This window comes from Oncorhynchus mykiss, chromosome 10 (assembly GCF_013265735.2).
Source record: "Oncorhynchus mykiss isolate Arlee chromosome 10, USDA_OmykA_1.1, whole genome shotgun sequence".
NCBI lineage: Eukaryota > Metazoa > Chordata > Actinopteri > Salmoniformes > Salmonidae > Oncorhynchus > Oncorhynchus mykiss.
In genome coordinates this window covers 61513631-61649063 of record NC_048574.1, presented here as the reverse complement: position 1 = coordinate 61649063, position 135433 = coordinate 61513631, and the positions used below count along the sequence as shown (strand labels likewise).

Here is a 135433-nt window from a genome sequence, read left to right as displayed (position 1 = left end):
GTTAACTGCCTGTTCAAGGGCAGAACGACAGATTTGTACCTTGTCAGCTCGGGGGTTTGAACTTCCAACCTTCCGGTTACTAGTCCAACGCTCTAACCACTAGGCTTCCCTGCCGCCCCTAGGGGATAGATGTAGGGTGCAGATAGGGCCTAGAGGTAGGGGCTAGAGGTAGGGTGCAGGGAGGGGCTAGAGGTAGGGTGCAGGTAGGGCCTACAGGTAGGGTGCAGGTAGGGGCTAGAGGTAGGGTGCAGGTAGGGGTTAGAGGTAGGGTGCAGTTAGGGCCTAGAGGTAGGGTGCAGGTAGGGGCTAGAGGTAGGGTGCAGGTAGGGGCTAGAAGTAGGGTGCAGGTAGGGGCTAGAGGTAGGGTGCAGGTAGGGCCTAGAGGTAGGGTGCAGGTAGTGCCTAGAGGTAGGGTGCAGGTAGTGCTTAGAGGTAGGGTGCAGGTAGGGGCTAGAGGTAGGGTGCAGGTAGGGCCTAGAGGTAGGGTGCAGGTAGGGACTAGAGGAAGGGCCTAGAGGTATGGTGCAGGTATGGGCTAGTAGAAGGAGCTATGGGTTACTATTTGATCACCAAGACCTAGTTCTCTTCACTATTTAATCTTCCTCTTGGTTTTGTCTCTCAGGACTGTCATGAACTTGGACAGAGGCGGCTTGGGACTTGAATCTGTCTTTCTGCTTCTTTCAGTGGTCTGAGAGAGAGAGAAGAGAGAGAGAGAGAGAGAGAGAGAGAGAGAGAGAGAGAGAGATCCATTTTGAAATCTTTGGAGTACTGAATTGGTCTCTGCCAATAGCTAGGTTTCCATCAGATATTCATGTGAATATTCACAAATCCACCTAAAAACAATTTGCACACTTTCCCACCAGAGATGTTTCATTCAAATGGATTTGTTGTGGATAAAAAGCTGTGCGTGATGACATAGTTCACATAAAAATAAGTTGTGGTTAAATGCGTTTCCATCGCATTTTCAACTCCACTGACGGTTTTGTGAAAACATTTCTTGCATTAGACTGTATAGTGAATGTGCCCACTCTGATTTTGGCACGTGCTCTCTAACTAACAGTTAGATACAGATACAGTGCTGGTTTAGCATAATTTATGAGATTATTAGGGACAAAAAGAACACAATTATTTTGATTTGTCAAACCAGGATCAAGCTCATCACTGTGCACTTTCCCCACCATGTAGAGTTCATCATCATTTATTTAATCCGTAGCCTAATAAACTGCATGTTTTCCCGAGTCACAGTGGGAAGACCATACCACATATAACCTGAATCCAAGTTTACGTCGATATGATGGTTATTATATCAATATCTGCAAATAAAGGTGTATTTATTGTCAAGTAGGGGCTAGAAGTAGGGTGCAAGTAGGGGATAGAGGTAGGGTGCAAGTAGGGGATAGAGGTAGGGTGCAAGTAGGGGCTAGAGGTAGGGTGCAAGTAGGGGATAGAGGTAGGGTGCAAGTAGGGGATAGAGGTAGGGTGCAAGTAGGGGCTAGAGGTAGGGTGCAAGTAGGGGATAGAGGTAGGGTGCAAGTAGGGGATAGAGGTAGGGTGCAGGTAGTGCCTAGAGGTAGGGGCTAGAGGTAGGGTGCAGGTAGGGGCTAGAGATATGGGTGCAAGTAGGGGCTAGAGGTAGGGTGCAGGTAGTGCCTAGAGGTAGGGGCTAGAGGTAGGGTGCAGGTGGGGGCTAGAGATATGGGTGCAAGTAGGGGCTAGAGGTAGGGTGCATGTAGTGCCTAGAGGTAGGGTGCAGGTAGTGCCTAGAGGTAGGGGCTAGAGGTAGGGTGCAAGTAGGGGCTAGAGGTAGGGTGCAAGTAGGGGATAGAGGTAGGGTGCATGTAGTGCCTAGAGGTAGGGTGCAGGTAGTGCCTAGAGGTAGGGGCTAGAGGTAGGGTGCAGGTAGGGGCTAGAGGTAGGGTGCAAGTAGGGGCTAGAGGTAGGGTGCATGTAGTGCCTAGAGGTAGGGTGCAGGTAGTGCCTAGAGGTAGGGGCTAGAGGTAGGGTGCAGGTAGGGGCTAGAGGTAGGGTGCAAGTAGGGGATAGAGGTAGGGTGCATGTAGTGCCTAGAGGTAGGGTGCAGGTAGTGCCTAGAGGTAGGGGCTAGAGGTAGGGTGCAAGTAGGGGCTAGAGGTAGGGTGCAAGTAGGGGCTAGAGGTAGGGTGCAAGTAGGGGATAGAGTTAGGGTGCATGTAGTGCCTAGAGGTAGGGGCTAGAGGTAGGGTGCAGGTAGGGGCTAGAGATATGGGTGCAGGTAGTGCCTAGAGGTTGGGTGCAGGTAGTGCCTAGAGTTAGGGGCTAGAGGTAATGTACAGGTAGGGCCTTAGAGGTAGGGTGCAGATAGTGCCTAGAGGTAGGGGCTAGAGGTAGGGCGCAGGTAGGGGCTAGAGATATGGGTGCAGGTAGTGCCTAGAGGTAGGGGCTAGAGTTAGGGTGCAGGTAGGGGATAGAGGTAGGGTGCAGGTAGTGCCTAGAGGTAGGGCATAGAGGTAGGGTGCAGGTAGGGGATAGAGGTAGGGTGCAGGTAGTGTCTAGAGGTAGGGGCTAGAGGTAGGGTGCAGGTAGTGTTTAGAGGTAGGAGCTAGAGGTAGGGGATAGAGGTAGGGTGCAGGTAGGGCCTAGAGGTAGGGGCTAGAGGTAGGGTGCAGGGAGGGGCTAGAGGTAGGGTGCAGGTAGGGCCTACAGGTAGGGTGTAGGTAGGGGCTAGAGGTAGGGTGCAGGTAGGGGTTAGAGGTAGGGTGCAGTTAGGGCCTAGAGGTAGGGTGCAGGTAGGGACTAGAGGTAGGGTGCAGGTAGGGACTAGAGGTAGGGTGCAGGTAGGGGCTAGAAGTAGGGTGCAGGTAGGGGCTAGAGGTAGGGTGCAGGTAGGGCCTAGAGGTAGGGTGCAGGTAGTGCTTAGAGGTAGGGTGCAGGTAGGGGCTAGAGGTAGGGTGCAGGTAGGGCCTATAGGTAGGGTGCAGGTAGGGCCTAGAGGTAGGGTGCAGGTAGGGACTAGAGGAAGGGCCTAGAGGTATGGTGCAGGTATGGGCAAGTAGAAGGAGCTATGGGTTACTATTTGATCACCAAGACCTAGTTATCTTCACTATTTAATCTTCCTCTTGGTTTTGTCTTTCAGGACTGTCATGAACTTGGACAGAGGCGGCTTGGGACTTGAATCTGGCTTTCTGCTTCTTTCAGTGGTCTGAGAGAGAGAGAAGAGAGAGAGAGAGAGAGAGAGAGAGAGAGAGTGAAAGAGAGAGAGTGAGAGAGAGAGAGAGAGAGAGAGAGAGAGAGAGATCCATTTTAAAATCTTTGGAGTACTGAATTGGTCTCTGCCAATAGCTAGGTTTCCATCAGATTTTCATGTGAATATTCACAAATCTGCCTAAAAACAATTTGCACACTTTCCCACCAGAGATGTTTCATTCAAATGGATTTGTTGTTGGATAAAAAGCTGTGCGTGATGACATAGTTCACGTAAAAATAAGTTGTGGTTAAATGCGTTTCCATCGCATTTTCAACTCCACTGATGGTTTTGTGAAAACATTTCTTGCATTAGACTGTATAGTGAATGTGCCCACTCTGGTTTTGGCACGTGCTCTCTAGCTAACAGTTAGATACAGATACAGTGCAGGTTTAGCATAACTTATGAGATTATTAGGGACAAAAATAACCAGAATTGTTTTATTTGTCAAACCAGGATCAAGCTCATCACTGTGCACTTTCCCCACCATGTAGAGTTCATCATCATTTATTTCATCCGTAGCCTAATAAACTGCATGTTTTCCAGAGTCATAGTGGGAGGACCATACCACATATAACCTGAATCCAAGTTTACGTCGATATGATGGTTATTATATCAATATCTGCACATAAAGGTGTATTTATTGTCAAGTAGGGGCTAGAGGTAGGGTGCAAGTAGGGGATAGAGGTAGGGTGCATGTAGTGCCTAGAGGTAGGGTGCAGGTAGTGCCTAGAGGTAGGGGCTAGAGGTAGGGTGCAGGTAGGGGCTAGAGATATGGGTGCAGGTAGTGCCTAGAGGTTGGGTGCAGGTAGTGCCTAGAGGTAGGGGCTAGAGGTAGGGTGCAGTTAGGGGCTAGAGATATGGGTGCAGGTAGTGCCTAGAGGTAGGGGCTAGAGGTAGGGTGCAGGTAGGGGATAGAGGTAGGGTGCAGGTAGTGCCTAGAGGTAGGGCATAGAGGTAGGGTGCAGGTAGGGGATAGAGGTAGGGTGCAGGTAGTGTCTAGAGGTAGGGGCTAGAGGTAGGGTGCAGGTAGTGTTTAGAGGTAGGAGCTAGAGGTAGGGTGCAGGCAGGGGCTAGAGGTAGGGTGCAGGTAGTGTTTAGAGGTAGGGGATAGAGGTAGGGGATAGAGGTAGGGTGCAGGTAGGGGCTAGAGGTAGGGTGCAGGCAGGGGCGAGAGGTAGGGTGCAGGTAGGGGATAGAGGTAGGGTGCAGGTAAGGGCTAGAGGTAGGGTGCAGGTAGTGTCTAGAGGTAGAGGCTAGAGGTAGGGTGCAGGTAGTGTTTAGAGGTAGGGGATAGAGGTAGGGTGCAGATAGGTGCTAGAGGTAGGGTGCAGGTAGGGGCTAGAGGTAGGGTGCAGGTAGTGTCTAGAGGTAGGGGCTAGAGGTAGGGTGCAGGTAGGGGTTAGAGGTAGGGTGCAGGTAGGGGCTAGAGGTAGGGTGCAGGTAGGGGCCAGAGGTAGGGTGCAAGTAGGGGCTAGAGGTAGGGTGCAAGTAGTGCCTAGAGGTTGGGTGCAGGTAGTGCCTAGAGGTAGGGGCTAGAGGTAGGGTACAGGTAGGGCCTAGAGGTAGGGTGCAGGTAGGGCCTAGAGGTAGGGTACAGGTAGGGGCTTAGAGGTAGGTTACAGGTAGGGCCTAGAGGTAGGGTGCAGATAGTGAGTAGAGCAGGGGTGTCAAAGTCAAATGGACGGAGGGCCAAATAAAAAAATCAGCTACAAGACGAGGGCCGGACTGTTCGAATGTTCATTGAAAAATTTTTAAATGACGCATATAGTCTAGTGAACCTAATTGAACCTACTGAAAACCTAACAAATATATTACAATATGATCAGATAAATAAAGCAATATTTTCTTATGGCTCTGTCAGTAATCTTTAATTTTCAACAGACACAAAAGACAAATTTCCTTTATATAAATATCCCCATAACATGAACATTAAATGAAAGAAACCGGTATTCAAGGCACCATCAGTAGACTATATTTTCTATTTTAGCAAAAGTGGGCTAAATTTACTTCAAAGAAAAAACAATAATAGCAATTTTCTATCATCCACTCAACTGAAATATTTTTAAAATATAATTGGATTGAAATACAAAAAAATAAAGTGCAAAAATCTATTAATCAAAAACAACACTTTGTTTAAGGAGAAGTAACATGCAGTGAAAACAAATATTAAATTTTAACTTTTAAACTTGAACTGAGTAAAAACTCTAAATATGTGATTGCACAGTAATGTTCACTTGTTTGAGGTTGAGGGTGATACTTGGTGGTGTCCCATCTTTTCCACAAGTTCATCAATGTTCGGGGTAAGGCTCTGAGCTGAAGAAATCCTCAGAATTGAGTGGAGGTGTTCAGCAGTAAGTCGACTTCTGTGTGATGTTTTGTTCAGGTTCATCAAAGAAAACAGTTGTTCACACAGGTATGTGCTGCCAAACATAGACAACGTTTGAGCAGCCTGGATGCGCAGCTGGGGCATTGTGCCGGGGAGGAAACGGGCGAACTCCGCAGCACCCACTGCCGCATATTTTGCCCTCAGTGCATCATTGCATTGGAGGTCAATCAACTCCATTTGGAGGTTTGGTGGTGAGCTTTCCACGTCAACAGCAAATGGGTTACCGAGCAGTTCCAACCTGCTTTTTTGTGCTTCAAAGTCAGCAAATCGGCGTCGAAAGTCAGCGGCAAGCATACCTATTTTATCAGCCAACTGTGTGCTCGGGAACGCACTGGTAGAGAGCTTCTCTTTCATGGTCTGGCAGCTGGGAAAGTGGCTCAAATTTTCTTTCCGCATCTGCGTCTCCCACAGAGTCAGTTTGGTTTTAAATGCCTTCACTGTACTGTACATATCAGAGATGACACGATCCCGACCCTGCAGCTGCAAGTTTATTGCATTCAGATGACTCGTAATGTCACACAGAAAAGCCATTTCACACAGAAACATTTCGTCTCGGAGTTGTGTTGTGTCTTTCCCTTTGCTGTCCAAGAACAGACAAATCTCCTCACGAAGCTCGAAACATCTTTGAAGCACCTTTCCCTGGCTTAGCCATCGCACCTCTGTGTGATAAGGCAAATCACCATGCTCCGTTTCTAACTCCGTCAGAAATGCCTTGAACTGGCGGTGATTCAAACCTTTGGCTCTGATAAAGTTAACTGTGCGCGTGATGATGCTCATTACATGCTCCATTTTCAAGGCTTTACCGCACAACGCTTCCTGGTGTATGATACAATGATAAGCTGTCAGCTCACCTGTCGCGTTTTCCTCTTGCATCTTTTCCCGTATCTTCGCCACCAGTCCGCTCCTGTGTCCACACATCGCAGGTGCTCCGTCGGTTGTCAAACCCACGAGTTTTTCCCAAGGCAGCTCCATCTCATTTACACATCTTGACACCTCTTCATACAAATCATGCCCCGTAGTTGTGCCATGCATAGGACGTAAAGCCAAAAACTCCTCTGTCACGCTTAGGTTGGAGTCCACTCCGCGGATGAAAATTGACAACTGGGCAATGTCAGAAATGTCGGTGCTCTCATCCACAGCCAAGGAATATGCAATAAAATCTTTTCCCTTTTTCACAAGCTGCTCTTTTAGATTGATGGACAACTGGTCTACTCTCTCGGCAATGGTGTTTCTGCTCAGACTCACATTTAAAAAGAGTTGCCTTTTTTCTGGGCAAACTTCGTCACAAACTTTAATCATGCAGTTTTTGATGAAATCCCCCTCCGTAAATGGCCGGGCTGATTTAGCGATCTCTTCTGCCAAAATAAAACTGGCCTTGACAGCAGCCTGGCCTTGTGATTTGGCTTTTTTGAACAGAGCCTGTCGAGATTTGAGGCCTCGTTTTAATTCCTCTGCCTTTTGTAGCCTTTGTTCCATGTCCATATTCTTGTTTTTGTCCGCGTGTTTCGTTTCATAATGTCGTCTCAGATTATACTCTTTCAGTACCGCCACACTTTCTCCACACAGAAGACACACAGGTTTTCCAGCTACCTTCGTGAACATATACTCCGACTCCCACCTTGTTTGAAACCCCCGGTTCTCAGTATCCACCTTCCGTTTTGCCATTTTTGATGGGTATCTGAAAGTTAATTTTACTGTGATGCTGACGACTGCTGTGCCAATAAATATTGAAATGAAGCAGCCTACTGCTCGGTGCGTCACCTTTGCATTGTGGGAAATGTAGTATTGGTGCGTGTAAAAGATCTGCGGGCTGCCGGCTTGCTGCGGGCCGGTTCTAATAATAAATCAAGATCATCCCAGGGGCCGTAAAAAACCTTTTTGCGGGCCGGATGTGGCCCGCGGGCCTTGACTCTGACATATGTGGAGTAGAGGTAGGGGCTAGAGGTAGGGTGCAGGTAGGGGCTAGAGATATGGGTGTAGCTAGTGCCTAGAGGTAGGGGCTAGAGGTAGGGTGCAGGTAGGGGCTAGAGGTAGGGTGCAGGTAGGGGATAGAGGTAGGGTCCAGGTAGGGGATAGAGGTAGGGTGCAGGTAAGGGCTAGAGGTAGGGTGCAGGTAGTGTCTAGAGGTAGAGGCTAGAGGTAGGGTGCAGGTAGTGTTTAGAGGTAGGGGATAGAGGTAGGGTGCAGGTAGGGGCTAGAGGTAGGGTGCAGGTAGGGGCTAGAGGTAAGGTGCAGGTAGGGGCTAGAGGTAGGGTGCAGGTAGGGCCTAGAGGTAGGGTACAGGTAGGGGCTTAGAGGTAGGGTACAGGTAGGGCCTAGAGGTAGGGTGCAGATAGTGCCTAGAGGTAGGGGCTAGAGGTAGGGTGCAGGTAGGGGCTAGAGATATGGGTGTAGCTAGTGACTAGAGGTAGGGGCTAGAGGTAGGGTGCAGGAAGGGGCTAGAGGTAGGGTGCAGGTAGGGGATAGAGGTAGGGTGCAGGTAGAGCCTAGAGGTTGGGGATAGAGGTAGGGTGCAGGTAGTGTTTAAAGGTAGGAACTAGAGGTAGGGTGCAGGCAGGGGCTAGAGGTAGGGTGCAGTTAGGGCCTAGAGGTAGGGTGCAGGTAGTGTTTAGAGGTAGGGGCTAGAGGTAGGGTACAGGTAGGGGCTAGAGGTAGGGTGCAGGTAAGGGATAGAGGTATGGTGCAGTTAGGGGCTAGAGGTAGGGTGCATGTAGGGGCTAGAGGTAGGGTGCAGGTAAGGGATAGAGGTATGGTGCAGTTAGGGGCTAGAGGTAGGGTGCAGGTAGAGCCTAGAGGTAAGGGATAGAGGTGGGGTGCAGGTAGTGTCTACAGGTAGGGGCTAGAGGTAGGGTGCAGGTAGTGTTTAGAGGTAGGAGCTAGAGGTAGGGTGCAGGCAGGGGCTAGAGGTAGGGTGCAGGTAGGGACTAGAGGTAGGGTGCAGGAAGTGCCTAGAGGTAGGGGATAGAGGTAGGGGATAGAGGTAGGGTACAGGTAGCGGCTAGAGGTAGGGTGCAGGCAGGGGCTAGAGGTAGGGTGCAGGTAGTGTATAGAGGTAGGGGCTAGAGGTATGGTGCAGGTAAGGGATAGAGGTAGGGTGCAGGTAGGGGCTAGAGGTAGGGTGTAGGTAGGGGCTAGAGGTAGGGTGCAGGTAGGGGCTAGAGTTAGGGTGCAAGTAGTGTCCAGAGGTAGGGGCTAGAGGTAGGGTGCAGGTAGTGTTTAGAGGTAGGAGCTAGAGGTAGGGTTTAGGTAGTGCCTAGAGGTAGGGGATAGAGGTAGGGGATAGAGGTAGGGTGCAGGTAGGGGTTAGAGGTAGGGTGCAGGCAGGGGCTAGAGGTAGGTTGCAGGTAGGGGCAAGAGGTAGGGTGCAGGTAGGTTCTAGAGGTAGGGGCTAGAGGTAGGGTGCAGGTAGTGGCTAGAGGTAGGGTGCAGGTAGGGGCTAGAGGTAGGGTGCAGGTAGGGGCTAGAGGTAGGGTGCAGGTAGGGGCTAGAGGTAGGGTGCAGGTAGTGTTTAGAGGTAGGGGTTAGAAGTAGGGTGCAGGTAGGGGCTAGATGTAGGGTGCAGGTAGGGGATAGAGGTAGGGTGCAGGTAGTGGCCAGAGGTAGGGTGCAAGTAGGGGCTAGAGGTAGGGTGCAGGTACTGCCTAGAGGTAGGGTGCAGGTAATGCCTAGAGGTAGGGGATAGAGGTAGGGTGCAGGTAGTGCCTAGAGGTGGGGGATAGAGGTAGGGTGCAGGGAGGGACTAGAGGTAGGGTGCAGGTAGGATCTAGAGGTAGGGTGCAGGTTGGGCCTAACGGTAGGGTGCAGGTAGTGCCTAGAGGTAGGGTGAAGGTAGTTCCTAGAGGTAGGGGCTAGAGGTAGGGTGCAGGTAGGGGCTAGAGGTAGGGTGCAGGTAGGGGCTAGAGGTAGGTTGCAGGTAGGGCCTAGAGGTAGGGTGCAGGTAGGGGATAGAGGTAAGGTGCAGGTTGGGGCAAGAGGTAGGGGCTAGGTAGGGTGCAGGTAGGGGCTAGAGGTAGGGTGCAGGTAGGGGATAGAGGTAGGGTGCAAGTAGGTGCTAGAGGTAGGGTGCAAGTAGGGGATAGAGGTAGGGTGCAAGTAGGGACTAGAGGTAGGGTGCAAGTAGGGGATAGAGGTAGGGTGCAGGTTGTGCCTAGAGGTAGGGTGCAGGTAGTGCCTAGAGGTAGGGTGCAGATAGTGCCTAGAGGTAGGGGATAGAGGTAGGGTGCAGGTAGGGGCTAGAGATATGGGTGCAGGTAGTGCCTAGAGGTTGGGTGCAGGTAGTGCCTAGTGGTAGGGGCTAGAGGTCGGCTGCAGGTAGGGCCTAGAGGTAGGGTACAGGTAGGGCTTAGAGGTAGGGTGCAGGTAGGGCCTAGAGGTAGGGTGCAGGTAGGGCCTAGTGGTAGGGTGCAGATATTGCCTAGAGGTAGGGGCTAGAGGTAGGGTGCAGGTAGGGGCTAGAGGTAGGGTGCAGGTAGTGTTTAGAGGTAGCGGCTAGAGGTAGGGTGCAGGTAGGGGATAGAGCTAGGGTGCAGGTAGGGGCCAGAGGTAGGGTGCAAGTACGGGCTAGAGGTAGGGTGAAGGTATTGCCTAGAGGTAGGGGCTTGAGGTAGCGTGCAGGTAGTGCCTAGAGGTGGGGGATAGAGGTAGGGTGCAGGTAGGGTCTTTAGGTAGGGTGCAGGTAGGGGCTAGAGGTAGGGGCTAGAGGTAGCGTGCAGGTTGTGCCTAGAGGTAGGGGATAGAGGTAGGGTACAGGTAGGTGATAGAGGTAGGGTGCAGGTAGGGGATAGAGGTAGGGGCTAGAGGTAGGGTGCAGGCAGGGGCTAGAGGTAGGGTGCAGGTAGGGGCTAGAGGTAGGGTGCAGGTAGTGTTTAGAGGTAGGGGCTAGAGCGAGGGTGCAGGTAGGTGCTAGAGCTAGGGTGCAGGTAGGGGTCAGAGCTAGGGTGCAGGTAGGGGCCAGAAGTAGGGTGCAAGTAGGGGCTAGAGGTAGCGTTAAGGTAGTGCCTAGAGGTAGGGGATAGAGGTAGGGTGCATGTAGGGGCTAGAGGAAGGGTGCAGGTAGGGGCTAGAGTTAGGGTGCAGGTAGGGGCTAGAGGTAGGGGCTAGAGGTAGCGTGCTGGTTGTGCCTAGAGGTAGGGGATAGACAGGGGCTAGAGGTAGATTGCAGGTAGGGGCTAGAGGTAGGGTGCAGGTAGTGTTTAGAGGTAGGCGCTAGAGGTAGGGTGCTGGTAGTGTCTAGAGGTAGGGTGCAGGTAGTGTTTAGAGGTAGGGGCTAGAGGTAGGGTGCAGGCATGGGCTAGAGCTAGGGTGCAGGTAGGGGCCAGAGGTAGGGTGCAAGTAGGGGCTAGAGGTAGGGTGCAGGTAGTGTTTAGAGGTAGGGGCTAGAGGTAGGGTGCAGGTAGTGTCTAGAGGTAGGGTGCAGGTAGTGTTTAGAGGAAGGGGCTAGAGGTAGGGGATAGACAGGGGGTAGAGGTAGGGGGCAGTTAGGGGCTAGAGGTAGGGGCTAGAGGTAGCCTGCAGGTTGTGCCTAAAGGTAGGGGATAGAGGTAGGGTACAGGTAGGTGATAGAGGTAGGGTGCAGGCAGGGGCTAGAGGTAGGGTGCAGGTAGTGTCTAGAGGTAGGGTGCAGGTAGTGTTTAGAGGTAGGGGCTAGAGGTAGGGTGAAGGCAAGGGGCTAGAGGTAGGGTGCAGGTAGGGGCTTATAGGTAGGGTGCAGGTAGTGTTTAGAGGTAGGGGCTAGAGGTAGGGTGCAGGTAGGGGCTAGAAGTAGGGTGCAGGTAGGGCCTAGAGGTAGGGTGCAGGTAGGGGCTAGATGTAGGGAGCAGGTAGGGGATAGAGTTAGGGGCTAGAGGTAGGGTGCAGGTAGGAGATAGAGGAAGGGTGCAGGTAGGGGCTAGAGGTAGGGTGCAGGTAGTGTTTAGAGGTAGGGGCTAGAGGTAGGGTGCAGGTAGGGGCTAGAGCTAGGGTGCAGGTAGGGGCCAGAGGTAGGGTGCAAGTAGGGGCCAGAGGTAGGGTGCACGTAGGGGCTAGAGGTAGCGTTAAGGTAGTGCCTAGAGGTAGGGGCTAAAGGTAGGGTGCAGGTAGGGGCTAGAGGTAGGGGCTAGAGGTAGCGTGCAGGTAGTGCCTAGAGATAGGGGATAGAGGTAGGGTGCAGGTAGGGGCTAGAGGTAGGGTGCAGGTAGGGGCTAGAGGTAGGGGCTAGAGGTAGCGTGCAGGTTGTGCCTAGAGGTAGGGGATAGAGGTAGGGTACAGGTAGGTGATAGAGGTAGGGTGCAGGTAGGGGATAGAGGTAGGGTGCAGGCAGGGGCTAGAGGTAGGGTGCAGGTAGGGGCTAGAGGTAGGGTAAAGGTAGTGTTTAGAGGTAGGGGCTAGAGCGAGGGTGCAGGTAGGGGCTAGAGCTAGGGTGCAGGTAGGGGCCAGAGCTAGGGTGCAGGTAGGGGCCAGAGGTAGGGTGCAGGTAGGGGCTAGAGGTAGCGTTAAGGTAGTGCCTAGAGGTAGGGGATAGAGGTAGGGTGCAGGTAGGGGCTAGAGGAAGGGTGCAGGTAGGGGCTAGAGGTAGGGTGCAGGTAGGGGCTAGAGGTAGGGGCTAGAGGTAGCGTGCTGGTTGTGCCTAGAGGTAGGGGATAGACAGGGGCTAGAGGTAGGGTGCAGGTAGGGGCTAGAGGGAGTGGTGCAGGTAGTGTTTAGAGGTAGGGGCTAGAGGTAGGGTGCAGGTAGGGGCTAGAGGTAGGGTGCAGGTAGGGGATGGAGCTAGGGTGCAGGTAGGGGCTAGAGGTAGGGTGCAGGTAGGGGATAGAGGTAGGGTGCAGGTAGGGGCTAGAGGTAGGGGCTAGAGGTAGGGGCTAGAGGTAGGGTGCAGGTAGGGGATAGAGGTAGGGTGCAGGTAGGGCCTAGAGGTAGGGTGCAGGTAGAGGCTAGATGTAGGGTGCAGGTAGGGGATAGAGTTAGGGGCTAGAGGTAGGGTGCAGGTAGGGGATAGAGGTAGGGTGCAGGTAGGGGCTAGAGGTAGGGTGCAGGTAGTGTTTAGAGGTAGGGGCTAGAGGTAGGGTGCAGGCAGGGGCTAGAGGTAGGGTGCAGGTAGGGGATAGAGGTAGGGTGCAGGTAGGGGATAGAGGTAGGGTGCAGGTAGGGGATAGAGGTAGGGTGCAGGTAGGGGCTAGAGGTAGGGTGCAGGAATGGGCTAGAGGTAGGGTGCAGGTAGTGTTTAGAGGCAGGGGCTAGAGTTAGGGTGCAGGTAGGGGCTAAAGGTATGGTGCAGGTAGGGGATAGAGGTAGGGTGCAGGTAGGGGCCAGAGGTAGGGTGCAAGTAGGGGCTAGAGGTAGGGTGCAGGTATTGCCTTGAGGTAGGGGATAGAGGTGGGGTGCAGGTAGGGTCTAAAGGTAGGGTGCAGGTAGGGGATAGAGGTAGGGAATAGAGGTAGGGTACAGGTAGGTGATAGAGGTAGGGTGCAGGTAGGGGATAGAGGGAGTGGTGCAGGTAGTGTTTAGAGGTAGGGGCTAGAGGTAGGGTGCAGGTAGGGGCTAGAGGTAGGGTGCAGGTAGGGGATAGAGGTAGGGTGCATGTAGGGGCTAGAGGTAGGGTGCAGGTAGGAGATTGAGGTAGGGTGCAGGTAGGGGCTAGAGGTAGGGTGCAGGTAGTGTTTAGAGGTAGGGGCTAGAGGTAGGGTGCAGGTAGGGGCTAGAGGTAGGGTGCAGGTAGGGCCTAGAGGTAGGGTGCAGGTAGGGGCTAGATGTAGGGTGCAGGTAGGGGATAGAGTTAGGGGCTAGAGGTAGGGTGCAGGTAGGGGATAGAGGTAGGGTGCAGGTTGGGCCTAGAGGTAGGGTGCAGGTAGTGCCTAGAGGTAGGGTGCAGGTAGAGGTAGGGTGCAGTTTGGGCCTAGAGGTAGGGTGCAGGTAGTGCCTAGAGGTAGGGTGCAGGTAGTGCCTAGAGGTAGGGTGCAGGTAGAGGTAGGGTGCAGGTTGGGCCTAGAGGTAGGGTGCAGGTAGTGCCTAGAGGTAGGGTGCAGGTAGTGCCTAGAGGTAGGGTGCAGGTAGTGCCTAGAGGTAGGGTTCAGTTAGTGCCTAGAGGAATGATGCAGGTAGGACCTAGAGGTAGGGTGCAAGTAGTGCCTAGAGGTAGGGTGCAGGTAGTGCCTAGAGGAATGATGCAGGTAGGACCTAGAGGTAGGGTTCAGGTAGTGCCTAGAGGTATGATGCAGGTAGGGCCTAGAGGTAGGGTGCAGGTAGGGCCTAGAGGTAGGGTGCAGGTAGGGCCTAGAGGTAGGGTGCAAGTAGGACCTAGAGGTAGGGTGCAATTAGGGGATAGAGGTAGGGTGCAAGTAGGGGGTAGGGGTAGGGTGCAAGTAGGGCATAGAGGTAGGGTGCAGGTTGGGCCTAGAGGTAGGGTGCAGGTGTGGCCTAGATTTAGGCTGCAGGTAGTGCCTAGAGGTAGGGTGCAGGTAGTGCCTAGAGGTAGGGTTCAGGTAGTGCCTAGAGGAGTGGTGCAGGTAGGGCCTAGAGGTTTGTGCAGGTAGTAAATAGAAGTAGGGTGCAGGTAGGGGCTAGAGGTAGGGTGCAGGAAGGGGGCTAGAGGTAGGGTGCAGGTAGGGGGCTAGAGGTATGGTGCAGGTAGGGGGCTAGAGGTATGGTGCAGGTAGGGCCTAGAGGTAGGGTGCAGGTAGTGCCTAGAGGTAGGGTGCAGGTAGTGCCTAGAGGTAGGGTTCAGGTAGTGCCCAGAGGAGTGGTGCAGGTAGGGCCTAGAGGTAGGGTGCAGGTAGGGCCTAGAGGTAGTGTGCAGGGAGGGGCTAGAGGTAGGGTGCAGGTAGAGCCTAGAGGTAGGGTGCAGGTAGGGGATAGAGGTAGGATACAGGGAGCCTAGAGGTAGGGTGCAGGGAGGGCCTAGAGGTAGGGTGCAGGGAGGGCTTAGAGGTAGGGTGCAGGGAGGGCCTAGAGGTAGGGTGCAGGTAGTGGATAGAGGTAGGGTGCAGGTAGAGCCTAGAGGTAGGGTGCAGGTAGGGCCTAGAGGTTTAGTGCAGGTAGTAAATAGAGGTAGGGTGCAGGTAGGGGCTAGAGGTAGGGTGCAGGTAGGGGGCTAGAGTTAGGGTGCAGGTAGGGCCTAGAGGTAGGGTGCAGGGAGGGGCTAGAGGTAGGGTGCAGGTTGGGCCTAGACGTAGGGTGCCTGTAGGGCCTAGAGGTAGGGCCTAGAGGTAGGGTGCAGGTAGGGCCTAGAGGTAGGGTGCAGGTAGGGCCTAGAGTTAGGGTGCAGGCAGTGCCTAGAGGTAGGGTGCAGGCAGTGCCTAGAGGTAGGGTGCAGGTAGTGCCTAGAGGTAGGGTGCAGGTAGTGCCTAGAGGTAGGATGCAGGTAGTGCCTAGAGGTAGGGTGCAGGTAGTGCCTAGAGGTAGGGTGCAGGGAGGGGCTAGAGGTATTGTGCAGGTAGTGCCTAGAGGTAGGGTGCAGGCAGTGCCTAGAGGTAGGGTGCAGGTAGTGCCTAGAGGTAGGGTGCAGGTAGTGCCTAGAGGTAGGGTGCAGGTAGTTCTAGAGGTAGGGTGCAGGTAGTGCCTAGAGGTAGGGTGCAGGTAGTTCCTAGAGGTAGGGGCTAGAGGTACCGTGCAGGCACTGCCTAGAGGTAGGGTGCAGGCAGTGCCTAGAGGTAGGGTGCAGGTAGGGCCTAGAGGTAGGGTGCAGGCAGTGCCTAGAGGTATGGTGCAGGTAGTGCCTAGAGGTAGGGTGCAAGTAGAGCCTAGAGGTAGGGTGCAGGTAGGGCCTAGAGGTTTGGTGCAGGTAGTAAATAGAGGTAGGGTGCAGGTAGGGGATAGAGGTAGGGTGCAGGTAGGGGGCTAGAGTTAGGGTGCAGGTAGGGCCTAGAGGTATGGTGCAGGTAGTGCCTAGAGGTAGGGTGCAGGGAGAGGCTAGCGGTAGGGTGCAGGTAAGGCCTAGTGGTAGGGTGCAGGGAGGGCCTAGAGGTAGGGTGCAGGCAGTGCCTAGAGGTATGGTGCAGGTAGTGCCTAGAGGTATGGTGCAAGTAGAGCCTAGAGGTAGGGTGCAGGTAGGGCCTAGAGGTTTGGTGCAGGTAGTAAATAGAGGTAGGGTGCAGGTAGGGGCTAGAGGTAGGGTGCAGGTAGGGAGTTAGAGTTAGGGTGCAGGTAGGGCCTAGAGGTATGGTGCAGGTAGTGCCTAGAGGTAGGGTGCAGGGAGAGGCTAGCGGTAGGGTGCAGGTAAGGCCTAGAGGTAGGGTGCAGGGAGGGCCTAGAGGTAGGGTGCAGGCAGTGCCTAGAGGTATGGTGCAGGTAGTGCCTAGAGGTAGGGTGCAAGTAGAGCCTAGAGGTAGGGTGCAGGTAGTGCCTAGAGGTAGGGTGCAGGTAGTGCCTAGTTGTAGGGTGCAGGTAGTGCCTAGAGGTAGGGGCTAGAGGTAGGGTGCAGGCAGTGCCTAGAGGTAGGGTGCAGGCAGTGCCTTGAGGTAGGGTGCAGGTAGGGCCTAGAGGTAGGGTGCAATTAGAGCCTAGAGGTAGGGTGCAGGTAGGGCCTAGAGGTTTGGTGCAGGTAGTAAATAGAGGTAGGGTGCAGGTAGTGCCTAGAGGTAGGGTTCAGGTAGTGCCCAGAGGAGTGGTGCAGGTAGGGCCTAGAGGTAGGGTGCAGGTAGGGCCTAGAGGTAGTGTGCAGGGAGGGGCTAGAGGTAGGGTGCAGGTAGAGCCTAGAGGTAGGGTGCAGGTAGGGGATAGAGGTAGGATACAGGGAGCCTAGAGGTAGGGTGCAGGGAGGGCCTAGAGGTAGGGTGCAGGGAGGGCTTAGAGGTAGGGTGCAGGGAGGGCCTAGAGGTAGGGTGCAGGTAGTGGATAGAGGTAGGGTGCAGGTAGAGCCTAGAGGTAGGGTGCAGGTAGGGCCTAGAGGTTTAGTGCAGGTAGTAAATAGAGGTAGGGTGCAGGTAGGGGCTAGAGGTAGGGTGCAGGTAGGGGGCTAGAGTTAGGGTGCAGGTAGGGCCTAGAGGTAGGGTGCAGGGAGGGGCTAGAGGTAGGGTGCAGGTTGGGCCTAGACGTAGGGTGCCTGTAGGGCCTAGAGGTAGGGCCTAGAGGTAGGGTGCAGGTAGGGCCTAGAGGTAGGGTGCAGGTAGGGCCTAGAGTTAGGGTGCAGGCAGTGCCTAGAGGTAGGGTGCAGGCAGTGCCTAGAGGTAGGGTGCAGGTAGTGCCTAGAGGTAGGGTGCAGGTAGTGCCTAGAGGTAGGATGCAGGTAGTGCCTAGAGGTAGGGTGCAGGTAGTGCCTAGAGGTAGGGTGCAGGGAGGGGCTAGAGGTATTGTGCAGGTAGTGCCTAGAGGTAGGGTGCAGGCAGTGCCTAGAGGTAGGGTGCAGGTAGTGCCTAGAGGTAGGGTGCAGGTAGTGCCTAGAGGTAGGGTGCAGGTAGTTCTAGAGGTAGGGTGCAGGTAGTGCCTAGAGGTAGGGTGCAGGTAGTTCCTAGAGGTAGGGGCTAGAGGTACCGTGCAGGCACTGCCTAGAGGTAGGGTGCAGGCAGTGCCTAGAGGTAGGGTGCAGGTAGGGCCTAGAGGTAGGGTGCAGGCAGTGCCTAGAGGTATGGTGCAGGTAGTGCCTAGAGGTAGGGTGCAAGTAGAGCCTAGAGGTAGGGTGCAGGTAGGGCCTAGAGGTTTGGTGCAGGTAGTAAATAGAGGTAGGGTGCAGGTAGGGGATAGAGGTAGGGTGCAGGTAGGGGGCTAGAGTTAGGGTGCAGGTAGGGCCTAGAGGTATGGTGCAGGTAGTGCCTAGAGGTAGGGTGCAGGGAGAGGCTAGCGGTAGGGTGCAGGTAAGGCCTAGTGGTAGGGTGCAGGGAGGGCCTAGAGGTAGGGTGCAGGCAGTGCCTAGAGGTATGGTGCAGGTAGTGCCTAGAGGTATGGTGCAAGTAGAGCCTAGAGGTAGGGTGCAGGTAGGGCCTAGAGGTTTGGTGCAGGTAGTAAATAGAGGTAGGGTGCAGGTAGGGGCTAGAGGTAGGGTGCAGGTAGGGAGCTAGAGTTAGGGTGCAGGTAGGGCCTAGAGGTATGGTGCAGGTAGTGCCTAGAGGTAGGGTGCAGGGAGAGGCTAGCGGTAGGGTGCAGGTAAGGCCTAGAGGTAGGGTGCAGGGAGGGCCTAGAGGTAGGGTGCAGGCAGTGCCTAGAGGTATGGTGCAGGTAGTGCCTAGAGGTAGGGTGCAAGTAGAGCCTAGAGGTAGGGTGCAGGTAGTGCCTAGAGGTAGGGTGCAGGTAGTGCCTAGTTGTAGGGTGCAGGTAGTGCCTAGAGGTAGGGGCTAGAGGTAGGGTGCAGGCAGTGCCTAGAGGTAGGGTGCAGGCAGTGCCTTGAGGTAGGGTGCAGGTAGGGCCTAGAGGTAGGGTGCAATTAGAGCCTAGAGGTAGGGTGCAGGTAGGGCCTAGAGGTTTGGTGCAGGTAGTAAATAGAGGTAGGGTGCAGGTAGTGCCTAGAGGTAGGGTGCAGGTAGTGCCTAGAGGTAGGGGCTAGAGGTAGGGTGCAGGCAGTGCCTAGAGGTAGGGTGCAGGCAGTGCCTTGAGGTAGGGTGCAGGTAGGGCCTAGAGGTTTGGTGCAGGTAGTAAATAGAGGTAGGGTGCAGGTAGGGGCTAGAGGTAGGGTGCAGGTAGGGGGCTAGAGTTAGGGTGCAGGTAGGGCCTAGAGGTATGGTGCAGGTAGTGCCTAGAGGTAGGGTGCAGGGAGAGGCTAGCGGTAGGGTGCAGGTAAGGCCTAGAGGTAGGGTGCAGGGAGGGCCTAGAGGTAGGGTGCAGGCAGTGCCTAGAGGTATGGTGCAGGTAGTGCCTAGAGGTAGGGTGCAAGTAGAGCCTAGAGGTAGGGTGCAGGTAGTGCCTAGAGGTAGGGTGCAGGTAGTGCCTAGTTGTAGGGTGCAGGTAGTGCCTAGAGGTAGGGGCTAGAGGTAGGGTGCAGGCAGTGCCTAGAGGTAGGGTGCAGGCAGTGCCTTGAGGTAGGGTGCAGGTAGGGCCTAGAGGTAGGGTGCAATTAGAGCCTAGAGGTAGGGTGCAGGTAGGGCCTAGAGGTTTGGTGCAGGTAGTAAATAGAGGTAGGGTGCAGGTAGTGCCTAGAGGTAGGGTGCAGGTAGTGCCTAGAGGTAGGGGCTAGAGGTAGGGTGCAGGCAGTGCCTAGAGGTAGGGTGCAGGCAGTGCCTTGAGGTAGGGTGCAGGTAGGGCCTAGAGGTAGGGTGCAATTAGAGCCTAGAGGTAGGGTGCAGTTAGGGCCTAGAGGTTTGGTGCAGGTAGTAAATAGAGCTAGGGTGCAGGTATGGGCTAGAGGTAGGGTGCAGGTAGTGCCTAGAGGTAGGGGCTAGAGGTAGGGTGCAGGGAGGGGCTAGAGGTAGGGTGCAGGTCCAGAAAGAGAGCCAATTATATACAAATTCTATATTTTGGGAGGAGCAGAAAACAGTTTTCAACCAATGATTGAGTTGTGAGACTATGCTGTAGAGCTCATCACTCCCCCTAACTGGGAGAGGGTCAGAGACAAGAACTCGATGCAGACACATCTTTCAATCTGATTTACATGCTGAAGATATGTTACCTCAGGTGACCTCTGTTTCATCCTAACATGATTGGTGCCGACGTGGATAGCAATATCCCTATACCAAAGATGTTCTGATCTATCTGTGCCAATACTCTCTACACTCGCCAGTTTTAGCTTTAGCCAAGACCATCTTCAGATTAGCCTTAACGTCGGTAGCCCTGCCCCCTGTTAAACAGTGTATGATCGCTGGATGATTCGTCTTAAGTCTAATACTGCTGGTAATAGATTCGACAGAGACTATGGTTTTCAATATGTCAGAGCTAATGGTGGGAGGCTTCAGCGTCTCAGACACCGTAACGGGAGGAAGAGAGACCAGAGAAGGCTCGGCCTCTGACTCTGACCCGTTGCTCAATGGGGAGAACCGGTTGAAAGTTTGTCGGCTGAATGAGCGACACCGAAGGACAACCATCTCTGCAGCACCACCTATCAGGCCTTTGTGGTAGTGACCAGACGGAAGCGACTCCTCAGTAAAAGGCACATGACAGCCCGCTTGGAGTTTGCCAAAAGGTACCTAAAGGACTCTCAGACCATGAGAAACAAGATTCTCTGGCCTGATGAAACCAAGATTGAACTCTTTGGCCGGAACGCCAATCGTCAAGTCTTGAAGAAACATTGCAACATCTGTATGGTGAAGCATGGTGGTGGCAGCATCATGCTATGGGGAGGTTTTTCAGTGGCAAGGACTGGGAGACTAGTCAGGATCGAGGGAAAGACGAATGAAAATCTTTATAAAAACTTGCTCCAGTGCTCAGGACCTGAGACTGGGTTGAAGGTTCAGCTTCCAACAGGACAACCCAGGAGTGGCTTCGGGACAAGTCTCTGAATATCCTTGAGTGGCCCAACCAGAGTCCGGACTTGAACCCGATCTAACATTTCTGGAGAGACCTGAAAACAGCTGTGCAGTGATACTCCCCACCCATCCTGACAGATCTTGAGAGGATCTACAGAGAATGGGAGAAACTCAGATTCAGAGCATTCAGCAGGACATGTGGCGTCCCACAGGTGTCAGTGCTGGGGCTTTTCCTGTTTTTAATTGACATGCTCCCTCTCAGCCAAATCCTCAGAGATTATAACATCAACTTCCACTGCTAAACTGACGATACTTAGCACCTAGCCCACTACTGCTATTTTACCTGCCTTAATTCTAAATTATGTTGCTATATTGAATATAAATATATATTTTTCCCCCTCCGTAGATCTTTGAGACAACTCCAGAATGAAAAGCGCTACACAATTAAATTACTGTACTAATCACAAATGCAATTTCTCTAACTATGAATGAGATTCTGTAAGTATATGGTGTTGTATTGTAAAATGATTGAGGGTCATAAGAAGTGAGAGATCTGACTATTATGAGGTGTTGGGGAGTTTTCAACACTTTTCAGTAGCCAGCCTCTGAGACGGCTTTAATTTAACTGTAGTTCATTGTGCTAGAAAGTAAGAATTTCACTGTACTTGTGCATGTGACAATAAATACACCTTTTTGTGCAGATATTGATATAATAACCATCATATCGACGTAAACTTGGATTCAGGTGATATGTTGTGTGGTCCTCCCACTATGACTCGGGAAAACATGCAGTTTATTAGGCTACGGATGAAATAAATGATGATGAACTCTACATGGTGGGGAAAGTGCACAGTGATGAGCTTGATCCTGGTTTGACAAATCAAAATAATTGTGTTCTTTTTGTCCATAATAATCTCATAATGTATGCTAAACCAGCACTGTATCTAACTGTTGGCTAGAGAGCACGTGCCAAAACCAGAGTGGGCACATTCACTATACAGTCTAATGCAAGAAATGTTTTCACAAAACCGTCAGTGGAGTTGAAAATGCGATGGAAACGCATTAACCACAACTTATTTTTACGTGAACTATGTCATCACGCACAGCTTTTTATCCAACAACAAATCCATTTGAATGAAACATCTCTGGTGGGAAAGTGTGCAAATTGTTTTTAGGCAGATTTTAGAATATTCACATGGAAATCTGGCGCCGATTGGATGGAAACCTAGCTATTGGCAGAGACCACTTCAGAACTCCAAAGATTTCAAAATGGATCTCTCTCTCTCTCTCTCTCTCTATCTCTCTCTCTCTCTCAGACCACTGAAAGCAGCAGAAAGCCTGATTCAAGTCCCAAGCCTCCTCTGTCCAAGTTCATGACAGTCCTGAGAGACAAAACCAAGAGGAAGATTAAATAGTGAAGAGAAGTAGGTCTTGGTGATCAAATAGTAACCCCTAGCTCCTTCTACTAGCCCCTACCTGCACCATACCTCTAGGCCCTACCTGCACCCTACCTCTAGGCCCTACCTGCACCCTACCTCTATCCCTTACCTGCACCCTACCTCTATCCCCTACCTGCACCCTACCTCTAGCCCCTACCTGCACCCTACCTCTAGGCCCTACCTGCACCCTACCTCTAGGCCCTAACTGCACCCTACCTCTAGGTCCTACTTGCACCCTACCTCTAGGCCCTACTTGCACCCTAACTCTAGGCCCTACCTGCACCCTACCTCTAGGCCCTAACTGCACCCTACCTCTAGGTCCTACTTGCACCCTACCTCTAGGCCCTACTTGCACCCTAACTCTAGGCCCTACCTGCACACTACCTCTATCCCCTCCCTGCACCCTACCTCTATCCCCTACCTGCACCCTACCTCTAGGCCCTACTTGCACCCTAACTCTAGTCCCTACCTCTAGGCCCTACCTGCACCCTACCTCTAGTCCCTACCTCTAGGCACTACCTGCACCCTGCCTCTAGGCCCTACCTGCCCCCTACCTCTAGGCCCTACCTGCACCCTACCTCTAGGCACTACCTGCACCCTACCTCTAGGCCCTACCTGCACCCTACCTCTAGGCCCTACCTGCACCCTACCTCTAGGCCCTACTTGCACCCTACCTCTAGGCCCTACCTGTACCCTACCTCTATCCCCTCCCTGCACCCTACCTCTAGGCCCTACTTGCACCCTAACTCTAGGCCCTACCTGCACACTACCTCTATCCCCTCCCTGCACCCTACCTCTATCCCCTACCTGCACCTTACCTCTAGGCCCTACCTGCACCCTACCTCTAGGCCCTACTTGCACCCTAACTCTAGTCCCTACCTCTAGGCCCTACCTGCACCCTACCTCTAGTCCCTACCTCTAGGCACTACCTGCACCCTGCCTCTAGGCCCTACCTGCACCCTACCACTAGGCCCTACCTGCACCCTACCTCTAGGCCCTACCTGCACCCTACCTCTAGGCACTACCTGCACCCTACCTCTAGGCCCTACCTGCACCCTACCTCTAGGCCCTACCTGCACCCTACCTCTAGGCCCTACCTGCACCCTACCTCTAGGCCCTACCTGCACCCTACCTCTAGGCACTACCTGCACCCTACCTCTAGACCCTACCTGCACCCTACCTCTAGGCCCTACCTGCACCCTACCTCTAGGCACTACCTGCACCCTACCTCTAGGCACTACCTGCACCCTACCTCTAGGTCCTAGCCCCTACATCTTAGGTGTTTACATTTTTAGGTGTGTAAGCGATAACACATACATATCTTTGATCAAATTATTCTCTTGCTATATTGAGTGTCTTACCAACACTTTTAATCACAAATACATAATTTATCTAACCACGAATGAGATTCTGTAAGATCTGAATAAATGTATTAATTTAAGTACAAGTCTATGGTGTTGTATGGTAAAATGATTGAGGGTCATAAGAAGTGAGAGATCTGACTACTATGAGGTGTTGGGGAGTTTTCAACACTTTTCAGTAGCCAGCCTCTGAGACAGCGTTAATTTAACTGTAGTTCATTGTGCTAGAAAGTAAGCATTTCACTGTACTTGTGCATGTGACAATAAAACATGAAACTTGAACCTTGCTGGTGTCACCACACAACAACAGAGTGTTAACAGGAAGTCTGCGTCTCAAATTGCACCGTAGTCCCTATATAGGGCTCTACTTTGGACCAGAACCCACAGGAATAGGGTGCCATTTGGGACACAGGAGTAGAGGGGTGGGCATCTGTATCTGTAAGGACGGGGTGAGAATTACAGGGAGGAGGTGAGATTACATTTGCTATTAAAAGAAGGGAATACCAAATGAGAGAGAGAGAGAGAGAGAGAGAGAGCGGGAGAGAGAGAGAGGGAGAAGCAACCTAGTCCACACTCTGGTAAGGTTGTATTTCAGATTACATTGTGCAAATGTTCCTTTTTTTTTGCTTTGCATTCGTTTTTTTTAAAGGAGCTATACATATCATTGTTGCATTGTAATTTCAGAAAATGTCTTTAATATATCTATGGTAATAGTGGAATGATAGTGTTTCACAATATTTATTCATTGGGGCACACAAAATTGCATTCTAATAGTGCATTCTTCTTATTGGGCAACAAACGACGGACTTTTGTTGTCAAATTGACCGGGGCAAGCAAATCTTTTGTTGTCAAATGGGACAGCTGATTGTTCCATAGGCTGTGGCACTTTACAATCGGTTAGCGCGCAGAGCCACTCAAATTAACAATCCGTCAGGGCTCGGTATTTATGAATCACCAGCCACAGTCAATTTGAGAACAAGAGATTTGTTTTAATGTCATTCAGAGCATATTGCTATAGACTATGATCTCAGATAATTTACCTGGTGAAATAAAGGTTAATACAATTGATTTATTTATAAATGCATTTATTTAAAGGAAACTGTTACTGATTGAGTTGTTTGTTTTAAGGAAACGCAGAATCAGAGGAAGCCAAGATGAAGTTTGTCAGCCTGATTGTGATGATGTCACTACTTGGGACAAACATGGCTTTGACATTCCACAGAAGTACCGGTAAGAGAGTTGCATTGATTACAGTATGTGTTTTGATCAGGGGCACAATTTTGATTTTAGAAGTGGGGAGACATTACTTTTGGGGAGACATAACTTTTAATTAAATCCAGTCAGATAAACACTCCAAACAGCCTCCCCGACAGCTCGGAGGCGTCCGTATGGTCCTAAAGCAAACCGTTGCCTCATTTAGCAAAAATGCAGTCCCCCCCCCCCGTGCCCGTCCCCCCCCGTCCCCAGTGAAAGTTGCACCCCTGATTTTGATGATAGTGCTGAAAGTTTTATTTAAATTTTTCATGATGATTATCGACCACACGTTCTAAAAAATAATCTGTTTTAAACCTGAAAATGTGCTTTCCTCTTTCATGTCCAAATGAAAATGAGATGCATTCTTTACACAAATGTAGTAACTTACAGTATTTTTTGTTGCAGTAGATGTTATTGGTTATTAGCAGTCATAGACTGAATGTCACACCCATTTACAATGATAGATTATGATCAAATAGTAAAAGCCTAAACTAACACAATACTTTTAATATAATACAATGTTAAAATATGCAGTATATACTAAACAATGACAATATTGAGGCAGCAGGTAGCAGCCTAGTGGTTAGAGAGTTGGGCCAGTAACCGAAAGGTTGCTAGAACGCATGCCTGAGCTAACAAGTTGAACATCTGTTGATCTGCCCCTGAACAAGGCAGTTAACCACACTGTTCCTAGGCTGTCATTGTCAATGAGAATTTGTTCTTAACTGATTTGCCTGGTTAAATAAGAGGTCTTAGGTAGGCATTTCTTAGGCCCCTGGGCTATATGGTGTGCGCATTGATCAGTTTAGTGAATTATGGAATGGGAGAGTTCTGTTAGCCGCCTGTGAGTGTCATAGGAATGTTCAGCTTGTGGCTGTTTTCTCAGTACATAAGGTCCCAGGAGAGTAGTGATTCCATCATTGTCCCCTAGGTGGCGATGATGCTCCAGTGTATCTCCAGGATGAGACTGCAGCGTGTGACATGCCCAAAGCCTGTGACCTGAAGAATTATGAAGACTGGTACAGGCTGGGCTCCTACTGCATCAAGTACTTCAAGGCTGCCCTCAACTTCACCGAAGCGGAGGTAAACAACATTCCATATAACAGGAGAACGACATTATAACATGATCAAAGCATGTTACTGCTCTACCTGGAGTCAGTCAGCCTGTCCATTCCAATACAATGGCAATACAGTGAAGTGAAGGTTAAACCCAATGTCTTAATTAGAGGTGTCTTCTAATGTATTCATCTTACTCCCACTGGCGGACTTACCATTAGGCAGAAGAGGCAATTGCCTCAGGCCTCACATCATTTGCAGGCCGTCATTGTAAATAAGAATTTGTTCTTAGCTGACTTGCCTAGTTAAATAAAGGTTAAATAAAATAAATAAAATAAAAATCAAGAAGCCTCATGACATGGGCATAATTAAAATAAATAAATATAAATATTTTTCCGCTGAGGCCCCCCCCATGCTTTGTTTGAGGCATAATAAATAACAAAGTAAATAAAAAAATCTGCATCAAAATGTGTCTAAACGAGAGATTTCTGTGTTTTTGCATTGCCTGGCTGAGGTAAAGTTACAGGAGACATCTCGAAAATCTGTCTTCTCACAAAAATGTCTGTAGCGTCCAAACGGTTTGGCCTAGAAAATGTATATGACCCCTCTATGGAAACATAAAACAGTCATGAACACAAAGGTGTTTGGGTTGCTCTACTGTTCGTCCCCCCACAAGTGTCACGGGACTCGGTAAACGGTAACATGGTAAAAAACATTAGCATTTTTTCCTGAGCTTTCTTAGTCCTATATCTCTCAGATCTTCCTTTTAATTTAATGTTGACTATATGTTTTTCCATGTATGAATATGTTATTCAATGCATTTCTATGGGCTAATAGCAGTAAGGCCAAATGCAATGTTTCATCAAATTATAACAACACCCCAAAAATTATACTTACAGGGGTCCTAATATTCTAGATCAAATATCGAAATTATCCTTGGTATAACCATCTTAAAACAATTCCAAATGTTAGCTTAGTAGTAATCTCGCGTTGTCATATGTCCAAATCAAGTCGCTGTCACAACCTCCAGGGTTGTGGAGTAACAGATTACAAAAAAACAGTAACTGTAATCCATTACGTTACCAGCTAAAAGATTGTAATCAGATTACATTAAAATAAAATGTCAGAACCTGGAGGAAAAACGCAATTCTGATTCGTCAGAAGTCTATACACAAAATCGACATGCATCAACTTATTTTGATCATCAACATCTGACCTTTTTAACCTGTCTCTCCTCTCTGGGGAGGTTCGCGTTGCTTGGGAGGCAGCCACAGTGCATCCGTTATTTAAAGGGGTAGATCAAACTGACCCATTTCTATTTTGGCCTCTTTATCAAAAGTGTTGAAAAAACTTTGTAAATAATCTACTGACTGACTTTCTTGATGTCTATAGGATTCTCTCTGGCATCTGGTTTCCGCTCAGGTTATGGATGTGTCACTGCAACCTTAAAGGTCCTCAATGATGTCACCATTGCCCTTGATTCTCAGCAATGTTGTGCTGGGATTTTTATTGACTTGGCCAAAGCTTTTGATACGGTAGACCATTCCATTCTTGTGAGCCGGCTAAGGAGTATTGGTGTCTCTGAGGGGTCTTTGGCCTGGTTTGCTAACTACCTCTCTCAAAGAGTGCTGTGTATAAAGTCAGAACATCTGCTGTCTCAGCCACTGCCCTTCACCAAAGTAGTACCGCAAGGCTCGATCCAAGGCCCCACACTCTTCTCAATTTACATCAACAACATAGCTCAGGCAGTTGGAAGCTCTCTCATCCATTTATATGCAGATGATACAGTCTTATACTCAGCTGGCCCCTCCACGGATTTTGTGTTAAACTCTCTACAGCAAAGCTTTCTTTGTGTCCATCAAGCTTTCTCGGCCCTTAACCTTGTTCTGAACACGTCCAAAACAAAGGTGATGTGGTTTGGTAAGAAGAATGCCCTTCTTCCCACAGGTGTGATTACTACCTCTGAGGGTTTAGAGCTTGAGGTCACCTCTTACAAGTACTTGGGAGTGTGGCTAGACTGTACACTGTCCATCTCTCATATCAAAGCTGCAGGCTAAAGTTAAATCTAGACATGGTTTCCTCTATCGTAATCGCTCGTCTTTCACCCCAGCTGCCAAACTAACCCTGATTCAGATTTATAGAATGGCAGGCAAGGGTGCTCTCGCGGCTAGATGTTCTTTACTATGAGGCTATCAGATTTGTCACCAATGCTTCTTATAGGGCACTGCACTCTATACTCTTCTTTGAACTGGTTGTCTCTGTACACCTGTCGCAAGACCCACTGGTTGATGCATATTCATAAAACCCTCTTAGGCCTCACTCCCCAAGGACGCCTGGTTTTCGACGAGGCCTTTTGACTCGAAGGGGATACAATTCACATTACTTCAATAAAACGATAGGTGCTGCTGATAATACTGCCATCGTCGTCGAGGCAGAGGACATCTATGTGTAGCCCATATCTGATGCTGGTATGACATGTCATACATGGGCAATTATAGCAAGACAGTGGCGCTGTTTCGCTTGCTTGGATGCTTTCTCCGGTGAGATAGTTTCAGCCACTTGTGAATTGAAGGAAATTTGGCAGGTGCACAGCTCAGACGCTAAGAATTATTTTGGATAAACGTGCGAAGTTAACCTTCTTTTTGAAGTGATTTGTTTACCAATCAGATAAAACATCATGACTGATTGTGTTCATGGCACATTAAAAGGTAATGCATTTTTATAGTTAATTACCCATGAAAAGAAAATGGTGCATGTGCATAAGAGTGGCCTCTGACTGGCCTCTGCCTTGGGCTCCAAGTCACTACATCAGCACCTGCTTACTCGCTCTCTCTCTCCTTCCTCCCACTTTCTCTTTCTCTCTCACTAATTCACTCTTTCTCTTCCCACCACCTATTTCTCCTCTTCTCTCTCATCCTTCTCAGACACAGTGCAGGTCTGCTGCCCCCGGTGGCCACCTGGTGTCGGTGCATAACAGTCAAGCCAACGACAACCTGCTTTGCGTGGTGATGAAGAACAACCGCAAAAGCCCTCGCATCTGGCTGGGAGGCTTCGAACTCTTCCAGGTAGGAGAGGAAGAGTGATGGATGGAAGGAGTGATTAAGACAGGGCGGATAGTGGGTGGAGGGAGGCAAAGTCATGTGGGAGGAAAGAGTGACATGGGGAAAGAGAGAAGCTTTGCAGCACAACATTTAACATTGAACATATGATTGTCGTAATATCTACATTTACAGTATTCAGACCACTTGACTTTTTACACATTTTGTTACGTTACAGCCATATTCAAAAGTGGATTCAATTGTTTTTTCCCCTCATCAATCTACACACTACCCCATAATGACAAAAACAGTTTTTTAGACAGTTTTGCAAAAAAATGGAAATATCACCTTTACATGAGTATTCAAACCTTTTACTCAGCACCTTGTTGAAGCACCTTTGGCAGCGATTACAGCCTCAAGTCTTCTTGGGTATGATGCTACAAGCTTGGCACATCTGTATTTGGGGAGTTTCTCCCATTCTTCTCTGGAGATCCTCTCAGGCTCTGTCAGGTTGGATGGGGAGCGTCGCTACACAGCTATTTTCAGGTCTCTCCAAAGATGTTCGATCGGGTTCAAGTCCGGGCTCTGGCTGGGCCACTCAAGGACATTCAGAGACTGGTTTTCATCAAGGATCTTTCTGTAGTTTGCTCCGTTCATATTTCCCTCGATCCTGACTAGTCCCCCAGTCCCTGCTGCTGAAAAACATCCCCGCAGCATGATGCTGCCACCACCATGCTTCACCGTAAGGATGGTATTGGCCAGGTGATGAGTGGTGCCTGGTTTCCTCCAGACGTGACGCATTGCATTCAGGTCAAAGAGTTCAATCTTGGTTTCATCAGACCAGATAATCTTGTTTCTCATGTTCTGGGAGTCCTTTAGGTGCCTTTTGGCAAACTCCAAGCGGGCTGTCATGTGCCTTTTACTGAGGAGTGGCTTCCGTCTGGTCACTCTACCATAAAGGTGCTGCAGAGATGGTTGTCCTTCTGGAAGGTTCTCCCATCTCCACAGAGAAACTCAGAGTGACCATCGGGTTCTTGGTCTCCTTGGTGGTTCTAAACTTCTTCCATTTAAGAATGTTGGAGGCCACTGTGTTCTTGAGGACCTTCAATGTTGCAGACACTTTTTGGTACCCTTCACCAGATCTGTGCCTCGACACAATCCTGCCTCATAGGACAATTCCTTTGACTTCAAGTGGGAACTTATATAGATAGGTGTGTGCCTTTCCAAATAATGTCCAATCAATTGATTTTACCACAGGTGGACTCCAATCAAGTTGTAAAAGCGTCTCAAGCATGATCAATGTAAGCAGGATGCACCAGAGCTCAAATTTCGAGTCTCCTAGCAAATGGTCTGATTATTTATGTAAATAAGGTATTTCTGTTTTATATTTTGAATACATTTGCAAAAATGTACAAAAAAATGTTTTCGCTTTGTCATTATGGGGTAGTGTGTGTAGATTGATGAGGAAAATGTTTTATTTAATCCATTTTAGAGTAAGGCTGTAACATAACAAAAAATGGAAAAAGTGAAGGAGTCTGAATACTTTCCAAATGCACTTTACATTTGTTTTTATCACCTCCGGTCTTTCTATCACTCCCCTCTCTCTTCTTCTATCCACATTTCTCTCTCTACCTCCTTCTCTCAGTCTGGTAAGTTTGTGTGGACTGACGGCTCCAGCTGGAACTTTGAAGCGTGGACCCCTGGGGAGCCCATCTCCCGCTGGACGAGCCGCGAGGACTGTGTGGAGATGAACTGGAGCAGTAAGAGATGGAAAGGGGGAGGGGGGGGGGGGGGGGGGGGGGATGGATGGATGGATGGTTTTTACTTGCAATGGCTGTGATATGTGTTTGTTTTCACCTACCTTGGTTGAATGCACTGGCTAACAGCTGAAATGACAAAAACGTGAAATAAACATTTCTTGGAAGGTGGTGGGAAGAGATGGTATTTTGAACTCACATTTGAACTTCTGTTTGTCTCTCTGTTCTCTCTGTGTTTTTGTTCTCTATCGCCAAGAAATTGGGAAATGGAACGACCACACGTGTTTCACCAAGAAGAGCTACGTGTGCTCCTTCAAGAACAGAGTTTGAGGACAAATATCCACGCTCACATACTTAGTATGAAGCAGCAATGTATTGGGCATGCTTTCTCCAGTGGTGTGTTGGTATAGACTGTGTGTCTGTTTAACACCAACCCAGTCCCCTGCTCCTCTCTCTTGGGTTGTGACCGAAATGACACCCTGTTCCCTATAGAGTGCACTACTTTTGACCAGAGCCCCACGGGCCCCCTGGTCAAAGTAGTGCACTATAAAGGATAGGGTGTCATTTTGGACTCAACCTGCTCCTTTCCCCAACGACCCCAACCCACAGATCTCCCACGGTGAAACCAAACCACATAGAGATGTGCCTGCTTTTAGCAAACTGAAAAATGCATTAAAAAATATATATAAATAAAGAGTGTTAAGCAAGTAAACAACTGGAGTTTTTGTTTGTCTGTTCCTAGCAGGATTTGAGTTTCTGGCAGAATCAAACCAGAATCTAAATTTAAGTCACATACTTTTATTTAAGTAGTGGGTAGACTTTAATACTTTGTAGAGGTAGGAGTTCAAATACAATAGTCCATGCAGAGTTAACGATTGCACATACAACCTCCACTATGAAAATATTACAGGTAAATTACAGGTTCATGTGAAATATAAGGAATATTACAATGCTATATATACATGCATTCTCTATCCGGGGTGAAGTCTCCCCTAGATACAGATCTAGGATCAGCTTCCCTATCCCCAATCCTAACCATAACCTTTAGTGGGGAAAATGTTAAACTGATCCAAGATTAGGGTCTATGGGCAATATCAACCTAAACCTACATTTGCATCCAAACTTTCCAAATTGCCACCACCCACCCCTTTCCCCCTCAAACACTCCATTCCATTGGCTGTCCGTTAGCCGTATTGCCCAATGGAAAAGGCCCCTGAGTCGTTTGACTGCTTCTCTACTCCAATGAACTCCCTACTCCGATACAGCCCATTGCTGGATAAGGAGTTCTCGATCTGCGTGTCTGACACCTAATGGAGTAATGATAGATTGGGGGGAGAGAGAAAATTACTTTATTGAATTTTATACACTTGAAGAACATGAGGAGCACATCACAGTCAAGCGACTCCTATTTTCCACTTAAGTCAAATTTTCAGTTAGTCTTTAGTTGATATTAAAGCATGATTTAAGTGGAAGTTAGGATTTTACCCTTAGTTTCAACTATTCCTCTGGGCCGTATGTATCAACTCTCAGAGTAGGCTTACTGATCAGTTTTGCCTATTAGATCACAATGAATAAGATCATGGGACAGGGGTAAACTGATCCTAGATCAGCACTCCTACTCTGAGATGCGGCCTCAGGCATGCAAAGGCTGATATCTATATCACAGTTAGCAGGGTTGGTGTCACGCCTCAAACTTTACCTCCTCAAACTTCTTGGCCTTGTAATGCTCTGCTCCCTTCAGGAAGTTCAAGAGTATGATGTCACAAAGCACGGTGCCCTGGAACCAATCCAAGGCAGAGAAAGAAAACAAGGTTTGTGGAATAGAATAGAATGGTATTGAAGAAATTAGGGGAGAAGAAAGAAAAGAAGAGAATAACTATTTTCCACAGAAATTACTTCAGTTGGGGAGACAGAGACACATATGACACAAAGACATTTTCGAACTAGTCTACAGAGACTGTGTGGATAATATTATTATAAAGTTAAGAGACTGAAGGTGGAACAGATATGTTTTAATTTAAAACTAGCCTAGAGACGATGTGGATACTTTGTGGATAGAAAGTAGCAACTGAAAAGAAGGGCTCACCACTCCAACTGACGTAAAGGCAGCTACCATGTTGATCAGAGTCGGGATCATGTTAAACTTCCCTGCCTATAACAAACAAATCAAGTACTTTACAGAAGTAAACACACGCACACACAATCAACCACACACACCCAACCACACACAACCAACCAACCAACCAACCAACCAACCAACCAACCCCACACACACACACACACACAAGCAGACATACATAAGACCCCCCCTCATCTAAATAACACATGCAGTGGGGAGAACAAGTATTTGAAACACCGCCGATTTTGCAGGGTTTCCTACTTACAAAACATGTGGAGGTCTGTAATTGTTATCATACGTACACTTCAACTGTGAGAGACGGAATCTATAACAAAAATCCAGAAAATCACATTGTATGATTTTTAAGTAATTAAATTGCATTTTATTGCATGACATAAGTATTTGATACATCAGAAAAGCAGAACTTAATATTTGGTACAGAAACCTTTGTTTGCAATTACAGAGATCATATGTTTCCTGTAGTTCTTGACCAGGTTTGCACATACTGCAGCAGGGATTTTGGCCCACTCCTCCATACAGACCTTTTCCAGACCCTTCAGGTTTCGGGGCTGTCGCTGGGCAATACAGACTTTCAGCTCCCTCCAAAGATTTTCTATTGGGTTCAGGTCTGGAGACTAGCTAGGCCACTCCAGGACCTTGAGATGCTTCTTACGGAGCATCCCCAAAGAATGATGTTTCCACCTCCATCTGTGTGTTTCGGGTCGTTGTCATGCTGGAAGACCCAGCCACGACCCATCTTCAATGCTCTTACTGAGGGAAGGAGGTTGTTGGCCAAGATCTCGCGATACATGGCCCCATCCATCCTCCCCTCAATACGGTGCAGTCCTCCTGTCCCCTTTGCAGAAAAGCATCCCCAAAGAATGATGTTTCCACCTCCATGCTTCACGGTTGGGATGGTGTTCTTGGGGTTGTACTCATCCTTCTTCTTCCTCCAAACACGGCGAGTGGAGTTTAGACCAAAAAGCTCTATTTTTGTCTCATCAGACCACATGACCTTCTCACATTTCTCCTCTGGATCATTCTAGATGGTCATTGGCAAACTTCAGATGGGCGTGGACATGCGCTGGATTGAGCAGGGGGACCTTGCGTGCGCTGCAGAATTTTAATCCATGACGGCGTAGTGTGTTACTAATGGTTTTCTTTGAGACTGTGGTCCCAGCTCTCTTCAGGTCATTGACCAGGTCTTGCCGTGTAGTTCTGGGCTGATCCCTCACCTTCCTCATGATCATTGATGCCCCACGAGGTGAGATCTTGCATGGAGCCCCAGACCAAGGGTGATTGACCGTCATCTTGAACTTCTTCCATTTTCTAATAATTGCGCCAACAGTTGTTGCCTTCTCACCAAGCTGCTTGCCTATTGTCCTGTAGCCCATCCCAGCCTTGTGCAGTTCTAAACTTTTATCCCTGATGTCCTTACACAGCTTCCTGGTCTTGGCCATTGTGGAGAGGCTGGAGTCTGTTTGATTGAGTGTGTGGACAGGTGTCTTTTATACAGGTAACAAGTTCAAACAGGTGCAGTTAATACAGGTAATGAGTGGAGAACAGGAGGGCTTCTTAAAGAAAAAAGGTCTGTGAGAGCCGGAATTCTTACTGTTTGGTATGTGATCAAATACTTATGTCATGCAATAAAATGCTAATTAATTACCTAAAAATCATACAATGTGATTTTCAGGATTTCTTTTTAGATTCCGTCTCTCACAGTTGAAGTGTACCTATGATAAAAATTACAGACCTCTACATGCTTTGTAAGTGGGAAAACCTGCAAAATCGGCAGTGTATCAAATAGGGTTAGGGTGGACCCACATAGGCAATTAGACTCATGCAAACCACAGACGTACATGTTCTCACACAGACACATGTATACTCTAATCATCCCCCATCACACAGAAACACACACAAAGCATTAAAAACACTCACATTTCCATTGACCAGCACATCAAACCTGATGGCATAGGCCTTGAGCAGAGTACGGTAATCTGTCCCGTTGTCCATCTTGTAGTACTTAGCATACCTATCAGCACAACATGGACAGAGAGTAAGGACATGAGCAATGCACATGGCTTGTACCAGGGGGACATGCCTCTCAGGGCTCACCATACAGATACACAGTGGTGGAAAGTACCCAATTGTCATACTTGAGTAACAGTAAAGATACCTTGATAGAAAATGACTCAAGTAAAAGTGAACGTCACCCAGTAAAATCCTACTTGAGTAAAAGTATAAAAGTATTTGGTTTTAAATACACTCAAGTATCAAAAGTAAAAGTAGAAATCATTTACAATTCCTTATATTAAGCAAACCAGACAGCATGAAATGATGGATACCCAGGGGGACGCTCCAACACTCAGACATCATTTACAAAGGAAGCATGTGTTTAGTGAGTCCACCAGATCAGAGGCAGTAGGGATGACCGGTGATGTTATTTTGATTGGTGTGTGAAGTAGACCATTTTCCTGTGCTGCTAAGCATTCAAAATGCAATGAGTACTTTTGGTTGTCAGGGAAAATGTATTGAGTAAAAAGTACATCATTTTCTTTAGGAATGTACAGTGTAGTGCAGTAAAAGTAAAAGTAGTCAAAAATAGTAAAGCAAAGTACAGATACCCCTTTAAGTAGTACTTAAAGGGGTATCAGAAAAATATATCATCATGAATAAGGAACTATGAAAATAGTTCAAATAAACCCTATTCCATCTATGAAAACATTTGTCACGGAAATAGATTATTTGCAGTTTGACACAGATAAAACGGAGGTCATTTACACTAAATCCATTAATAATAGGGATATTTTAGGTGTGTCACCTAATTATTCTTTTTTTTTATACAAAAAAAGGTTGACAATCACTGATCTAGCTTAAAGCCATTTACTAACCATTGGCAACCCAATTTGAAGAAGACAAGGCTCTGATCATTGACTAATCGCTCCCAACCCATAGGAATCCCCACCCATTTGACTACTTTAAAATGGTGGAAGTCCTCAATGGCAGTGTCCATGCAAAAAATGGGTTATATCAATCTAGAGCTCTTTATGCATCTCTATAGGGCTCACTCTCTAAAGGCCAGAGGTTAGAGGTCAGAGGTCATGGCTACCTGAAGTTGTACCCGGGAGAGACGCTGTTCTTCTCTGACATGGCGTCCAGCCGGGTGAAGGAGTAGGAGGGGTTACACTCATCCTCTGACTTGTCCAGGTCACACATCCAGCCGATCTTTATACCTATTACCCCTCCCTGTAGGAAGTGGTTGACATACATTTAGAAAATCTCTTTGCTACTTTGTGAGAGTGGGAAAAAGACAGAATATGAATGTAGCCTAAAGGGGAAGGAGTGAATATAGCCGAAGGGGAGGAAAAAGAGCGAAAGAGAGCATAATATGTGAGTATATAAAAGACTAGTATGGATGGAAAGAACTGTGGATAGAAATGACAGGAGGCTGCTAATAATGGTCGGAACGGAGCAACTGAAATGGAATCAAACACCTGGAAACGTGTTTGATGTATTTGATACCATTACACTCATTCTGCTACAGTTATTAACACCAGCCTGTTCTCCCCAATTAAGGAAATATACTAGTATGAATAATCCCAGCAAAAAAATAAAACGAGAGCGGGAGGGACCGGGCAGGCACCGTGTTATGCTGTAGAGCGCACGGTGTCTCCAGTGCGGGTGGATAGCCCGGTGCGGGCTAGAGTAGGCATAGAGACAGGTAAGGTTGGGCAGGCTAGGTGCTCAAGAGCTCCAGTGCACCTGCACGGTCCGGTCTATCCAGTGCCACCTACACGCACCAGCCCTCCGGTGGCAGCCCCCCGCAGCAGGCTTCCTGTGCATGTCCAGAGCCCAGTACTCCCTGTTTCTCCTCCCCGCACTCACCCTGAGGTGCGTGTGTCCTCCGTTTCTATGTATGGCCTGATATGGTTCTCAATCAGAGGCAGGTGTTAGTCATTGTCTCTGATTGGGAACCATATTTAGGTAGCTTGTTTTGTGTTGGGGTTTGTTTCCTGTCTTTGTGTTCTCTGCACCAGATAGGACTGTTCCGGGTTTTGCAACATTTGTTGTTTTTGTAATTATGTCCATGTTTAGTTTCTCATATTAAAAACCATGAACTCTAACCACGCTGCATTTTGGTTCTCCTCTTCTTCGACGGAAGAAAACCGCAACACCCATGCTTGTTCAATGAAACATAAACAATTAATGAACACGCACCTGTGGAACGGTTGTTAAGACACAAACAGCTTACAGATGATAGGCAATTAAGTTCACAGTTATGAAAACTTAGGACACTAAAAAGGCCTTTCTACTGACTCTGAAAACACCAAAATAAGAGTGGAGTAACATCTCACAGCAAGAACTGGCAAATCTGGTGTAGTCCATGTGGAAGAGATTACTTTTATTTTTGATTTTGACCCCCCCTTTGTTCAGGGACACATTATTCCATTTCTGTTAGTCACATGTATGTGGAACTTATTCAGTTCATGTCTCAGTTGTTGAATTTTGATATGTTTATATGTTAAGTTTACTGAAAATAAAGGCAGTTGACAGTGAGATTACTTTTTTTTTTTGCTGAGTTTTTGTACCTGGGAGTGAAACACTGTACCTTCTGTGCCAGAGTGGTGAAGTTCTGGTGTGCATAGCGGATAACGTCCCCCACCCTGAAGATGGGGCAGTAGGTGTTGTTCTCATGGTCAAAGTTACACGCCTTGATGTACTGAGGGGTGATGGTTGGCAGGAAGTTACCCCTGAGACACACACACACACACACACACAGACACACACACACACACACACACAAACATGAGAGAGAGGAGACCAGTTAGAGTTAAATTATCGCTATAAATTATCGTAATCACCAATGTCTTCATCATTGTCATCGGCATCTTCATCAACAACATCATTATCATCAACATCATTATCATTATCAAAATCATTTTCAACATCATTATCAACACCATTCTAAAAATCATTATCACCATCAACATCAGTATTAGCATTAATATCATTATCATCACCATCATTAACATCATTATCAACATCACCATCATTATCATCATCAGCAACATCATTATCTTCATCATCTTCAACATTATTACCATTATCATTATCATCATCATCGACATCAACAACATCATTATCATCATCATCATCCTCACTTGGTGAAGTTGAAGAGGGGGAAACGAATGCTGTTCTTGATGAAGATGGTGAAGTTCTCCACCTCCATCATAGGATGCCTGAGGGAAGGTCAGAAAGAGAATCATGTTCCTTCATCAACACTCAAACACACTCGCACACACACGGTTACCCACGTCTTGATGTAGTCAATCTCCGCCTGGCACCAGCCTCTGATCTCACAGGTATTAAGGGTGTCGTTGAAACGTACACACCTGCCCGTCGGAAGACCTGAGGAAGAGAGGGAGGGAAGAGAGAGAGGAAGAAGGAGAGAGGATATAAGACACAGAAAAGGGGAGGACGGATAGGGACAATAAATGACAAAGATCAAAACATTATTCTGGGAGAAACGGTTTGGCAAATTCTGTAACATCTTCTGTCTTCTTAAGAACATACAATAAGAAAAGGAAGAGAAAAAGTTGATCAGAAAAAGAGGAGAAACCTCACCATTTCCCCCAGGCTTGTTGAGGAACTTAGTGCAGTTGTTGTCGTGCGTACACTTGTATTTCATCTCACTCTGTGTATCACACATAGTACAGAGTTAGAGTAACACACAGAGGCAGACGGACGGACAGACAGACAGACATCAAGACAGACAGAGAGAGAGAGACAGACAGAGAGACAGATAGAACCAGGTAGACAGAAAGAGACAGAGAGAGAGAGATAGAGCATGTGGGGGGGGGGGACCACAGAGGGCCAATGGGAGAGTAAGTGTGAGGGGTCTCACTTCAGGACAGTATCCCTGCACCTGGTTCTCTGTGGTGATGAGTTTGGTGATGATGCAGAACACAGAGGCCCCCTGTCAGACCACACACACACACACACACACACACACACAATAAAAAAACACTCCCATTTTTATTGACCAGCACATCAGGCCTGATGTCATAATCCACACATACCTAGGTATCAATATTTGGTGTCCATTTTAAGTATTAAGTGACGTTCACAGGGCTTTTAACAAATACATTACCCACAAAGTGCTTACAACAACCCAGATATAAACAAAGATTGAGCAAGCAGGGAAGACAGAGGCTATACAACAACTATACATGGCTCCTTGGGCTGTCTATCAATGCCAATTGCCAACATTAACATAAGGAATCCAAAAATCTCAGACCATAGTTTGTGTGTGTGTGTGTGTTGCCTGTCGGTGTGTGTGTCCTGTGTGTGTAAGTGTGTGCTTGGGTATCTACGTGTGCACATGTGTGTGTGTCTGTGTGTGCGTGCATGCACGCGTACAAATGTTTGCGTGTGTTCGTGTGTTACCTGAGAGGGGGTGACGTACTCAGCTACGTCCATGACTCGGTTGTTGTACAGTCCAAAGCCTTTGACTTTGGTCATGACCGACGACTCTATAGCCGTGTCTCTGATCTGGTACGCCTTCTCATACACAAACACCCACCTAAGAGAGGTGCAGGAGAGGAGAGGAAGTAGGAGAGAGAAGAAGAGAGAGACGGGTTGAGATAACACAATGGGAAAATCATTCAATCCCGTTTTCCCGTCTCTTCCTGTCACGTATAGAGTACTAATGAATGATCTATGAGTCTTTAAAGTCAAGCCTTTTATTGGGCTGAAAGAGATCCTAATTAACAAACAAGAGATTTATAAGATTCAGCTCCATAAGCACAAGACTTTGAAAAGATGTTTGGTTGAAAAGACGTTAAAAAGACGTTAAAAAGACGTTAAAAAGACATCTGTTTGGTTAAAAAGACGTTAAAAAGACATCTGTTTGGTTAAAAAGACATTAAAAAGACATCTGTTTGGTTAAAAAGACATTAAAAAGACATCAGTTTGGTTAAAAAGACGTTAAAAAGACATCTGTTTGGTTAAAAAGACGTTAAAAAGACGTTAAAAAGACATCTGTTTGGTTAAAAAGATGTTAAAAAGACGTTAAAAAGATATCTGTTTGGTTAAATAGACGTTAAAAATACATCTGTTTGGTAAAAAAGACGTTAAAAAGACATCTGTTTGGTTAAAAAGACGTTAAAAAGACATCTGTTTGGTTAAAAGACGTTAAAAAGACATCTGTTTGGTTAAAAAGAGGTTGAACATACATTAAGTCTTTCTTATGAGAAATGTGCACCTGACTGGAACTGTGCGGAGACCTTTTTCCTGTTTCTCCATTGAAAAGACGTTGAAAAGACGTCTTTCAACCAATTCCTCTCACTGGGAGGTCCAAAATGTGAGTGATAGAGCGATACTACTGACCCGATGAAGTAGGTGATGATGAGGAGCTGTACGACGCGGTTGATGATCCCGATGGTCCAGCTCTTCACCACCACCGACTTGGTGGTCTCGTAGGTGAAGAAGTCTGTGATACACGTCCACATCCTGACGTCGAGGCAACCCAGGACACCCAATAAATCCAACTTGTGTCTGTCAGTGACCCAAAGTCACAGCAAACAATCCACAGAATGCCTCTTCAGAGAGTATGTGTGACTTAGGTACACCCCCAAAAAACTAAAGGCGAATCCCAAGATGCGTTGGTTTCCCTACATACTAAAACAGTTATTTGTTCCAAAAAAGCAATCTGATCATTGTCTTTGCTTCTTTCAAAAAGGTTCAAGTAACAGATTTGTCACTGGTGAAATAGTGAAATGGTAAACATCCTTACTCTCTCCCTCTCCATCTCTTTCTTTACCCCCTCTCTCTTTCTCTTTCTGCTTATTGTCTTTCCTCCACTTATCAGATTGACTCTCTCGGCAATGTCTCTCAACCCCTCTATCTTTCTTTCTCCTCTTCTGCTTCCCCTAATACACACACCCACACATACACACATACACACACTATTTGACATCCATTACACCCCAAATCACATCAGATGAATGACATTTCACTTAAATCTAACGGAAGTTATCTATATCTAAGTATGAACATCTGCATTGAGCTGGTCACTTACACAGAGATCCTTTGAAATTACTACATTCTATAAGTAATTTTATGGCAATTTATGAGAAATGACCAGGGGGAATATTGGCTCCTGATGGGCCAAGAAGGAGGAAGTAGACAGACCCCGCCCCCATCACTCAACCTCTCCAATCCACAAAGCAGGGACACTTAGATTTTTTATTATTATTGACTAAATCTACTAACTCGATCTGTGATAACCCTTTACTTGAGGGAGGGAGGGAAGGAGAGAGATGGAGGGAGAGTGGAACAATGAGGGAGGAAGTGATTGAGGGAGGGGTGGGGGAATAGGTTTGACAGAGAGTTAGTACACACACACACATACACTTAAACACATACACACACTGAAACTGAAAAGATGGAGAAAAACACTTGAGAGTTAAGGAAGAGGAGATTAATTTCCTGAGTGATGCCAGTCAGTCTGTCAGCATCCTCAGTAAAAGTACAAAGTAAAATACAATCCCATTACAATCAATGACAGACCCAATGCACGCACTCGCAAGCGCACACACATACACTAACATTTAAAGAGTAGTAACCTTGATTGTTAATTTCCTCATCTGTTGTCTTTGACCCTTGACCTGAGGTCTAGAAGTCCATGACCAAAGCTACTGCATGTATGTTATATAGATCAATTTTTATATACATTGATTTTACCCGATGTTTCAACTGTGTCTGCATCCAAAATGGCACCCTATTCCCTATATAAGGCCCTACTTTTGACCAGGGTCCATTGGTCAAAAGTAGTGCACTAGGAAGGGAATAGGGTGCCATTTGGGATGCAGTCCTGGTCTTTTACCATGCTCATCGAAAGATGAACATATAACCTAACGTACGGCTCCACCACTTTTCAGACTTATTTTCATTATCTCTAGCATCATACCAGTGTCTACATATCTGGAAACGTTTTGTAAAAAAAAAGTAAAGTTAAAAAGTTTTACATCATCAAAAGTTGAACTATTTAGTGATTTTCAAACACTATGACATTCGTGGTGACGTGGGGAGTAAGAAAATACCCTCTCTCTGGCTAGAAACTCGTTGCAGGTTTTGGAAATCACCGTTTTTCTTCATTTGAATCCTATCCTGTGATGTCACAGAGAAGCATTTTCTAGAACCTTTCATCTCATATTTTTTAACCACGCTCTGTTTTCACATATGGTGACACTGGTTTGGTGCTGGAGATAATGAATAAGGTTGAAAAGTTGCTGTCACACCCTGATCTGTTTCACCTGTCCTTGCGATTGTCTCCACCCCCTCCAGGTGTCGCTTATTTTCCCCAATGTATTTATCCCTGTGTTTTCCTGTCTCTCTGTGCCAGTTTGTCTTGTATGTCCGAGTGTTTTTCCTGTGCTCCTGCCTTTTCTATTCTCTTTTTGCTAGTCCTCCCGGTTTTGACCCTGGCCTGTTTCTAGACTCTGTACCCGCCTGCCTGACCGTTCTGCCTGCCTTGACCTCGAGCCTGCCTGCCACTCTGTACCTCCTGGACTCTGAACGGGTGTTGACCTTTTGCCTGTCCACGACCATTCTCTTGCCTACCCCTTTTGGATTAATAAACATCTAAGACTCTGCCTTCTGTGTCTACATCTGGGTCTCGCCTTGTGCCCTGATAGTCACCCTTTAATAATGAATAATAATTGATTGCATTTATATGGCCTTTTTCCATAGACTGAAGACAGTAGACTAGAGATTAAGGCAGTATCTCTGGATTTTACATATGTATACATTATAATATATTTTAATTGTGTAGCGCTTTTCATTCTGGACTTGTCTCAAAGGTCTACGGAGGGGAAAAAATATATTTATATTCAATAAAACAACAAATTTAGAATTAAGGCAGGTAAAATAGCAATAGTGGGCTAGGTGCTAAATATCGTCAGCGTAGCAGTGGAAGTTGTTATAATCTCTGAGGATTTGGCTGAGAGGGAGCCTGTCAATTAATAACAGGATAAGCCCCAGCACTGACACCTGTGGGACGCCACATGTGACTGCAGACTCCTCTGAATCTGAGTTTCTCCAATTCTTCTCTGCAGATCCTCTCAAGATCTGTCAGGTTGGATGGGGAGCATCACTGCACAGCTGTTTTCAGGTCTTTCCAGAGATATTCAATCGGGTTCAAGTCCGGACTCTGGTTGGACCATTCAAGGATATTCAGAGACTTGTCCCGAAGCAACTCCTGCATTGTCTTGGCTGTGTGCTTAGGGTCGTTGTCCTGTTGCAAGGTGAACCTTCACCTCAGTCTCCGGTCCTGAGCACTCTGGAGCAGGTTTTCATAAAGGTTTTCATTCGTCTTTCCCTCGATCTTGACTAGTCTCCCAGTCCCTGCCGCTGAAAAACATCCCCACAGCATGATGCTGCCACCAACATGCTTCACCACACCATGCAATGTTTCCTCCAGATGTGATGATTGGCATTCAGGCCAAAGAGTTCAATCTTGGTTTCATCAGACCAGAGAATCTTGTTTCTCATGGTCTGAGAGTCCTTTAGGTGCCTTTTGACAAACTCCAAGCAGGCTGTCATGTGCCTTTTAGTGAGGAGTGGCTTCCGTTTGGCCACTACCACAAAGGCGTGATTGGTGGTGCTGCAGAGATGGTTGTCCTTCTGGAAGGTTCTCCCATCTCCACAGAGGAACTCTGGAGCTCTTTCAGAGTGACCATCGGGTTCTTGGTCACCGCCCTGACCAAGGTCCTTCTTCCCAGATTGCTTAGTTTTGCCCAGGTGTCCAGCTCTAGGAAGAGTCTTGGTTGTTCGAACGTCTTCCATTTAAAAGTGGTGGAAGCCACTGTGTTCTTGGGGACCTTCAATGCTGCAGACATTTATGGGTACCCAGCTCCACCATCACCCTTGCAAACATCCAAGCACACTTGACGTAACTTCCGGTCACAACTTGTAGACTTGTTGTTTACGTGCTGCTGTGCGGTTTGTTGCTAAACTTACTTTTCTACCTGCTAACTTTACAGTTTTTACTTTTTAATTACCATTATATATTTGAAATCTCGCTCAACTTTTTTCATTCAACTTTTTCACCCTGGACGCTTTATCTGGACGTGGTTTGTCAGGACCTCCACCAGCCGAAGCTAAGTATTAACATTAACATATGGGAGAACTATCACCCTTTGTCGAGGATAGGTGTGCTGCTAGCCCAGCTTCAGACGCAATCGTTAGGCAAGGGTAATTTAAGTCTAGGAAAGTATGAAACAGTGACTGTGCCACAAATAACTACAGATAGTAGTATAAATCCCCAACACAGTCCGGACAATTTTTCCATGGCTTCTGGAAGGAAATGCTGTAGGAATGCTCAACCGGTGTAGCTCATTCAGTCAACAGAAACTTTCACAACCGGTTCTCCCCATTGAGCAACAGGTCGGAGTCAGAGGCCGAGCCTTCTCTGGTCTCTCCTCCTCCCGTTACGGGGTCTGAGACACCGAAGCCTCCCACCATTAGCTCTGAAAAATTGAAAACGCAAGTCATTAGTGACTCCATTACCCGCAGTATTAGACTTAAGACGAATCATCCAGCGATCATACACTGTTTACCAGGGGGCAGTGCTACCAATGTTAAGGCTAATCTGAAGATGGTGCTGGCTAAGGCTAAAACTGGCGAGTGTAGAGAGTATTGGCACAGATAGATGAGAACATCTTTGGTATAGGGATATTGTTATCCACGTCGGCACCAATGATGTTAGGATGAAACAGTCAGAGCGCAACATAGCTTCAGCGTGTAAATCAGATTTAAAGATTTGTCGGCATTGAGTAATTGTCTCTGGCCCCCTCCCAGTTAGGGGGAGTGATGAGATTTACAGCAGAGTCTCACAACTCAATCGCTGGTTGAAAACTGCCCCTCCCAAAAGATAGAATTTGTAGATAATTGGCTCTCTTTCTGGGACTCACCCACAAACAGGACCAAGCCTGGCCTGCTGAGCAGTGACCGACTCCATCCTAGCTGGAGGGGTCATATCATCTTATCTACCAACATAGGCAGGGCTCTAACTCCACTAGCTCCACAATGAGATAGGGTGCAGGCCAGACAGCAGGCTGTTAGCCAGCCTGCCAGCTTAGTGGAGTCTGCCACTAGCACAATCAGTGTAGTCAACTCAGCTATCCCCATTGAGACCGTGTCTGTGCCTCAATCCAGGTTGGGCAAAACTAAACATGGCAGTGTTCACCTTAGAGATCTCACTGGAATAAAGACCTCCTCCATTCCTGTCATTATTGAAAGAGATTGTGATATCCCACATCTCAAAATAGGGCTACTTCATGTTAGATCCCTCACTTCCAAGGCAGTTATAGTCAATGAACTAATCACTGATCATAATATTGATGTGATTGGCCTGAATGAAACATGGCTTAAGCCTGATGAATTTACTGTGTTAAATGAGGCCTCACCTCCTGATTACACTAGTTACCATATCCCCCGCGCATCCCGCAAAACTGCGTTTTCGTCTTTTGAGCTTCTACTCATGAAATCTATGCAGCCTACTCAATTACTTTTACTTTTTACTAGCTACTGTTTACAGGCCTCCTGGCCATATACAGCGTTCCTCACTGAATTCCTATCGGACCTTGTAGTCATGGCAGATAATATAACTTTTTTTGGTGACTTTAATATTCACATGGAAAAGTCCACAGACTCACTCCAAAAGGCTTTCGGAGCCAGTGGGCTTTGTCCAACATGTCTCCGGACCTACTCACTAAATGTTGTGGATCTTAATGTTTGTCCTCATAATTCTGGACTATCGGACCACCATTTTATTAAGTGTACAATCACAACAAATAATCAGCTCAGACCCCAACCAAGGATTATCAAAAGCCGTGCTATAAATTCGCGGACAACCCAAAATTCCTAGATGCCCTTCCAGACTCCCTCCGCCTACCCAAGGACGTCAGAGTACAAAAATCAGTTAACCACCTAACTGAGGAACTCAATTTAACCTTGCGTAATACCCTAGATGCAGTCGCACCCCTAAAAACAGAAAAGATTAGTCATAAGAAACTAACTCGCTGGTATACAGAAAATACCCGAGCTCTGAAGCAAGTTTCCAGAAAATTGGAACGGAAATGGCGCTACGCTAAACTGCAAGTCTTCCAACTAGCTTTTAAAGACAGTACAGTATCGAAGAGCCCTCAGTGCTGCTCGATCATCCTATTTTTCCAACTTAATTGAGGAAAATAACAACAAACCAAAACAAATGTTTGATACTGTCACAAAGCTAACTAAAAAGCAGCATTCCCCAGGAGAGGATGGCTTTCACTTCAGCAGTGATGAATTCATGAACTTCTGTGATGAAAAGATCATGATCATTAGAAAGCAAATTACGGACTCCTCTTTAAATCTGCGTATTCCTCCAAAGCACATTTGTCCTGAGTCTGCACAACACTGCCAGGACCTAGGATCAAGGGAGACACTCAAGTTTATTAATTCTTTATCTCTTGACACATTGATGAAAATAATCATGGCCTCTAAACCTTCAAGCTGCATATGTAACAGTATAACTTTTGCCCCGACCTGGGCGCAACCAGGGACGCTCTGCACACGTCAACAGTCACCCTCAAAGCGTCGTTACCCATCGCTCCACAAAAGCCACAGCCCTCAGAGCAAAGCAAATGAAAAGCGCTACACAATTAAGTGACGTCACCGATTGAAACGCTATTAGCGCACACCACCGCTAACTAGCTAGCCGTTTCACATCCGGAAACATACTGGATCCTATTCCAACTAAACTACTGAAAGAGCTGCTTCCTGTGCGTGGCCCTCATATGTTGAACATAATAAACGGCTCTCTATCCACCGGAAGTGTACCAAACTCACTAAAAGTGGCAGTAGTAAAGCCTCTTGCAAAAGCCAAACCTTGACCCAGAAAATATAAGAAACTATCGGCTTATATTGAATCTCCCGTTCCTCTCAAAAAATGTATAAGAAGCAGTTGCGCAGCCACTTACTATCTTCTTGAAGACAAACAATGTATATGAAACGCTTCAGTCTGGTTTTAGACCCCATCATAGCACTGAGACTGCACTTGTGGTAAAGGTGGTCAATTACCTTTTAATGGCGTCAGACCGAGGTTCTGCACTCTCACCACATTCTTTTGGAGAGATTGGAAACCCAAATTGGTCTACACGGACAAGTTCTGGCCTGATGTAGATCTTATCTGTCTGAAAGATATCAGTTAGTCTCTGTAGATGGTTTTTCCTCTGACAAATCAGCTCTAAATTTCAGTGTTCCTCAATGCTCCGTTTTAGGACCACTATTGTTTTCACAATATATTTTAACTTTTGGTGATGTCATTCGGAAGCATAATGTTAACTTTCACTGTTATGCGGACGACATGGTGAAGCATGGTGAAACATGGTGAAGCCCCAAAATTGCCCTCCCTGGAAGCCTGTGTTTCAGACATAAGGAAGTGGATGGCGGCAAATGTTCTACTTTTAAACTCAGACAAAAGAGATGATAGCTATGGGTTCCAAGAAGCAAAGAGATATTCTGTTGAATCTGGCAATTCATCTTGATTGTTGATTGCGTTACTCTGGACCCTGATCTCTCTTTTGACAAACATATCAACACTGCTTCAAGGACAGCTTTTTTCCATCTACGTAACATTGCAAAATCTGAAACTTTCTGTCCAAATATTATGTAGAAAAACCTATCCATGCTTTTGTCACTTCTAGGTTATACTACTGCAATGCTCTACTTTCCGGCTACCTGGATAAAGCACTAAATACACTTCAGTTAGTGCTAAACACCGGCTGCTAGAATCTTGACTAGAACCCCAAAATGTTATCATATTACCCCAGTGCTAGCCTCTCTACACTGGCTTCCTGTTAAGGCTAGGGCTGATTTCAAGGTTTTACTGCTAACCTACAAAGCCTTACATGGTCTTGCTCCTACCTATCTTTCCGATTTGGTCCTGCCGTACATACCTACACGTACGCTACGGTCACAAGACGCAGGCCTTTTTACTGTCCCTCGAATTTCTAGGCAAACAGCTGGAGGCAGGGCTTTCTCGTATAGAGCTCCATTATTATGGAATGGTCTGCCTATCCATGTGAAAGACGCAGACTCGTCTCTTCAGTAGGTCCTATGATTAAGTGTAGTCTGGTCCAGGAGTGTGAAGGAAATGGGAATGGAAAGGCACTGGAGCAACGAACCGCCCTTGCTGTCTCTGCCTGGCCAGTTCCCCTCTCTCCACTGGGATTCTCTGCCTCTAACCCTATTACAGGGGCTGAGTCACTGGCTTACTGGTGCTCTTCCATGCCGTCCCTAGGATGGGTGCGCCACTTGAGTGGGTTGAGTCATTGACGTGATCTTCCTGTCCGGGTGATTATTATTATTTGACCATGCTGGTCATTTATGAACATTTGAACATCTTGGCCATGTTCTGTTATAATCTCCACCCGGCACAGCCAGAAGAGGACTGGCCACCCCTTATAGCCTGGTTCCTCTCTAGGTTTCTTCCTAGGTTTTGGCCTTTCTAGGGAGTTTTTCCTAGCCACCGTGCTTCTACACCTGCATTGTTTGCTGTTTGGGGTTTTAGGCTGGGTTTCTGTACAGCACTTTGAGATATAAGCTGATGTACGAAGGGCTATATAAATACATTTGATTTGATTTTGATTCTGTTATAATCTCTACCCGGCACAGCCAGAAACACATTTGATTGATTTGTTTGATTGGTTCCCTTCCCCAGATCTGTGCCTCGACACAATCCTGTCTCGGAGCTCTGCATTCGACCTCATGGCTTGGTTTTTGGTCTGACATGCACTGTCAACCGTGGGACCTTACATAGACAGGTTTGTGCCTTTCCAAATCATGTCCAATCAATTGAATTTACCACAGGTGGACTTCAATCAAGTTGTAGAAACATCTCAAGGATGATCAATGGAATTTCGAGTCTCATAGCAAAGGTGCTGAATACTTATGTAAATAAGGTAATAATAATTTTTTACTTTTAATACATTTGCAAAGATTTCTCAAAACCTGTTTTCACCTTGTCATTATGGGGTATTGTGTGTAGATTGATGAGGATTTTTAAAACAAAAAGTGGAAAAAGTCAAGGGGTCTGAATACTTTCCGAATGCACCGTATTTCTTTGTTTTGAAATTGATATATCTTGAAAACTTGATCGCTGACATGTCAAACATTTTGGCATTTTTCAACAATGGACTTATGAAAAAAAATGCCAAAATATTGTTTTGGGGTGTTTTTTCTTTATATTTCCTCAGGTTGAGGTGGCCTAGTCATTAAGAGCGTTTGGCCAGTAACTGAAAGGTCACTGGTTCAAATCCCTGAGCTGACAAGGTGAACAATCTGTTGATGTGCCTTTGAGCAAAGCACTTATCCCTCGTAGCTCCAGTAAGTCTCTTTGGATAAGAGCATCTGCTAAACAAAGGAATTTAATGGGCCTTTTTGGGCATTAAAGCGGTCAGAGATAGTGTCGGGGGGTGGCAACAGTGTCCTAGTCCAAATTACAAGCATTGTACGACGGATTGTACGTTTGTTTTTAAGGCATGACCCTGTTAAGTATACAGTACACCATAACCCTCTGGGCTAAGAGAGAGACCGATGCTAAGTCCCCAATTACACGCTATAGTCCCTGGTCGAAAGTAGTGCACTATATAAGGAATAGGGCGCCATTTGGGATGCGCCCAGAGAGTTATATTTCTCATAATGATGATTGTGGCGCCGTTAGAAAATACAGATACTAGGAAGTTCTTTCCAACTTGTTATTAGATTTCCTTAGAAATTGGAGAACGAGAGAGAGGGGGAGAGAAAGAGAAAGACAGCTGGGGAGAGACTGAGAGAAAGAGATGGAGAGAGAAAGGGAATTGACCTAATAGATGATAAATAAAACTCATCCACACCTTCAATTAGATTACCTAGTAAGTGGTCTGAGAGGAAGGAGAGAGCTAGAGGGCTGGAGAGGACAGACAGAAGACGAAGGAGAAGGGGAGGGAGAACAGACAATGATAAGGGGAGAGAGAAACAACAAAAAGGCACAACACTAATTTGCTCCAGGGGCGCTGTACTACGGCTGACCCTGTAAAACAACACATTTCACTGCACCTATCCGGTGTATGTGACAATAAAAAATATATCTACTGTTTAAAGTTATATCAATCCAGGGCTAGCATGTAGAGAGAAGAGGGTAAGTGTTGTGGTAGATAAACAATGTAGCTGTCATATACAGAATATGTTGTGGTTGGAGAGAAAGGGTGTGCAGAGAAACTGAGAGAGGGAGAACAAAAGGGAGTGTGTGAGAGAGAAAGAACAAGAAAATAGATGTTGTGGTTGGCTGAGAAGGAGAGGGGAGAGAGAATTGATATCCGTTAGAGCGCTTGTCATCAGTATCAGACTACTCACAGACACTTAAAAGACAGGCCTCCTCCATCCGTCCCTCTCTCCGTTCCTCCCCGTCATTCGCACTGCTCATAGTTGACCACACCATGGTTTATTGAAACCACAGCCCTCCTCCTTCCTCTAACTCAGTCCAACACCACACATCCTTCTAAACCACGTGGAATAACCATAGAATGTTTATTGTGCTTCGCTAATAGCAAATGGTTGTTTATGTGTGTGTGTTTGTGAACATGTGTAACGTTATGTGAAAGACAGCATTTACGCCAGTCAGCACCAAAACACTCAAGACATGGAAAAGAGCATTTACTTATAATATTTAATTTAGTAATATTCTGGAAAACTACATTTAACAGCAGGCAAGGGTTTTTACCTGAGTTGTTCACAGCCTAAACCAACAGACAGTGTCATGCATGTGTAGCTGGGAAATGTAGTCATGACACTGGTCAGGTTATGGGATTTTTGCACTGGGCTAAAATCATTAAATACAGTATTTCGCTTCCTGAGATGAGGGGGATCGTTTTACAATTCCTGGACAGAATATTTTTGAATACATCGGTATGAATTATCTTCATACTTGATTCCTGTGCTTTAAAATAGAATAGAACAAGCATTTAAGAGAGAGGAACGGAGGGCGGTAGAGAGTTCACAACCCCTCTCCACACTTTGCCCTCTTTTCCCTCTCCATGTTCTTCCCTCTCTTTCTCTCTCTCCTCTCAGGCGCGCCTCAGTCTGATCCTGAGTCAGAACTGGGTGGGGTCGAGGCCACCTCCTCTAGTTCATCTGAACCCTGAGAGAGAGAGATGGGGAGAGAGAGATAGAGGGTAAAAGAAGAGGTGTGAACATGATTAAACAAAACAATTGTCTGAAATGCCATACTTGTAGCAACATTTTACATGTGAAGTACATTGTGTGTGTGTGCATATGTGTCCTCACCTTGCGTTTGCGTTTGCCCTTGCCTCTGTCTGACTCTGAGGAGCTCTCTTCGCTGGAGATAAACTCCCTGCTCTTAAAGCTGTCGTTTCCTGTCGTCCTCTCCCTCTCTCGCTCCCTCCCTCCACCAGACGTCCCCTTCTTATTCTTCTCATCACTCTTCCCTCCCTTCTTTTTCCTCTCCCTGAACACATGAAAAAGAGGAAGTGATAGATTAAAGACATGATAAATGAGCAAACATTCAGACAAAAATGCTTCAAATATGATGCACCTTTTGCTGTGATGTTTAGCAAAACTCTTTCATGATAAATCTATGATACTGTAAGGACCGACGCTGGAGATGAGAAGCAAGTACATAGAGTGAACATTTAATGAAACATGGATAGGAAAAGAAAATGGACAGCGTCTTGGAGAGGGGAAACAAAACGGCAATAATGCTGACACGGGGAACAAACTGAGGAGCAGACAGATATAAAGGGGCAATCAACAAAGTAAAGGAGTCCTGTTGAGTCCAATGAGCGATGTTGCGTGTAATGATGGTGACAGGTGTACGTAATGACGGGAGCCCTCGAGCACCAGAGAGGGGAAGCGGGAGCAGGCGTGACAGAAACCTAGTCCTGGATTAAAAAGCATGTTCAATGGAGAATCTCAATTAGAAATGATTTCTACTCTAGCAGTATGCTTAATCTGTGTCTGGGAAACCACCCCACGTTATATATACTGCAAATGATGTACAAGTAGTGCATCAATTGTATCTACACTCTTAGAAAAAAAGGTTCTGGATAAAACCAAAAAGGGTTCTAGTGCTTGCTTCATATTCATAGGTTGCACCTCCGTCACTCGGTGGTGCCATAGTGGTGCCCTAATGTGGTGATAAGCCCAGTCATTCTGGACAGAGGCTAACTACTGTTAGGTTTAAATTACATTACAGTGCCTGGAAATACAATGACATTGCTAAAGTTGTCACATATTTAGTAGGAAACAACTTTGCCAGCATTATCATGTCGTCAAATTTACTTTAGACAGATTGCAATGTTGTCATTAGCTAGCAAAGTTTGTCAAAAATAGCTAGCAATGCTAACATTAGCGAGCTAAAATCCGGTGGCCTCTCCTCAATCTTAGCCAGCTAGCTAGCTGCATCTAAAGTCAATCTGGAGTCATCCAAATGATAACAAAAGGTTTTCCTACTAAATATTTGTCTCCTTTTGAATGTCATTGTATTTCCAAGTCACTGTAATGCACTGAATGCTCAGCCGGGTATCAGTCCAAAATGAACGTTCAAAACAATATTGTGATGAAACTTGCAACCCATGAATATGGCACCCGTAAAGGTTCTATATAAAACCCTTTGTAGAGTTCTTTGATCAGAACCCAAGGGCTTCTTCTCACTGAACAAAAATTGTTTCCATATAGAACCCTCGGGTTTCCTACAGGATTCTATATGGAACCAACTTCGGTTCTATATTGAATCTTAATCAATCAATCAAATGGATTTATAAAGCCTTTTTTTTTTTTTTACATCAGCCAATGTTACAAAGTGCTATACAGAAACCCAGCTTAAAACCCCAAACAGCAAGAAATGCAGATGCATTTGTATGTATTATGGATCCCCATTAGCTGCTGCCTGGGGTCCAGCAAAACTAAGGAAGTTTATACAATTTTAAAAACATTACAATACATTCACAGATTTCACAACACACTGTGTGCTCTCAGGCCCCTACTCCACCACTACCACATATCTACAGTATTAAATACATGTGTATGTATAGTGTGTATGTTATCATGTGTGTGTGTGTGTATGCATGTGTCTGTGCCAATGTTTGTGTTGCTTCACAGTCCCCGCTGTTCCATAAGGTGTTTTTTTAATCTGTTTTTTAAATAAAATTGTACTGCTTGCGTCAGTTACTTGATGTGGAATAGAGTTCCATGTAGTCATGGCTCTATGTAGTACTGTGTGCCTCCCATAGTCTGTTCTGGACTTGGGGACTGTGAAGAGACCTCTTGTGGCATATCTTGTGGGGTATGCATGGGGGTCCGAGCTTTGTGCCAGTAGTTTAGACAGACAGCTCGGTGCATTCAACATGTCAATACCTCTCATAAATAAAAGTAGTGATGAAGTCAATCTCTCTTTCAGCCAGGAGAGATTGACATGCATTTTATTAATTTTAGCTCTCTGTGTACATTCAAGGGCCAGCCGTGCGGCCCTGTTCTGAGCCAATTGCAATTTTCCTAAGTCCTTTTTTTGTGGCACTTGACCACACGACTGAACAGTAGTCAAGGTGCGACAAAATTAGGGCCTGTAGGACCTTCCTTGTTGATAGTGTTGTTAAGAAGGCAAAACGTCGCTTTATTATAGACACACTTCTCCCCATCTTAGGTACTGCTGCATCAATATCTTTTGACCCTGACAGTTTACAATCTAGGGTTACTCAAAGCAGTTTAGTCATCTCAACTTGCTCAATTTCCACATGATTTATTACAAGATTTAGTTGAGGTTTAGGGTTTAGTGAGTGTTTTGTTCCAAATACAATGCTTTTAGTTTTAGAAATATTTAGGCTAACTTATTCCTTGCCACCCACTCTGAAACTAACTGCAGCTCTTTGTTGAGTGTTGCAGTCATTTCAGTCGCTGTAATAGCTGACATGTATAGCGTTGAGCCATCCGCATACATAGACACTCTGGCTTTACTCAAAGTCAGTGGCATGTCTTTAGTAAAAAGGGAAAAAGCAAGGGGCCTAAACAGCTACCCTGGGGAATTCCTGATTCTAAATGGATTATATTTGAGAAGCTTCCATTAAAGAACATCCTCTGTGTTCTGTTAGACAAGTAACTCTTTATCCACGTTATAGCAGGGGGTGTTAAGACATAACACATATGTTTTTCCAGCAGCAGACTATGATCGATAATGTCAAAAGCTGCACTGAAGTCTAACAAGACAGCCCCCACAATCATTTTATCATCAATTTCTCTCAGCCAATCATCAGTCATTTGTGTAAGTGTTATAGTTGTTGAGTGTCCTTCCCTATAAGCATTCTGAATTTCTGTTATCAATTTGTTTACTGTCAAATAGCATTGTATCTGGTCTATCAAACATTTTTATTTTCCAGAAGTTTACTAAGGGTTGGTAACAGGCTGATTGGTCAGCTATTTGAGCCAGTAAAGGGGGCTTTACTATTATTGGGTAGCGGAATGACTGTAGCTTCCCTCCAGGCCTGAGGGCACATGCTCTCTAGTGGGCTTAAATTGAAGATATAGCAAATAGGAGTGGCAATGCCTGCAATTTGACCCCACGGGGTGAGATCTTGCGTGGAGCCCCAGATCGAGGGAGATTGTCAGTGGTCTTGTATGTCTTCCATTTCCTAATAATTGCTCCCACAGTTGATTTCTTCAAACCAAGCTGCTTACCTATTGCATATTCAGTCTTCAAGCCTGGGGCAGGTCTACAATTTTGTTTCTGGTGTCCTTAGACAGCTCTTTGGTCTTGGCCATAGTGGAGTTTGGAGTGTGACTCGTTGAGGTTGTGGACAGGTGTCTTTTATACTGATAACAAGTTCAAACAGGTGCCATTAATACAGGTAACGAGTGGAGGACAGAGGAGCCTCTTAAAGAAGAAGTTACAGGTCTGTGAGAGACAGAAATCTTGCTTGTTTGTAGGTGACCAAATACTTATTTTCCACCATAATTTGCAAATAAATTCATTAAAAATCCTACAATGTGATTTTCTGGATTTTTTTTTGTCTGTCATAGTTGAAGTGTACCTATGATGAAAATTACAGGCCTCTCTCATCTTTTTAAGTGGGAGAACTTGCCCAAATGGTGGCTGACTAAATACTTTTTTTGCCCCACTGTACAAGTATTTAGGCACCATTTTAAAGATACAATTCTCGTTAATCCAGCCAGTGTCTAATTTCAAAAAGGCTTTACAGCGAAAGCTCCACAAACGATTATGTTAGGTCACCACCAAGTCACTGTCACGTTCTTCATACGAATGAGACCAAGGTGCAGCGTGGTATGAGTACATTCTTCTTTATTTAAAGATTGAAACACTGAACAAACTAACAAAATAACAAAACGAACCGTGAAGCTATATGAATAGTGCAGACAGGCAACTAAACATAGAACAAGATCCCACAATCACCAAAGGGAAATGGCTACCTAAATATGATCCCTAATCAGAGACAACGATAAACAGCTGCCTCTGATTGGAAACCATATCAGGCCACCATAAACATAAAAATACCTAGACCTACAAAACCCTAGACATACAAAAACCCTAGACAATACAAAACCCCTAGACAATACAAAAACTAGCATATCCACCCTAGTCACACCCTGACCTAACCAAAATATAAAGAAAACAGAGAAAGAAAATAAAAATAAAGAAAACAGATTTCAAAAAAACTTTACGGAAAAAGCATACCATGCAATAACCTGAGTACGGCGCTCAGACCAGACAAAGAAATATCCGCCATGTTGTGTAGTCAACATTAGTCAGAAATAGCATTATAAATATTCCCTTACCTTTGATGATCTTCATCAGAATGCACTCCCAGGAATCCCAGATGTCCAAACACCTCCCTTTGTTAGCGCGTTTAGTATACAAATCGAAACTCACGGGGCACGGGCAAGTCTAGAGGAAAGGTCGGACGAAAAGTCCAAAAAGTTCCGGTACAGTCCGTAGAAACATGTCAAACATAGTATAGAATCAATCTTTAGGATGTTTTTACCATAAATCTTCAAAAATGTTCCAACCGGACAATTCCTTTGTCTGTAGAAAAGCAATGGAACGCAGGTCGCTCTCACATGACCGTGGCCCGTGGCTCTCTGCCAGACCTCTGACTCATTCCCCTCTCATTCAGCCCCCCTTCACAGTAGAAGCCTGAAACAACGTTCTAAAGACTGTTGACATCTAGTGGAAGGCTTAGGAAGTGCAAGATGACCAATATCCCACTGTGTCTTTAATAGGGGCTGAGTTGAAAAACGATCAACCTCAGATTTCCCACTTCCTGGTTGGATTTGTTCTCAGGTTTTTGCCTGCCATATGAGTTCTGTTATACTCACAGACATCATTTAAACAGTTTTAGAAACTTCAGATTGTTTTCTATCCAATACTAATAATATGCATATATTAGCATCTGGGACTGAGTAGCAGGCAGTTTACTCTGGGAATGCTTTTCATCCAAAAGTGAAAATGCTGCCCCCTATCCCAATGAAGTCTTAAAGTAGTTTGCAATATCAGTGGGCTTTGTGATGAATGAGCCATCTGATTCAATGAATGACGGAGGCAACTTTTTTCCCCAAAATTTCATATAAGGTGCCCTAAAGCTTTTTACTATAATTCTTTATATAATTTTTCTTTGTTTCATAGTGTAGTTTATTTTTTCTTTAGTTTAGTCACATGATTTCTTAATTTGCAGTACGTTTGCCAATCAGTTGGGCTGCCAGACTTAATTGCCATACCTTTTGTCTCATCCCTCTCAACCATACCATTTTTCAATTCCTCATCAATCTAAGGGGATTTAACAGTTTTTACAGTCATTTTCTTAATGGGTGCATGCTTATTAGTAACTGGAATACATATTTTCATAAATGCGTCAAGTGCAGCATCTGGTTGCTCCTCAATACACACCACAGACCAGCAGCATCTGGTTGCTCCTCAATACACACCACAGACCAGCAGCATCTGGTTGCTCCTCAATACACACCACAGACCAGTAAATATTCTTTACATCATCAACATATGAATCACTACAAAATGTATTGTATGACCTCTTATACACTATATTAGGCCCAGCCATTGGAACTTTGGTTTTCCTAGATATGGCTATTATATTGTGATCACAACATACTATGGATTTGGATACTGCTTTAAAGCAAATATCTGCAGCATTAGTAAAGATGTGATCAACACATGTTGATGATTTAACTCCTGTGCTGTTTGTAACTACCCTGGCAGGTTGACTGACGACCGGATCCAGGTTGCAGGCACTGGTTACAGTTTGATGTTTTTTCCTGAGTGGGCAGCTTGATGATAGCCAGTCAATATTTAAATCACCCAGAAAATATACTTCTCTGTTGATATCATATACATTATCAAGCATTTCACACATATTACCCAGATACTGACTGTTAGCACTTGGTGGTCTATAGCAGCTTCCCACAAGAATGGGCTTTAGGTGAGGCAGATGAACCTGTAGCCATATTACCTCAACAGTATTTAACATTAGATCGTCTCTAAGCTTTACATTAATGTGGTGCTGAATATAGACTGCAACACCGCCCCCGTTGGCATTTCTGTCTTTTCGGTAGATGTTATAACCATGTATTGCTACCACTGTATCATCAAAGGTATTATCTAAGTGAGTTCCAGAGATAGTCAGAATATGAATGTCATCTGTTACAAGCAAATTATTGACTTCATGGACCTTGTTTCTTTGGCTACATATGTTAATATGGGCTATTTTTAGCACTTTTATGGGTTGCTTGATTGTTTTTAATGCTTTACTGGGAAGCTTATCAGAGGTAGACTTACTCATGTTATTTACATTGGAGCTGATAGTGCAGGGTGAGCGGCATAAAGTGGTCTTCCTACTATTGCACACCGCCTCAGTGCTAACAGTGTAACTCTGGTTTATAGGCTCATGATTACTGCTTACAATAGCTGTAGGATAAACAGATGTATTCGGTGCAATTAGGGGTACATCAATTAAATTACAGACATTGTGTTTTTTTTACAATGCCCCTAAAATCATGTACATTTGATGCATCATTATGACTAGTCATTGTCACAATGTTAGGGATTAACCGAGCTGGTGTCACAACCGTCTGAAGAAGTGGACCAAAGCGCAGCGTGGTGAGCGTACATTTTCTTTATTTGAATGAATGTCGCCAACAAAACAAAGAAACGACCGTGAAGCTTACAAGGGCAATAGTGCCACTAACAAAGATAACTTCCCACAATAGCAAAAGGGAAAAATGCTGCCTAAGTATGATTCCCAATCAGAGACAACGATAGACAGCTGTCCCTGATTGAGAACCATACCCGGCCAAAACATAGAAACACAAAACATAGAAATCAGAACATAGAATGCCCACCCAAATCACACCCTGGCCAAACCAAATAGAGACATAAAAATGCTCTCTAAGGTCAGGGCGTGACAGCTGGTCTTGGATCATTTACCAGTCATTGTTTCAACGCAGCCTTGAAATGCGTGGACAGTGTCCAGGAGCCAAGATGATATGGATGGACTCCGTCATTCCTGTAGAGTATCTTCTGTTTCCAGAAGGTGTCAAAGTTATCAATAAAAGTGACTCCAGCAGTAGTCTTTTAGCCAGATGTGTAATGCCAGCAGTCTGCTGAATCTTTCACACCCGCGGCCCAACGATGGTACTGGACCTGAAATTATTTTAATATTAAAATCAGTTCTTTAAAATCCATTTTCAAATGTTCCATGCTAGCCCTCCTGATGTCGTTTGACCCCACATGGACTACGACAGTGTCAGCTCCCGGCATCTGTGGTAGAACAGTTGGAAGCAGCCTTGTTATGTTCTGTACTCGTGCTCCTGGGTAGCACAGGGTTTTTGCCTTGGGAACCAAGATGTTTCCCACCATAGAGCTGCCTATGATGACAGCTGGTGATGTTGAATGGGCCGGTCTCTCAGGCAGCGGGTGAGGCTGGGAGCTCCGAGGATCTGAACACGAGGTAGAAGCCACTGGAGAGGGAGACAGAACAAAGGACGAAGACGCAGCTACCTCCAGATAGGATCTTGATTGGGAACCCACCCAGGACGAAGGCGCTGGAACCTCTGGATCCAGGGCGGCAAATCTGTTTTTGGTCTGTGTCAGTTCCGGGCTCAACATCTCATGGAGACCACCATTGACAGAGGACACCTTCTTCGACGTCCAAAGCGAGTGACGTAACTCCATGGCTGGTTGGTTGGGTCGAGAACAGTTCTGTTCTCTAGGAAAGGGCGAGACCCCTTCAGGGATGTAACCCTGCCAAGCACCGGCCAGTCGGCTGTGGAGAGCCGCGACATGGCGGCGAAACTACCACCAGACCAGAGCGGCGTCCGGCTACAGGGGTGGAAGAAAAATAAAAAGTAGGTGGACGTGGGTTCCTCAGTAGCTTATGTAGGTTTGCTACTTGCTTGCCAAGAATAGCTGCTTCGCTCCTGTAGTCCTCCGCAAGCAGTTGCTACATTGAAAGTCAGCGCGGTCCACATTGTCCCGGAACAAAGCAAAGTAAACACAGTTCCTGCGTTAGATTAGCGGCCTCCATTTGAGCCTGCCGAGACAACTAGGCTAGCTGGGCTTTCTCGTCTCTCCTCCTATACGGAATCTGGCAGGATCCCGGGATAGATAGCGGCGCTCACAGCAATTTAGCCCAACAGAGCCGCAGGATTCAAAATAAAATAAAAGGTATATAAAAACACTGTCAGCTTTTAAACCGAGGTCTATAGTTCAGGTTTTGGTGTAGATGTAGATGTAGAAGCCATGCACAGTGCATTCGGAAAGTATTCAGACCCCTTTACTTTTTCCACATTTTGTTACATTATAGCCATATTCTAAAATGGATTAAATTGATCTACATCAATCTACACACAATACCCCATAATGACATAGCAAAAACAGGTTATTAGAAATGTTGCAAATGTATAAAAAAATGTAAAACTAAAATATTACATTTACATAAGTATTCAGTACTTTGTTGAAGCACCTTTGGCAGTGATTACAGCCTCGAGTCTTCTTGGGTATGACGCTACAAGCTTGGCACACCTGTATTTGGGGAGTTTCTCCCATTCTTCTCTGCAGATCCTGTCAAGCTCTGTTAGGTTGGATGTGGAGCGTCGTTGCACAGCTATTTTCAGGTCTCTCCAGAGATGTTTGATCGGGTTCAAGTCCGGGCTCTGGCTGGGCTACTCAAGGACATTCAGAGACTTGTCCTGAAGAAACTCTTGAGTTGTCTTGACTGTGTGTTTAAGGTCGTTGTCCTGTTGGAAGGTGAACCTTCTCCCCAGTCTGAGGTTCTGAGTACTGGAGCAGGTTTTCATCAAGGTTCTCTCTGTACTTTGCTCCGTTCAGCTTTCCCTCGATCGTGACTAGTCTCCCAGTCCCTGCCGCTGAAAAACATCCCCACAGCATGATGCTGCCACCACCATGCAGTTTCCTCCATACATGACGGTGAATCTTGGTTTCGTCAGACCAGAGAATATTGTTTCTCATGGTCTGAGGGTAATTTTGGTGCCTTTTGGCAAACTCCAAGCTGGCTGCCTTTTTTTTAAAAGCTTACAACGTAACAAAATGTGGAAAAGGTGAAGGGGGTCTGAATACTTCCCGAATGCACTATATGAAGCAAGCATAGAACCCTTTTTGGTTCTATCCAGAACCTTTTTTTGTATGTACAGTATGTACAAACTCGTTTTTCAACCACTCCACAAATTTCTTGTCAACAAACGATAGTTTTGGCAAGTCGGTTAGGACATCTACTTTGTGCATGACACAATTAATTATTCCAACAATTGTTTAAAGACATATTATTTCACTTATAATTCACTGTATCACAATTCCAGTAGGTCAGAAGTTTACATACACTAAGTTGACTGTGCCTTTAAACAGCTTGGAAAATTCCAGAAAATGATGTCATGGCTTTAGAAGCTTCTGATAGGCTAGTTGACATCATTTGAGTCAATTGGAGGTGTACCTGTGGATGTATTTCAAGGCCTACCTTTAAACTCAGTGCCTCTTTGCTTGACATCATTGGAAAATATAAAGACTTCAGCCAAAAAAAATGGTTGACCTCCACAAGTCTGGTTCATCTTTGGGAGCAATTTCCAAACGCCTGAAGGTACCACGTTCATCTGTACAAACAATAGTTCGCAAGTATAAACACCATGGGACCACGCAGCCGCCATGTCGCTCAGGAAGGAGACGCACTCTGTCTCCTAGAGATGAACGTACTTTGGTGCGAAAAGTGCAAATCAATCCCAGAACAACAGCAAAGGACCTTGTGAAGATGCTGGAAGAAACATGTACAAAAGTATCTATATCCACAGTAAAACGAGAACTATATCGACGTAACCAGAAAGGCCGCTCAGCAAGGAAGAAGCCACTGCTCCAAAACCGCCATAAAAAAGCCAGACTATGGTTTGCAACTACACATAAAGCACGGGGGTGGCCGCGTCATGTTGTGGAGGTGCTTTGCTGGAGGAGGGACTGGTGCACTTCACAAAATAGATGGCATCATGAGGGAGGAAAATTATATGGAGATATTGAAGCAACATCTCAAGACATCAGTCAGGAAGTTTAAGCTTGGTCTCAAATGGGTCTTCCAAATGGACAATGACCCCAAGCATACTTCCAAAGTTGTGGCAAAATGGCTTAAGGATAACAAAGTCAAGATATTGGAGTGGCCATCACAAAGCCCTGATCTGAATCCTATAGAACATTTGTGGGCAGAACTGAAAAAGCGTGCGAGCAAGGAGGCCTACAAGCCTGACTCAGTTACACCAGCTCTGTCAGGAGGAATGGGCCAAAATTCACCCAACTTATTGTGGGAAGGTTGTGGAAGGCTACCCTAAACATTTGACCCAAGTTAAACAATTTAAAGGCAGTGCTACCAAATACTAACTGAGTGTATGTGAACTTCTGACCCACTGGGAATGTGATGAAAGAAAAAAAGGTGAAATAAATAATTCTCTCTACTATTATTCTGACATTTCACATTCTTAAAATAAAGTGGTGATCCTAACTGACCTAAAACAGGAAATTCTTACTAGATTAAATGTCAGGAATTGTGAAAAACGGAGTTTAAATGTATTTGGCTAAGGTGTATGTAAACTTCGGACTTCAACTGTAGGTGTTTAACAGGGACATGATACTGTACTTTTTGGAGGGGGCAGAGGATCCTCCTCCACTCTCTCTGTACTCCCTCATCGCTACCTCGTAGTTCTTCTTCGCCTCCTCCGCTTTCCCATCCCACTCCTGACAGACAGAGAGAGAAAAGGGTAGAGGGAGAGAGAAAGGGAGAGACAAAGAGAGAGAGAAAGAGATGGGAATGGGGCGGAGAAAAAGAAAGACAGATAGTCAATAAGTCAACAAGATGTATATTACAATGAACTACATTTTCACACACTAATGAAAGGGAGAGCAAAAGAAAGACAAGAGGGAAGGATGAGAGGAGGACAATTGCAGTACTGGTATCTCTCTCTCCCCCTCCCTCTCTCATACCACTTTTTGCTCCTTCCCCAGTTCCCTCCACATCTCCCCGGCCCTCTTGGAGATCTCTGTGATGGATATCCCAGGATGCTCTGCTTTGATGCTCTCGCGGCTCGCGTTCAGCCACAGGAAATAGGCGCTCATCGGCCTCTTGGGGGCGCCACTGTCCTTCGGCTTCTTCTGGGGAGAGAGAGTAAAGGAGGGAGAAGGGAGAAAAGGGGGAGGGAGAGTGGAAGGGAAGAGGGAGAAAAACAGGTGAAGGTAGAGAAAGAGAGGAAAGAGGAAAAATAAGGAGAGAGGTTGAGCGATAGAAAGGAAGGGAGGGTTCATTTCAGATGAGGTACTTAGTTTTACCTCTCCTCCCTCCCTCTCCTCCCTCCTTTACCTTGCGTGGTTTCCTCTCCTTCACCACTTTGGCCTTCTTGGCTGGTCTCTTCTTCTTTTCTCTGTCACTGTCTCCCCCCTCTGCACTGCTGTCACTGGCTGATGCCTTACTGTCATACCTGAGAGAGAAGGAAAGAGAAAGAGAGAGCGAGACGGGGAGGGGGGAGAGAAAGAGAAAGTGTGAGAGTGAAAGAAAGGAGGCAAGTGAGAGAGAGGGAGGCAGGATGAGAAGAGAGAAGGGAATGTGATTGACTGATAAAAAGCGGTAAAGATAAGGGAGCGATGGATTGAAAACGAATACGTACTCTTCCGCTATGTCATCTTCCTCCTCTCCAGGGTTAAAAGACTCATCTGGAAGACAAGAGAAAAAACTGTGATTGGCCCTGCCTCCTGTCACTCACCGCTCTCACCCTCTGAACTAACTGACTGACAATCGGTTCAATTATTTGAGTTCCATTTCGTTCCGTTTTTTTCTGTGACCCCAATGTGCAGTTACTCTAGAGATAAATCAGGTCAAGCCCGAACTGTGTGATGTAGTAAGGAGTTGTAGTCTCCAACAGGCCAATATTCTACACTGTTTAGTGCAGTAAACATGGTAATTAACTACAATGACCATGATCCATTGCGTGCCTACTTGTCCGGTCAGGGCAGACACGAGAGACAGAATGATCCGTTATCGAGAGGTGTAGAGAGCAGTTGCTTGGTGAGGTATTTAAAAAAAAAAACATAATATAAGTGATTGATAATTGGTATTAGTAGTATGGTGATAAAAGTATGGCTTAATTACATTGAAGAACTACTAAAACATGTCAGACCGCATAGGCAGCAGCAGCTCTATAGAGATGAGATGATGACTTGGAATGAAATAATAAACTAATCAAATAAAACAAATGTAATAAACACAACAATTGAAATATTTTATTAAAGTAATGTGAATAAATGATTAATAAGTGATAAGCAGTAATGCACAGTCACTACCATCATGGGATTTTTATTCATTGTTTTATTCTGTGTTGTTACAGTATTCAACATACATAATGTATGGTGCATTTGTTTAAAAAATATGATCTAAACCAAAATTGAAAACCGTGATTATGTTTTAATACTCAAACTGAAACCGAACCAACCTAAATAATCGCTCAGCTATACCTGTCACTCACTGTTCTCATCCTCTGATTGGCCCAGCCTCCTGTCACTCACTGCTCTCGCCCTCTGATTGGCCAAGCCTCCTGTCACTCACCGCTCTCTCCATCGGAGTCATCGCTGTCATTGGCCTCCTCTCTGATCTTGCCCTCCTCTTTCATCCTCTCCAGGTAGGCATCGTGCTGGTCCTCGTCTGAGTCCTCCAACATGTCATCTTTACCCTTTATACCCTGACAGGACGAAAATACACTGTAGTAATATAGTAAATATACAGTAGTATCATAGTAAATACACAGTAGTATCATAGTAAATACATAGTAGCACTGTAGTAATTCACAGCAATATCCCTAATTGTAAAACGCAGACAACCCATGTAAAGATGCTAACTAACTAAATATACACAGTGAACAAAATGTAAAATGTTGACTCACTTACCAAGTTAGATGTTAATTTGCTATATCATCAGTAATAACACACACAGGTTTAGACTCCTCCCTCCCACCCCGATTCCATAACAGACAGGCAATGCAATTAATACCCCCAATCCTGATCATACCATTCTCCCAAATCACAAGCCATGCAGTTTAAAACCAAACCAACACCTCCGTACAGGACCAACCTTTTTCTACCGGACCACAACACAGAGAGACAGAGAGGACAGGTCAGCGGATGAAGGGATGAAAGCACATCTAATGAAAAAGTGAAATAGTGTAGTTTACAGGTGAACAGGTGAGATGTTTACCTCTTTGAATCCTCTGTTCTTGATGCTGAGCTTCTTGGCGGTCACAAAGTCAAAAAGCTTCCCATACTCCTCTCTGGCGGAGAGATAGAGAGAGAGAGGATGAAGTGAAAGGTGAGAGACATGACAAAGGTGTGTGCATGCATAAGTGTATGTGTGTGTGTGTGTGTGTGTGTGTGTCCGTCACCTCTCAATGCTGCTGAAGGTGAACTGGGTGCCCTGCTTGGTTTCGATCTCAAAGTCGAAGGAGCGCGTGGTGGTGGTGCCTCTGGCGAAGTTCACACACGACACCTGGATGGATGAAGAAGGAGGAGGAGGAGTAGAAGAAGTAGAAGAGGACTTTATCGTCCAATGTAGGCCTACGCATGAAGGAATGAAAGAACCCCCCCCCCAAAAAAAAGGGATACTTGAATGTCCCATAAGGAAAAGTAAAAGGCATACAGCACCTCCTCGAAGCGCAGGTGTACGGGGGGCTTGTGTATGTAGACGAAACCCCTCTCCAGAGGATAGAGCAGGCCTGACGACGCTTTGTAGGAACACGTTATACACTGGGTCCCCGAGTGACTGGAGGGGAGAGAGGTCGAGACTTTTGAGAGAAAGTTATATTTTTAGAGTGTAATGCGAGTGGGATGGAGACGAAGCAGACCAATATAAACGTTGGCTGTGTGCAGCAGGTGGCTGTCCTATCGGCTCTGACCACAGAACTTACGTCACTGGCGTCGTACGTCCTGTTCCGTTCATTTCCAGCTGATTTTACATGTGGATTCGGCCCAGTTTGTCGACTACTGCGCGCGGCTGACATTCATGTTGTTGAGTCTTGTCTTAGAGGGGTGTGTATGAATGTGTGTTTACTCCTGGAATTTTCTGTGTGTGTGTATGCATGTGCATGCATGCATGCGTGTGTGTGTGTGTAAACGTGTGTGTGTGTGAGTGTTTACCCCAGGAAGTTTCCTGGCACGGTGATCTTCTTGTTGACCAGAGCCTTCATCACCCTGCCGACCATCTCATAGAGAGAACCTGACATGTTCTTACTGAGCTTCCCCCCATAACGCTTCTCCACCTCCTCCCTAGAGAGAGAGAGAGAGGAGAGAGGAGAGAGGATAGAGAGAGAGGAGAGAGAGAGGAGAGAGAGGAGAGAGAGGAGAGAGGAGAGAGAGAGAGAGAGAGAAGAGAGGAGAGAGGAGAGAGAGAGAGAGAGAGAGAGAGAGAGGAAAGAGAGGAGAGAGAGGAGAGAGAGAGAGAGAGGAGAGAGGAGAGAGGAGAGAGAGAGGAGAGAGAGAGAGAGAGAGAGAGAGAGAGAGAGAGAGAGAGAGAGAGGAGAGAGAGAGAGGAGAGAGAGAAGAGAGAGGAGAGAGAGAGAGAGAGGAGAGAGGAGAGAGGAGAGAGAGAAGAGAGAGGAGAGAGAGAGAGAGAGGAGAGAGGAGAGAGAGAGAGGAGAGAGAGAGAGGAGAGAGAGAGAGGAGAGAGAGAGAGGAAGACAAACAATAGAAATAAATGAAACAAAAAGCATGAAATATGAACCTCATTATCTAATCTGATCATTATCTTTTAACATTTACCATTCCATCTCATACACTTACAAATCAAATCAAATCCAATCTTATTTGTCATGTGCAGGATACAGCAGCGTATTTACAAGCCCTTAACCAACAATGCAGTTTTAAGAAAATAGAGTTAAGAAAATATTTATTAAATAAACTCAAGTAAAAAATAAAAAAAATACATAAAAAAAGCAACAGAATAAAATAACGGTTAATGAGGCTATATACAGGGGGTACCGGTATAACATCTCTCTCTCTCTTCCTCTCTCATACTCTTATATTTCTATCTCCCCAATGTCTCTCATTCCCTCCCCTAACAGTCTCTCTCTCTCTCTCTCTCTCTCATTCTCTCTCTCTCTCTCTCTCTCACTCTGTCATGTTGAGGGAGAGGCTGAGGTCCTCCTCCTTGGAGAAGAGCAGGATGAGGAAGTGGTAACGTGTCTGCCCCTGTTTAATGGGCGGGTCTAGACTGATCTACAGAGAGAGGGGGAGGGACGGAGTGAGGGAGAGACAGATAGAGAGAGCGAGAGAGAGTGAGAGAGAGAGAGAGAGAGAGAGGGGGAAGGTGAGAGAGAGACAGACGGACATTTGTATACAAATTGTATGCAATCTCGAGGTCTTTACGTATGATGACTATTCAAACACCAGTAGTACTCACCATGAAGAACATCTGTCTCTGGTCCTTGTGTGGTAGCAGGAAGAGACGTAGCACAGTGGTGTAGGGGATCTTGTAGTCAAACGTCTTACCGTGGAGGTGGAGGAAGCTCGGGTAGATACGGATATCATACCTGACAGAGAGGAAGAGTGAGTGTGAGAGAGAGAACGGGGGGGGGGGGGGGGGGGGGGGGGGGGAACAGTGCAAGAGTTCTATACTTCAAATCAAATGTTATTATGTCACATGCTCTGAACAACAGGAATACAACAACCTTACTGTGAAATGCTTACTGACAAGCCCTTGACCAACAATGCAGTTCAAGAAATGTGTTAAGAAAATATTTACTAAATAAACGAATGTAAAAATAGAACAATTTAAATAAAAAGTAACACAATAAAAAAAAGCAATAACAAGGCTATACACAGGGGGTACCGGTACAGAGTCAATGTGCAGGGGTGCAGGTTGGTCGAGTTATTTTGTACATGTAGGTAGGACGCTTGTCTGAACGCTTGTCTGGGCAAAAGGTAGATTAGGTATAGAAAAGGGGTGGCCATCACAAAGTCCTGACCTCAATCCTATAGAACATTTGTGGGCAGAACTGAAAAAGCATGTGCGAGCAAGGAGGCCTACAAACCTGACTCCGTTACACCAGCTCTGCCAGAAGGAATGGGCCAAAATTTACCTAACTTATTGTGGGAAGCTTGTGGAAGGCTACCCGAAACATTTGACCCAAGTTAAACAATTGGCAATGCTACCAAATACCAATTGAGTGTATCTAAACTTCTGACCCACTGGGAATGTGATGAAAGAAATAAAAGCTTTAATAAATCATTTACTTCTACTATTATTCTGACATTTCACATTCTTAAAATAAAGCAGTGATCCTAACTGACCTAAAACAGGGAATTTTTACTTGGATTAAATGTCCGGAATTGTGAAAAACTGAGTTTAAATGTATTTGACTAATGTGTATGTAAACTTCTGACTTCAACTGTATATGTGTGTAAAGGTGTGTGTGTGTGTGTATATGTGTGTAAAGGTGTGTGTGTGTGTGTGTGTGTATATGTGTGCAAAGGTGTGTGTGTGTGTGTGTGTGTGTGTGTGTGTGTGTGTGTGTGTGTGTGTGTGTGTGTGTGTGTGTGTGTGGGTGTGTGTGTGTGGGTGTGTGTAAAGGTGAGTGTGTAAAGGTGTGTATGTCTATGTGTGTGTGTAAAGGTGTGTGTCTATATGTGTGTAAAGTTGTGTGTGATATGTGTGTAAAGGTGTTTGTGTAAAGGTGTGTGTGTGTGTGATATGTGTGTAAAGGAGTGTGTGCAAAGGCTTGTGTAAAGGCGTGTGTGTAAAGTTGTGTGTCTATATGTGTGTAAAGGTGTGTGCATATGTACCTGCCCCTGGGCGTGAGACACTGCAGCTCTTTGAAGATACACACAGCATCTCCTGTAGCCTGGATCACATCTGCCTTGGACAGCACACGGTCTCTAAACACCTGGGAGGAGGACAAAACATGTCACATTCCATACAATATCAACATTTCATTTCTTCATTTGTGGTATTGGCAGAGACTTTTGTTCAAATCTCCTGTAGATACTCATGTATTTCAGTTTTAACATGTAGAACTTATATCCCAATAAAGTTGAACTTGACGGTTGGTGGCAGTTCAGTTGCACTGCCAGTCAGAGCCGTTTGAGTGTCTCATTCATTCAGACAGAGATGTCTAGTCCTGACACTGAAGTTTGTTGTGGGGAAGAGTTTGATCTGCAGGACTGAAAAGGCCAAAACATCTATAATAGAAGCTGACTTCGGTCGTCAGTTGAACAGTGTTTCCTCCGACACATTGGTGCGGCTGGCTTCCGGGTTAAGCCAGCATTGTGTACAAAAAGCAGTGTGGCTTGGCAGATCATGCTTTGGAGGAAGCTCGGCTCTCGACCTTCACCTCTCCCGAGTTTGTTGTGGAGTTGCAGCGACGAGACAAGATCGCAACTACCAATTAGATATCACGAAATTGGGGAGAAAAAGGGTAGAAAAAAAACAACAACAAAAACATCCATAAAACTGGAGGCTATGAGAGGCAATGCATTATCCTGATGACTTAATGTAAATATTCTGTCAATGTCAGATGCTTCGTTCTGTTGTTGTGTTTTACATTTTAACATGTGATCTTGTCTGTATGTACTTTAACTGCTGCAAAATGAATTGCCTCTTGAGGACATTAACGTTTTCTGAATCTGAATCTGAATACGGGACTAATATGGAAGACTATAGCAGACGTTTATGAACGCTGCCATCACGTTCGTTCTGACCTCTGCTGCTACATTTTTTTATTCAAACTTGAAGAATATTTCAGTGAGTGTGGGTTTTTCCTTTCTTCCAAGTCTATACCAGACACACACTCACACACAGCCCCCCACCTCCACAGGTTCTGGTCCCTCTTCCGTGGTGGCAGTGTCCCCGGGCGGGACATAGAAGCGGACCTCCATCAGTGACACCTCTGCCTCATCGTTCTGGTGGAACTCCAGTGTCACCTCGTTCTTCCCCGTGGCGCACTGGGACACGCTGGCCAGGGGGATCTCAAACGCTGGGCTGTCGCTCACCTCGAATGACAGGAGAGGGCCTGGGGACAGAAACTAGACTGTGTTGGAGACAAAATGTTACAACCCAAAATGGCCTCTGAAAACTTGAATATGTGTTAGTGTTGTCCTTACCAGAGAATTTGGTGGTGCCCCAGTTCCAACCCTTCACACACAATTCCTTCTCTGACAGCTCCACTTTGTAGTGGGCTTTGAAGTACTCAGAGATCTTCTCAAAGTCCTGGAGAGAGAGGGTAGAGAGGAGAGGGGTGGAGAGAGAGGGTAGAGAGGAGAGGGGTGGAGAGAGAGGGTAGATAGGAGAGGGGTGGAGAGAGAGGGTAGAGAGGAGAGGGGTAGAGAGGAGAGGGGTGGAGAGAGAGGGTAGAGAGGAGAGGGGTGGAGAGAGAGGGTAGAGAGGAGAGGGGTAGAGAGGAGAGGGTAGAGAGGAGAGGGGTAGAGAGGAGAGGGGTGAAGAGAGAGTGTAGAGAGGAGAGGGGTGGAGAGGAGAGGGTAGAGAGGAGAGGGGTGGAGAGAGAGGGTAGAGAGGAGAGGGGTAGAGAGGAGAGGGGTGGAGAGAGAGGGTAGAGAGAAGAGGGGTAGAGAGGAGAGGGGTGGAGAGGAGAGGGGTGGAGAGAGAGGGTAGAGAGGAGAGGGGTAGAGAGGAGAGGGTAGAGAGGAGAGGGGTAGAGAGTAGAGGGTAGAGAGGAGAGGGGTAGAGAGGAGAGGGGTGGAGAGGAGAGGGGTGGAGAGAGAGGGTAGATAGGAGAGGGGTGGAGAGAGAGGGTAGAGAGGAGAGGGGTAGAGAGGAGAGAGAGGGTAGAGAGGAGAGGGGTGGAGAGAGAGGGTAGAGAGGAGAGGGGTAGAGAGGAGAGGGTAGAGAGGAGAGGGGCAGAGAGGAGAGGGGTGAAGAGCGAGTGTAGAGAGGAGAGGGGTGGAGAGGAGAGGGTAGAGAGGAGAGGGGTGGAGAGAGAGGGTAGAGAGGAGAGGGGTAGAGAGGAGAGGGTAGAGAGTAGAGGGGTAGAGAGGAGAGGGGTGGAGAGAGAGTGTAGAGAGGAGAGGGTAGAGAGGAGAGGGGTAGAGAGGAGAGGGGTGGAGAGAGAGGGTAGAGAGGAGAGGGGTAGAGAGGAGAGGGGTGGAGAGGAGAGGGGTGGAGAGAGAGGGTAGAGAGGAGAGGGGTAGAGAGAAGAGGGGTGGAGAGGAGAGGGGTGGAGAGAGAGGGTAGAGAGGAGAGGATAGAGAGGAGAGGGGTAGAGAGGAGAGGGTAGAGAGGAGAGGGGTAGAGAGGAGAGGGTAGAGAGGAGAGGGGTAGAGAGGAGAGGGGTGGAGAGGAGAGGGGTGGAGAGAGAGGGTAGAGAGGAGAGGGGTGGAGAGGAGAGGGGTGGAGAGAGAGGGTAGAGAGGAGAGGGGTAGAGAGGAGAGGGGTGTAGAGGAGAGGGGTGGAGAGAGAGGGTAGAGAGGAGAGGGGTGGAGAGGAGAGGGGTGGAGAGAGAGGGTAGAGAGGAGAGAAAAGACTATGTTTATTTTCCATGCTGACTTTTCTGTTTCAAATGATTCTATTCCACACTCCTCTCTGATCTCGTTCCTACTCCAAACTCACTCTTTACTCTTTTCATTCCCATTCTTGCCTCTTTCCACCTCTCTATCTGTTTCCTCCCCTTTCTCCTTATTTCTCTCTTCCATCATCATACCTCCCTCCCCTTCATCCTTCCCTCCATCTCTCTGTCTCCCCTCAACGATATCTCCCTCCCTCGCCTCTCTCCTCCTACCCTCCTTCACCTCCCTCCCTCCTATTTTCCTCTCCTCCACCCCTTTCCTCTCCGCACCTCTCCTCTACCCTCCTCCCTCCCCTCTCTCTTCCTCCCATCCCTCTTGTCACCGTGTCTCTGAAGCCGTCATATTTGTAGATGTGCCCGGTGCTGGTGGTCAGCTTGATGCCCTGTCCCAGACACACACGTCTCCACTGGGCCTGAGACAGCTCCGCAGCTGGGATGCTGTCCACCTTCCCTGTCTTACTGCTCTTATACACCACACTCTGTCTACCGAACCGCAGACGGCCGTCATTCTGGGGAAAACACAGTAAATAGTGTTGACATACATATACAGTATAGCAACACCTGAAGGAAACCCAGACACACACTCACATTTAGAATAGTTTGCCATGGTTTTTAACTGTTGACTGCATTGTCAGATATGTACTGCTGTGCAGAAACACACACAGACAGCATCTCCTCGAGTCCTCTCTCTCTCTTTCGCTTAACACACACACGCACGCGCACGCACGCACTCACCCATGACCCTTTGACCTCCTGGTAAATGTCACTGAACTCCAGTGTGTCGCCCATGGCAGCTATTCCTCTGGTCCTCAGGAGCCACTGTCCCTCTAATACCACACACAGAGAGTCTGCCTTCATTATACTAGTCCTATAGCTCAATTGATAAAGCATGGGGCTTGCAATGTCAGGACGGTGGGTAGGATTACCGGGATCGCTCATAAATAATGTGTATGCACATAACTGTCATTTGCCTTGAAAAAAAAGCATCTGCTAAATGGCCTATATAATTATTATAATATTATTAATGTATCTACCGTACTGTACTATCTATAGCATAAACTAACTACAAACTCATAGAAATATATATATTTCTATCTATTTATATACATTTGTAAAAAAATATATATCTTGTTTCAATGATTTACATTTGGACTAAATCTTGAATTAAATACATCTAAATGATTTATATGGAGGTCTAAGTGATTTTATATGGAAGCCTGTATGACCTGCATGTCTCAACAACTTAATACCGTAGGCCTTGCAATGAAAATTATAACAACCAACCAAACTTGCTTGTTATGTGTTGCTGTCAGCTGTCAAGCAAATTGGGACTGAGACATGTAAATAACCCTTATGACATGTAAAAACTATTATGCAATATAGTACAGCTTGCTATAATGGTGCTATTATTATGTTAGTGTTTACCGATTACAGTTGATCTGTGGAATAACGTCATGTTTACATTACTAACCGTTGTGTTGTAGCTGTCAACTTGCAATGTTGTGCGTGGGGAGAAAGTAAAGTCTTTGCGTCCTGTGCGTCGAACGTGACGTAATCACGGTTTGTATGTGTTACGTTTGACGTTTTTTTTTCTCTCCTCTTGGTCTGGGTTTTTGCGTTTCGATTGTTTTCTTCATGATAACTTACACATTGATCATCAGACCAAAACCGAAGGGAAAGACATCGAACATAATTGCAAATAAGTATGTTATAAAACTACATCAGGGGCTTGATAAAAAACGTTTTTGCACACAATGAATTGCACAAGTGTAAGAAACCTATGAAAACGCGCAGTACATACGAAATGCTAACAAGTTGAGTTGGATCACTGAATCACTAATTTCCTCTCCGAAGACAAATACAACTATTCTAGCATTCTATTCATTGTACAAACAGATTGAAATTCGTAATTTATTTTACCTTTATTTAACTAGGCAAGTCAGTTAAGAACATTGGTGGCGAAATATCGCCTAAATTTCCTGTTAATGCAGCTAATGTTGCATTACGGCAGATAGCCTAGTGGTTAGAGCGTTGGACTAGTAACTGAAAGCTCGAATCCCTCAGCTGACCAGGTAGAAATCTGTCGTTCTGCTCCTGAACAAGGCAGGTAACCCACTGTTCCTAGGCCGTATTTGAAAATAAGAATTTGTTCTTAACTGACTTGCCTAGTTAAATAAAGGTAAAATAATTTACGAATTTCAATCTGTTTGTACAATAGTTGTATTTGTCTTTAGAGAGGAAATTGGTGATTCAGTGATCCAACTCAACTTGTCAATCGACCACTATTAATGCCCCAGCTCTGTGATTGGTCATGGTGGTGTCACTCTAACCCTGCTTCTGAGTCCAATCACACGATGAGCTGCGCCCCCTCACAGCCAGAGAGAAAGAGCTGCAGGAGCTGAGACAGTTTGACCAGGACTGGCGGTGTGGACCCTGCAGCAAACGGTGTTATTAACTATCTGACAACACATTTTTAATACTGTTGTTCATAATAACAATATTCAGCACGGTGGAGCGCCAATTTTTCATCTTTGCACTGTCCCTTTATATTGTACTGTTTTACTGTTTCCTCTCCTGTTTCATATTGCTTTGTGAATTGTTTTAATCCAATCCAATTGTTTTCCTTCCTGTATATCATAGTGCTATATGATCTACAGTAGCATTTCTAATCCCACTGTAATCACACACTCTCTCTCTCTCTCAGGTATCAGCCGTTTGCAGCGGTGGGAGAGAGCTGCACAGCATGGGTTAAACCCCCCTCGGGAGATCAGATATATGCCGTTTAGCGCAGACACAGACTACACACACTGGTACTATGATCAGAATAGCACAGACACGACGCACAAGCAGATGCACACACATTCTGTTACACACACAAATGCATGGACATTCTTAGAGAAAATGGTTCCAAAAAGGTTTGGCTGTCCCCATAGAATAATCCTTTTGGGTTCTAGGTAGAAGTCTTTTGTGTTCCATATAGAACCCTCCTTGGAAAGGGTTTTTACATGGAAACCAAAATGGTTCTACCTGGAACAAAAAAGGGTTCTTCAAAGGGTTATCCTATGGGGAAGGCCGAAGAACCCTTTTAGGTGCTAGATGGCACCTTTTTTTCTAAGGGTGTACACACACCACACACACACACACACAGTAAAAAACACACAAACAACTCTCTCATAAACACACACACTTGATTCTGGACCATTACAAATGTATTCCAGCCATACAGTATCATATGTAATGTTGTGCATAAGAGTAATGAGAAATGATACATTTGTCATATTTTGTTGTTAAAATATTGTCTTCGTACTGTTTTGTCTTTCAGTCTGTCGAGTGACTATCCATTGTGAGAAATGGAAAGACGAGAGACAGAGAAGATAAAAGTAGAATGTCCAAAGTTCAGGTGGTTTTGCTTTTGTTTAGTTCAGGTTTGACTGCTAACCATCACACTACACGTTTTTATTAAAATGCCCTTCTCTACAAAAATATCAGTTTTTATTAGGTCTGTCACACACACACACACACACACACACACACCACTGCCTCTTTTGAGACATTTACATACATATTTGTATAGGTAACCCATTTCAAGCTAATACATTTAAATTGTATATGTACCAGAGTTAGGAAGAGAGAGAGAGAGAGAGAGAGAGAGAGGGACAGTCAGATGTTGCTATTACCTGCTTATGTTGTGTCGACAGTGACACATTCTATTACACAGTAATCATTAGAACTCTGGACAGCCTCAATCGGGGCATGGACTCTACAAGGTGTCGAGAGCATTCTACAGGGATGCTGGCCCATGTTCACTCCAATGCTTCCCACAGTTGTGTCAAGTTGGCTGGATGTCATTTAGGTGGTGGACCATTCTTGATACACACAGGAAACTGTTGAGCATGAACAACCCAGCAACTCTGAATGGCACACATACACAAGCCATGTCTCAATTGTCTCAAAGCTTAAAGATCCTTCTTTAACCTGTCTCTTTCACTTCATCTACACTGATTAAGTGGATTTAACAAGTGACATCAATAAGGGATCATAGCTTTCACCTGGATTCACCTGGTCAGTCTGCCATGGAATGTGCAGGTGTTCTGTTTTGTATACTCAGTGTATATGTAGCTATGTAGCCAAGTTATCGTTTCTCATTGTGTAGTTTTCTATTATTTATATTTTTTCTCTCTGCATTGTTGGGAAGGGCCCGTAAGTGTTAGTCTATAGCTGTTGTTTACGAAGCATGTGACAAATAAAATGTGATTTGAGTAATAGCCTAGAATAAATGATGTAGGATAATGTGTTGCATCAGAAGAGCAATAGCCTACTGCTGTTAACGTGACGTCTAACAGAGCAGATAGGTAGGTGTGTGTGTGTGAGAGAGAGAAAGAAAGAGGGAGGGAGGATGTGGGTTGCTGGGGAACATAATGTCTGACCACATATGTACCTTAAGCACATATGCGACCAGACATGCCCCGTCCAAAACAACTGGGAACTCAAATCATGTCAGTCATCTTCAGGTCGGAAAGTCGGAACTCTAGTAAGAGTCCGATATTTCACGTCACTTATTAGCGGAATTCTGGTGACAGATGGGCGTTGGGGGGAGGAAGCTATCCGCTTTACCTTTAAATACACGTCCCGCCTGTTTTGCTTGACGGAAATTACTATTGGTCAGGGGGCAACGAGAATCGAGTGTCCTGCAGAACCCATTGAGTTGTAAAAAAGTCAATCATCTGAAAAACGACTGTCGCACAGCACGTTCATTGGTCAAGCGCTGAGCCAAGGGCAAGGTTGGGGTTCCGCCCTCCTGCAGCAAATCACCGGTAGGCGGGTTTATAGAAGTTGTTCCAATCTCATTCGATGTACAGCCATTTCAGTCTAAATCCCAGGTCTCTAATTGGCCTAACTTCTGCTCCTACGATTTTTGCGACTGAAGCACTACTGTATAATTCTGTGGCCTTGCATTAAATAAAGCGACGGCTATTTAGATAGCTAAGACATAGCGGGTGGATTAAAGCGCACGACATCGGTGCTGTAATCAAATACAAAAGTAGAGGAATACGCCTCCAACAAGCCTTAGTGGTACTTGAAGAAAAATAACTTATTCTATGACAATGCCTTCCTTATAATTTTTCAGGACGTAACGTTAGCTAGCTAGTGATCCAGTGGGAGAGAAATAGCCGAGCAGTTAATATAGATCGATTTCTCAAATCGTCGTTGGAATTAACGTTTTCTTTTTGTAGTTTTCTAATCCTATTCGTGTTGATATTGTGTTATTTACTCAACGTTTCTGAATTAGTTGTTAGTCAACGGAATACCGGGATATTTATTGTACTGGTAAGTCTCCCTTCATTATTAGAGCGCAAACGTCCTGTACAAACAAGATTATTAGCTAGTTACCGTTTCTGAGAATGCCATTTAGCTAGTTAGCAAACGTTAGCGTATTGAAGGCGTCGCAGCGGATCGGCCTAGAAGGGAACATTTACCTTCAATGCAGATATTTAAAAGCTCGTCAACAAGACTTTATCTTTGTATATCAACAAACTTTGCTTTTATTTTATTTGTAAAATAATGTGAGTAGTTGAGACCTGCGTTGGATGCTGCGAAGATGATTATTTCAAGAACATTCTGAGATTCTGACATTGGGTCTTATTCGAACCATCGATACATTGTGCTAAATGCATTTAAAGGAGGCTTCACGTTTATAGTATATTATGGGGTTGCTAAGTTTATTGCATCATGTCTTGTTGAATCCCCTAGCGAACAGGTGCTGTAAATCAAGGTAATTTACATGCAACAGGTGCAATTGCTCACCTGATTCTCTAGGCTCCTTTTGTAACGTCCCCAGGCGTTATTTCGGTCTCCGACTCAACATTATCGTATTTACAGAATCAAGTTCGTCCCCATATTGTGGTAATGTTTCATTCACTGCAGTGAGAGTCTGAATAGAATGGAGAGTACACTATTATTTTTTCTTAATTTTATTTTCACTAGTTAAGTTTCAATGTTATGTAAGCCTACTGACGTTCGTCCCCCTTCACTTTCTCTCTTTTTCTCCCCAATATCATCCTTCCTCCCTCCTCTCCATCTTCCTACCCCTCCCTTTCACCATCCCGCTGTCTTTCAGGGATGGACAATGCCCATACTAAGACAGTCGAGGAGGTGTTGGGGTATTTCTGTGTGAATGAGTCGACAGGCCTTAGCTGCGAACAGCTGAGGAAAAGCAAGGAGAGATGGGGCCCAAACGGTATGTCACAGTCCTAGTGCGTGACCTAAATGACACTGCCTATGCAGTGCACTACTTTTGACCAGGGCCTATAGGACTCTGGTCAAAAATAGTGAACTATGTAGGGAATAGGTGCCATTTTGGACGCAAACCTAACCCTTGACCCCTATTTCACCCTTAAATAAAAAAGCGCCAGACTCTTACTCTCACAAGTATTCAATTGTTTCAATGATTACTATAAAGTAATGACACCCAAGTTAGGCCTATGTTTAGTAATGTGATGATGATATTCACAGTGATGAGTGATAGTAGCAATGTTATTACCATGTTTATAACTCTCTCTCTTTCTCTCAATTTCTGAACTCCATGATGCAGAGTTACCGGCGGAAGAAGGTAAGATGTTCATTATCTCGCCCTGTTCGCTCTCTCTTTCTCTTTCCCCTGCATTTACATTCTTTCCATATCTGTGTTTCCAGGGAAGTCGCTATGGGAACTGATCCTGGAACAGTTTGAGGATCTCTTGGTTCGGATTCTTCTGCTGGCTGCCTGCATCTCCTTCGTAAGGACACACACACTAACACACACAGAAAGACCACCTAAACAAACACTATAGTAAATACTGTAACTTTACAATAAATGTCTCAGCCTACCCAATGCCATTCAGACATATGTTTATAACTATTTCTATATTTTGCTCTGAGCATTCCTATCCACTCTTTATATCCTCACAATATTACCATCCCTGTCACATACTCTCTTGGCTCTTGAAAACAAGTTCTTCTTTAACCTGTCTCTCTTTTCTGACAGACTCTTGCCTGGTTCGAGGAAGGGGAGGGGACCATCACAGCCTTTGTGGAACCCTTCGTCATCCTCCTCATCCTCATCGCCAACGCTATCGTTGGGGTGTGGCAGGTAAAGTCACACAGTGTTTTGACATGTTGCATTAGTGTGTGTGTGTTCATGTATAAACACATTTATTAATGTGTGCGACGATGTGTGTTCATTCACGTGTGTGTTTCCAGGAGCGTAATGCTGAGAATGCAATAGAGGCGCTGAAGGAGTATGAGCCTGAGATGGGGAAGGTGTACCGACAGGACAGGAAGAGTGTCCAGAGGGTCCGGGCTAAGGACCTCGTACCTGGGGACATAGTGGAGGTGGCAGGTAGGCAGAACAACTACAAATCCCAGAGTCCATCGAGGGACCACAGTGTTCTACACTATGACTGGTAACATTGTTGAGGTACTGTAGCAGGTAGGCAAAAAAATCTCACCATCCTCTAGTGTTGCCCAAGTGTTCTTTATAGAACAGCAACTCCCAAAAAACACATGTTATTGAGGTACTATAGCAGGTAGGGGAAAAAACTACAAATTCTGTAACTCCTCAAAGGTCCCTTGTGTTTTATACATACCTGGGGAGTGGAGACACAGTGGAGGTGGCAGGCATGTAGGGGGAAACAAACTACAAATCCCATTTAGCAAATCCCATACACAAAGTGTTCTATTATTGACTGAGTTAGTTGTTTAAACTTCCAAAAATAAGATGTTTAGTTAGCCTTGGAAATATTTTAATCTGTATGGGTTTGTTTTTTTTTCCCTCGCAGCATCATGGAAATTAAAGAAAGGTTTTATGGGAAATTAAGTTTTAATCAAGTTGAGGCCTACAATACCCAATATCACTGCATCTTTCTAAGCTCTGGGAATGTCGCCAGACGGGGTCAAATATTTTCTCGAAACTATTTACACATTTCTGACTGAAAAGGCAGTTTGCGGGTCAGTTTCACATTTCTGTGTGACTTAGCGACAACACAGCTCGAAGGGTTAAGACCGCTCCAATCGTCGAATCCTCAAGGCGATCCGTTTCTATTCTTAGAGCTTCAAAGAAGTAACAGAGGAAATGGGGGCTGAGTGTGTTTTTATTTGTGTGTGTGACTCAGAGAGATTCACTGTGGTGATGTTTGGCTTAAAGAGCATGGGAACTTTGTGACACCAATCACAGTTTACACTGGGGATGTGTCCCAAATGGCACCCTATTCCATTTTATAGTGCGCTAATATTGACCAGAGTTAGGGAATAGGGTGCTGTTTGGGATTCGTACATGGAGGATTGTTAAACATTTACTTTTTTTATTTTATTTTTTATCTCATCAATCATCACATCACTGCCTGTCTATCCTTTTGAGCCAATGACCTTGCAGGGTTTGAAATGTTTACCAATGAATTTGGTTGATTGACAGCTCATAAAAAAAAACTTTTATGAGGAAATATGATGATAGTCTATGGGATTTAGTTTCGCTGTTCTAAGGTATTATGGGCTGTATTTGAACAAACTTAACACAATGGTCAATCTAAGCGCTAGCAGTGTCAGAAAAAAATATCTATTTTCACAACTATAGTTGTGCTGGCATGGATGCGAAAGGGCTGGGTTTTGATGAATAAATACATTTTGGGTGTGTCGAGGCTTGGCCCCTCACTGGCCAATCAGAACGTGCTCCATGGCTAAATATGTACAGTCTTTTATGTATTGCCTTGGAATCAACTCCAATTCCAATGTTAGTCCGTTTTCTAGTTTGTTAAACAGCTTACAGAAACAAAATAACAACATGTAGACTTTGCTAAATACAGTATGTTAACTTGAACCTGTTTGCAGTTCACATTGTTCTAAGTAATTGCATGTCTTCAATGTGAAAACGTATACATAGAATTCACACTGAAATAGGGGCTAGGCCTACTGTAAGTTGCATTATGGCTGAGCTTGGACATGCTAAATGTTGTCAATAAGCAAGATTACATTCATTATTGATAAGGCCTAAAAAGAGACTGAATAATTCTAAACAAAGCGAAACAACTTATTTTAAAAGTAGACTATGTCTAAATACAGTAGCTGGACAACGGTCCCATATAAAGAGAAAGGGAGTATGTCCATATTTTTAATATACATATTGGAACCATCTTACAGATTGCATTCACACTTTTTCAGAAGTTGCATTGCATGCGCGCCACAGACGTTATCACCATATAAACAGGACAGTGAATTGTTCTAATAAGTTTGCTTGTTTTTCGTTGAGTTTTTATTAAAACCCATATTTATTTTTCAACAACAAATACACGACATGACCAAAAGTATGTGTACACATGCTCGTCGAACATCTCATTCCAAAATGCCAATTCCAAAATTTGCATTGATATGGAGTTGGTCCCCCCTCTTTTGCTGCTATAACCGCCTCCACCCGAGTTGTTTTTCTTTTTATCATTTTTGGGAACTTTTACCCCTTTTTCTCCCTAATTTCTGGGAATTTCTGATATCCAATTGGTAGTTAGTCTTGTCCCATAGCTGCAACTCTCCTACAGACTCAGGAGAGGCGAAGGTCAAGAGCCATGCGTCCTCCGAAACATGACCCTGCCAAGCCGCACTGCTTCTTGACACACTGCTCGTTTAACCTGGAAACCAGCCGCACCAATGTGTCGCACCAACACCTCCCCTAACCCGGACGATGCTTGGCCAATTGTGCTCCGCCTCATGGCTCTCCTGATCACGGCCAGCTGTGACACAGCCTGGGAACCGAAGCGGGGCTGTAGTGACGCCTCAAGCACAGCGATGCAGTGCCTTAGACTGCTGCGCCACTCGGGAGGCTCCGTTCTGTGAGTTTGTGTGGCCTACCACTTCGCGGCTGAGCCGTTTTTGCTCCTAGACGTTTCCACTTCACAATAACGGCACTTACAGTGGCCCGTGGCAGCTCTAGCAGAGCAGAAATTTGACTAACTGATTTGACGGAAAGGTGGCATCCTATGACTGTGCCACTTTGAAAGTCACTCAGCACTTCAGTACGGGTCATTCCATTGCCAATGTTTGTCTATAGAGATTGCATGGCAGTGTGCTGGATTTTATACACCTGTCAGCAATGGGTGTAACTGAAATACTTTGAAGAGGTGTCCACATACTTCTGGCCATGTTGTGTTTATCCTCAGCTATGTAAGACTTGAACTTGACTTGAAAAACCGTCTCCATCACCTCCGCCCTGTTTTCCCCCAGTGGGTGATAAAGTCCCAGCAGACATCCGGCTGACCTCCATCCGCTCCACCACGCTGCGAGTGGACCAGTCTATCCTGACGGGGGAGTCGGTGTCCGTGATCAAACACACAGACCCAGTGCCTGACCCGCGAGCCGTCAACCAGGACAAGAAAAACATGCTGTTTTCTGTAAGTGTGTGTGGTGGTGGAGGAGGGTGGGTGTATTTTAGGGGGTCATTATCTGATTAGAAATAGACCAGCACATTTGTGTGTGTGTGGTTTATTGATCTAATGGGAGACATGGTGTGAGAGAGGAACCAGAACACACAACTGTGTGTGTGCGCACTGTGATGCTTTGATGTGAGTGTCGAAGGTGTGACTCAACCGTTTGTTGAATAAAACATCACTTGCATTGTTTGCACAGGACACACACAAACACATAATATACTATGTGATATCTACTTAACAGTTCTAAAGAGTCAGGTAAACGAGCTACGAGGCCACTGTCTTCCAGGTTAATATACTCATCTGTATTGGTACTAGAGCTACACCCATATACTGGAACTGAGACTGTTCTGTATATCACCAAGAGATACCGTATGTGTGGGATGCATGTCGTTGATCCCCACGCCACCAACATAGTCAAAAACACAATTGATGATTTCTAATACATTTGCCCTATGTTTTAAACGTCTTTGACAAAACGTTGGAAATACATCTTTCTGGTCTTGTGCTGACTGGGTCATACATACATACATACATACATACATACATTATTTTCCCCTGAATCATTTTTCGGTGTTATTACCGTGTCTTTGATCGGGAAATGAGCTGGTAGCACAATGCCAATGTATGCTGCTTTACAGATCAAACTCATGTTGTAGAGAGTACCAACATGGGGCTTTGTCAACCAACACAGGGCTTTGTATCATTGTTCTTCCAGGGCACCAACATTGCGGCAGGCAGGGCTATAGGTGTGGTGGTAGCTACTGGGGTGCAGACTGAGATCGGGAAGATTCGTGATGAGATGGCTGCTACAGACCCAGAGAGAACACCGCTGCAGCAGAAACTGGACCAGTTTGGAGAACAGCTGTCCAAGGTACAAGGACTTTCCTTATTTTCCCTTTTCTCGTCTCTTGCTCTTTCTTTCCCTCATTCTTTTTATTTCATCTGTCAGCTGTATTGTGAGTTGCAGTGTTGTGATAACAGGCTCCCTCTCTCCCTCTAGGTGATCACAGTGATCTGTGTGGGAGTGTTGTGATAACAGGCTCCCTTTCTCCCTCTAGGTGATCACAGTGATCTGTGTGGGAGTGTTGTGATAACAGGCTCCCTCTCTCCCTCTAGGTGATCACAGTGATCTGTGTGGGAGTGTTGTGATAACAGGCTCCCTCTCTCCCTCTAGGTGATCACAGTGATCTGTGTGGGAGTGTTGTGATAACAGGCTCCCTCTCTCCCTCTAGGTGATCACAGTGATCTGCGTGGCAGTGTGGGGTATCAACGTAGGCCATTTCAATGACCCGGTCCACGGTGGGAGCTGGCTCAGAGGGGCTGTCTATTACTTCAAGATCGCTGTGGCACTGGCTGTAGCTGCCATCCCTGAGGGTATGTGGTGGAACCAACCTCTGTGTCTGTCTGTAACACACAAAGTAGAGCATGATTCGATTCCATTCTATTTTGAGCAATCTAAATTCCATATGAAACCAAAATGAATTATCTTTTGGGGCGGCAGGTAGCCTAGTGGTTAAGAGAGTTGGGCCAGTAACCGAAAGGTTGCTGGATGAAATCCCTGAGCTGACAAGTTAAAATCTGCTGTTCTGCCCCTGAATAAGGCAGTTAACCCACTGTTCCCCGGTAGGCCGTCATTGTAAATAAGAATTTGTTCTTAACTGACTTGCCTAGTTAAATAATACAAAGCTCCTATTTGTGTCCATGTAGACTGTAACTTGATAAACACAGTAGATTGATCAGCCAGTGTACTTTTGTTACATGACTCAGAAGAACCATGATGGAACCATATATTTAACTGTTCCTTCACCCTATTCAATCTTGGTCCCCCCCCTGCAGGCCTACCCGCTGTGATCACCACCTGCCTAGCTCTGGGGACCAGACGCATGGCCCGGAAGAACGCCATCGTCCGCAGTCTGCCTTCTGTGGAGACCTTGGGCTGCACCTCCGTCATCTGCTCCGATAAGACTGGCACCCTCACCACCAACCAGATGTCTGTCCACCAGGTCAGAGAGGGAGGGAGAGGAAAAATTGAGATAGGAGCTGACCTGAAAGTGGAATGGTTTGGCATGTTGATTGACACTCAGCCTGATGCTGACCTAACCTTACTGTTTGTGACATTGAGAGTGTATTTTCTAACCGTGTGTGTGTGTAGATATTTGTTGTGGACAGTGTGTCAGGGGAGCGATGCGCCCTGAGTGAGTTTTCGGTGACCGGATCTACTTACGCCCCGGAAGGGGAAGTGTGAGTGCCTTTAACCTTTAACCCTTAACTGATGATTGCCACGTTCAAAACACCTGGGAACTTGGAAATATCTGACTTCAGTCTGTTCAAGACAACTGGGAACTTGGGAACAAAACAAGTTCCAACTGGGAAAAATAGCTTTGAATGGTCACCCAAAATTAAATTCCATGTCAGAAACTCTGGCATTTTTCTAGAGCTCCAACATTCTGACCTGAAGATCAGGGACATCATGATTTGACCTCGTTTTTTGGGCAGTTCCCAGTTGTTTTGAAAGCACTAGATGTCATGATGAATCACTCATCCCCAATTTTGCTGTGACTGTCTGAGTGGGGAGAGGAAAAATGAAAACTAGCTGTTATTGGCAGAGGGGTTTGGAACTCTTTCTTATTGGTGTATTAACTCATTTACCGCCTGGTGACGTCACCAGGCAGGCCAAAACTCCATCCCACCAAAACAGGACCTTTTAAGATGCTGAGAAATGTTATTGGTTATATATTTGGTTCCCTTCCTCCGCTACTTTCTTTCTCTGGTCTCGTTCTGCCTTATTTTCCTTTCTCTCTTACCCTATCATCTTCCATATCCACCCTTCTGTCTCTTCCCTAATTTTCTCCCTCTGTTTATTTCCCTTGTCCTTCTCTGTCTCCAACAGGTATAAGGATGAGACGGTGGTGAAGTGTAGTCAGTATGAGGGCCTGGTGGAGATGGCCTCTATCTGTGCTCTGTGTAACGACTCCTCTCTGGACTACAACGAGGTGAGAACAGCTCCAGCCTACTTTGTACACCATAACACACCAATTTAAATGGCTCTTCCTGTAGCCACTGCACACGATAACACACCTAATTGTAACCTTTTATTTAACTAGGCAAGTCCGTTAAGAACAAATTCTTATTTACAGTGATGGTCTACCCGGGAACAGTGGGTTAACTGCCTAGTTCAGGGGCAGAGCGACAGATTTTTAACTTGTCAGCTTGGGGATTCGATCCAGCAACCTTTCGGTTACTGGCACAACGCTCTAACCACTAGGCTACCTGCTGCCCCAACCATAATCACTGCACGACACACAACTCCATGGACAGACACTTCTTAATTCTGGTCCTGGAGAGCTACTTTTGTTCCAGTCCAGTAGCATCTGTTTGAAATAATACATTCAAATAATGTCATTGTTGTTGACCCTTAACCTGTGGGGGTGTGTGTCCCAGTCTAAGGGTGTGTATGAGAAGGTAGGCGAGGCCACGGAAACGGCCCTGTGCTGTCTGGTGGAGAAGATGAACGTGTTCGACACAGACCTCAGAGGACTGTCCGCCGTCGAGAGAGCTACTGCCTGCTGCTCGGTGTGTGTCTGTAATATAAAAATAACCTGTGTGTGTACCATTTGAGACATGCTGACCTAATTTACTTCCTGGCAGAGTGATTGAATGATACATCTCCTCTCTCTCCCTCTATCCTTCTCTCCATCAGGTGATTAAACAGTTGATGAGGAAGGAGTTGACGTTGGAGTTCTCCCGTGACAGGAAGTCCATGTCAGTGTTCTGTTCTCCCAACAAACTCAGCCGCTCTGCCTCCGGGGCCAAGATGTTTGTCAAGGTCAGCTGTGTGTCTCTGTCTCACTCCTACTTATCCACTTCTCTATCCCCCCTTTCTCTTTCTGTTCTTTCTATTCCTTACGTGCTTCTTTCTTCTGAGTTCTTTCTCTTACTCTCTGTCCACCATCTCCTCACTTTGTATGTCTTGTCGTCTCTCTCCCAGGGAGCTCCGGAGAGCGTGCTGGAGCGCTGCCGTTGGATTCGGGTGAACGGGGGTGCGCGGGTGCCCATGACGCCGGCGGGGCGGGAGCAGCTCCAGGGGACCGTCAGGGAGTGGGCCACGGGGCGGGACACCCTCCGATGCCTCGCCATGGCGACCCGGGACTCGCCTCCCGAGATACGTTCTCTCAACCTGGAGAACTCGGCCACCTTCGCTGATTACGAGGTGGGTGATTTGAAATATTATTTTTTTTAGGATTTTTAACTCATTTTATGTATCCTTTGTGTAATTATGCACTTTTATTAATCTCTTGTATTGCTTTTTGGTTGCCTATTTATCTCTTATTTTATAACTTTTTGACTGTAAAGTGTTGCGGTTTGTAAAGGCACTTCAAATACAGTTTTATTTGATTAGTGTTAAATAAACAACAATGCCCCCCCCCCCCCCCCCCCCCCCCCCCCCAGTCGGACCTGACCTTCGTGGGCTGCGTGGGGATGCTGGACCCCCCCAGGAAGGAAGTGCTTGGTGCGGTCCGTATGTGTCGGCAGGCTGGCATCCGCGTCATCATGATCACAGGTAAAACACGCCTTGCCCTCACTCCCTCTGTTTGTTGTGTTGTGATACATGCTCGTTGGATGGGGAGACCCAAGACGCATTATCCAAGGTGATTCAATAAAGTCAACTGAACAGAATTTCTAGCCTCACACTTATCTACCTTAAAATGATATTATAATGTGAAAGGCTGGGACGATATCAGTATCGCATTTTTTTTTTCAATGTCAAAAATGAAAACACAATGCAGACCAAACTGTTTTGTCCTTTAAAAAGCTGCTGTATTTCAAATATTGTGTGCTTTAGCTTGGGAAAGGAAATAAATGTGACATTAGAGCTTTTTTCCTCACTTTGTGTTTTGTTTACTTGCCAAGATACTAACGAGTATCCCGATACTGGTATCGGCCCGGCCCTAATAACGCGATTTCAAACCGTTTTGCCTGCTGGGTGTCATCTCTCCATCTAACCTCTTACCTCATGCCACCCCCCCAGGTGACAACAAGGGCACGGCCATGTCCATCTGTCGTCGCGTGGGCATCATCACGGAGGAGGAGGAGGAGGCGGGCAGGGACGACCCGTTCTCAGGGGGCCTGACGGGGAGGGAGTTTGACGAGCTGCCCCCCCACCTCCAGAGGCAGGCCTGTCGTACCGGACGCTGCTTCGCCCGTGTGGAACCCACACACAAGAGCCGCATCGTGGAGTACCTACAGAGCCTCGATGACATCACAGCCATGGTGAGGTTGTGTGAGTGTGTGTATCTCTCTCTGTTGGCAGCAGTGTTCTTGTCTAGAGCTCTACTCTGACACTTAAAAAATAAAAAAGTACTGTTCAATTGAATGACGGACCTGTTGTCATCGGTAACATTCTTCCTCTGCATTGAGAAGGCATGTTTGCATTGTGTGGGGCCTTTCATGCGTTTCTTCCCTGTTTTGACTCCCGGCGTGTTCTTGCTCGCTCCCATCCCTTCATCCCTCTCTCCCCCAGACTGGTGATGGAGTGAATGATGCGCCAGCCCTGAAGAAGGCAGAGATCGGGATCGCCATGGGTTCAGGCACGGCTGTTGCCAAGTCCGCCTCAGAGATGATCTTAGCTGATGATAACTTCTCTACCATCGTAGCGGCTGTAGAAGAGGGCAGAGCCATCTACAACAACATGAAGCAGTTCATACGATACCTCATCTCTTCCAACATAGGAGAGGTTGTCTGGTGAGGATAGGGGGACGAGAGGGAGTGGAAGAGAGGAAGGGGAGAGCAATCTATAACTAAATGAAACAGTTTAAAGGATACTTCTTAGGAGAGGGGGATGAAGTGGTACTGGAGGGATGGGTTAGAGGATGGAAACGAGGGAGGAAGAGTGCAGGATTACTGTTTTTAATAAAGGGGAAGGATAACAGAACAGAGGTGCACATTTAGGAGAGGAGTATGCTTTAGGTCAGGTGACAATAGAGAAGGACAATTTAAAAAAGAGAGATGGCTGAAGGGATTAACTTGAGGGATAATAGTAGTCTGGGACAGTTAGAGAGGATTTCTGAATTATTATATTGTATACCTCCCTCTCTCTCACCATCCCAACCCCTCTCCCCCTCCTTCTCTCCCCTCCAGTATTTTCATGACGGCTGCTCTGGGCATGCCCGAGGCCCTGATCCCGGTCCAGTTGCTGTGGGTCAACCTGGTGACAGACGGCTTCCCGGCCACCGCTCTGGGCTTCAACCCCCCCGACCTGGACATCATGTCCCGCCCCCCACGCTCTCCCAAGGAGCCTCTCATCTCCAGATGGCTCTTCTGCAGATACCTCATCGTCGGATGTGAGTATATCTGGTTTATCTGTTTCTATATCTGTGGCAGATACCGCATTATGAAGTTATAGATTACGAGCAGACAGGGTTATTGTATACTTTGCAGATGTAGCCTCATAAGCACTTTATGACAAATGTATTTGTAAAAAGCATTATACAAATAACCTTAGTGGACGATTGATTTACATCACAATATCAGCTGGGATTCGAGAATATACACATCTAACCTTTGACCTTTCTCTCAGGCTACGTCGGAGCAGCTACAGTAGGAGCTGCAGCCTGGTGGTTCATGGCAGCACACGATGGACCCAAACTCTCCTTCTACCAACTGGTAAGAACACATCCCTCTCTTCTCTCACTTCTCTTACTTTACCGTGTCTAACCTCTCACTCGCTCTTTCTCTCTCCTCGCAGTCTCACTATCTCCAGTGCGGTGAAGGCCACGGGGAGTTTGCGGGGGTTCAGTGCTCGGTGTTCGAGTCACCCTACCCCATGACCATGGCCCTGTCTGTGCTCGTTACCATAGAGATGTGCAACGCCCTCAACAGGTATGCTACTAAAACTACAACTCCCATAATCCCGTGCGGTACTTGGCGTCAGTCATAGAGATCACTATCTATGACGCGTCACAGAACGGGTTTAGTTCTCGTTTAGTTCTTTTGAGCTTGTTCTGGTCCATTTCTGAGCTCCGCAGTGTGTGTCCTCAGTCTGTCAGAAAACCAGTCCCTGCTGAAGATGCCTCCTTGGTCCAACCCCTGGCTGGTGGGAGCTATCTGTCTCTCCATGGCGCTCCACTTCCTCATCCTCTACGTTGACCCCCTGCCTGTAAGTATGTGTGTGTGTGAGTGCGTCTGGCATAATGTTGTCAACAACAATAAAATATTAGTCAAACCTATTTTTCAGTGGCAATTGACGAGACTATAACTGCCTAAATAGACTCAGGAAAAAAACTAAATAATTTTCATTTAGTTTTCATTTCAGTTGACTAAAGCGAGAGAAACTATCGCAGTGACTAAAATTTGACCACTAAATGGACTGGACAATAATTTTGGGAGAGATTGAGAGCTTTTCATTGATGTGCACAATCAATATTAGCAGCACAGATTAGAGGTCGACCGATTATGATTTTTCAACGCCGATACTGATTATTGGAGGACCAAAAAAGCCGATACCGATTAATCGGCCGATTTTATAAAAAAATAATAATAATCAAGCGATGACGGGCACTGCTCCCCTCCGATTATACACATCGTGCTGACGACTCTTGCTTCCTCGTAGCTAACCTTGTAGTTAGTTACCCTTTGCCTGGTTAAGAAACACAAGCTCATTTTACGAAATTAAAAACAATAACAACATTGACTTTAATAGTAAAACAACAGCCTAGCTATGTTTTTCTCTCTCTTGAGTAGGTTATAGAAAAGTATATACATTTTTTTGTAGTCTTGCTCGAATCCTCCCACTGAATTTTATTTACAGGTTCTGCAACCAACGTAGCCACGCCTCCCTCTTTTCCACAGAATGGCTTGATTTTCTATCCCGTAGGCTATGTGTTACAGCACCACTTTTGGTGTCTCCCTCAGGAATTGCTCTTGAGAAAATGTCATGTGATTGTCTCCTCCAAGTTGATATCAGATTTTCGCGCCTGACTATAGGTTAATGAGGCGATACAAATGTGATGTGACTAAAATGAAAGGGCATTTAGTTGACTAAAATTGTTTTCATTATTCTGACAAACTAAATCATTATTCAAATGTAAAAAAATGGGACCAAGACTGATATTTTAGGCAAAATGACTAAGACTAGACAACATCTAAAACATTACCACTGCTGCACAGGGAAGTGTGTGTGTTACATTATATTGTGCTCTCTATCTCATTGTCTAACCACCCCCCTCCCCTTCTCTCCCCCCCCCCCCCTCTCTCCCATTCAGGTGGTGTTCCAGATCCGCCCCCTGTCGTGGCCACAGTGGGTTGTGGTCCTCAAGATGTCGCTTCCAGTCATCTTCATGGACGAGGCCCTCAAGTTCCTGGCCCGGAACTGGATCGAGCCGGGTACCGACGTGGAGCGCCAGGAGGAGGAGCGGGAGCGCCGGCGGAGGGGTCAAGGGTCAGGGGGCATGACTGCCGCTGTGAGCAGGGTGTTCAAGGGCGTGTCCTGGTCATTCGTTTTAATGTCGTTCCCCCTGTTGGTCTGGATCTACAGCCTGGACTCTGATATTACTAACATGTTCTATGAGTGAAGGGAAGGGTGGGGGTGGGGGGGGGGGTTGGGTTATGAATGAAAGCAAAGGAACTATAACATAAATAGGGGAGCAAGTTGAGGAGAAATGAAGATGGAGTGCAGGGAAAGAGAATTTTAAAAAATACATTTTTAGTGGGATGTAAGGTGAACAATCTGAGACGGTGAGCGAAAGAGAGGGATAGTGAAGAGGAGAGCACTGATACATCCTAGCTCAGCACTCTTGACTTTTTGAATATGGGCCCTGACCGTAAGTGAGGGATTTTCCAAAACTCAAGGTCCTATTCAATCAAGCCTGGTTTAGCAAGTTACCTGAATAAGTCTTGAAAGTACCACTCCTCTTGTGCAGAAAGAATGCACGTTTAGGTTCACATAGCCCCTTGACAACATTGTTTTTTACAATGTGAGACAAACCAGAAAGAAACGCAACTTTGTAGTTGATTCAAACAAGCTTTCTGGCTGCTCAGAATGAGTTGTGTTTTTTTGTTGTTTTTTATCTTGAAAGGGAAAGTACTGTCTATAGATGATTTATAACAGAGTACTTTATACATTTCATTCCAGTTTCTCTACCTGTAAGGTGACAGGTGGGAAAGTGAGGGAGAAAGAAGCTTCTTCAGTCCAGTCTAGGGAATGGAGGGATGACTGGATGAAGAGAGAGAGAAAGGCAGAGATAAAGAATCTTCTAGCATCAGTCAGACTGGCCACACCGACACTCCAGCCATCTTCAGAAATCAATCAATAAATATTTGATTTAATTTAGATGTCATCAAATTGTCTAGGGAAGAGTACTGCAGAATACTTCTTTAATGTGTATTTCTTAGGGTTATGCGCTGGCAGAGCTGAATTTTGAAAGAAAGTTAGATTTTACGTTAGTTTTCACTGCATTATTCATATTTATTAATACATCACGACACTGAATTATGTGTTTTTCTTTTCTTTCTGTTGGATATTTTTCTATGCCTAACTTCTTTGCTACAGAATGGATGTTGTCTCCATGTTCTGATAAAGGTTGGCTACTCTTTATGACATCATACCCTTTGTCTCCTTGTCATCATGCATGTTTGAGATTGACTACTAGTGCATTGCAGTTGGACTGTTCAGAATCACTGATCTCCAAATCACCTGGCTTTCTAAATAACTACTCATTATGTGATCAAGATTAGCGATTATGCGCTGTGCCTTGCTCAAACTCATCCTCCTCCAACACGCTGACTGTTGCTCTAAACTAAAACTGTCCAGGTTAGGTGCAGGCTTGTCATCTTTTTGCGTGACCAGATTCATTCTAATGTCCTACACATGATTTCAGTTTGGACTTGCATCCTTAAAGTTACGACGTCACAATCCTCATGTAGGCCTAGAAGCAGTAGACTTGTCTCTCTGTGTAATCATGACGACTCATTGTTGTCAGGCTGAGGAATTGCATCATATTTTAGCTAGGCTACTCTACTACTAGTTGGCAGTGTGTTTTGATAGTCTAACAGCCACTGTGACATCACACCATGAACTAAAGATACAAAGTTGTGTAGTCTGCTCATGTGGACAGCAATATCACTTTCCCTGTAGTAGTGGGTTTGTTAGGGTTGGGAACACTAATTATTTGCCCCCCCCCCCCCACACACACACACACACGCAACATTGTTTTTTGTTATTATTATGATTGATAGAACTATTATGGTAATTCTGATTTAATTAATTGTCCTTGTGGTGTCTGTAGAGCCCCTACTGTGCCTGTAAAGAATTAGAGGGTGTCATTTTATTTTCTGAATGTAGTAAAGGGTGGGGGGGGAATGTTGGGAGTCATTAAAATCATTAATAGATGTTAGGGGAGTGGAAAAGGGGGGGATTAGGGAGAAGAGAGGGTGGCTTTACAAAAGAGAGGGATGAGGGAGAGATGCTGAGAGGTCTTTTCTTTCCATCTCTCCGTTTCTTTACTGGCGCTCTGACAGAGTGCTCTCTGTCTTCATCTGAAACCAGTAAGCAAAATAATTTGACAAAATGTAATGACTTCAAAGAAATGAACATTCAGTGGAGTTATTTGAACAACAAATATCTTTTTTTGAGACTAAATTAAGGTGGGAATGTATTTAGTTTATTGTAAATCGTACCATTTGCCGTCTGTCACACTACTGCTATTTCATTTATGGAAGATGGGAAATGCTCTATGGGATGAAAACAACAATAAAATTGTTAATTTAAATTTATGTTTCTGTGGTTTCTAATTTGACACATGGGATCAGAGCCATGTATTTAAATACATGGCTCTGGTTAGGGTATTTTTCACATTGTAAAGCCATGGTGTGTCTCAATATGGCCCCTCACCATGTAGGCCAGGGTTTCCAAAACTCGGTCCTGGACCTCCCTCCCCTGCATGCACCTTTTGTTTTTTTGCCCTCACACTACACAACTGATTCAAATAATCAATGCTTGATGATGAGAATCAGCTGTGTGGTGATAGGGCAAAAACCAAAACGTGCACCCAGGGGAGGGGCGGGGCAGGACCGAGTTTGGGAAACCCTGATGTCAGCTTACCTCACCAGGAACAACTCTGGGTCCTGGTTAAAGCCTGGGCCCTGATCAAGAAAAATTCGTCTCCGTATTATGTTGTTAGTGTGTTTGTATTTAAGTATTCGCCGCAAGGTGGCGCAGTGTAACAAGGTTTCTATTTTAAGGCTGTAAAGTACCACTGACAACTGAGCGTGCTGCGTTTATACGTAAATGGAAACTCGTTGCGGTGTGGGTGGGTGGGTGGGTGGGTGGGTGGGGGTCCATTTATATAGACTTTAGGAAGGAGAGAGCGAGAGAGGAGGGGTTTAAAGCCATACAAATGTAAGGAAGTTGTGACGAGGAACTAACTGAATGTAGTGAAGTTTCACAAGACCCACAGTGACTGACTGTGTAACGTGTTCGCAGCAGACAAACAGTTTAAATCCCGCCTTTTTTCACTAAAGAAGGGAAATAAACAATTTACCATAGATATAAATTATTTCAGGGATTAGCGTCTGAAGTAAGTAATTTCCATTTTTTTCTTGTGCATGTTCAGATATGTTGCTGATCTTTTGTGTGTCTGGTAAGAGGAATTTGACTTTACGCACATGGCACAATACTTGTATATTAGTTTTTTCCCCCCCATTTTTTATTTTTCATAATCTTTCATTTGTTATCCTATTAATGTGCATTACTTTTTTGTAGACCGAGTGACACGGATAATCTTATATCCGTTTGCACAATGCTAAAGTTAATATGTTGACAGTATTGTGTTTGGCGCTAATTATATACATAAAACAATGCCCTTCCCACGTTTCAGGTATTGTTTGGCCATAAAAATAGTATAATGGAGGGTGACCAGTAGTTTGTTTATAATCAACTTTGTATACTTAAACAGTACTGGGCAATCCATGCGTAATCTATGCGCTGTGCACGTAAAAGGTGGCACCACCGGTGACACCTGGACGCAGCTGTCAGTGCGCACACACGGGAGCACGAGGAGGGGTCACGCGCGTCCACCACCCACGGACAGGCAGCACGAGTGGAAACAGCTGAAAGAGAGGGAGAGTGACAGACAGAAAGAGAGAGAGAGAGAGGTGGGGCGGTTTTACCACCCCTGGTTTTAAATATTGTGTATTTACTCAGTGTATATACTCTGCCTTAGCTGGTGCCTAAATCAGGAATAGGAAATTCAGCAACTCTTGGAGTGTAGTGGAAGTTGATAAAAGTGCTTGTTTATGATTACATTTTGACTTCCACAGTCCTCCAAAAGTTGCTGAGTTTCTTAGAATGATGCTTTCCAATTCTCTTGTAAATCAAATCTAATTTTATTGGTTGCATACACATATTTAGCAGATGTTAATGCGGGTGTAGCGAAATGCTTGTGTTCCTAGCTCCAGCAGTGCAGTAATATCTAACAATTCACAACAAAACACACTTATCTAAAAGTAAAAGAATGGAATTCAGAAATATATAAATATTAGGAGTATATATTTTAGGAATATTTATATATTTCTGAATATAAAAAAATAGACATACTAAATATTCTATCCACATACTGTACATATCTAGAATATATAGGATAGAATAGTATATATACAGCAATAGGTGAATAGGATGGCTTTGATTAAAATACAGTATGTAAACATAACTAAAGCGACCAGTGTTCCATTATTAAAGTGACCAATGATTCCATGTCTATGTACATAGATCAACAGTCTCTAAGATGCAGGGTTGAGTAACCGGGTGGTAGCCAGTTAGTGACAGTGACTAAGTTTAGGGCAGGGCACTGGGTGGAGGACACACAACCAACAAAAATACTGAGAAGTTGTGTAGGAGCTAGAAGCAGAGCTGCCATTTCTGTCGGGCTCCATCTTCCTGTGAAAGAGAAAGATACTTCTTTGCCAAACTATTTCCCCCTTTTTTTCTTTGGTTCTACCAGCACACTTAACAAAAAATGACTCATGATCAGTGCCTGAATCTGGCCAGAACACACCGGTACTATGTACAGGCTCCTCACATTTTCTGTGTCTGGAGTTCCAGCACTTCTTATAGAATATTGGCTTAAGAATTGCATATCAAATCAAGTTTTATTATCCACATCCCCCGAATACAACAGGTGTAGCCCTTAGAGTGAAATGCTTACTTACGAGCCCCTAACTCACAGTGCAGTTAAAAAAAAAAAAAAAAGAAATAAAGAATAAGACATAAAAGTAACAAGTAATTAAAGAGAAGCAGTAAAAAATAACAATATATACAGGGCCGGTATAGAGTCAATGTTCGGGGGCACCAGTTAGTTGAGGTAGTATGTACATGTAGGTAGAGTTAATTGAAGTGACTATGCACAAATGACAACAGAGTGGCAGTGGTGTGGAGGGGGCAATGTGAATAGTCTGGGTAGCCATTTGACTAGATGTTCAGGAGTCTTATGGCTTGGGGGTAGAAGCTGTTTAGAAGCCTCTTGGACCTAGACTTGGTGCTCCGGTACCTCTTGCCATGTGGTAGCAGAGAGAACAGTCTATGAATAGGGTGGCTGGAGTCTTTGACAATTTTAAGGGCCCTCCTCTGACACCGCCTGGTATAGAGGTCCTGGATGGCAGGAAGCTTGGCACCAGTGATGTACTGGGCCGTTCGCAATACCCTCTATAGTGGTTTGCGGTCGAAGGCCGAGCAGTTGCCATACCAGGCAGTGATGCATCCAGTCAGGATGCTCTCGATGGTGCAGCTGTAGCACTTTTGAGGATCTGAGGACCCATGCCAAATCTTTTCAATCCCCTGAGGGGGAATAGGTTTTGTTGTGCCCGCTTCACGACTGTCAAGGTGTGTTTGGACCATGTTAGTTTGTTGGTGATGTGGACACCAAGGATTTTGAAGCTCTCAACCTGCTCCACTGCAGCCCCACCGATGAGAATGAGGGCATTTTCGGTCCTCTTTTTCCTGTAGTCCACAATCATCTCTTTTGTCTTGGACACGTTGAGGGAGAGGTTGTTGTCCTGGCATCACCGGCCAGGTCTCTGACCTCCTCCCTATAGGCTGTCTCGTTGTTGTTGGTGATCAGGCTTTCCACTGTTGTGTCATCGGCAAATTTAATGACGGTGTTGGAGTCATGCCTGGCCGTGCAGTCATGAACAGGGAGTACAGGAGGGGGATGAGCACGCACCCCTGGGGGGGTCCTGTGTTTAGGATCAGCATGGCAGATGTGTTGTTACTTACCCTTACCTGGGGGCGGCCCATCAGGAAGTCCAGGATCCAGTTGCAGAGGGAGGTGTTTAGTCCCAGGGTCCTTAGCTTATTGATGAGCTTTGAGGGCACTATGATGTTGAACGCTGAGCTGTAGTCAATGAATAGCATTCTCTCATAGGTGTTCCTTTTGTCCAGGTGGGAAAAGGCAGTGTGGAGTGCAATAGAGACTGCATTATCTGTGGATCTGTTGGGGCGGTATGCGAATTAGAGTGGGTCCCGGGTTTCTGGGATGATAGTGTTGATGTGAGCCATGACCAGCCTTTCCAAGCACTTCATGGCTACAGATGTGAGTGCTAGGGGTCAGTAGTCATTTAGGCAGGTTGCCTTAGTGTTCTTGGGTACAGGCACTATAGTGGTCTGCTTAAAATATGTTGGTATTACAGACTCGGACAGCAAGTGAAGACACTTGCCAGTTGGTCAGCGCATGCTCGGAGTACACATCCTGTTAATCCGTCTGACCCTTGGGCCTTGTGAATGTTGACCTGTCTAAAGGCTGCGGAGAGCGGGATCACACAGTCATCCGGTCCTGCTGGTGCTCTCATGCATGTTTCAGTGTTGCTTGCCTCGAAGCGAGCATAGAAGTAGTTTAGCTCGTCCGGTAGGCTTGTGTCACTGGGCAGCTCTCGGCTGTGCTTCCCTTTGTAGTCTGTAATAGTTTGCAGGCTCTGCTACATCCGACGAGCATCAGAGCCGGTGTTGTACGACTCGATCTTAGTCCTGTATTGACGTTTTGCCTGTTTGATCGTTCGTCGGAGGGCATAGCGGGATTTCTTATAAGCTTCTGGGTTAGAGTCTCGCTCCTTGAAAGTGGCAGCTCTAGCCTTTAAAGTCCCCGGCTACTAGGAGCACCGTGTCTGGGTGAGCGATTTCTAGTTTGCTTATGGCGGAATACAGCTCATTCAATGCTATCTTAGTGCCAGCCTCTGACTGTGGTGGTATGTAAACAACTACAAAGAATATAGATGAGAACTCTCTCGGTAGGTAATGTGGTCTGCAGCTTATCATGAGAAACTCGACCTCAGTCGAGCAATGGCTCGAGACTTCCTTAGATATCGTGCACCAGCTGTTGTTTACAAAAATACATAGATCGCCACCCCTTGTCTTACCAGACGGCGCTGTTCTATCCTGCCGGTACATCGCATAACCAGCCAACCTGTATGTTGATATTGTAGTCGTTCAGCCATGACTCCGTGAAGTATAAGATGTTACAGTTTATAATGTTCCGTTGGTAGTTTAATCTTCCCAATAACGCTTCCATTTTATTGTCCAAAGATTGCATGTTTGCGAGCAGAATTGAGGAGAGTGGGGGTTTATTAGATCTCCTACTACTCCTCAGAAGGCAGCCCGCCCTCCGGCCTCTCTTTTTCCGCCTCCTCTTCACGCAGATCACATGGGTCGGGCCTGTTTCCGAGGGAGCTGTATATCCTCCGCCTCGGGCTCGTCAGAGTCGTGAAAGAAGTAAAAGGATTCTGCTAGTCCGTGAGTAATCGCAGTCCTGATCATAAGAGACAGTAGCGGCAACATTATGTACAAAAGTAGTAAACAAATAAGTTACAAACAACGCAGATAAACAAACAAAAAAACACAATTGTTTGGAGGCACGTAAAACGTCTGCCTTCTGCTCCGGCGCCATTTTACAGCAGAACCTAATATAAACTGTGCTTGCTCCCATTTCAAGCACTGTTGAAATTAGGACCATCAAGCCACATCTCCCTGTTTTGTCATTTAGCTGACACTCCTTTCCAGAACAACTAGAGTTAAGTACCTTGCGCAAGGGCACATCGACATATTTTTCACCTAGCTGGCTCGGGGATACAAACCAGCAACCTTTCGGTTACTGTCCCAACACGCTTAACCGCAAGGCTGCCTGCTGTGTCCAGGTGAATGATGGTTGGAAGTGACCTGACATCCTGTTGGTGATCGTCATCATAGCGAGCATGACACAACCAACCAGCCAGTCAGTCAGTCAGTCATTGTGGACAGGACTCGTGTGGCAGGTGCTGTCTCTCTGATTGTGTCCCAAATGGGCACGCTATTCCTATAGTGCACTATAAAGCGAGTTGGGTGCCATTTTGGGCCCATCCTCTGGCCCTTTCAAGGTTGAGATACAACTTTATTTGTTTTGCTGCATCGGAGTGCAAAGAATCAGAGAGACAGAGACAAAAGAGATGGAGAGAGAGATAATAAGGGGAGAGAGATCAACCAAAATGGACAGGGGAGGGGGATTCTTCAGAAGGGGTCATCACTTCAGACCCAGCACCAGTATAAAATGACTAAAGGGATAGTTGAAATCAGTGAGGGGTTACAATTTTGGTGGGTTCTTGCATTGGAATGATATTGAATTCAATAAACATAAAGTTCAAATGCCGAGACTCCAAGACCATTGATTGAGTGCTTTTAAAATAGCCGATCTCCACTGCGCTGTATCAGCACTAAAGCAGGGCCATTTTGGTAATGAATATAGGCTACAAGATAGATAGGCTGTTTGTAATAGGTGCATAACACTATGTGAATGCAGCCGTACACACTGCTGTCTTACCAAAAGAAGGCCGACTAAATGCTGAAAGTAGTAGCCTAGTTATTCATGCGTGCAAACTAAAATACTGAAAAGCCGTTTGGCTTAGAATACCGACACACGGTAGAATAAGAACGAATGACTGAGAACTGAACAAAACAACTGTAGCAAGGAAGCATAGTAAACAAAATATCAGATTGATAAAGGGATGACACAATCTGTATTTAGGCTAGTTACATTAACAGTAAACACACGCAGTATTCAAAAGGCAAATGGAGATCCAAATAGCCAAAACATATTCTACTACAGTGAGATGCAGCCATGCACAACTGTCTTGCCAAACAAATAGGCCCATGGGCCCATAGGCCCACTTCAAACATGGAAAACCATGCCGCTCAAGAGTGCAGCAACACGTTGTGATATGGCACAATGCACGTGTGTGGATCATATTCGACCCACGTAATCAATTAAGTAATGCCGGCCTACAATAAACATGTTTCCAATACGTACAGTTCCATTTACAAGCACGACAACCAATAGGCTTCTAAGAAAACCATAATAGAATGTATCTATTTCTATGAAGAAACATACCGACATGGAGCTATACAGAGAGGCGTCATTTGGGTTCTTGCATTGGACTTATATTGAGTATTCCAGCCACTCTTTCTAGGAACCAGTTAAAATAAAGTTTTTTTGACAGAAAACCTGCGGCTAGGGTAGGATTCTAGGCTAACCTGGCCGGGCTCCTGTGTTCCAAGATCGTCAGGAACAGTTGGAGGTGGAGGGAGCTATGGAGACATTATCCTGGCGGCGCTTGTGGACACAGCGCAGGGGAGATACAGATTTTGCGCCAACCTGTCACTCAATCATTTGATCTTTTTTTGCTATTTTTATATAGGAACTTGTAACTTAAACTGAGGGAGCACACGTTTCAACTGAGGTGGGCTAAGCTCTCTTTTGCCCCCTCGTGGAACCGAGCCCAGTCTGCTTAATACTCGCCTAAATTGAATTGGAGGGTTCAGAAAGGTCATCTTCGATACTCCATCATACATTTCTGTGTCATAAGGAGCAGAGAGGTCAGGGTTTAGAGGTCAAAGTCTAACACTCTCTAATGTTTGGGTTCAGTATGAGCACGTTCCAGGTACAATATCCTTATGTCATGTAGATGTGGTAGTAAGTAACCTAATAGTTGGTTAAAATCACATGATTCACAGTTGATGATGTCATCAGTGTCTCCGGATGATGTCATCGGAAAAAACGTATCTTGAAACCCGCCGATTTCATATGTTGATGTTGGGGTGGTGCTAGAGATGACCAATTTGATGTTGAAAAAGTGTTTTCCCTTTGAACATTTCTCCAGGCATTGTAATAACCAGGTATTCTGTGCAACATATATGTGTTCCCATGTAGTGTACTAGTGTAGTTAAGTGTCACTAGGTCTGTGACCACTGCAGCTATTTTTGTCCCCAGCTGGCAGGAGTCCCAGTCTGGCTGCAGGCATGTGTTCAAGAGAGGTAATAGACCCTCAGTCAAACCTGCTTTACCTACACACACAGTCACAGATAGAATGGCATGTATTCACACTTACAGTACCAGTCAAAAGTTTGGACATACCTACTCATTCAAGGGTTTCTCTTTATTTCTACTATTTTCTACATTGTAGAATAATAGTGAAGACATCCAAACTATAAAATAACACACATGGAATAGTTTAGTAAGCAAAAAAGTGTTAAACAAATCAAAATATATTTTAGATTTGAGATTCTTCAAAGTAGCCACCCTTTGCCTTGATGACAGCTTTGCACACTCTTGGCATTCTCTCAACCAGCTTTACCTGGAATGCTTTTCCAACTGTCTTGAAGGAGTTCCCACAGTCTCCTCCGAACAGTTGATGTTGAGATGTGTCTGTTACTTGAAATCTGAAGCATTTATTTGGCCTGCAATTTCTGAGGCTGGTAACTCTAATGAACTTATCCTCTGCAGCAGAGGTAACTCTGGGTCTTCCTTTCCTGTGGCGGTCCTCATGAGAGACAGCGCTTGATGGTTTTTGAGACTGTACTTGAAGAAATTTTCAAAGTTCTGACATTTTCCGGATTGACTGACCTTCATGTCTTAAAGTCCTGAAGGACTAATTTCTCTTTGCTTATTTGAGCTGTTCTTGCCATAATATGGACTTGGTCTTTTACCAAATAGGGCTATTTTCTGTATACCCCCCTACCTTGTCACAATGCAACTGATTGGCACAAACGCATTAAGGTAAGAAATTCCACAAATTAACAAGGCATACTTGTTAATTTAAATGCTTTCCAGGTGCCTATCTCATGAAGCTGGTTGAGAGAATACCAAGAGTGTGCAAAACTGTCAAGGCAAAGGGTGGCTACTTTGTAGAATCTCAAATATAAAATATATTTGTTTAACATTTTGGTTACTACATGATTCGATATGTGTTATTTCATAGTTATGTCTTCATTATTATTCTACAATGTAGAAAATAGTAAAAATAAAGAAACCCTGGAATGAGTATGTGTGTCCAAACTTTTGACTGGTACTGTACATCTGACAACCACTTTCTAATGCATACAGACTTCATGCCTATTGGCCACAGGCAAACATGCATATTTGTGAGTTATACTCAGGACATTTTACGAGTCTAAACCCTCCCTCACTACGTCAGGCCGTGTGCATATGTGTGTGCCATAGGCACGTGCAAATAACAGGGTGTGTGTTCGTGTCAGTCCCTGCTGTTTGATACCTGATAGGTCCACGGCGTGAAGTCAGACACACAGCAATAAGGTCAATTCAGGGGTCACTACTCTACTCACCATTCAGCTCTTTTGTCCTCTTTACACCAATCCCTGATTCCTCTCTCCCTCCTCATTGCAGGTAGATCTTTCCACCTACACTAACAGGGAAACTGTCCCTGTTTTCTTTCAAGCAGTTATTGTACGGTCAGAATAACGTACTAACTAGACGTGGACCGATTATGATTTTTCAACGCCCATACCGATACCGATTATTGGAGGACCAAAAAAAGCCGATACCGATTAATTGGACGATTCATTTATTTACAATAATGACAATTACAACGATACTGAATGAACACTTTTATTTTAACTTAATATAATACATCAATAAAATCAATTTAGCCTCATAAATAATGAAATGTTCAATTTGGTTTAAATAATGCAAAAAGAAAGTGTTGGAGAAGAAAGTAAAAGTGCAATATGTGCCTGTCACGCTCGTGAAAATGGACGGACCAAGGCGCAGCGTGATTAGAGTTCCACATCTTTTATTTAAGTGAAACTTTCAAACAAAAACAATAAACAAATAACGAAATGTGACTTACTTGGTGCCCCCTAGTCACGCCCTGACCAACAACTCCATAGAGAAACAAGGGCTCTCTATGGTCAGGGCGTGACAGTACCCCCCCCAAAGGTGCGGACTCCGGCCGCAAAACCTGAAACCAAATGGGGAGGGTAGGGGGGGTGACTAGTGTTGGTGGTGGCTCCGGTGCAGATCGTAGCCCCCGCCCAGACCCCGGATCCGGCCATGGTGCCGGGCTGAACGCCGTGCCTGGACTGGGCACCGGCGCAAAGGAGGGCTCCGTCCATGGAGCTGGGCTGGACGCCGTGCCTGGACTGGGCACCGGCGCAGAGGAAAGCTCCGGCCATGGAGCTGGACTGGACACCGTGCCTGGACTGGGCAATGGAGCAGAGGAAGGCTCCGGCCTTGGAGCGGGACTGGGGAGGCGCACTGGAGGCCTGGTGCGTGGAACCGGCACAGGTGGCACCGGATTGGTGACACACACTTCAGGGAGAGTGTGGGGAGCTGGCACAGGATGTACCGGACTGGGAGGGCACACTGGAGGCCTGCTGCACTGGAGGCCTCACTTCAGGGTGAGTGCGAGGAGCTGGCACAGGTGGCACCGGACTGTTGACACGCACTTCAGGAAGGGTGCGGAGAGCTGGTACAGGACTCACCAGACTGCTGACAGGCTCTTCAGGTCAGATGGCATGCAGAACACACCTACATAACATTGCTCTCCTCTCTCTTTCTCCCAACTTCTCCATCGCCTCCCTGACAGTCTCTGGCTCTTCAGGGCAAGTGCGGGGAGCTGGCACAGATGGCACCAGACTGGTGTCACGCTCTTCAGCACGCTTGCGCTGCAGCATACTCCTAGCCAACATCCTTCTCCGATATCCCTCCTCACACTGCTCCATCGACTCCCAGGTGGGCTTTGGCTCTCTCTTTGGCTCGGCCGACCACCCCTTGTGCCTCCCGCCAAAAAACCTTGGGGTTTCTGTGGCCGCGGTCCCCGGCGTTGTCGCTGTCCTTCGACCGTCCTTGTTGTCTCCATTCCAAGAAAGGGTCTCACAAACTCCCATGATTTTTTCCCAGGTCCAAAACTCCTTTACCTCCGTCACACGCTGCTTGGTCCTTGCTTGGTGGGATATTCTGTCACGCTTGTGAAAATGGACGGACCAAGGCGCAGCGTGATTAGAGTTCCACATCTTTTATTTAAGTGAAACTTTCAAACAAAAACAATAAACAAATAACAAAACGGTACTTACTTGGTGCAACAAGCATATACACAAACAATATCCCACAAACACAGGTGGGAAAAATGACTACCTAAATATGATCCCCAATTAGAGGCAACGATTACCAGCTGCCTCTAATTGGGAACCATACAAAACACCAACATACAAATAATTAACTAGAACACCTCCTAGTCATGCCCTGACCTTCAACTCCATAGAGAACCAAGGGCTCTCTATGGTCAGGGCGTGACAGTGCCATGTAAAAATGCCAACGTTTAAGTTCCTGGCTCAGAACATGAGAACATATGAAAGCTGGTGGTTCCTTTTATTAACATGAGTCTTCAATATTCCCAGGTAAGAAGTTTAAGGTTGTAGTTATTATAGGACTATTTATCTCTATACCATTTGTATTTCATATTCCTTTGACTATTGGATGTTCTTATAGGCACTTTAGCCAGTGTAACAGTATAGCTTCCGCCTCTCTCCTTGCCCCTACCTGGGCTTGAACCAGGAACAGATCAAAAACATCCACCCTCGAAGCATAGTTATCCATTGCTCCACAAATGCCGCAGCGCAGCCCTTGCAGAGCAAGCGGAACAACTACTTCAAGGTCTCAGAGCGAGTCCCGCACCGATTGAAACGCTATTAGCGTGCACCCCGCTAACTAGCTAGCCATCTCACATGGTTACACCAGCCTAATCTCGGGAGTTGATAGACTTGAAGTCATAAACAGCTCAATGCTTGAAGCACAGGGAAGAGCTGCTGGCAAACGCACAAAAGTGCTGTTTGAATGAATGCTTACGAGCCTGCTGATGCCTACCACGGCTCAGTCAGACTGCTCTATCAAATATCAAATCATAGACTTAATTATAACATGATAACACACATAAATACGAGCCTTAGGTCATTAATATGGTCAAATCCGGAAACTATCATTTCGAAAACAAAATGTTTATTCTTTCAGTGAAATATAGAACCGTTAGGTATTTTAGTCTAAATAGTGCTGTTACATTGTAAAACCTTCAATGTTATGTCATAATTATGTACAATTCTGGCAAATTAATTACGGTCTTTGTTAGGAATAAATGGTCCTCACACAGTTTGCAACGAGCCAGGCGGCCCAAACTGCTGCATATACCCTCACTCTGTTGCACAGAACGCAAGAGAATTGACACAATTTCTCTAGTTAAAAGAAAGTCATATTAGCAGGCAATATTAACTAAATATGCAGGTTAAAAAATATATCCTTGTGTATTGATTTTAAGAAAGGCATTGATGTTTATGGTTCGGTACACATTGGTGCAACGACAGTGCTTTTTTCGCGAATGCGCTTGTTAAATTATCACCCGTTTGGAGAAGTAGGCTGTGATTCGATGAGAAATTAACAGGCACCGCATCGATTAAATGCAATGCAGGACACGCTAGATAAACTAGTAATATCATCAACCATGTGTAGTTAACTAGAGATTATGTTAAGGTTGATTGTTTTTTATAAGATAAGTTTAATGCTAGCTAGCAACTTACCTTGGCTTCTTGCTGCACTCGCGTAAAAGCGTGGATTGCAATGTAAGGCAGGTGGTTAGAGCGTTGGACTAGTAACCGGAAGGTTGCAAGATCGAATACCCGAGCTGACAAGGTAAACATCTGTCGTTCTGCCCCTGAACAAGGCAGTAACCTACCGTTCCTAGGCCATCATTGAAAATAAGAATGTGTTCTTAAGTGTCCAAAAATGCTGATTACCGATTGTCATGAAAACTTGAAATCGGTCCTAATTAATCGCCCATTCCGATTAATCGGTTGACTTCTAGTACTAACATATTACATGTAACCGGGATTACGTATTCAGATTACAAAACTGAAGTAACTGTAATCAACCCAAAAAATATGTAAACACAAGTAATCTGATTACAGTTACATTCTTAAAAACAGGTGATTACGTTTTGGATTACTTAATCTAATATCAAGATGTGGGCTTCAAGTGATTGCCTCAAACACACTGAGATTGCAAGTTTTTGAAAGCTGTGCTGAGCCACACAGCTTTGAAGTCACCTTTTTCAGTGGGAATGGAAGCCTTTCCCTTTTTTTCTAATCTATTTGGAATCTCCAAAACTGCAACATTTGCTTTCCCTGGTTGCTTTCCACAGGAAATATTTTTTTAACCAAAAAACATCAGACCCCCACATACTGAGAACTGAATCATCGCACATTTTAATTGGATTTTGAAATTAGTCAACACAGCCACATCCTGTTCACTTCTCAAGCACAAATCAGCTGCTTACTCGGCTAAACCTCTAGTTACAGTGGAAAGGAGTTCTCTCAAATCTACCGTTCTGCCTTTGCAGCAGTGCTGAGCGATTTAGTGCTTTTTGGGGTCAGTTCGATTGTTCAAAAAATAATCACGGTTTTCGATTTTGGTTTAGATTATTTTTTGTAAACATTAAATGCACTATGCATTTATGTGCGTTGAATGCTGTAACAACACAGAATAAAACAATGAATAAAATGACGTTAGACAGCCCATTCCTGCTTATCACTTATTAACCACCATATTGTTACATTATTTGAATGAAATATTTCAGTTGTTGTGTATATAATAAAACATATATTTGACTACTTTATTGTTTCATTTCAAGTCATCTCTTCTCTAGCTGCTGATCTTCAAGGTAAATAAGGCATACTTCTATGACTGCTGAATAACAATTATCAATCACTTAGATAATGTATTTTCAGGTAGAGTTCCTCACAAAGCAACTGCTCTAGATCACGCATTCTAATGTGGCAGGCGTAAAAGAAACACACAGACCGGACAAGTAGGCGCACAATGGACTATGGTCATTGTAGTTAATTACCAGGTTTTCTGCGCTAAACTAAGTAGAATATTCGCCTGTTGGAAACTAAAACTCCCTAATTCGGGCTTGATCTGATTTATCGCGAGAGGAACTGGCAATGTGCGTATTGAGCTCACAAAACAAAAACAAAAAAACAATGGAATTCAAACAATTGAAACTGACAAAAATGCTAAATAACCAACATTTTGGTTAATCGTTCAGCACTACATCACAGACAGATCTATGTGTTTTTGTAAACTTAGAATAGTCTACATTCAAAGTATTTGCACAATTGATCATCCAACTCATAAAATAATTTGATCTGTTACATCTGTCTATTGGAGTATTTATCATTCAAATGACTTTTAACCTCTTTTACTGTTCACAATCTTATTTTTCAAGTAATCCGCCCAACCCCGAGTTTCTAGGATACTCCTCTTGCTTAGCGAAATGTTTTATATAATGTTTTATAGAATGTTTTATATGTTTATATGTTTTATAGAATGTTTTATAGAATGTTTTATAGAATGTTTTATATGTTTATATGTTTTATAGAATGTTTTATAGAATGTTTTATATAATGTTTTATATGTTTATATGTTTTATAGAATGTTTTATATGTTTATATGTTTTATAGAATGTTTTATAGAATGTTTTATAGAATGTTTTATATGTTTATATGTTTTATAGAATGTTTTATAGAATGTTTTATAGAATGTTTTATATGTTTTATAGAATGTTTTATAGAATGTTTTATAGAATGTTTTATATGTTTTATAGAATGTTTTATATGTTTTATAGAATGTTTTATAGAATGTTTTATATGTTTTATAGAATGTTTTATATGTTTTATAGAATGTTTTATAGAATGTTTTATATGTTTTATAGTCAATGTCAACATATTCAGGGATTATAACAGAACTGGCAGAGAAACCATTCATCACAGCGTCTTTCCGGAAACCAGAGTTATGTTGTTGCGATGATGGTGGTGATGATGAGTCAGTCATGTGGTTAACCTCACTCTCAGTAGTAGAATCCCACAGAGAATTTGTATTGCTATTCCTCTCTTTTTGTTGCCCTCTGAGCTCAGATGAAAGTGAGGAGGAAAGTAGCTGTATACTTTAAAAAAAACAAACATCCTTTCTTGCTTTGATATGTATTTTGTAGTTTTTGTAGACCTTTGAAGTTGTTGATGCAACATTGAAGTTCTCTACGGACAGTGTGTGCGGTACTTCATTCTGTAAGAAGGGATTGTTAAATGTTAAACTCTCTCTCCTCTATCTTCCTCTGGTCTTTTTTTTACCACCTTCTCTCTCTCTCTCTCTCTCTCTCTCTACCTCTCTCTCTCTCTACCTCCATTTCTCTCTCTCTCTCTACCTCTCTCTCTCTCTCTCTACCTCCCTTTCTCTCTCTCTCTCTACCTCCCTTTCCCTCTCTCGCAATCTCTCTCTTGCTCTCCTTTCCTCTTGCTCTCGCTCTTGCTCTCGCTCTCTCTCTCCCTCTTGCTCTCTCTCTCTCTCTCCCCCCCAGAGCAGCGATGGCTCCTTCTCTGGCCCAGGCCTATCGTAGGCGCTGGTGGATGGCGGTGACTGCGGTCATAGAGAACCTGCTGTTCTCTGCTGTGCTGCTGGGCTGGGGATCGCTACTCATCATGCTCAAGAACGAGGGCTTCTACTCACACCTCTGCATAAGTACGTCCCCGTCCATGGTAACACTCACACAGGGATATAGTATACTTCAGGGTTGGGGTCCATTCCATTTCAATTCCAGTCAATTCAGAAAGAAGACCAAATGCCAATTCAAAATGTTCCTCATTGAAAAGCACTTAAGATAATTTCAGTGTACTTCCTGAATTGTCTGGAATTGAAATGGAATTGACCCCAGGAATACATAAACCTGTGCATAGATACGGTGGGGTGAATCCTAACTACCACTGATATCAATGCTTGACTAAGTGACAATTCAACTCCAGTGGGACTTGGGATTTTCCCCTGTATACGTCCATAGATAATATATGTCTATAGCACATGTGGATTCCTGTGTCTTGTATACTCCCCTCTCTCTCTCCACCTCCTTACCCTTCTCCTTCTCCCCCCTCTCTCTTCCATCTCTCTCCACCCCCCTCCCAGACAATGAGACAGTGTTCAGTAACATCAGTTCGTGGGACAGTGGTATCTGGCATAGCTGCGTGGACCAGGAAGAGATGTTGAATCTGGGCTTTACCATTGGCTCCTTCCTGCTGAGTGCAGCCACTCTGCCGCTAGGTATCCTGATGGACAAGTACGGGCCACGCCCACTCCGCCTCCTCGGCAGGTAAAAGACGGGAAACATCGTCGTCATCACCATTATAATAATAGTATATCATCATCATCTACACTGTGATTGTCATCTTCACCATCGTCATCATCGTGATTATTATTACAATCATCGCAATTATCATTGAGCATTGTCATCATTAATATTATTTAAACAATTATCATCTTCATCATCTTCGTGACCTTAAAATCATTATCTTCACAACCATCGTCATCATCATTGTCTTCACCAGTCAGAGTCATCATCAACTCTCTCTCTCTCTCTCTCTTGCAGTGCGTGTTTTGCTTTCTCTTGTGCCATGATAGCTGGAGCTGCCTATAACCCTGAAGGTAAGAATCCTAAGCAACTGTAAACCACATGTAAATGAATACTAAATGTACAGGAAATGACATTAAACACAACTTCTGCTTATTACATTACACTGCACACATAGATCGCCCTCACTCTGTCCTCTTGTCTCCTCTTTCCTCCTCCAGTACTCTCGGCCCTCATTTTCATCGCTGTCTCCTTCAACGGCTTTGGAGGAATCTGCCTGACCTTCACCTCCCTCACGGTAAGACACGCACACACGCCCCCATCATCCTTCTCCTCTACATGGACACAACAATGACAATATCCAAAGCTACCAAGTTCCCAGAACGCACCAGCGGCTGGTGGGAGGAGCTATAGGAGGACGGGCTCATTGTAATTGCTGGAATGGAATTCATGTATCAACTGTATCAAACATTTTATTTTTAAATTTTTTAATTTCACCTTTATTTAACCAGGTAGGCAAGTTGAGAACAAGTTCTCATTTACAATTGCGACCTGGCCAAGATAAAGATAGATAACAACACAGAGTTACACATGGAGTAAAACAAACATACAGTCAATAATACAGTAGAAAAATAAGTCTATATACAATGTGAGCAAGGGAGGTGAGATAAGGGAGGTAAAGGCAAAAAAAGGCCATGGTGGCAAAGTAAATACAATATAGCAAGTAAAACACTGGAATGGTAGATTTGCAGTGGAAGAATGTGCAAAGTAGAGATAGAAATAATGGGGTGCAAAGTAGCAAAATAAATAAATAAATACAGTAGGGGAAGAGGTAGTTGTTTGGGTTAAATTATAGATGGGCTGTGTACGGGTGCAGTAATCTGTGAGCTGCTCTGACAGCTGGTGCTTAAAGCTAGTGAGGGAGATAAGTGTCTCCAGTTTCAGAGATTTTTGTAGTTCGTTCCAGTCATTGGCAGCAGAGAACTGGAAGGACATATGGAAACCACGTTTGACTCCGTTCCATTTATTCTATTCCAGCCATTACAATGAGCCCCTCCTCCTATAGCTCCTCCCACCACTCATGACCAAAACCTCCCGGCACCTGAAAGGTTTCTTACCCCATGCTGTGGCCTATAGAGACTAAAGGACTGCACTCCATGCTGCCATCTCTGAACTGTACACAAAATAACTGCACTGTACTGCATTTGCACTCTATTCATCTCTCTGCATGTAGATAAATTCATACTGATACTGTAAATGTGTACATCCACTGTATATAAACCGTATACCCACTGTATGTCAACCGTATATCAACCGCATATCAACCGTATACCCACTGTATGTCAACCGTATATCAACCGCATACCCACTGTATGTCAACCGTATATCAACCGCATACCCACTGTATGTCAACCGTATATCAACCGCATACCCACTGTATGTCAACCGTATACCCACTGTATGTCAACCGCATAGCCACTGTATGTCAACTGTATATCAACCGTATATCAACATTATACCCACTGTATATCAACCGTATACCCACTGTATGTCAACCGTATACCCACTGTATGTCAACTGTATATCAACCGTATATCAACCATATTTCAGCCGCATACCCACTGTATATATCAAGCGCATACCCACTGTATATATCAACCGTATATCCACTCTATGTCAACCGCATACCCACTGTATATCAACCGTAGACCCACTGTATGTCAACCATATTTCAGCCGCATACCCACTGTATATATCAAGCGCATACCCACTGTATATATCAACTGTATATCAACATCATCCCCACTGAATGTTAACCGTATACCCACTGTATGTCAACCGCATACCCACTGTATATCAACCGTATATCAACATTATACCCACTGTATGTCAACCGTATACCCACTGTATATATCAACCGTATATCCACTGTATGTCAACCGCATACCCACTGTATATATCAACCGCATACCCACTGTATATCAACCATATACCCACTGTATATATCAACCGTATATCCACTGTATGTCAACCGCATACCCACTGTATGTCAACCGTATACCCACTGTATATATCAACCGTATATCCACTGTATGTCAACCGTATACCCACTGTATATATCAACCGTATACCCACTGTATATATCAACCGCATACCCACTGTATATATCAACCGCATACCCACTGTATATCAACCGTATACCCACTGTATGTCAACCGTATACCCACTGTATATATCAACCGTATATCCACTGTATGTCAACCGCATACCCACTGTATATCAACCGTATACCCACTGTATGTCAACCGCATACCCACTGTATATCAACCGCATACCCACTGTATATCAACCGTATACCCACTGTATATATCAACCGCATACCCACTGTATATCAACATCATCCCCACTGAATGTTAACCGTATACCCACTGTATGTCAACCGCATACCCACTGTATATCAACCGTATATCAACATCATCCCCACTGAATGTTAACCGTATACCCACTGTATGTCAACCGTATACCCACTGTATGTCAACCGTAGATCCACTGTATGTCAACCGTAGACCCACTGTATGTCAACCATATTTAAGCCGCATACCCACTGTATATATCAAGCGCATACCCACTGTATATATCAACCGTATATCCACTCTATGTCAACCGCATACCCACTGTATATTTGTATATCTGCTCATTCTCTTATAACTCTATGCTCACTCTACCTAGTTGTATATAATGTATGTCAACTTTGTTTAAACTCCGCCGTCTGTATTCTCTCTTAATGTTGTCTATCACTAGCAACACCATATCACCAAGTACAATCCTGAGTATGTGTAAATGTAGTTGGTGATCTGATTCTGACCAGCCTATGTTGGTTATTATAACCATAGAAATAGATTCAATGTATATAACTAACTATACACTGAGTGTACAAAACATTACCGAACACCTGCTGTTTCCATGACATAGACTGACCAGGTGAATCCAGCTGAAAGCTATGTTCCCTTATTTATGTCACCCACTTCAGTCAGTGTAGATAAAGGGGAGGAGACGGGTTAAAGAATGATTTGTAGTAAGCCTTGAGACAATTGAGACATGGATTGTGTGTGTGCCATTCCGAGGGTGAATGGGTAAGACAAAATAAAGTGCCTTTGAACGGTGTATGGTAGTAGTTGCCAGGCACACCGGTTTGTGTCAAGAACTGCAACACGGCTGTTTTTTTTTTAACGCTCAACAGCTTCCTGTGAGTATCAAGAACGGTCCACCACCCAAACGACATCCAGCCAACTTTACACAACTGTGGGAAGCATTGGAGTCAACATGAGCCAGCATCCCTGTGGAATGCTTTCGACACATTGCCCCGACAAATTGAGGCTGTTTTGAGAGAAAGGGGGGGGGGGGGAACTCAATGTTAGGAAGATGTTCCTAATGTTTGGTATACTCAGTGTACAGTCATGGCAAAAAAATTGAGAATGACAAAAATATTAATTTCCACAAAGTTTGCTTCTTCAGTATCTTCATATATTTTTGTCAGATGTTACTATGGAATACTGAAGTATAATTACAAGCATTTCAAAAGTGTCAAAGGCTTTTATTGACAATTACATGAAGTTGATGCAAAGAGTCAATATTTGCAGTGTTGACCCTTCTTTTTCAAGACCTCTGCAATCCGCCCTGTCATGCTGTCAATTAACTTCTGGGCCACATCCTGACTGATGGCAGCCCATTCTTGCATAATCAATGCTTGGAGTTTGTCAGAATTTGTCCACACGCCTCTTGAGGTATGACCACAAGTTCTCAATAGGATTAAGGTCTGGGGAGTTTCCTGGCCATGGACCCAAAATATCAATGTTTTGTTCCCAGAGCCACGTAGTTATCACTGTTTCCTTATGACAAAGTGCTCCATCATGCTGGAAAAGGCATTGTTCGTCACCAAACTGTTCCTGGATGGTTTGGAGAAGTTGCTCTCGGAGGATGTGTTGGTACCATTCTTTATTCATGGCTGTGTTCTTAGGCAAAATTGTGAGAGAGATGGTCTCAGGATGCTTTACTGTTGGCATGACACAGGACTGATGGTAGCGCTCACCTTGTCTTCTCCGGACAAGCGTTTTTCCGGATGCCCCAAACAATCGGAAAGGGGATTCATCAGAGAAAATGCCTTTACCCCAGTCCTCAGCAGTCCAATCCCTGTACCTTTTGCAGAATATCAGTCTGTCCCTGATGTTTTCCCTGGAGAGAAGTGGCTTCTTTGCTGCCATTCTTGACACCAGGCCATCCTCTAAAAGTCTTCGCTTCACTGTGCGTGCAGATGCACTCCTGAGCAAGCTCTGTACTGGTGGTGCCCCGATCCCGCAGCTGAATCAACTTTAGGAGACGGTCCTGGCGCTTGCTGGACTTTCTTGAGTGCCCTGAAGCCTACTTCACAACAATTGAACCGTTCTCCTTGAAGTTCTTGATGATCCGATAAATGGTTGATTTCGGTGTAATCTTACTAGCAGCAATATCCTTGCCTCTGAAGCCCTTTTTGTGCAACGCAATGATGACGGCACTTGTTTCCTTGCAGGTAACCATGGTTGACAGAGGAAGAACAATGATTCCAAGCACCACCCTCCTTTTGAAGCTTCCAGTCTGTTATTCAAACTCAATCAGCATGACAGAGTGATCTCCAGTCTTGTCCTCATCAACACTCACACCTGTGCTAAAGAGAGAATCACTGACATGTCAGCTTCATCTGATAACATTCTGGAGTATATGCAAATTGCCATCATACAAACTGAGGCAGCAGACTTTATGAAAATGAATATTTGTGTCATCCTCAACATTTGGCCACGACTGTACACACGCCGCACCACTGTGACTCATACCCCCATAAAGGCTTCTGATTGTGTCGCCATCTACACCGAATGGGTATTGTGTGTAGATTGATCAGAATTGTTTTATTTAATCCATTTTAGATGAAGGTTGTAAAGTAACAAAATGCGTAAAAAGAGAAGGGGTCTGAATACTTTCCGAATGCACTGCGCAGTGCCTTCGGAAAGTATTTAAACCCCATGATTTTTTCCACATTTTATTACGTTACAACCTTATTCTTGGAGTCCAAGAATGGCCACTCTACCATAAAGGCCTGATTGGTGGGGGGCTGCAGAGATGGTTTTCCTTCTGGAAGGTTCTCCCATCTCCACAGAGGAAATCAGGTTTCCCCTTTTGCTCAGTTTGGCCAGGCTGCCAACTCTAGGAAGAGTCTTGGTGTTTCCAAACTTTTTCCACTTAAGAATGCACTGTATAAGGCTTACTTTAGCTATTGCTATTATACACTATATTACTGTATATGGTTGGCAGTTGGTTAGCAGTTGTTTTGGGAGGATTAATACTTTTTTCTGTATAGTATGTATGTATTTTTGTTTTTCTTTGCGTATAAACGTGATTAATAGTGGGTGTGTGTGTTGGTCGTTCAGGGTCTCCACGGCACATGCTGTTCTGTTTCTGGCTCTAAATTCTGGCACACGTCTGTCGGCCAATCAGATCACTGGGCTGTCGACACGCCTCGTCCCTGCCCCCCACCCCTTCCCAAAACACACAAGGACACGCGTCTATCTCCCTCTACCCCTCTCTCTCTCTCATATATATATCTCTTTTCCTCTTTCTCTATATATATACACACTGTAAACCCTCTGGTCTGTGTCAGTAGTTCCAGGTGGTAAAGGCCCTTTCGTTCCATTGACCTAAATCACACGTCCGTCCATCAATCCGTCAGTCAGTCAATATGAGGTACCTGAGCTATATGACCTTACATTCTCCAGGGCAATCGAGACATATCTCATTCCTCTTTTTGTTTTTGTTGTAGAATGTTGTGTTCCGATTCTGTTTTTCAAGCTCCCTGTTTTTTCTCGAGTTCAGCCATCTTCGTTCACCCATCTTCATTCACCCTTCCTCCTACCCTCTCTCTGTCTTTCTACCCCTCTCTCTGTCTCTCTACCTTTCTCTCTCTGTCTCTCTACCCCCCTCTCTCTCTTTCTACCCCTCTCTCTGTCTCTCTACCTTTCTCTCTCTGTCTCTCTACCCCTCTCTCTGTCTCTCTACCTTTCTCTCTCTGTCTCTCTACCTTTCTCTCTCTGTCTCTCTATCCCTCTCTCTCTACCCCTCTCTCTGTCTTTCTACCCCTCTCTCTGTCTCTCTACCCCTCTCTCTGTCTCTCTACCCCTCTCTCTCTCTACCCCTCTCTCTCTGTCTCTCTACCCCTCTCTCTGTCTCTCTACCCCTCTCTCTGTCTCTAGCCCTCTCTCTGTCTCTAGCCCTCTCTCTGTCTTTCTACCCCTCTCTCTGTCTTTCTACCCCTCTCTCTCTCTACCCCTCTCTCTCTCTCTACCCCTCACTCTCTCTCTACCCCTCACTCTCTCTCTACCCCTCACTCTCTCTCTACCCCTCTCTCTGTCTCTACCCCTCTCTCTCTGTCTCTCTACCCCTCTCTCTGTCTCTACCCCTCTCTCTCTGTCTCTCTACCCCTCTCTCTGTCTCTCTACCCCTCTCTCTGTCTCTATACCCCTCTCTGTCTTTCTACCCCTCTCTCTGTATCTCTACCCCTCTCTCTCTACCCCTCTCTCTCTCTCTACCCCTCTCTCTGTCTCTCTCTCTCTCTCTCTCTCTCACTCTCTCTCTCTACCCCTCTCACTGTAAAGCCCTGCATGACATGGCAAACATCTCACACGTTTCCCTCCTAGTCATTGACTCTTTCGTTCCATCTAAATAATGTCAACCTTTGGTTCTGTCTGCCTGTCTCTGTCTGTTAGTCCATGGTAGAGTGTGTGGGGGCATGTAGCTGAGGCTCCTGAATACCTCAGATAGGTCATTAAGAACGAGCTGGAGCTCTGCCCTGACCCACACACTGACCTACAGGCCCTGGAGAGAGAATGGTCATGGTCATGGGGCGACTTTATCTGTACCTCTGCCAAGACCTGACCAGGGAAAACTGCAGGCCCTAGTTATTGGCTAAAACTACACTCTTAGAAAAAGGTTCCCATATAGTACCAACAATGATTCTATAACTTCATATAGCAGCCCTTAAGGTTCTATATAGAACCCTTTTGTAGGGTTCTTTAATCAGAACCCCAAGGGTTCTATATAGTGAGTGTAGGATTTTTTCTGGTCGGGTCACTTGGTCCGGAAAACTGTGGTACAGGCTAGTATGTCACTATCAGCAGGGTTAAATTGGGAGGGGGGAGAGGGAGTGATAAGGATGTGAAACAGGGAGAGAGACTGTTGTGGATAACAGGAAATATCTTGAAGTAGAGTGTCAAAGTGTGTGTGTGTGTGTGTGTGTTTGGCTTCTTCCTGTTTATTTTTTATACAATGTTGCATTTAATTGTTAGAGATAACTGCCCAAGCATCTGGAGAATCTATTTTTTTTTTTAAAGGAGTGAAAACTCCCACCCTTTTCCTATTTTCTGATTCTCATTGAACAGATAGTGAAGGGATACACAGAGTTATTGTTGATATGAAGGATTCATACAACTTGTTTACAAAGATGCTGTCTTCATAGATTCTGGTTGTTATGCGCCGTCTTTAAATAGAGGCTAACACAATGCTGTTTGATAAATCTCTTTAAGCTCCGCTTGGCACAGTGTGAGCTGACACAGTTTGCATCCGAAATGGCACCCTATTCCCTACATAGTGGTCAAAAGTAGTGCGTTACATAGCAAATAGGGTGCTACTTCAAATCGTAATGCATATCTACATAGAGAAGTGCAAACAGCTCTGAGTCTCTGTACTTTTTTTATACAATGTAAAAAATTTTTTTTTAAATCACAAAGATTTGATTTAAGCCTCCATAGAGAAATCTCATCACAATTCTGGTATGTATTTAAGCTCAGTGTGCTAATGCAGTATGGTGTTGTCACTATATTTAACTTGCGTTTATACCAGCAAAGTAGCCTGACTAATTACCGCTCCGTGCAGCAAACATTCATGTGAGCTCGAGACATCAGGCGGCTTGGAGGCTACCAGGAAAGCCCGCTGTGATAAACAGGAAGTTTTCCAAAGGGAGAGTGGTGCTGACATGGCCTGATGTGATGTGTGTTATTATCAGTGTGTCCTTTTTATCTGCATAGGCTGGCACTGGCACAGAGTCGTTGGCACGGCGTAGGGGGGGGGGGGGGGGGGGGGAATTCACAGCTGTTGCGTGTGTCTTGTGTGTTGGGCATTACTTCAGCAGCTTCTACTGTGCCACCTGCACAATTTCTCTCACACACACACACACATTCACAGCAGCACATGCATTTTTTTGGCACGCAGACACTCAGTACTTGCACAAAGTCCTCCAACAGAGACAAGAGGAGGGAGAGAATGAGTGAGGAAAATAAGAAGGCAAGGCAACTTGTGTGGTATTTGTTTATTCATAACCCCATATGTCCATATTTTCTACCTTTTTCCAAGTTAAACTGCTAGTTTTGCAAAAGTGCCAGCAACCAAAAAACATCTAAAATCAGCACTGTGATATTATATGCCGAGTCAGAGGCTGTGAATACAAAGCAAGGCTATTCCCCCTGCCTCAGGCTAGCATGTGTCACCTAAAACTGCAGAGTAACTGACCTAATACGTGTTGCAATGCTGCGTGTCAGGACCCTCTCCATAAAGATGATCAGCTCATATCACCACCTGGTGTTACTTTCGTATAATTGCATCTTGAGCACTTCCAGTGCCTTTGGGAGGTATTCACACTCTTTCCCCACATTTAGTTGTGTTAGAGCCTGAATTTAAAATGGATTACATTTAGATGTTGTGTCACTGATCTACACACAATACCCCATAACGTCAAAGTGGAATCTTGGTTGTAGAACTTTTTTTTTATTTTATAAAAAAATGTAATGCTGAAATGTCTTAATAATGTCAATAATATAATAATGTCAATAAGTATTCCAACCTTTGTTATGGCAAGCCTAAATAAGTAAAAGAGTAAAAATGTGCTTGACAAATCACATAAATTGCATGTTCAATAATAGTGATTAATATGATTTTTGAATGACTACCCCATCTCTGTACCACGCTCATACAATTATCTCTAAGATCCTTAAATCGAGTAGTGAATTTCAAGCACAGATTCAACCACAAATAGCAGAAAGGTTTTTCAATGCCTCGCAAAGAACGGCACCGATTGATAGAATTGTAAAAAAAAAAAAAAAATTTTTTTTAAAAAAGCAGACACTGAATATCCTTTTGAGCATGGTGAAGTTATTAATTACACTTTGGATGATGTATCAATACACCCAGTCACTACAACGATACAGGTGTCCATCCTAACAGTTGCTAGAGAGGAAGGAAAATTCTCAGATTTCACCATGAGGCCAATGGAGATTTTAAAACCGTTGCGGAGTTTAATGGTTGTGATAGGAGAAAATTGAGGATGGATCCACAACATTGTAGTTACTCCACAATACTAACCTAAATGACAGAGTGAAAAGAAGGAAGCATGAACAGAATACAAATATTCCAAAACATGCATCCTGTTTGCAACAAGGAAATTAAGTAAACATGCAAAAAGCTTCTATCTCAAGGCCATCAGACTGTTAAACAGCCATCACTAACATTGTGTGGCTGCTGCCAACATACTGACTCAAATCTCTAGCCACTTTAACAATTAAAAATGATGTGTAATAAATGTATCACTAGTCACTTTAAACAATGCCAATTTATATAATGTTTACACACTCTACATTACTCTTCTCATATGTATATACTGTATTCTACACCATCTACTGCATCTTGCCTATGCCATTCCGCCATCGCTCACCCATATATTTATATGTACATATTCTTATTCATTCCTTTACACTTGTGTGTATAAGGTAGTTGTTGTGAAATTGTTGGATTACTTGTTAGGTATTACTGCACTGTCAGAACTAGAAGCACAAGCATTTCGCTACACTCGCATTAACATCTGCTAACCATGTGTATGTGACCAATAAAATTTGATTTGATTTGAACAATCAACTTGACAGAGCTTGAATAATTACAAAAAATATATAATGAAAAATATTGTACAATCCAGGTGTTCAAAGCTCTTAGAGACTTACCCAAATAGCCTCACAGCTGTAATCACTGCCAAAGGTACTTCTACAAAGAATTGACTCAGGGTTGTGAATAGACACAGTGGGGAGAACAAGTATGTGATACACTGCCGATTTTGCGTGTTTTCCTACTTACAAAGCATGTGGAGGTCTGTATTTTTTATCATAGGTACACTTCAACTGTGAAAGACGGAATTTAAAACAAAAATCCTGAAAATCACATTGTATGATTTTTAAGTTATTAATTTGCATTTTATTGCATGACATAAGTATTTGATCACCTACCAACCAGTAAGACTTCCGGCTCTCACAGACCTGTTAGTTTTTCTTTAAGAAGCCCTCCTGTTCTCCACTCATTACCTGTATTAATTGCACCTGTTTGAACTTGTTACCTGTATAAAAGACACACACTCAATCAAACAGACTCCAACCTCTCCACAATGGCCAATGCCAGAGAGCTGTGTAAGGACATCAGGGATAAAATTGTAGACCTGCACAAGGCTGGGATGGACTACAGGACAATAGGCAAGCAGCTTGGTGAGAAGGCAACAACTGTTGGCGCAATTATTAGAAAATGGAAGAAGTTCAAGATGACTGTCAATCACCCTCTGTCTGGGGCTCCATGCAAGATCTCACCTCGTGGGGCATCAATGATCATAAGGAAGGTGAGGGATCAGCCCAGAACTACACGGCAGGACCTGGTCAATGACTTGAAGAGAGCTGGGAAAACAGTCTCAAAGAAAACCATTAGTAACACACTACGCCATCATGGATTAAAATCCTGCAGCGCACGCAAGGTCCCCCTGCTCAAGCCAGCGCATGTCCAGGCCCGTCTGAAGTTTGCCAATGACCATCTGGATGATCCAGAGGAGGAATGGGAGAAGGTCATGTGGTCTGATGAGACAAAAATATAGCTTTTTGGTCTAAACTCCACTCGCCATGTTTGAAGGAAGAAGAAGGATGAGTACAACCCCAAGAACACCATCCCAACCGTGAAGCATGGAGGTGGAAACATTCTTTGGGGATGCTTTTCTGCAAAGGGGACAGGAGGACTGCACCGTATTGAGGGGAGGATGGATGGGGCCATATATCGCAAGATCTTGGCCAACAACCTCCTTCCCTCAGTAAGAGCATTGAAGATGGGTCGTGGCTGGGTCTTCCAGCATGACAACGACCCGAAACACACAGCCAGGGAAGTGTACCTATGATAAAAATTACAGACCTCTACATGCTTTGTAAGTAGGAAAACCTGCAAAATCGTCAGTGTATCAAATACTCCCCACTGTATGTACATTTGATATTTCTGTGTTTCATTTTCAATCAGTTTGAAAATTTTTCTAAAAACATGTTTTCACTTTGTCATTATGGGGCAATGTGTGTAGATGGGTGAGGAAAAGAAACATCTATTTAATCCATTTTGAACACAACAAAATGTGGAATAAGTCAAGGGTTATGAATACATTCTGAAGGCACTGTACACGGACTCAATTAATAAAGTCACTGTGCTCACCTGTGATCTTTCTGTTTCTCTCTCTCTCTTCTCTCTCTCTCTCTCTCTCTCTCTCTCTCTCTCTCTCTCTGTCTCTCTTGCTGTCTCTCCTCTCTCTCTCTCTCTTCTCTCTCTGTCTCTCTTGCTGTCTCTCCCCTCTCTCTCCCCTTCTCTCTGTCTCCTAGTTACCCAACATGTTTGGGAACGTGCGCTCCACCATCCTGTCTCTAATGATCGGCTCCTACGCCTCTTCAGCCGTCACATTCCCTGGAGTCAAGGTAGGAGAGTTACTCCTCAGTTCCCTCTGGGAGTTTAGGTCAGTGTTTGTTACGGTAAGCACCTTGTGACAAATGCTGATTGATTGATTGATTGATTGATTGATTGATTGAGGTTTCACAGAAAGGCATTACGTGATGGCTTTATTTGATATTGTGATATATTATAGTTCAATTTGCTAAACTCTTTCCCGTACTTCTCTCTCTCCCTCCCTCTGTTTCTTCTCTCCAGTTGATCTATGATCTAGGTGTGTCCTTCAGGGTGATCATGTGGGTGTGGTCGGGGCTAGCCGGTCTCGTCTTCCTCAACTGCTTCCTTAATTGGCCGATGGAGGCTTTCCCCGCACCCGAGGAGATCAGCTACACGTCAGTATCCATGGCAACGTTACTATAATAACACAACATTACATGACGTAACTCTAATGTTATAGACTGTTACAGTAACCCAAATCATTGAATTACAGAGGGAGGTTTTCTTTCTCCATTGCTCCAATTACTCACTCACTCACTCACTCACGTCACTTCACTTCCTTCCCCTTCTCTCTCTCCTTGCTCCCTCAGCAAGGAGGTGAAGCTGAGTGGCATGGTGATGGATGACAAGGTGACGGGGGACAGATTCTACAGTCATGTGACCACGTTGGGAGAGAAGATGGCTCCGAAGCAGCAGGAGCCAGATCCCTCGTCAGAGCACCTCCCACCTGGAGAACAGACACAGGGTGAGGAATAGCATAGGGTCACAACAAAAACGGTTCGAACCAGATAGAGCTTGTTAGAGAACCAGTCAGAGCTAGACATAACTGCTTAGAACCGGATACAGTTAAATGGAACTGGTCAGAACCGGTCAGAGCTGGTCTTCCAGGGCTTCACTCACCAACCAGAATGAATCAATGGACGGTATTGAGCTCAACCCTACTATAAAATCTATATGTTCAACTTTTTTATAAAAATGTGTTAACAAATTGACAAAGTAACTTACCCAAGTATCATTATCTCATGTTTAATTCTTACCACCGCCCCTTCTTTCCCCTGACAGGTGGCCCTCCGTTTCGTAGTTCAGTCTGCTCGCCCATCTTCCTGTGGAGTCTCATCACCATGGCAATGACCCAGCTGCGCATCATCTTCTTTATGGGCGCCATGAACAGGATGCTGGAATTCCTGGTTACCCACGGAGACCCACACCGTAAGGACCAATCACTTGTAACGGTTTTAAGTTGTGGGCACTGTCACATTAGCCTGGTGAAACAAGACTGATTTTGGTAATGGCCCACATTTTGTTTCCCATATTAAGTGACGTGACACAAAATGTGAGCGCAGAGGTCAGTCTGCCACATCTGAATCTTTTTTTTTTGTAAAGTATATTGAGACGTGAAATGCGCTGTAAAAAAACAATTGACTTGAATATCTGTGGCACTGATATCTGTGGCACTGAATGGTCACAGTTGTAGGAGAATGGCATATGTGATTTGTTATGATGTTAGTGGGTGGGAATTTGGGACTTCCATGACTTTCTGTGTGTTTTCTGTTTTCAGCCTCTAAGGATCTATTGATGGAGGCAGAACAACAAGGTGAGAGAATGAGACATTCCATTGGAACATTCCATTGTGTGTGTGGAGAGTTGTGTGTTTGTGAATGTGTGCGTGCGTTCGGGTTTGTGAGAGAGAGCGAGAGGGCCTGTGTGTGTTGTACTGTTTAGTGACTGTGTATGTGCGCACCTACGTACGTGTGTGTTTTCTGACCGTGGGTCTCCTCTCCTCAGTGGGTTTCTACTCGTCAGTGTTTGGCTCCCTGCAGCTGCTCTGCCTCCTCACCTGTCCTCTGATTGGCTACATCATGGACTGGAGGATGAAGGAGTGCGACGTAGACCAGAGGTGTGCGTGTGTGCATGCACGTGTGACAGAGAGGGAGTGAGAGTGAAACAGAGAGAGACCGGAATTAAGAGAGAGAGAGAGAGAACATAGGAACTTCGGTTATAAACCACTTATCTCATCCATCATGCTGATTGGACAGTGTTTACACTTACAGCCCACTAAGAAAATATCTGGGCCCGAGGTATTTTAAACACATTCACCTAGTCATTCCTGCCCCCCCCCCCCCCCTAGTAAACTGCATGTCCTTTTATGTGTCTATTGGTGCCTGGGATGCATTAATACAAAATCACCACTAGCTGGCGACATAAGCTGTTCATCCCTATGGAGAGATGGACAGCGTTTGACAAATATTGGTCACTCAGCTTTCTTTAAGGGAGAAATAATTCAGAGGAGACCAAGCATGACATGCTGAGAGAGAGCAGGGTTGTGTTCATTAGACATTAACTAAAGAAAACGGAGTAAAAAAAACAACATTTCCATTGCAAACATTTTTAAAAATGTTTTCTGTAGCGTTCCCTAACAAACACAACCCTTGGTATTTTCCTGATGCTTTTTTATTTCATTTGTCCCTGACCTCTTCTCTCCAGCCAACTTGAACCCCCGAAGAGAGACAGGAAGATCCAGAAACTGACCAATGCCATCCGCGCTTTCATCATCACCAACGTTCTACTGGTCATCTTCGGAGTCATCCAGATGCTAGACAACCTGCCTGTACAGGTAAGAAGACAACCACATGACCCTACCTCTACCTCACACACCTCACCCGGGGTGCGCTCAGCAGGACACAGCGTTGTGGAACGTTTCGATAGGAATATATTATATAGACAAACTTGCCTCTCTCTGAAATGTAAAAAAGGAATCACATCAGCTCTATTTGTGATATTTTGATCTGCAACGTTCCACAACATTTCCCTACTGAACGTGGCCCAATACAGGTAGGAACACAGTCACATGACCATGCCTCCCTACCGACCCCTGTACAGGTAAACAAACATAAAATGCTGATAACTCGCCTTGTGACAAGAACCCTGGCTACATGTCAGTGTTCATTTGAGCATTTTTACAAGAATATATTTTAGTCTTAATCACATTTGTCAGTTGAATAATGATTTAGTCTAGTTATAGTCAAAATGCTGAAAACGGTGCGTTATTTTAGTCAACTAAATGCCCTTTCATTTTTAGTCACATCACATTTGTATCGCCTCATTAACCTATAGTCAACATAAGTCACTTACTTCCATGTGCACACACATACATAGCCTTGTCCTATTGATAGGTTTGGTTTCTGAGCTTTAACTATTATTAATCATTAGTTATAAAAGAGACAGCAAATCAAATTCGATTGGTCACATATACATGGTTAGCAGATGTTAATGCGAGTGTAGCGAAATGCTTGTGTTTCTAGTTCCGACTATGGAGTAATATCTAACAAGTAATCTAACAAATTCACAACAACTACCTTATAACACACAAATGTAAAGGGATGAATAGAATATATATATATATGGATGAGCGATGGTGCGCTACATAGGCAAGATGCAGTAGATGGTATAGAGCACAGTATATCCATATGAGATGAGTAATGTAGGATATGTAAACATTATTAAAGTGGTGTTATTTAAAGTGACTAGTGATTCCTTTATTAAGTCCATTTATTTAAGTGGCCAGAGATTTGAGTCTGTATGTTGGCAGCAGCCTCTCTATGTTAGTGATGGCTGTTTAACAGTCTGATGGCCTTGAGATAGAAGCTGTTTTTCAGTCTCTCGGTCCCAGCTTTGATGCACCTGTACTGACCTCGCCTTCTGGATGATTGTCACGTTCTGACCTTAGTTTTTTTTGTTATGTCTTTGTTTTAGTATGGTCAGGGCGTGAGTTGGGTGGGTTGTCTATGTTTGTTTTTCTATGAGTTGGTATTTCTGTGTTTGGCCTGGCATGGTTCTCAATCAGAGGCAGCTGTCAATCGTTGTCCCTGATTGAGAACCATACTTAGGCAGCCTGTGTTCACCCTTGATTTGTGGGTGATTATTTTCTGTGTCTGTGTGTTCCACACGGAACTGTTTCGTTTTTTTTTTGTTGTTTCATGTTGTTATTTAGTATTTTTCTGTGTTCTATTAAAAGTATCATGAACACTTACCACCCTGCGAATTGGTCCTCCGATCCTTCCTACTACTCCTCATCAGAGGAGGAAGAAGACCGTTACAATGATAGTAGGGATGAACAGGCAGTGGCTCAGGTAGTTGTTATCCTTGATGATCTTTTTGGCCTTCCTGTGACATCAGGTGCTGTAGGTGTCCTGGAGGGCAGGTAGTTTGTGCCGGTGATGCATTGTGCAGACCGCACTACCCTCTTGAGAGGGTAGTGAAATTGCCGTACCAGGTGGTGATACAGCCCGACAGGATGCTCTCGATTGTGCATCTGTAAAAGTTTGTGAGTGTTTTAGATGACAAGCCACATTTCTTCAGCCTCCTGAGGTTGAAGAGGCGCTATTGCGCCTTCTTCACCACACTGTCTGTGTGGGTGGACCATTTCAGTTTGTCCGTGACGTGTATGCCGAGGAACTAAACTTTCCACCTTCTCCACTACAACACCTACTCATTCAAGGGTTTTTCTTATATTTTTACTATTTTCTACATTGTAGAATAATAGCGAAGACCACCAAAACTATGAAATAACACACATGGAATCATGTAGTAACCAAAAAAGTGTTAAACAAATGAAATCATATTTTATATTTGAGAAAATCTTCAACTAGACACCCTTTGCCTTGATGACAGCTTTGCACACTCTTGGCCGCAAATGTTTAAAAAAAAAAAAAGAAAATGGTGTGGTCTTGTTTGCGTATATAAGGAATTTGAAATTATTCATACTTTTACTTTTGATATTTAAAGTACATTTTAGCAATTACATTTACTTTTGATACTTCCGTATCCAGTGATGTAGTCGAGTCACTAAACCTTGAGTCCGAATTGAGGTGCAAATAGTCTGGGTAGCCATTTGATTAGATGTTGAGGAGTTTCATGGCTTGGGGGTAGAAGCTGTTTAGAAGCCTCTTGCACCTAGACCTGGCGCCCCGGTATCGCTTGCCGTGCGGTAGCAGAGAGAACAGTCTATGACTAGGGTGGCTGGAGTCTTTGCCAATTTTTAGGGCCTTCCTCTGACACCGCCTGGTATAGAGGTCCTGGATGGCTTGCGGTCGGAGGCCGAGCAGTCAGGATGCTCTCGATGGTGCAGCTGTAGAAGCTTTCGAGGATCTGAGGACCCATGACAAATCTTTTCAGTCTCCTAAGGGGGAATATGTTTTGTTGTGCCCTCTTCACGACTGTCTTGGTGTGCTTGGACCATGTTAGTTTGTTGGTGATGTGGACACCAAGAAATGTGAAGATCTCAACTTGCTCCACTACAGCCCTGTCAATGAGCATGCGGACATGCTCGGTCCTCCTTTTCCTGTAGTTCACAATCATCTCCTTTGTCTTGATCAAGTTGAGGGAGAGGTTGTTGTCCTGGCACCACATGGCCAGGTCTCTGACCTGTATCACTAGCCACTTTAAACACTTAATATAATGTTTACATACCCTACATTACTCATCTAATATGTATATACTGTACTCGATACCATCAACTGCATCTTGCCTATGCCGCTCTGTACCATCACTCATTCATATATCTTTATGTACATATTCTTCATCCCTTTACACTTGTGTGTATAAGGTAGTTGTTGTGAAACTGTTAGGTTAGATTACTCGTTGGTTATTACTGCATTGTCGGAACTAGAAGCACAAGCATTTCGCTACACTCGCATTAACATCTGCTAACCATGTGTATGTGACAAATATAATTTGATTTGATTATAGGCTGTCTCGTCTGTGATCAGGCCTACCACTGTTGTGTCATCAGCACAACTTAATGATGGTGTTGGAGTTGTGCCTAGCCTTGCAGTCATGAGTGAACAGGGAGTACAGGAGGGGACTGAGCACACACCCCTGAGGGACCTGAGGGATAGTTTGCAAGCCTTGCCACATCTGACGAGCGTCAGATGCCTCACAAGTACTTAAGTGGCAGCTTCATTAAATAGTACCCGTCTCAACATCAACAGTGAAGAGGCAACTCCACGATGCTGGCCGTCTAGGCAGAGTTCCTCTGTCCAGTGTCTGTTTTTTTGCCCATCTTAATCTTGTCTTTTTATTTGCCAGTCTGAGATATTGCTTTTTCTTTGCAAATCTGTCTGGAAGGCCAGCATCCCGCAGTCACCTCTTCACTGTTGACGCTGAGACTGGTGTTTGCGGGTACTATTTAATAAAGCTGCCAGTTGAGGACTTGTGAGGCACCTGTTTCTCAAACTAGACACTCTAATGTACTTGTTCTCTTGCTCAGTTGTGACCCAGGGCCTCCCACTCCTCTTTCTATTCTGGTTAGAGCCAGTTTGCTCTGTTCTGTGAAGGGAGTAGTACACAGCTTTGCACAAGATCTTCAGTTTCTTGGAAATTTCTCGCACGGAATAGCCTTCATTTCTCAGAACAAGAATAGACTGACAAGTTTCAGAAGAAAGTTCTTTGTTTCTGGCCATTTTGAGCCTGTAATCGAACCCTCAAATGCTGATGCTCCAGATACTCAACTAGTCTAAAGAAGGCCAGTTGTATTGCTACTTTAATCAAGTTTTCAGCTGTGCTAACATAATTGCAAAAAGGTTTTCTAATGATCAATTAGCCTTTTAAAATGATAAACTTGGATTAGCTGACACAACGTGCCATTGAAACACAAGAGTGATGGTTGCTGATAATGGGTCTCTGTACGCCTATGTAGATATTCCATAAAATTCAGCCGTTTCCAGCTACAATAGTCATTTACAACATTAACAATGTCTACACTGTATTTCTGATCAATTTGATGTTATTTTAATGTACAAAAAAAATTGCTTTTCTTTAAAAAACAAGGACATTTCTAAGTGACCTCAAACTTTTGAATGGTGGTGTATAATCGGAGGTGGCGCCTGAGTGGAGGCTGTGTTTGCTGGGTGTGATGTGTCCTTCACACTGCTTAACAGAACCGCGCTGCACATCTGTGCTGCTAATATTAATTGTCGTTATCACTGAAAAGCTCTCAATCTCTCCAAAATCTAGTGTCCAGTCCACTTAGAGGTCAGATTTTAGTCAAAGATAATTTCAACTTGTCTCGTTTCAGTCAACTGAAATGAATTGTTTTGTTTACTTATAGTTTTTTCTGGGTCTATTTGGTCAGTTATAGTGTCACTGAATATTTTTTTATTTTAGTCACTATTTCTGTTGACGGAATGAACACTGCTACAGGATCTATCTTTGGTTTGCTGTAACCAAATAAAACCCATCCCTGCACTTTGGAGTTTTAAGGCCAAACCTTAAGAAAATGTTAATGCTTTAAAACAGAACAGGCTAAGAGAAAGTATAATAGTATTAATGAATGTTATTGGTCTATTTGATTCCTTTTACTGTCTTCTCTCGATTGATGAGATTATGTATTTTTTTTGTGTATATATTTAGTTTTCATTTATTTTCAAGAGGACCACAGTGGAATTTGTTTGTGTTATCCTTGATGATTTTAAAATGCAGCAGTATCCACGTGTGGTTGTGTTGTGTTTTTAAATTCAAATAAAATCAACTATTTCTCTTCCTCTCCACCCACCTATCCTTTTATTTTCCTACTACCCCACTTTCTCTTTCTCTCTCCTTTTTCTCTCTTTCCCTCCCTCCCAGATAATTTCCTTCATCGTCCACACCATGGTCAGAGGTTTCGTCCACTCCTGTGCCGGAGGACTCTATGCTGCCGTGTAAGTGCATTACAACGTCAACTAAACACTTTGTTGGACTTTTGCTTTCCAGCATATTACACCCACGCTATGATCGTCTCAGTTAGATTCGTAGGTGTGTGTGTGTGTCAGAGTTTTGAGAATGGTTTGTTACACAATTTGGAAAACACTGTTACATATCAATAGGCACAGGGACTTTAAACCTTAAAATATGCATTCTCTTAACTAAACATTGGTGCTACAGGTAAGGTGTCTGTTTTGGTTAAGTATGGTACAGTCAGTTTTGATTGGAGAGGTAACCATCACATCCCGCCCCTTCCAGATATCCGTCCAATCACTTTGGGACATTGACGGGGATGCAGTCGATGATCAGCGCGCTGTTCGCTCTCCTCCAGCAGCCTCTCTTCGTCATCATGGTGGGACACCTGGGAGGAGACCCCTACTGGGTGAGGCCACACAGACACACACACACGCACGGAGAGCATACACACACACACAGGTCACATACATACTACTGAGATTATAAGGCAAATTAATTCAAACTGATTCATGTGAATGGACAGAAACAGAAAATTTAGATTTATTAGAAAAGTATGTCTCAAACACGTTCTTTCTCTGACTAACTCTATCCTCCAATCAACAGATCAACCTGAGCCTGCTCATTGCCTCATTGGCTGGATTCCTGTTGCCTGGATACCTGATCTATCACCGTAGGAACCTGATGCGAGAGAAGGTGGAGAAGCGTGAGAGGGAGGCCGCTAACCAATCAGAAAGAGAGAGAGAAACCTTAAGGCAATCAGAAAATGGCCATACCAAAAACCATACTAATGGACATCTCAGCAATTAAGCCTAAGAATCTTGACCGAACTAACAGTCAAATATCATCGTCGTTAATTGTAAAATATCATTATAGACCATCGTCATGATGATGACATTGATGGTTGTCATTTTCAACAAGGACAGTGATGACAATGTTGTGCACAGGAGTTTGGACTTGGGTCCATGTCGCCCTTAATCCGTTTTTAATTTGACATCAAAATGCACACTCAATATACTCATGACTGTTTTAGGTATGAAATGCCAAAGAAATCCTAAAATATACATTTAACTCATATTTATTTGAATTAAAAACATGGAAATCTCAATGGAAATCGAGGTTCGGCAATTCAATAACTAAGCAATAATATTTCCGATGACCAAAAATTACATGAAGGTTATTAGTACCATTTCAGGTCACCCTTCAACCAACCGGAAGCACAGCTCTCAGTATTCTGTAGTAGACAGGAACGGAATCTCTTTCGCCATCAGATTGGCTGGTGTAACGTTGAACTACCTCCCCCACCCAACCACACCACAGTCACTTCATTCATTTAGGCCTAGCAGCCAGTCTGGTAGTAATATTTTATCAGACAGTGTTTGTTTGTCTTTCCCGGTTCCCTCCCTGTATCTATACTTGTCTTTATTTTGTCTGTACATCCAGCGGAGAATACAGATTAGGAGGAGACAAAGTGGGAATGCTGAGGAAAGGGAACCTCAGTTTCCAAATCCATGTGCCTAGACCACCAGCCCATGGGGCCTGCACATCCATATTATTTTGACTATCAATCTGCTCCTGCAATCTTTCCCTGTGTCCCCTTTATGTCCATGTCAGACCTGTCATTATGTCCACCTGAAATCTTTCCCTGTGTCCCCTTTATGTCCATGTCAGACCTGTCATTATGTCCACCTGAAATCTTTCCCTGTGTCCCCTTTATGTCCATGTCAGACCTGTCATTATGTCCACCTGAAATCTTTCCCCGTGTCCCCTTCTTTATGTCCATGTCAGACCTGTCATTATGTCCACCTGAAATCTTTCCCCGTGTCCCCTTCTTTATGTCCATGTCAGACCTGTCATTATGTCCACCTGAAATCTTTCCCTGTGTCCCCTTTATGTCCATGTCAGACCTGTCATTATGTCCACCTGAAATCTTTCCCTGTGTCCCCTTTATGTCCATGTCAGACCTGTCATTGTAAGTCCACTAAGTGCTATGCCCACTTGGTCAAGTCTGCGGCTGTGTCTGAAATGGCACCCTATATAGTGCACTACATTTAACCAGGGCCCATAGGGTAAAAGTTTGGACACACCCTGGGTCACTACCGCTATGTCCCTGTGTTCATCCCAGAGTTAGTATTTGAAATGTCTCCGTGCATCACAATGTGTCCACCCGAAATGTGGGATGAGTCCCAAATGGCACCCTATTTCCTATATAGTGCACTACTTTTGACCAGAACCATATGGGCCCTGTTCAAAGGCAGTATACTACATAGGAAATTGGGTGCCATGTGGGACACAACCTATGTTTTGAGATGACATCATTAGCCGTTGTCATTTCAGCCAATCATCGCTAAGTTCAGGACAGTGGTACGGTGTGTGAGGTGTTGTGCAGGCACAGCCTAGTTTGTAACAATACTGATGGAACTTTGTTTTTAGAGAATCATGTTATTGAACTTGTTGCATATCATGAAATTGGAACGTGAAATGTCTGTATAGTTATATAGAAATGCCAAATCAGTACCTATCACCGAAACCTTTAAGGTCAGCTATTACACGTGAGCTTTTACAGAGAGTTGTAGATTAGTTTTACAGAAAAGTATTTATTTGTATAAACGTGGGAAAGAAAGAGCACTTGTCGAAACCTGATTCAATCTGGAGAACCAACCAGCCAACCGTCTTGAAATTTTAAACAGTATTTACAGTTAACATTACCATATGAGAGAAAATCATATACAGATGTGTTGCTCAAATCAACTCCAAAAGCTGGTTGAATCTGACCAACCAACCGTGCTCAGTGTTTAAAAACAAAACATTATTTACAGTTAACAATACTGCATGAGGTCAAATAAAACAGCATTTACAGTTAACAGTACTGTATGAAGTAAGATGGATGCACCTGAACCCCAATATCACTGTCCCCATGACAACGACAGTAGAACCACCTCATTGGAGCAGGACTTCATTTAGCAGGTACATTGTGGCTTCTAGGCTATTTTATTTAGAGTACAGAACATCCCAAATGGCACCCTATTCCTTATATTGTGCACGACTTTTGACCATAGCCCTATGGGGGCTATGGTCAAAAGTAATGCACTATATACACTATATAGGATATGGGGTGCCATTTGGGATGGAGACATAGTGTGTATGTAGTAGCGCTTGAATCTAAAAGATAATACTGTCATGTAATAATGAATTGAATTATTCATAAATGAAATGTGTGTGCTTTATTGTAAGTGCCTGGGAAGCAAGTCTTTTTTTGTGCTAGCCTGGTCCCAGATCTGTTTGTGCTCTTGCCAACTCCATTGCTCATTGTCAAGCCAAACATGGCATGACAATAAGTGAAAAGAAGTTGACATGATAGCACGAACAGACTGGCACTCGGGTATGCGTAGTACCTATAGAAGCCTGAAATGCACTATGAGAATGTAAAGCCATAGTTTTGCTGCATATGCTTGTTGGATGTTCTCTGATATTTTTAAGATTTGAGAGTTGCTTTGCTATTTATTTGATTTGCGCATCCCGAAAAATAACATTTGGTTCATCCACATCACAATTGCTCTCCAACTATGAGAGTAGGAGTGGTGATCTAGGATCTGTTTTGCCTTTTAGATCATAATGAATTAGATAACATGGACGGGGAGGGGACCTGATCCTAGATCAGTACTGCTACTCTGAGATGCTTTATGAATACAGCAACTTTCACATATTTCCACCGCTGTGTGTGAGAACATCCATTATTATCACTGATCTTATAACATTTGTAATAATAAGATCATATTATGCGGGCCAATGTGGTGAAGAGAATGTAAGAGGATCCAAAACAATGTATTATAAATAGGCTTTGAATAGAAAATGTCATATTTAAAGACATACTCCGGAACTTTGATGACAAAGAAGTATTTTTTTCAACCGCCCGCTTTGGGTTGGATGTGTCAATGTGTGGTTCATACATGCATAATTACTGTCTTGCCTCAATTAGCCACAAAACCCAGAGTTTGAAAGCGACTGTTTTCTGGAAGCTGTGTGGCGCCATTTTCCATACTTTTTCACCCACGCGGGAAAGCCCCCTAGCAACGAGGTTCAGCCAATGAGCTTTTAGCCCCTCGCCATTTGAGTGACAGTTAGCAAGATGCACAAACAGCAGAGCAAGAGAGAGAGCGAGCAATGACGTGGTGCACATATCTGCACATATGTGACGTAGTACGCAATTTCCGGGGACCACTTTTGGCTCGTGAGCATTACTTTCAGAACTACTGGCTAAAAAGTATACACAAGTACCGGAGAATCTCTTTAAGTGATTTCACTGATGTTTTTGGGGTGCTTCTCTTTGTGAAGTAATAAATGAACAGATTTCAACTTGCGAGCCTGTATTTTATTGGTTTTGTATTGAACACGACCCAGGTTTTATTTTATTTTTTATTTCACCTTTATTTAACCAGGTAGGCTAGTTGAGAACAAGTTCTCATTTACAACTGCGACCTGGCCAAGATAAAGCATAGCAGTGTGAACAGACAGCAACACAGAGTTACACATGGAGTAAACAATAAACAAGTCAATAACATAGTAGAAAAAAATAGTCTATATACATTGTGTGCAAAAGGCATGAGGAGGTAGGCGAATAATTACAATTTCAGCAGATTAACTGGAGTGATAAATGATCAGATGGTCATGTGCAGGTAGAGATACTGCTGTGCAAAAGAGCAGAAAAGTAAATAAATAAAAACCGTACAGGGATGAGGTAGGTAAATTGGGTGAGCTATTTACCGATGGACTATGTACAGCTGCAGCGATCGGTTAGCTGCTCAGATAGCAGATGTTTAAAGTTGGTGAGGGAGATAAAAGTCTCCAACTTCAGCTATTTTTGCAATTCGTTCCAGTCACAGGCAGCAGAGAACTGGAAGGAAAGGCGGCCAAATGAGGTGTTGGCTTTAGGGATGATCAGTGAGATACACCTGCAGGAGCACGTGCTACGGGTGGGTGTTGCCATCGTGACCAGTGAACTGAGATAAGACGGAGCTTTACCTAGCATGGACTTGTAGAAGACCTGGAGCCAGTGGGTCTGGCGACAAATATGTAGCGAGGACCAGCCGACTAGAGCATACAGGTCGCAGTGGTGGGTGGTATAAGGTGCTTTAGTAACCAAACAGATGGCACTGTGATAAACTGCATCCAGTTTGCTGAGTAGAGTATTGGAAGCCATTTTGTAGATGACATCGCCGAAGTCAAGGATCGGTAGGATAGTCAGTTTAACTAGGGTAAGTTTGGCGGCGTGAGTGAAGGAGACTTTGTTGCGGAATAGAAAGCCGAATCTAGATTTGATTTTGGATAGGAGATGTTTGATATGAGTCTGGAAGGAGAGTTTACAGTTTAGCCAGACACCTAGGTACTCCACATAGTCTAGGTCGGAACCATCCAGGGTGGTGATGCTAGTCGGGTGTGCGGGTGCAGGCAGTGAACGGTTGAAAAGCATGCATTTGGTTTTACTAGCGTTTAAGAGCAGTTGGAGGCCACGGAAGGAGTGTTGTATGGCATTGAAGCTCGTTTGGAGGTTAGATAGCACAGTGTCCAAGGACGGGCCGGAAGTATACAGAATGGTGTCGTCTGCATAGAGGTGGATCAGGGAATCGCCCGCAGCAAGAGCATCATCATTGATATATACAGAGAAAAGAGTCGGCCCGAGAATTGAACCCTGTGGCACCCCCATAGAGACTGCCAGAGGACCGGACAGCATGCCCTCCGATTTGACACACTGAACTCTGTCTGCAAAGTAGTTGGTGAACTAGGCAAGGCAGTCATTAGAAAAACCGAGGCTACTGAGTCTGCCGATAAGAATACGGTGATTGACAGAGTCGAAAGCCTTGGCAAGGTCGATGAAGACGGCTGCACAGTCTTTTATCGATGGCGGTTATGATATCGTTTAGTACCTTGAGCGTGGCTGAGGTGCACCCGTGACCGGCTCGGAAACCAGATTGCACAGCGGAGAGGGTACGGTGGGATTCGAGATGGTCAGTGACCTGTTTGTTGACTTGGCTTTCGAAGACCTTAGATAGGCAGGGCAGGATGGATATAGGTCTGTAACAGTTTGGGTCCAGGGTGTCTCCCCCTTTGAAGAGGGGGATGACTGCGGCAGCTTTCCAATCCTTGGGGATCTGAGACGATATGAAAGAGGTTGAACAGGCTGGTAATAGGGGTTGCGACAATGACGGCGGATAGTTTCAGAAATAGAGGGTCCAGATTGTCAAGCCCAGCTGATTTGTACGGGTCCAGGTTTTGCAGCTCTTTCAGAACATCTGCTATCTGGATTTGGGTAAAGGAGAAGCTGGGGAGGCTTGGGCGAGTAGCTGCGGGGGGGGGGGGGGGGGGGGGGGCTGTCGGCAGAGGTTGGAGTAGCCAGGAGGAAGGCATGGCCAGCCGTTGAGAAATGCTTGTTGAAGTTTTCGATTATCATGGATTTATCGGTGGTGACCGTGTTACCTAGCCTCAGTGCAATGGGCAGCTGGGAGGAGGTGCTCTTGTTCTCCATGGACTTTACAGTGTCCCAGAACTTTTTGGAGTTAGAGCTACAGTATGCAAATTTCTGCTTGAAAAAGCTGGCCTTTGCTTTCCTGACTGACTGCGTGTATTGGTTCCTGACCTCCCTGAACAGTTGCATTTTGCGGGGACTATTCGATGCTATTGCAGTCCGCCACAGGATGTTTTTGTGCTGGTCGAGGGCAGTCAGGTCTGGAGTGAACCAGGGGCTATATCTGTTCTTAGTTCTGCATTTTTTGAACGGAGCATGCTTATCTAAGATGGTGAGGAAGTTACTTTTAAAGAATGACCAGGCATCCTCAACTGACGGAATGAGGTCAATATCCTTCCAGGATACCCTGGCCAGGTCGATTAGAAAGGCCTGCTCGCAGAAGTGTTTTAGGGAGCGTTTGACAGTGATTAGGGGTGGTCGTTTGACTGCAGACCCGTAGCGCATACAGGCCATGAGGCAGTGATCGCTGAGATCCTGATTGAAGACATCGAAGGTGTATTTGGAGGGCCAGTTGGTCAGGATAACGTCTATGAGGGTGCCCTTGTTTACAGATTTAGGGTTGTACCTGGTGGGTTCCTTGATGATTTGTGTGAGATTGAGGGCATCTAGCTTAGATTGTAGGACTGCCGGGGTGTTAAGCATATCCCAGTTTAGGTCACCTAGCAGAACAAACTCTGAAGCTAGATGGGGGGCGATCAATTCACAAATGATGTCCAGGGCACAGCTGGGAGCTGAGGGGTGTCGGTAGCAGGCGGCAACAGTGAGAGACTTATTTCTGGAGAGATTCATTTTTAAAATTAGAAGTTCGAACTGTTTTGGTATGGACCTGGAAAGTATGACATTACTTTGCAGGCTATCTCTGCAGTAGGCTGCATTTCCTCCCCCTTTGGCAGTCCTATCTTGATGGAAAATGTTATAGTTGGGTATGGAAATCTCTGAATTTTTGGTGGCCTTCCTAAGCCAGGATTCAGACACAGCAAGGACATCGGGGTTGGCAGAGTGTGCTAAAGCAGTGAGTAAAACAAACTTAGGGAGGAGGCTTCTGATGTTGACATGCATGAAACCAAGGCTTTTTCGATCACAGAAGTCAACAAATGAGGGCCTGGCTATCAAAACTGGTCGCCTAGAGCATTGGGGACAAAGAATAAAAGGAGCAGATTTCTGGCCGTGGTAGAATAAATTCAGGGCATAATGCGCAGACAGGGGTATGGTGGGGTGTGGGTACAGTGGAGGTAAGCCCAGGCACTGGGTGATGATAAGAGAGGTTGTATCTCTGGACATGCTGGTTGTAATGGGTGAGTGGGAGGTGGGACACATGTGTGGGAGGTGGGACAAAGGAGTATCAGAGGTATGAAGAGTGGAACTAGGGGCCCCATTTTAAACTAAAACAATGACGACTAACCTGAACAACAGTATACAAGGCATATTGACATTTGAGAGAGACATACAGCGAGGCATTAAGTAATCGCAGGTGTGGATTGGGAGAGCTAGCTAAAACAACAGGTGAGACAACAACAGCTAATCAGCTAACACAACAACAGCAGGTAAAATGGCGATGACTAGGGAGAGAGGGTTGGATTAACTACATACAGAGCCTGAGTTCGCGGCTGGGGCCGACAGATAAAAAATAAATAAACAGATTGGAGTACCGTGAATAATGGACAGTCCAGCAGGCATCAGCTATGTAGCCAAGTGATCATAGTGTCCAGGGGGCAACAGTTGATGGAACAGGGAAGCCGCCACTACGCTAGCGACACAGCGTTTAAAGTTAGTAGCCCTGGGCTAGTAGGAGTGTCAACTCCGACGGAGGCCGGATGAAGGCACAGCGGATGGAGTATTCGTCGGCAGACCAGTCGTGGTGGTGCGGCGGGGCGCCGTGTCGAGAGAGAATCCAAGCCAGTTGGCAAAAGAGGTATTGTGGAATTTAGTTTGCTAGCCGGGAGATGTGCCTGGCTCACGGCTAACTGGTGCTAGCTTCGTGGCGGTGGCGTTAGCCAATATATCCAATCAGTAGCAGCGGTGATCCGGAGCCAAGGTCCAGAGTTTATAGCAAGGATCCGGTGGAGTATTGGGCTCTAGCCGTGTATGAGTGGGGTTCGG

At 44.9% G+C, this 135433-nt stretch overlaps 5 protein-coding genes and 1 long non-coding RNA gene across 16 annotated transcripts; 4 read left to right on the top strand and 2 right to left on the bottom strand.

The window, feature by feature from the left end:
• The first annotated feature begins 23125 nt into the window (after window positions 1-23125).
• LOC110534434 (lectin) lies at window positions 23126-30521 on the top strand. 2 transcript variants are annotated; one of them, XM_036934585.1, is made up of 6 exons: window positions 23126-23287; window positions 23838-23939; window positions 24895-25046; window positions 27944-28084; window positions 29703-29817; window positions 30071-30521. In XM_036934585.1, the coding sequence occupies exons 2-6, from the start codon at window positions 23864-23866 to the stop codon at window positions 30142-30144; spliced, it is 558 nt and encodes a 185-aa protein (XP_036790480.1). In that variant the 5' UTR covers window positions 23126-23287; window positions 23838-23863; the 3' UTR covers window positions 30145-30521. The 2 variants fall into 2 exon arrangements, with proteins under 2 accessions (XP_036790480.1, XP_036790481.1); XM_036934586.1 differs by having other exon boundaries at window positions 23269-23287; window positions 23847-23939.
• Window positions 30522-30602: 81 nt separating this feature from the next.
• On the bottom strand, window positions 30603-41183 carry LOC110534941 (P2X purinoceptor 3). Of its 5 annotated transcripts, none has more exons than XM_036933563.1 (12): window positions 41038-41183; window positions 38381-38516; window positions 37839-37910; window positions 37559-37628; window positions 37249-37342; window positions 37096-37173; window positions 36543-36684; window positions 35043-35179; window positions 33872-33965; window positions 31901-31966; window positions 31514-31591; window positions 30603-31121 (listed from the first exon to the last, which is right to left on the bottom strand). In XM_036933563.1, exons 2-12 carry the CDS (start codon window positions 38453-38455, stop codon window positions 30999-31001), a joined length of 1029 nt encoding a protein of 342 aa, XP_036789458.1. In that variant the 5' UTR covers window positions 38456-38516; window positions 41038-41183; the 3' UTR covers window positions 30603-30998. The 5 variants fall into 5 exon arrangements, with proteins under 5 accessions (XP_036789458.1, XP_036789457.1, XP_036789459.1 ...); XM_036933562.1 differs by lacking the exon at window positions 41038-41183 and adding an exon at window positions 40561-40958; XM_036933564.1 differs by lacking the exon at window positions 41038-41183 and adding an exon at window positions 40014-40135.
• Window positions 41184-49668: 8485 nt separating this feature from the next.
• ssrp1b (structure specific recognition protein 1b) lies at window positions 49669-71711 on the bottom strand. 4 transcript variants are annotated; one of them, XM_036933558.1, is made up of 20 exons: window positions 71568-71711; window positions 70832-70923; window positions 70420-70605; window positions 68679-68784; window positions 68385-68587; window positions 67362-67462; window positions 65980-66109; window positions 65692-65795; window positions 64719-64847; window positions 64227-64344; window positions 63968-64071; window positions 63784-63856; window positions 63661-63666; window positions 63139-63271; window positions 62204-62249; window positions 61900-62017; window positions 61527-61691; window positions 61183-61280; window positions 50303-50483; window positions 49669-50156 (listed from the first exon to the last, which is right to left on the bottom strand). In XM_036933558.1, the coding sequence occupies exons 2-20, from the start codon at window positions 70883-70885 to the stop codon at window positions 50094-50096; spliced, it is 2118 nt and encodes a 705-aa protein (XP_036789453.1). In that variant the 5' UTR covers window positions 70886-70923; window positions 71568-71711; the 3' UTR covers window positions 49669-50093. The 4 variants fall into 4 exon arrangements, with proteins under 4 accessions (XP_036789453.1, XP_036789452.1, XP_036789455.1 ...); XM_036933557.1 differs by having other exon boundaries at window positions 61527-61694; window positions 71568-71710; XM_036933560.1 differs by lacking the exon at window positions 63661-63666.
• Window positions 71691-73668, top strand: LOC110534433. The gene is made up of 4 exons (XR_002475124.2): window positions 71691-71799; window positions 72331-72541; window positions 72801-72906; window positions 73419-73668. It is a non-coding gene; the product is annotated as an uncharacterized LOC110534433 (long non-coding RNA).
• A 1222-nt stretch (window positions 73669-74890) lies between these two features.
• Window positions 74891-91313, top strand: LOC110533175 (sarcoplasmic/endoplasmic reticulum calcium ATPase 2). 3 transcript variants are annotated; one of them, XM_036933556.1, is made up of 23 exons: window positions 74891-74910; window positions 76215-76334; window positions 76689-76706; window positions 76790-76872; window positions 77121-77225; window positions 77336-77474; window positions 80342-80508; window positions 81263-81418; window positions 81780-81921; window positions 82384-82550; window positions 82700-82788; window positions 83438-83540; window positions 83989-84120; window positions 84248-84373; window positions 84536-84757; window positions 84997-85108; window positions 85577-85818; window positions 86069-86289; window positions 86686-86888; window positions 87125-87210; window positions 87293-87426; window positions 87586-87703; window positions 88809-91313. In XM_036933556.1, the coding sequence occupies exons 2-23, from the start codon at window positions 76217-76219 to the stop codon at window positions 89115-89117; spliced, it is 3192 nt and encodes a 1063-aa protein (XP_036789451.1). In that variant the 5' UTR covers window positions 74891-74910; window positions 76215-76216; the 3' UTR covers window positions 89118-91313. The 3 variants fall into 3 exon arrangements, with proteins under 3 accessions (XP_036789451.1, XP_036789449.1, XP_036789450.1); XM_036933554.1 differs by lacking the exon at window positions 74891-74910 and adding an exon at window positions 75013-75424; XM_036933555.1 differs by lacking the exon at window positions 74891-74910 and adding an exon at window positions 75982-76000.
• Window positions 91314-91906: 593 nt separating this feature from the next.
• Window positions 91907-131166, top strand: LOC110534431 (large neutral amino acids transporter small subunit 3). Its single transcript, XM_021619288.2, has 15 exons — window positions 91907-92120; window positions 106258-106418; window positions 106857-107040; window positions 107317-107372; window positions 107520-107596; window positions 119037-119129; window positions 119359-119492; window positions 119688-119842; window positions 120160-120306; window positions 120656-120691; window positions 120883-120994; window positions 121582-121711; window positions 126721-126794; window positions 127096-127219; window positions 127417-131166. Exons 2-15 carry the CDS (start codon window positions 106265-106267, stop codon window positions 127618-127620), a joined length of 1680 nt encoding a protein of 559 aa, XP_021474963.1. The 5' UTR covers window positions 91907-92120; window positions 106258-106264; the 3' UTR covers window positions 127621-131166.
• The last annotated feature ends 4267 nt before the right edge of the window (window positions 131167-135433 follow it).

Coding starts and splice junctions, on each gene's coding strand:
- LOC110534434 (XM_036934585.1), top strand. CDS start 23,864: ATGAAGTTTGTCAGCCTGATTGTGATGATGTCACTACTTGGGACAAAC. Junction 25,047..27,943: donor TCAACTTCACCGAAGCGGAG/GTAAACAACATT, acceptor CATCCTTCTCAG/ACACAGTGCAGGTCTGCTGC. Junction 29,818..30,070: donor TGTGGAGATGAACTGGAGCA/GTAAGAGATGGA, acceptor TCTATCGCCAAG/AAATTGGGAAATGGAACGAC.
- LOC110534941 (XM_021619847.2), bottom strand. CDS start 39,444: ATGTGGACGTGTATCACAGACTTCTTCACCTACGAGACCACCAAGTCG. Junction 36,685..37,095: donor CCCCTCTTCAACTTCACCAA/GTGAGGATGATG, acceptor TGTGTGTCTCAG/GGGTAACTTCCTGCCAACCA. Junction 35,180..36,542: donor TCACCACTCTGGCACAGAAG/GTACAGTGTTTC, acceptor CACTTCCTACAG/GGAGGGGTAATAGGTATAAA.
- ssrp1b (XM_036933557.1), bottom strand. CDS start 70,885: ATGGGCGACACACTGGAGTTCAGTGACATTTACCAGGAGGTCAAAGGG. Junction 70,606..70,831: donor AGGAGGTCAAAGGGTCATGG/GTGAGTGCGTGC, acceptor TGTTTTCCCCAG/AATGACGGCCGTCTGCGGTT. Junction 64,848..65,691: donor CTCTCCCTCAACATGACAGA/GTGAGAGAGAGA, acceptor CTCTCTCTCTAG/GGAGGAGGTGGAGAAGCGTT.
- LOC110533175 (XM_036933556.1), top strand. CDS start 76,217: ATGGACAATGCCCATACTAAGACAGTCGAGGAGGTGTTGGGGTATTTC. Junction 82,789..83,437: donor TACGCCCCGGAAGGGGAAGT/GTGAGTGCCTTT, acceptor TGTCTCCAACAG/GTATAAGGATGAGACGGTGG. Junction 84,121..84,247: donor GAGCTACTGCCTGCTGCTCG/GTGTGTGTCTGT, acceptor TCTCTCCATCAG/GTGATTAAACAGTTGATGAG.
- LOC110534431 (XM_021619288.2), top strand. CDS start 106,265: ATGGCTCCTTCTCTGGCCCAGGCCTATCGTAGGCGCTGGTGGATGGCG. Junction 106,419..106,856: donor CTACTCACACCTCTGCATAA/GTACGTCCCCGT, acceptor CCCCCCTCCCAG/ACAATGAGACAGTGTTCAGT. Junction 121,712..126,720: donor TAGACAACCTGCCTGTACAG/GTAAGAAGACAA, acceptor CCTCCCTCCCAG/ATAATTTCCTTCATCGTCCA.